Source organism: Rattus norvegicus, chromosome 4 (genome assembly GCF_036323735.1).
Source record: "Rattus norvegicus strain BN/NHsdMcwi chromosome 4, GRCr8, whole genome shotgun sequence".
NCBI classification, from domain to species: Eukaryota; Metazoa; Chordata; class Mammalia; order Rodentia; family Muridae; genus Rattus; species Rattus norvegicus.
The window spans coordinates 85,237,457-85,377,012 of record NC_086022.1 but is presented as its reverse complement, the minus strand read 5'-3'; the positions used below and the strand labels follow the sequence as shown (position 1 = coordinate 85,377,012).

Sequence of the window (139,556 nt, the reverse complement as noted above, 5' to 3'; positions counted from 1 at the left end):
AGGCTTCCTAATGACATTCTATTACATTGTAGATCAGTGCTTTGCACAGCCTTCATCAGAGAAGCTTCCTCCTGCAGCAGACAAAACAAATAGAGACCTACAACTTGACAACATGCCGAGAATGAGAGACCTCGGAGCGCTCATCCCTAAAAGGGATGTCTCCATCGAATCCCTCCCCTCAGGGCTCAGTGAACTCTGTGGAAGAAGAGGCAGAAAGAGTGTCAGAGGCAGAGGCATGGAGGAAGCCAAGGAATCAAGGCCTTCTAGGCACAACAGGGCTGGTGCAACTGTGAATTCACAGACTGAGGCAGCATGGCCAGGACCTACACAGGTCTGCACCAGAAGGAGTCCTAGGCTGAAAGAAGCAGACACATGTCCCCATCCCTAACCCAGAGGCCATCTCCAACTGATAGCCATTTGCAAATGAAAAGTTGATTTTCTCTGTGGGATTCTTGCCTCTTAAGGGTAGCCCCCATGCCCTGCAGTAGATGGTTGACAGAAAGCAAACTCAATGGCATCTTTGAGATTCTTTGCCTCATAATGTTAAGTCAGGGTATTTATTCCTTACCCTATTTTACAGGTTCTTTGCATATATATTATAGTTTCTTAGTTGGGGGAGTGTTATGGGGTTTCTATGTGTGCAAATGTGTCTCCACATCTATATGGGTTTCTTGTTCTTTACCTTGGCTCTTGTTTTGTTTTGTCCTATTCTAATTTTTTTAAAAAAAAAACTTTTCTTAGACTTTATTGCCTGAAAAATATTGATTTCCAATAAAAAAAAATAATGCAAGTGTCTCGTGGCAATGCCTGTTTTGGCTCTTCTTTTGTCAACCTGACATACCAACTAGAGTTATCTGAGTGGAAGAAACCTTAACTGAGAAAATGCCTCCATGAGATCAGGCTGTAAGCGAGCCATAGCAGCATCCCTCCATGGCCTCTGCATCAGCTCCTGCCTTCGGGCTCCTGCCCTAATTGAGTTCCTGTTCTGACTTCCTTTGATGATAACTTCAATATGGAAGTGTAAGCCAGATAAATTCTCTCCTCTCCAGCTTGCATTTTGGTCACGGTGTTTCACCACACCAGTAGAAGCCCCGGCTAAGACAGTACCCCTGTCAGACAATTCATATGTCAGAACAGGAACTGGCTGTCTGAGAAAGCTCTCATTAGGTATGTGGAGGCAGAGACATCAGGCCAAATCTATTTTCATGTCCTCTTGTGTTAACTTTCATAGCTGTGACAAAGGACCAAGCAGAGGATGGAAGGTTTATTTTGGTTCACAATTGCAATTCATGGTCCTGGAGCCTTGATGTTTCTGGGCACATGATGCAGAAAATGAATGCAGCTGCTCACCTTCTGGTGACAGAGGAGGGGAAAGGGGTACATGATATAGCAAAGACCTATCTTTTTTTTAAACTACATTGTTCCTGCTAAGTTTCCATTACTTCCCGATAGCCAGGCTCTTTTATTGCAAGGTTTTGCTCACTTGAAATAGGCTCTCAACTATCCCAGGCTGGCCTAAAGCTCCTACTGTAGTTGAGAATGACCTTGAACTCTAGACTTTCCTGACTCCACTTCTGAACCTCAGGCATGAACCTTCATACTCAATTTTATAACCTTCTTTTGAGAAATAACTCAGGAATACAGTGAGATCTATCCCAATCCTTTCCAAGGGTGTGTCCCAGTGACCTATGGATCTCCACATGGGCCTCACCTCTTACAGGTCCCACGCTGCCTGACAGCTCTATCTTCTACATACGAGCCCCTGGGAGAAAAGCCACATCCCAACCATAATAATTGATAAATATCTTAGTCTCATATCCAGACCCAAAAAGTAATTAAAAATAATTAGACTTTTATTATGCCCAATACTGGTTCAGTTGATTCAGAAGTGGGACACTGAGGTATATACATCTACAACCCCATCTATTTGAAGGCTGAATTTGAATCAAAATTTCAAGACCAGACCTGGGCTATACAGTGAAACTCCTGTACATGGCATGTGTAAGTATAAGACTGTGGCTGTGATGTAGTACTTACCCACTCCCACCCTCCTTCCGAAACATTTTCAATTGATTCAGGAGGTTATGAAAGCAGCCTCCCAGCTGGACTTTATGACTGAATATGCAATTAAGCAGTTATGCAAATATGAACCAAGTGCCTACTCTGTATACTTGTCACACACACAATAGATTGTAGCAGGAAATGGCCCCATAAATCCTGTGTCCCTCTAGCCTATGTGATGTGTCAGGGCTGTGGAGCAGTGGTGTGCACTAAGCCAGAGCAGCTCCGAAAGTATTTGCAGAGCAGGACTTGTCCTCTCTTGCTCCTGGGAACACTTCCACTCTCACATGAACGAGCTCAGGCAAGCAAGCTGGAAGCACGTGGTCCAGCCGCTGCCAGCACCTGCCAAGGAACTACTGGCCAGCTAGACTCCATGGGATCCACCTGCTGGTTGTAACTGCACGAACAAGCATATGTGAGAGCCCAGATTCCTGACCTACATAATCAGAAGTTAATTAAGACGGGTTGTGGTTTGAAGGCACTAAAATTTCAGAGTACTCTGTTACTCCACTAAAGGGTAATTGAAGTAGTCCAAACACATTAAGGATGAATAACCCTTGAAAGAAACATGCACCCCAAGGAGGCTTCATACTGGTGGCATAATCCACAGAAATTAGGACCTTGACAGGGCTGAGGAACCCACTATACCTGTTCCAAGGGTACTGATTGCTGGAACACACATCTCTCCTATGGCTACCATCCAAAAAAGGCAGGCTATATGGCAGTATTTTTCATTAAGTACTACAGATCTGGCAGAGGCCAGGGAGAACTGGTCACAGAAAAATCTATGGACCCACCTGTTTGGGATGGAGACAAAAACCCTTCATGATGGTCACTACAGATGGACCCAACCTGACCAGATGGCTAGAATGTTAGAAAAGAAAGATCAGGGACATGGGAAGTATGAATTTCTTGACTATGACATAGTACTTAGTATTATGATTGTGTGTGTGTGTTTAGAATTAATCATCTCAAGTAGGCCTTTTTCATATCCTTGCCAATCAACCTTAATACTTAAATTATACTCTTGTATCTTAACTGATTTTCAATTTTTAGGTATACTTTCTTTTCTAACATTCTCTCCGTCTTTCCCCTGGCCTTACTTCCTTCGATGCTACCGATTCATACAGCAGGTTACAAACTGTGCACACCTGTAGTGTTATCAAGAGAAAGTGAAGCTTTGCCTCATTCTGTGCAGTGGGACAGATGCTTTAAGTTCTAGCCATCTGGTCAGGTTGGTTCCATCTGTAGTGACCATCATGCAGGGTTTTTGTCTCCATCCCAACTGTATTTTTCAAAGAGGGACAACTGATCTACCTTCCTTATAGGTGTAAAGAGAGGCTACACCCTATCCTCACATGTTCAAAGAGGGATCCTGATCTACTCCACCTCACATGCTTTGTTAATAGGTTAACTTTGTACACCCTTCTTATGTAGATGGCTTAGTGGTTAAGAGCACTAAATGCTCTTCCAGAGGTCCTGATTCCCAGCAACCACATGGTGGCTCGCAACCATCTGTAATGGGATCTGATACCCTCTTCTGGTGTGTCTGAAGACAGCAACAGTGTACTCACATATATAGAATAAATAGATCTTAAAAAAAAAAAAGTCAAAAGGGATGAATGATATTTATAAGGAATAAGATGATAGATTATAAAACATAATAGAGTGATTAATTGAGGGATGATATACAAATAAACATTAAAAATCTTATATATTTTTCAAATAATCATAAAATATAATCAACTGTATAGATGGATCAGAAAGGTGATGGGATCCCTAGCACCCATGTGTGCACACAAGTTGGGGCACGGCTGCATATTCCTGGAACCCTAGCCCTGGGGGCTGCTCTTGACTATAGATGTGATGTAACTAGCTGTTTGAAGTTCTTGCCTCGACTTGCCCACAGTGACTGGCTGTAACTGAAATTGTAAGTTGAAATAAACCCCTTCTTTCCTAAGACACCTTTGTTGGGTTTCTTCTCACAGCTACAGAAAGGAAACAAGAATGCACCCTAACCTCAAATTCACAGAACCCTTCTTTAGAAACCACTCTTGCACAACTCGCTAGCATGGGAACACATAGTGGTGATGTTCTTACTATGAAGAACATGTGCTTGCTTCTGGAGACTCTCTACCCCGATCTGCAGACACTAGCTGCCTTACCCCAGGAACTCTCCTGCCTCCCAGGAGAGGAAATTGGCCGATAGCTACTGTAATAAATCTTACCCACACTCCCGGAATAGTCTGCTTCACATCTTGGCATGGCCTCTTCTCAACTAAGGCACAGTCTGTGACATGTAAGCTAACCAGGACACAGAAGGACATTTCTAGCATTCCGTACATACTTTAAAAATAAACCAAGGAACAGTTCCCAAAACTCTTAATGACAACCCCCTCCCCATTTTCTAGAAACAGAAATAAAAAATAATGCAACGTGTAAAACCACAGATCAGGTGGCATTCCATATGGGTAAAAATCTTGGACCAAATATTAGTTAAATGAAATCATATGAAAGGCTGTTTGAGCGTCCAAACGGTAGTTTCTTTTATACCACAATCTCTCCTTTCACAATGCCAGTGTTAGTATTGCTATTGTTTAATTTATCAAGTGACAACTACATGCCCAGCAGTGTTTGGTGTTTACATTGGATGGTTAAAGAGAGTCTCCGTTAGACGACAATCATGCCAAAGCAAACAAGAATTCTGAGGAGGAAGTGTCACAGGCAGAAGAGCTCAGAACAGGAAGGCAAGTGAGGGGAGGACACAGAAGGGCTAAAGAAGGAAGTGGGAGGGCTGTGTTCATGCCTGTATGTTATGGAGTCTTTAGGTCATGCTAAGGACCTAAACAATCCTGTGTTGGGACACAGGATCGGGCTCAGTGGAGGAATATCATGACCTGATATTCTAATTGTTAGCTGGATCCATCAACTTTAGATAACAATGTTCATTTTAGTCTTATAGAAGACATTTACAAAACTTGGAGGAATTACTCAACCATGGCACTGTTAAATATTTATTATCAAATTGAATTATAAAATATTAATAATATTATAGCACAATTATGAAATGGAATGCTATGCAAAAAATGATAAATGGGATACAATGATTATAAAATTATTATTTATATAATATATATATAAATTATATATTCCAAGAATATATAAGCACCAAAAAGAGTCTGGAAAAATATTTACTAAGAAATTAACAGGAAACAAATCTCTGGCCAGATGAGAAGGAGGAACATAATTGATATTTTTTCTTTGTGCCTTCCCTGCATTTTTAAAAGTTCCTATAATTGTTATCCATAATTTTGTAGGTAGAAAAAATTTACTTGGAATTAATGGATACATTATTAAAGCTATTGTCCTGGTTTGTTTTTCATCAACCTAACTCAAGCTAGAGTCATCTTGGATGAGGTACCTCAACTGAGAAAATGCCCCCATTAGATTGTCCTGTAGGCAAGTCTGTGGGGGCATTTTCTTGGTTAATGATGAATGTGAGAGGGGACCAGCTTACTATGATTGGTACCACCTCTGAGCAGATGGTTCTGAGTTGTATAAGAAAGCAGGCTGAGCAAGCTATGAGGAACAATCCAGTAAGCAGCATCCCTCCATGACCTCTGCATCAGTTTTTGCCTTGAATACCCTCAATGATGGACCAGGGTGTCGAAGTATGAAATGGACTAAAACCCCACCCTCTCTCTTCCCCCTCTCATGTCCCCCTTCCCCTCTCCCTCCCTTTCCCTCTCCCTTTGTGTTTGTGTGTGTGTGTGTGTGTGTGTGTGTGTGTGTGTGTGTGTGTGCCACATGTATGTGGTGGACATCTACATGGGTACACATAGGTGTTAACCTTAGGAGACATTCCTTTAAAGCAACCCACCTTGATCTTAGAGCCAGGGTCTTTCATTAGCCTGGCTTTCCATTGAGCTCCAGGGATCCACTTGTCTCTGCCTCCCTAGCTCTGGTATAACATGGTTCACTCTAAGTTTATACATTTCTCTTCATTATAGGATTTCTAAACATCCTAAGATGAGAAAACACTTTGTGTGGATAAGAATAGGTGATAGGAGAAAACCTATTTGGTGGCCACGAGTAGAGAAGTAAGTAGCCAAACTTAGAGGTGGCCTAGGGCCATCAGGCAGGTACTCTCATTCCTAGAACAGATCTGCTCTAGCTTTTTTTTTCTTTTCTTTTTTTTCCGGAGCTGGGGACCGAACCCAGGGCCTTGCGCTTGCTAGGCAAGCGCTCTACCACTGAGCTAAATCCCCAACCCTCTAGCTTTCTTTTAATGTGTTCAGCCACCCCATCCCTAGTGGAGTAGATGGACAACGGTAGGTCAGTTGTGAGGGGAGCTGGACCCAGCGAGGCTCTCTCCCTCAGGCACTCTCAACTGGCTGGCTGGGTATGCAGCTGATGGCATTTGGGGAGAGTCTTCTAGAAGCTTCCTTCATGTCACTTGCCTAGTGACCTGTTTTCCTCAAGCACAATGCTGTGACATAGAAGACAGACAGAAGGATTTTCTAAACAAGTGCTGCAGTGTATGAGTACACTTAGGCTGATTCTAATGAGTTAGGAGCAGGGCGCTGGGACCAGGCTATGAAAAGGAGCTCTGCATGGAGGAAATGCAAACAGGTTGGCAGATGACTGAAAGCCAACAGTTCACTCTGGCCAGGAGTTTACATGTGCTCCATCACATAGCAATGTTACTTCTCCCAGACACAAAGTCTATTTGATGCCGACTAGCTCAGGCCAGTGCTGTAGGACCTTACTACATCTTTTGGACTCAAGGATAGAAGTGGCCCCTTGGAAAAGGCAGATAGTTCTAATTCTCACTATCCATGGTTGTTTCTGTAGAGAAAATTTCTTGTGCAATATATAAAAGCATCACCTACCAATAAAATGCTGGCAGGAAATAGGGTGGTGGAAGTTCCAGTACAGAGAGAGGGTTTCTGGGATAGTTAAGTGCAGGAAGAATTTTCCCTTAACACAGGAAGACAGTTGCATGAAGCTGAAAGAGAGGTGACTAGCCATGTGTAAGCTTTGATTTTTCTCATCCTACTTTTAGTAATGGCTCTTACCTCCCTTCTAACCCACCACCCACCAAAGGTAGTAGAAAAGAAAGGTTATTAGGGTATTGGGGGGGGGTGGACCTGGTTAGAAATTGTTCTTTGGAGCAACTCCCATCTATGTTGTCAGGAAATCAGAGGTTCAGTTCACAGGATTCAGCAGTAGCGGCTTCAATCCACTCAAAAATACTTCAGGAATATAAAAGAAGTCCAGTTCAGTAGAGTCAGGCAGGAACCAGCAGTGGCATGACAGCAGAGAGTGAGGGCTCGGCTGAATCAGCAAGAGTCAGCAGGCCCTGGGACCAGGACCATCTGGGATACAAGGAGAAGTTCTTTGCCATGCCTCTCTCAATGAAGTGCAGATCATCCAAGACATTGCAAAATTAGCTATGCAAGCAAGCCAAGCCCTCATCACTGTCCCTTGAGTCCTATTTATACTCCCTCCTAACATCACATGTCCCCCATGGGTCTTGCCTCACCTCATGTCTTGCCATAGCACATGAGTCTGTCTTAGCAAAACTCCATGAGAGTCTGTCTCAGCTAACATCACTCTGCCAATTGGCCAAGTCTGCAGAAGTGGCAAGAAACTGCAACACATCACCAGAAGTTTTTTGGTGTGTTTCTCTCTATAGAGTCCCAACCAATGGCGCTCAACTATGCAATGTAAGGCAAACCAATACATGTATGTCATTAGCAAAGAATCCTTTATCACACATCCTTTCACTTGCTTTAGCAAAACACGCTTTCACTGAGGACAGAGTAGTGATGAACACTACTACAGAATTTTTTTCTTCCACAAAAAGGAACGAGGAGTGCAAATGACCAGTGGACAGAGGCACCCACCCCAAAGTTTAATGGCCTGAGCTGAATCCCTGGTACCCACATGGTAAATGAAGAAAAATGACTCTGGCAAGTAGTCATCTGACCTCTCCACACATGTACCTCCCATACGAATAAGTGTCATTTTGAATCATACTTTAGCCTTCATTAACCTTATTTTTATATGTGCATGTGCCTGCATGTAAAGCCAGAAGAGTGTGTGGCATCTCCTGGAACTAGAGCTACAGGCTGAAGCAGTCTGAGTGATGATGTCCTCTACAAGCTCAGATATTTGAACACCTAGTCCCCAGGTGTTGGTGTGCTCTTTGGGACATAGGCTTGCTTGGAGGCTCAGGCTCAGGCTCGATGGAGGAAGTGTGTCTTTGAGAATTTATAGCTTCAGTCCACTTCTGCTCTCTGCATGTGGATGGAGATGCGATGGCTCAGCTTCCTCTTCCTGATGTCATGCCTGATGCCATTAAGTGCACTGTAATGGCTCTTCTCCCTCTGGAATTATAAGCCAAATAAGCCCTTCCTTCTATAAGTTCCTTTTGGTTGTGGTGTTTTATTATAGTGATTAAAAAAAAAAAAGACCTAACACAAGGAGTTGTGAGCTGCTCGATGTGTGTACTGGGAAGTGAACTTGGGTCATCTACAAGAGCAGAAAATGTTCTTAACCACTAAGCTATCCCTGTACCTCTAACCCCGGGCCCCAGTGTCTGAAACAGGGAGGGGAGGCATGTAGCAGCCACAACTCTGGAACCCACCTGGGCTGGCTTTTGCTCTCTAGAGACCGTTCTTAAGGTTTGCCTCATCTTCCCGGCTCTTGGTTTTCTGCCTGCTGACTTTTCTTTCATATTTAAAAACAAGAAGCTGGAGGCTTTAAGTGTGGGGGAACTGAGACACACACATGGCTGCCAAGAAGGCTAAGTCCTACTTTCATCTTGCTCAGTTCTTCTTACCCTTGACCTCATCTTAAAACCCGGCCTGGTTTCTTCTCCCAAATGACCTACAGCCTAAGGGCTGTTCAGATGTGATCCCCAGTCCCCCAGCTCCTGTGTGGACAGAATTCCAGGCTGTTCCCTTTTAGCTGTTTAGGTGTGATCCACCCCCACCTCCAAACACACTCAGGTGTGAACAGTGTCCCAGCTGGTGGTGCTGTCTTGGAAGATGGTGAAACCCTTGGGATGTGGAGCCTGGCTGTGAAAACAGACCAATAGCCCATGCCCAGTCACTTCCTGCCTGCTCCAGTAAACCATGTTATGATTCTACTGGTTACCTTCCAAGCTGCCAATGCCATGAGCCAAAAGAAATTTTTTGAAGTTGCTTCCGTTGAATATTTTGCCCCAGCAGTGAGGAAAAGTCACACTCACCTCTCCCCTGAGTCTAAAGGTTTTCACTCAACTGGAAGTAGAAGGTTCCCACGGTCCTGGACACACCTGCTCTTCCCCAGCATGACTGGGCTTCTTGTGTTCCATGCCGCATCCTATTATAAGTGTCACTGTTCACTACTGTGGTGGTTGGAATAAAATGACCCAATAGTCTCAGGCATTTGAATACTTGGTCCCTGGTTGGTGGTGATCTTTGGGTAAGTTTAAAAGATGGCCACACACCATTCCCATTCACTCTGCTTTCTGCCTGAGGTTCTGGATGTAAGCTTCCAGCTACAGCTATCCTAACTACTTGTTGCCACCCTTCTCCTATGTGATGAAGCCCAAATAAACCCTTCCTCTATAAGTTGGCCATGTGTTTTGTCAAGTAACTCATATAATTGGCATCAAGACTGAAAGGAGGTAATACTTTTGGTGCTAGGCATTTCTAGACAAAGATCCTCAGAAGAGTCACCTTCTTTGTCCCGCCAGTGTAAACTGCTTTCTGGAGCCAGAAGTCCTATCATTGTAAGCCCGACCCCAGTTGAACCTTCCAGCCTTCCAGAAGCTTGTGCTTGGGCAAATCAGTGGACTTCTTAAGTTTCTTCACTCTGAGAACTTTAAATAACTCTGCTTAGTGTGACAGTCCACACACAGTGAGAGCTACCACAGTAAAAGATCATCTCATTACCACCAAATCCTGACACAAGAACATCAAAAGGCTGATCACATAGCTCTCATAATAGCCTTATTTTTAAACCTCTGTGGTCAACCTATGCATCATATATCAGATGACTGCAAAGCTTGATGCCGACTTACTTTCTTTTCTTGAAGTCTGAGTGGTGTGAGGTGCATGTGCTCATGTACATGTAATTCAGGTACTCATGCACTGGCAGACGGAGACTGAAAGTTGATTCAATCACTCTCCTTCTTACTTGTAGAAATGGAGTTACCCACTGAACTTGGAGCTCATAAAGTCTTCCAGATTGTCTGGGTGGCCATGAGCTCTCAGGATCTGCTTGTCTCCATATCACAGTACTGGAAGCCAAGGACTCAAGTTGCCATGGCTGGCATTTTATGTGGATGCGGGGATTTGAATGCTTTCCTCTTGGGTGGCAAGCATGTTACCAACTGGACCATCTCCCCAGTCCCAGGCAATGGCTTCTTAGAGACACCTGATATGCAAGTGAGCAAGATAAATTGAACCTCATCAAAACTAAGACTGTGAAGGTCAAATGCAATGAAAAGACAACCCTCAGGACGGTAGAGACCATTTACAAATCACAGGCTAGTATGCAGACCTCAAGGAAAGGATTAAAATAATCTGCCTCCAGAAGTACAAGTGGCCAATAAACTCATGAAAAGACAAAGAGTGACGCAACCACGGAAAAACAAATCAAAGACAAGCAATCCCCAGTCTCGGCGCTGGTGGATGTCCATGAGCTCTGGAATGGTGAAATGGCACAAACAAAAAGGCTGTCAGTTTCCAAACAGGTCTATGGAATTACCACATGACCCAGGAATTCTGAAGTGTATATCAGAAGGAGTTAAAGCCGCGTTCATGCCAAGGTACATGAATGTGAATGGGAACATTATTCATAATCTCCAGAGTGGAAACACCAGAGGTCATCAAGAAGATGCAGACTATCCATAGGACAGAATGCCAATCTGCACAAAAGAAATAACTCATGGTTATAGATGATCTGAAAACCTGATGGCTAAGTGAAAGGAGTAAGACACAAAAGGCCACACACTGTCTGATTCCATGATGAAATGTCTACAACAGGCAGAGACAACAGGCAGATCACTGGGAGTTCCTGGGGCACATGGGGCAGCAGGAGGTTAAGAGTGACATTAAAGAACATAGATTTTCACCAAGGTGGTGGTGGCACAGGCCTTTAGTCCCAGCACCTGGGAAGTAAAGGCAGGCAGATCTCTAAGTTCAAGGCTTAGAGATCTACAGATAGAATTCCAGGACAGCCAAGGCTACACAGAGAAATGCTGTCTCAAAAAAACCATCCAACTAACCAACCAACAAACATATCTAGATATCTGGAGAAGAGCTGGAGTTCCTTCCTGGAGTGATAGTTACAGATGGACACAGCTGTATGACTCTGTAGAAATACCAAAACATGTCCTGCACACTGGCAGACGGTGAATTTTATATGCATGTGGCCTCCTATATGATGCTGTCAAGACAAAAGAGAATGGAGCTGTTAGAAACTCCGAAGAACTAGAAGAAAACAAAGCAAACAGAAAACATAATGCATAATTCTATGTCTAGCAACTGAAGGTGATGGCTTTAGAGTCAGCATAACTGAATAGCGATCTATTAGCATGGACACAGCGGACCATAGGGGACAACAAGACAAAAAGAGAAAACTGATCTTCAGTGAAGATGTCAAATTCGTTCCATAGAAAATACATTCATCATAACAGATTATCTGGAACAAGCTGGAGTTTCATATGGAGAAACACAAACCTACACCCTTACTGCCACATGTAAATAATGGATTCCGACTGCATCATAGACCTAAATATAAGAGCTACAGAAGAAAAAGAATGACCCCCCCCCAAAAAAAACCCAAAACAAACAAACAAAAAAACAAAACAAAACCCTGTGGTTTTGTATTAGGGAATAATTTCTTAGGACAAAAAGCAGGTAGTTAGGAAAAGAACACACTAATAAATTGATGGCATTAAAACATGAAATTTCATTGAGGCTAGTTGTAACTGAGCCTCAGACCTTTGTGGGTCCCTGACCTTAGCACAATTGACTCCATGATGGAAATGGCATTCCAGCTGCAAAACACAGCATGTAGACTGCACCACCTGTCGAAACTAAAAAAAGGCTTAATCCATCCAAGTCCACATGGTTGTGGGAAAGTCTCAAAATGTACTAACCCTGCTTTTTACCTTCTGTAAAACTGTTCTTGTTAACTGATGTCAACCCAGTCCACAGTTTTTGTGTGTAAAAGTTCACCCCATGAAAGGCTCAGTGCTCCATTAAGATCCTGAATAGCCAGGGTTGGGGATTTAGCTCAATGGTAGAGAGCTTGCCTAGCGAGTGCAAGGCCCTGGGTTCGGTCCCCAGCTCCGGAAAAAAGAAAAAAAAAAAAAAGATCCTGAATAGCCAGTGTAGCTGGCTAATACTTTCTATTGGCTTAAACCGATGCTCCAGCAGTCTTCTCTGGTGAGTACCCCACAACACTAGCCATTGTAGCTGTACTCACTTATTACTCAAATGGATCCCGTCTCTGTTGGCAGCTCATTCCTCACTACCCGCCCCACACACATCATTTATATTTTGATATGCCTTAAGCAGCTCAATAGTTGAGCCACTTCCTATCCTCCATGTGGCTAATTTCCCTCCCTCTGACATTCCCAAGTTATTACTTACTAAAATCTATATTCTCTTTGCTGCCCTGGACCCAGCTGGGCAGCCCTCTTGGGTCTGCTCTCCCCTGGCTCCTACATGGCGGCTATGTTCTCTGTCCCCCACCTTCTCAGGCATGGTGTTTCCTCTCTTCCATATTCTCCCTCCTTCTTCCTCCTTCCTCGGTCCTTTGCCTGGGAATCCTAAAAGTCCCACCTCTGTCTGCCCTGCCCAGCCATTAGGTACCAGCAAATTTATTTACCAAACCAAATTGGGGGCAGGGTCCCTCAGTGTTTTACGTGAGGACGTGGATTCTCATGCAATTTTGGGGACCCAAATTAACATAATACAAGCAACGTTAGACCAAACTCACTACAAACCATAGACTAGTATTTTATAAATCACCAAATAAAAGATTTGTACACTCCATCCAACTAAGACAGATGAGCCAACTAAAACTGAACAGCCCAATGACCACACAGGTTTACCAACTCTCATCCCACCCGCAAGCACTGACAAGCCTTGGGGACTGATGAAAAGCTCACTACAGAGCAGGCGCTGAAGCAACGTAGTCCACCAGGGTGGAGCCAGCTGAGAGGGCCAAACAGGCTGGGAGTAAACTGAGGGAAAAGCTTGTGTTAGTCAGCTTGGAAACTGCTAATATAAAGGGCACAAAATCAGGAGAAACCAATGTGCTCGCCAGCCCAAGGACAAGAGACTGACTGGCTGGAACAGGGAACAGCAGAGCCAGGAATCCAAGGTCTGGGCAACAAAACCACCTGAGGAAGAGAACTGTATGCATCACCCAGCAATTCCACTCCTCTACCTACTGCAAGGCAATCCACACAAAGACTTGAGAGCAGATGTTCAGGCGGCGTTCTACAAGACAGCCATCCACAAAAGTAGAAATGGCAATTTCTTCCAACTAGTGGACAGAGAAAATGTGGCATAACCACACACATTAAACTATTCACTAAAACAAGAATGGCTAGTCTGTACTAACATGGGTGACATTTAAGATATATATTGGTGTCTGCTGACATGAGCTAAACTGATTGGCAGAGCTACAGAAAACATAATGGCCAGAGGATCTTCAGACTGGGAAAGAATAGATGGAGAGATATTTTTTGGGGGGTGGGGAGCTCATGCATTGTAGGCCTCAAACCTAGTATGTAACTGAGGCTCGCCCTGAACTCCTAGTATGTGGCAAAAGCCGGCCCTCAACTCCTGATCTACTAGCCTTCACCTCTTGAATGTTGGATTACAGACATGTACTAACGAGCTATGGTGCTGGTGGGAAGTGAAATACAACAGTCATTTTGCCACAATCTGCCAGCATCTTATGACATTAAGTACCACACAACTCAGCAATTTTTAACCACCAGTATTTATTGAAGAGAAGTGAAGTTATATGTTCGCACAACATTGTATATAAATGTTCATAAGCATCTTATTCATAATGTCCCAAACTAAAAACAGCTGATGCCCACACCAATAGGATATATTCATGTAACAGAATACTACTCTCTGAAGAAAACTGACTCAAGTAACAACACAGATGCTTTTCACAGCATGCTGAGTGAAATCACACCCAAATAAAAACCATACTGACTGATTTCGTCTAATACACAGCAGACAGCAGTGGCTTAGTGACGATTGATGGATGGTCCCTACTCAAGGGACCTGAGGCGACTTGGATGATGGAAATGTTCTCTATTTTAGTTGTGGAGATGAGCCAACAGGTGCCACTTCCGTCCAATTCCTTAGGTGTGGTTTCCCATGGGTGGCTTCATTAGAACTCATCACTGTGCTTGAAGAGGAAACAGGGCCACTAAGCCTGCCTCGCTCCTCTGCACCTGCACCTGCACCCGCAGGGCTCACACTGTCCCCTGCAACAACCATTCCTCACCCCCTTTAAAACCTGAGGACAGTGTTTCAAAGCTTTGTTGCTGAGACAGTCTTGTCATGTCTTTAGCTGGTCAGGCATTTACTACAGAACAGAGGTTAGTCTCGAACTCACAGCAACCATCCTTAGATTTCCAAGTATTAGAATAATAGGCATGTGTGACCTTGCTCCATTTTTTCTTATGCCTGTTATGTTATTCCCAATCTTTTTGTTAAGGTGAATATCAACTCCCTTATCAACACAGCCTTACACACTCCTCTTCAGGATGAGAACTGAAGGCTCATCTAGGACTAAGGCATACTGGGGCAGCTACTCCATCTCGCAGGAATATTTTTTGGGGGACAGGGTCTGGTGTAGCCCAAGCTGGCCTCTGGCTATGTAAAAGGGATGACCTTAAAACTACTGATCCTCCTGCTTCTATTCCTAAGTGCTGGGATTATGGATGTTGTGCTAGTAGGCCAGCTACGGATACTAACTTTGACTACCCTGGTCCTCATTCCTGATAACTGCTTGTGTTCTGGTTGCTTTTGGCAGCTGATACTCTGGAGTCATTGGATATCCATTTCAGTCCTGAGGAAATTAAAGCTGAGTTTATTAAACGTGAAGACGACAAAAGCCTGAAAGCAAAAGGACTTGGTTCGTCTGAGTGTCATGCTCTGGAGGCAAAACAGGCTCTGAGGAATCTAAGCTTGGCAGTGCAAAAGCAAAGTCAGGGCCTTGGCTAGTCAGTTAACCAAAGAGGGTAAGAATTTACAACATCTCCAAGAGCAGTTTTCTCATCACGTGGCATGAGGTATGACCAAAAGGAAGAAGAGCAGGAGAGATGTGAAGATCCTGGCTGCACAGGCTGAGGTCTCTTGGGCCCATTCCTGAGTATGGACACCCGTGATTAGTCAGGAGTCCATGGGGGTAGCTGAGGTCTTAACAGGTTTTAAAAAGCTGCCTCTGTGCCTCCTGAGTTGGTCTAACACTTTTCCAAGTTTTGAGAAATGACTCATAGGAATCAAAAGGCACAACAGCCTAATCCTCTTCCCAGGGCACAGTTCAACTTGACACAACTCCATTCTGCATCACACTGGAGCACACAGGACTGCCCCCAGGCAAGCTGGGTAGCGGTTTCAACAATGCTTAGCCCTCACCACCTCTAGACTGCCCTGCCCCGTGACCGTTGAGTCTATCACTATGCAAATGAGTATTTTGTGGATAAGTGGTAAAAGCACCAAGCACCAAGCACGGACAGGGTTGAAAGTCAACTACCATCAGTCGGTCAGGAAAATGCAGGCAGAACCTGAGACAGGTAATATGTCTACAACAGGCTCATGAACAACTCTGGTTGATCAGACTTCATAAGCCCTTTAGCTCCTGTGTGCAGAACAGCTAACCAAAGCCTGCCTGCCCATCACCTCCAAAAGCTGCAGCCACAGCGAAGGCCAGAGCTGTCTGCATGCACCTGAGAACCAGAATTTTCTTATGGTTTCTCCGGTTCCATTTGCTGGAAAAGCTGACACTATTTCCATCTAGTTCCAAGACAGGACGGGAACTGCTCACGGGCAGATGTTGAACCAAATCAACTCAAATGTGGTCAGTCTTCAGAAGACTTGAGAAGTATCTAGGCACAAAGAGATATATTCAAGATTCCTGAGGTAGAGCTGCCTAAACCTGTGCTTTCAAGGACAACGACCAATGGTGACTTAACTGCTGACCCCTGAAAACAGGCCCAGTCCCAAATTCCAAAGAGGGAAACAAGTTAGTAATCTATCAGTGGGGGACCATCAAATTAATTACGGCAAGATAGATCTGAACAGTCTAGGGAGCTCTGTAGCTTTTGTCTTCTAACAATAGATGGATTATATGCTATTTGCCACCTTTGATGTAGAGGATGTAGTTGGTAATAGCCTTAGCATTAAGACTTTTTTTCCAGGGGGTGGAGGTGGAGTGGGATGGGGTCTGGAATTGGCTATGTAGACTAGGCTCATCTCAAACTCGAGAGATCTGCCCCCACAGTGTTGACACTGAAGGTGTCTACCATTACACCTGGCCTAACACGGTACACGCCAGGCAAAGGAGCTACCAACAGCTCCTGACATGGACAGTCTTTGGCACTTTCCTGAAGTAGTTTTATACTTCATGGCCAACACTCTGCAGCCAGTGTTCAGTTAATGTCCTGGTCACTCAGTTCCTAAAGGACCAAGTAAATTAGAAATACTAAAAACTCAAATTTACTTTTTTGGAAAGGTATTTTTGTCTGAATTCTATTTGAATCCCAGAAAATAGTGAAATCAAGAGCTCACAGAAAATATTACCAGAGAAGTAAAGCACTATTTGACAGAATTTTAAGTTTTATATTAGTATTAAGTATCGAAAAAAAAGTTTTAAAGCATTTTATGTGGAATATATAAACTTAGGGCACTCTGAGATCTAGGGATAATTTCAGGGTTAAGTTTCTACTGTTTCCATGGGCCTGTGATGTGATGCTTCCTCTGAAGAAAACTTGCTGTGGGATTGCCATGGATGCACTGATAGAAGACTGTGGACCTTCTTGACCCATGCAGCTACCCTGAGGTTGCTCTCCTCAGAAAAAGCTTTTACCAGTCCTTCCTTTCTGTCCTTTGCTCAACAGCAAAGATCATGGAGCAGCAACCTGTAGCGTTCTGGTCCTTCTACAGAGCAGACCCAACCTATGCTTAACAGCAATCATCATCAGGACCACAGATGCTCATATATGTGATCAAGAGCCCAAGTCAAGTAGTACCTGTAGTTTTGTTGTCAAAATTTGAAGTCAGGCACAACAGAAAGGGTATGGGAAGTGAACACAAGACAAAACCCTCAAGAGTGTTTTAGGATGCATGTTGGTACTTATTAAGTAAGGGTCAAAGCAGCAGGAACTAAGGCAATGGGCCCTCGAGAGAGGGCCAGCTTAGCTAGGCTAGAGTAACTCTCTCCCACTACCCAGTTAGTGCTGACAGTGCCTGTACCCCTGAGGCACTGTGACCCTGAAGCAACTGCCTCTGATTCCTGTCTGGTTTTGTCCTCAACACTCTATTCTGACCTGCCCCAACTCCCCAGGTCAACTCATCTTCAAAGTTCTGTAGGAATACTCCTGGCATAATCAGATTTTCCCAGGTAGAGTCAACCTTTCAAAATACATAAAAAGTATAATGAGTTGTCCTGACCCCTCTACTCCTGCCCTCACCTTTTTATTTGAGATTTCTTTACGTTACATTTCTCTTTCCTACTATAGATTACTTAACAGGCCTTTCTGTCTGGTCTCACCTTCCCTAATCAGAAATGTAAACAAGATTGTCCTTTAAAGTCCTCTTATCACAGATATACACACACAGCATGATCTGCTGTTTGCTTGTCTCTAGACAGTGAGGGCCAACTTTCTCACTTTGTCTTCTGCACACATCCCTTTACCCACTTTCTCTACAGCCATGAATTCTCATCCTTCCTGAGTCTACACCACGTAGAAGATACCTGCTAGAGCATCTCATTCTCTAGTGTACAATGGTTACTTAGTAGTTTTATCCTAGAAGCCTGCTGTCTTTCATTACCGTGTTCCTGGTTCCAAGACAGCATGAAATCAAATGCTGCTCAATGTAAAGTTGCTTGAACAGCACTTTCACTATATGGTGAGGATGGAAATCAGAGGCCAGATGCTGTCACTCCATGCTTCTGCTAGCTCATCAGTTCTCAGATGTTATCATCATCATGCTTTTATGGTAAACATTGATAAAAAGCATATAAACGGGCAAATGTTTTTGTCTAATATATAACATTTCTGTGTACCACATATCTGGCTTTGCCTATATACACATCATCTTACCTCATACAAGGCACGGAGAATAAACCCACAGCCAGAGATGCAAGAGCTCAGTTTCTTATCACTTCTCTACAGAACCCAGTCGTGTTTACATCTTGAAAACTGCTTCCAAAAATAAAGGGGAGTTACAGAGCAGACAGTCTAAGAAGGGTGACACACACCTGTAGGTCCAGTACTTAGTGCCCCGGACACATTTCAATGACAACACTAACAGGTTTACATGAGGTATTTCAAAGTTTATCTTTACTTACAGTCAAGGAACTATGAAACCCCATTTTTCCAATACCATAAGCTAGTAAGAAATTGTCACAATTTTGGAACTAGCTTTATCATTATGGGTATAAAAAAAGTAAAGAGGTGATAGCCTCAATTAAAGTGTGGCAACTTTTCAGCATTCAATATTTGTTATATTGTTACACAGTTAACTAAAAGATAAAAGCTAGAAGGACAGCTTCTCCTAAGAGCATTCTTATTATCTACTTCTAAAGAACATGAGAGCTTAATGAGATCATTTGGAAATTTTATTTATTAAAATATCAATGATGAATTGTTCCGTTTCTGTTCAGAACACACTAATACAAGCTGTTCCTAATACATTTTCTCATTTCTTATGATCAATGCTTTTAGGGCCTTGTTTAACAAGAACAAAATACTTTCTAATAGAGGAAATTAAGAGGTATTATAGAAGAGTTGTAGAAAACATGAATAAATCAGAGGTAAATATTGTGATTTTTCAAGCAAAGAAACTGATATAACAAGTCACCTACAAAGCAACACAATGACTTGTTACTTAGTGCCATCGAGTCCAAGGTTCCTGTTGTTTCTTAGACCAGAGTCTCCTAACCAGACAGCACACATCCAACACTCTAACGTGACTACAACCACGAGACAAGCTCTCACGTTGTAGTTCAGGCTTGTCTCAAACTCACTGTGCAGCTCAAACTGGTTTCAAACCCATGATCCTCTGCTTCTGCCTCAACATCTCAGGTGCAGGCTATCAGACGAGCTTGACTAATAAAAGGAAACAGTTCTGTCACCACAGTTACTGCTAACAATATGCAAGCAGTTAAGTTTCCCACATAGATGATAGGCACATGCCAACTCCAACATACTAAATCAGAAAAGGCAGGCATGGGCAGACAGTGATTGGTAAGAGAACTGTTACTTCCGATATCCAATCTTGAGATTCTCAGGGTCCAGGGACAGAGCTAAGAAATGCACATTAGTAAGTGCTTCAGTATCACATTTGTCATTTTTGTATGTAGAGATGTTAGTTCATGCCACACTGCTCTCTGCTTCTCTACACACACACACACATGCACGCACGCACGCACGCACGCACGCACTGCTCAGAAATTAAGAATAGTTTGAATATCTGAAAACAACCTTGTGAGGACAGTGATGGTGTATGTTAAACTGAAAGTAAGCATTAACATGTCTGGTGTCCAAGGTCTTGTATCTCACAGAAAGTCAACAGACTTAGGAAATCAGGTATTCCTATTTAAAACAGAACTCTGATTTTTTTTTTTTAAAGTCTATTTCCTAGCTTAAGTGCATTTACAGAATATAGTATAAAGTACTGGTTGGGTACATTATCACCAACAATTTTATCAATGATTTCAGGAGTACTCCAAGCAACAGCCATTCATACTCAGTACAAGTTGTGGGATGGAGAAAGAGTAGGGTAAAAGAGGTAAGGTAACTAGTTATATCACATAGCTAAGAAAATATCAGAAGTTATACACTCTAGGAACGATAGGAGAATGGGCTCCAAAGGACTGACATATTACAATTTTAAAGTCAAGTTAAAATCTCTGTATGCTGAATAACAAGGGACCCTCCGTGTCTCATCTCTCACTGTCAGTGAGTGTGGAGTTTACCCCAGGGTAGACCAAACCCACAGAAAAATTGCTAAGCACACTAGAGACGTGCAAGCAGCACATGGTGCCTTTGCCTCAGGGCCACTCTGTATGCTGTAAACCAAACGCTTTGGCCTGGCTTAGGTGGAACCTTCTCTGGGATGAGAAAGCTATCTGGATCATGCGGTCAGTACAGTGCAGCTGCCGGTCAGATGGCAGACCCACCCATTCCTGAATTGTAGAGTTTCACACGGCTCACCTGAGTCTCCTGCTGGAGAACCCCTACTTCCCCTAAGTCACTACAGAAAAAGCAGGCACTATTTACACTGAACCCACACCCTTTCTCAACAAAAGGAATATGTCTTGCTGTAACATAGTAAAATGATTACTTTTTTTCTTTTTTTTTTTTTTTTTTTGAGACAGTCTAGCCTAGAACTCACTATGTTGCCCAGGCCAGCCTGGACCTTGTGGCAATCCCCCTGCCTCAGGTTCCTGAGTGTTGGCATGAGTCACCATGTCCAGTAGGAAATGAGTGTTCTGAAACCTCACCATACCCATACTTAGAAACACAGTATGAAATACACTCTGGAAAAGATTTTGCCATTTCTGGCAACTCAGTCAGGTGGAAATATCTTTGCTGTGAACACTGAAAATACGCTAAAGATGGTCCTTGGTTATTCTGGACTGCAGTCCAGTATCTAAGTGAAAACTAGAACAACCATGTAAAATTTACGAGTGCAGAGACTTGCACTGGAAAGCCCAAACCTATAAACTCCAACTGTCACCAGGACTTTTGCAGTGTCACTTCTACTGTCATGTACACAAGCCAAGTAGAGACCACTGCTCATATCTTAATCATAAACATTTCTTCTTAAAACAATCTTACAGTCTGATTTGTAACTATGGTTGAAATATTTCTCTAGAGAGGAGCCAAAGAAAGAAAATCATTTTACAAAGAAAACAGTGCTTTGTCTTAAATATCCTGGCAAAGCGGGAATAAAACAACGATCAAAATAGGATTCACATTGGCAGTAAACTCACTATGGACAGAGTGGACCTGACTGGAGGGTATTTACAAAGATTATAGAAGGCTCTGACCCGCCGGGTAACTCATAACTGAGGCTTTCAATTTTTACTTTGTCTCTATATTCAGTAGTTTCAGCTGAATAGTCTGTAACTTTATGATGGATGCTACTCAGTGTCTGCATACAGACTGATAAATAGTATAAGCAATATTACATAAATTATCACTTAGAGAACATTCCCAGAATAGTAACTGTGAACAGAAACTGAAACATCTTAGCTTCTCTTTTTCTCTTCTATTTCTAAATTATTCTTTTTAGGAAATCACTGCAGACAAAATTTAAAGTAAAAATGCCAATTTTATAAAATATGACCAAACAAAACCAAAACCAAAGTAGGCTGTCTGAGTGGATTTCAGCAACCACTGCACAGACCTCAGCACAGCCAGTGTCCATGTCCTTGCCAGGACAGCACTGAGCTCTCTCACACACAGGAGCGAGGAGGCAGCCAAAGCATGGAAGCCACGAAGACCGCTGGAGGACAGTGTGAAGGAAGGGTAAACTGAGGCTGAGACTCCAAGAAGGTGAGCTTAGCACGAGGCAGGTCATCTTGCAGGGAGTCTAAACATTAATTAGCACAGCTGCACTCAAGGAAGAGCAGACTGCAGAAGTCGCTCTTCTCCAGACAACACACGGGTAGTAGAGGGCAGAGTGGTTTTTCACATTTGAAGAGCTCTTCCCTGGGGGAAACCAGGGGAGAGGAAAGCTCACAAACTCAAAGATGAAGTAAAATGGATTCAGAGTTCATATTAACAGAAAAAAGAAAAACAAAAAACAAAACAAACCTTTAAGGAAAGACGATTTCCCTTGAAGGAAGAGTAACCTTCCTAAAGAACACCTACAGCGCTGTGCTGGCAGCTGTCCCACAGGATCAGACCACTGACCCGAACAGTGGACTGCAGAGGGCTATCTAGACTACAGCCAGAGGAAAGCAGCAAGAGCTTCCACTATCAGGCCAACCCTACCCCAAGCCCACCACGGCAGCAGCTGCTCCTGCACATGCATGCCCTCGGGCATAGGAAGCGGCAGAAGCAACAGGGACAAGTCCGAGTACAAAAGCAGCACTGGAGACTCTCACCCTTCCACAGCCAGGGCAGCTCAGCAGGAGAGCAGGCCTGCTCAGCCTTGACTAGATCAGGGAAGCAATGCTCTCCCTGGAGACTAAACATGGATCTACTGCTTGATATTTTGATAATTATTTAAAAAGACAGTCACTGTTGCAGCCCTGATAGCTCTCTTCCAGTATTCTTAACCATCAGATGTATTTTGGGGGAATATTTATTCACATAATTTTGCTTAATACAGTTCTTTCTACAAAGACTGAATTTAAAAGTATCCATAACATGTTCAATTACAGTAACAACACATTAATAAATTATAAATTAACAAAATCTTTATATTTGCTTAAAAAATCATTTATCAAATGCTAACTTCCAGATTATCTGGAAAACTAAAGATGCAAGTTGCTAGAAATCTGGCATCCCAATTAAATTCTGATTTTTAAAAGTATATAAAATGTCCCTCAAATTACTCCAAGTCCCACTGCAGAAGTGTTTATTTCACCCTTTTCATAAGGTATGACGTTTACAACTTGCTAAACATTTTACCCAAACATAGGGAGCCTGCCCGGAGATGCAAAGCACAATGAAGTAATTACAGGAAAGAACAAGGACACCTGGTAGGACAGAGTCGCTGGGCCCCAGAGGAGGGACCATCAAATATGGACTTCTCAAAGTTGCATAGCTGCAAGATGGTCACTGCTAACAAGCTACTGCAGTTTCCTTTTAGAAGAAACAATGTATTTCAGAAACTGCAGTTCAGTAGACAGTTCTACATTTAATTAACTAAATGTAATTATGTAACTTGATTTACTCTTTGGATGGCATTTTTATAATATTAAACCTTTAATTCAAACTACTAACATATTTTAGCTCTCCAACCCAGAAACCTACTTTTCCACACATGGGGGACAGGGAGGGGGTAGGGGTGGGGGGGGAGGGATGTGTGTGGAAGAACTTCAATTATACTCTCCATTCACAGAATATTATACTGCTTTGATTACATTTCTTGGTTTCACATTGAAGAGTTTGTAAGAAAGAAACTGTGTGGTTTTCAAGATAAGAATAGGTGAATGCAGAAACATTATGTTCGGGAAAATAAAAAGTCCCCAAACTAAAAAAAAAAACAAAAACAAAAACAAAAAAACAAAACAAACAAACCAAAACCAAATACACTAAAACAGCAGCTCTACAGAACTTAATAAAAAGTAAATCAACTTTGAAATGAGTTAACTTTGGCGTCTGAATACAAAATGTTTATCAGTGTCATCTATGCAGTGACTAGTACAGGATGTGCAGCATTTTCAAAATCCCTGTGTGTCCCTTTTATGCAAGTTTGGTACGCTGAGTTCTGTAGTTCCTGTCCTTCTCTGGACTACCCAAGTGTCCCAGAACTCAGATTCTGGCTGAATAAGCCTGCAGTTCTCATTTTCTTCCAGAGACAGATCTTCAAATCTTCTAGATTTCTTAAGCATCTTGAAAAGACAAGAAAACCTGTATAAAAATAAATTATTCTAAGTCATGGTCAATAATAGTAATGCAAATAGAAATACAATATCCACTATCTCATGAGCATTGCTTTTATCACTGTAGCCTTTCATACCTCCCCTTTTACTGCCTCAGAAATTTATAAAACGATTCTGGAGAACAAAGCAAGAAACAGTCTAAAAAAATATCAACAAAAACTTAAGTCAACCTTCTCCACAACAAATGTTAAGAACTAAGTACACATAGACACCCTCTCAAACTTAAAATCATCTCCCCAAATCAAAACAGTAAGCAACTTCGTAATTCATCAACACTATGCATCTTCAAGTCTCTATTTTGAGTTGGTAATTAAATTCTAATGCCGAAACATAATGTGGGGTCTCACTACTTTAAAAATTTCCTTCAAGCTTTTGGACCCAGCCTCTGTTGGTTTAGATTTCTGCACGCACTTGAGTAGAAAGAGCAACCTAACCCCGGTAATTTCATTTCAAAGCTCAGGTGGCACCTGCAGGGCCTCTAACAGGAACGAACTAAGATGTTAAGAACACAGAGATGCTGTCTGAGGTTAACAGAAAGATGCTGGTGGCTATGAGACAGGGTATGTCCCAAAAATCCCATAAGCTTTCTGTGACACCAACAAAAGTTTTAGTGTTGGGACCATAAACGAAGATCCTAGGTTTGGCTGCAATCTCAGTGTTTATTAATCTCCAACACAGCAACATCAGGGTCTCTCAGGGCCACTAGACACTTTTCTGCCATCCCAGGATACCCTAGGAGCAGTCATCAAAGCCGCTGTCTTCTGGCACCTTGATCTACTTGCCTCTGTATAGAACTGTGATTTTGTTCATCAGCCATTTAAGGTACTGTGTTAGGCTACCTTCCCTGCGCTAGTAGACTAAAAGGAGCACATTCATCCACAGGTTAAAAGTTTAGGGATGTATTTTAGTATATTAAATACAAAGTTAAAAATACCTCCCTTTTAATATAGCTCAGGCTGACCTGAAACTTCTGCCCTCTTGCCCAGCAGCAAACTCTTATTTTATTAGCCCTGGTTTTCAGTATATCTCTTAAAATGCTTCAGTAATTTTCCATAACTGTATTGACCCAGACACAGGGCAACATTCAGCAGCATTTCAAAGCATCCCCCTCATCCAGAAAACATTTTTTTTCCATGCTGGGGACTCAGCTCAGTGGCCAGTGGAGCCACATGGCCAGCTCATGTAAAGCTTTAGGTTCAAGCTCCAAAACACCCACCAAACTCTTTATCAGGGCTGCGGATGTACCTCAGCCTAACTGCTGGCAGGTAAAAGACTTCCAACATCGGCAAACAAATAGAATCTCTACCTTTCTAACAGTGAAGTAAAACCACAGATGAACACGTGCCCCAGGACAACTTCACCATATCCCACTGCTCTGAGCTAGAGAAATCTTACTATCCCATCTTTACTTAGGATCCTACTAGGTTCCCAGGCGTTGGTCTTTTCATGCTCCAGGCTCCCAGTGCCTTTGCTTTCACATGGACACTGCTGGGGTCCTCACTTCTCAATCTGTTAACCTTAAAATTATCCTCATTGGTGCTGAAACCAAGTTTCTCGAATACATCACTTCAGTGCCTAGACTTCTAGGCTAAAGAGCAAGAGCTGCTAGTTACATTATTTATGTATTGTTTGTGGAGGCAGGGCACGTGTGTGGAAGTCAGAGAACAAGAGAGGAGAACTGGTTCTCTCCTACCATTCGGGTCCAGGCTTTCAGTCTTGGTGACATCACTTAAACCCACTCTCTTAGGGTTATCACTGCTGTGATAAAATACCATGACCAAAAGCAATTTGGGGAAAAAATAGTTTATTTATTTGACTTGTACTTCCATATCACTGTTCATCATCAAAAGAAGTCAGGGCAGGAACTGATGCAGAGACCATAGAGGAGTACGACTTACTGGCTTGCTCAGCCTGCTTTCTTATGAAACCAGGAGCACCAGAATAAGGATGGCCTCATCACAGTGAGCTGGACCCTCTTAGATCAATCACTAACTAAGAAAATGCCCTATAGGCTTAGTATATACAGCTTGACCTTCTGAAGGCATTTTTTCAATTAAAGTTCCCGTCTGTTGACCCCAGCTGTGTCAAATTGACATAAAACCAGCCAGTAGCACCTTCCTAGCCTAAAGAGCAAGAAATGATCAAATTGAGGAAGTGTGAGGAAGGCAGCGACAGGACCTCAGAACAACACTGCTGCCCTCCAGTTGCAGTCACAGTGTGGCCCTCTGCTTCTGGCTGCAGCGCAGGGCTCCACTGCCCTGATACCTTCTTTAAATTACCTTATGGGATATGAAAAAAGAGATAGTCATGGGTTTATCTTTAATTTATTAAGCACTAATAAACTATGTCAGCAGAACAAAACTGTATTACAAAGTAGTATTTTGGCTTGTTAGTGATACAAACATCTTGCAGTGTATTAAGGATGGGAAGGAGACTGCCTACGATGATACAGCTTTGGAAGGAGCTGCTACCTAATCATCTCAAAATTGCTAAACTATCGTCAGCGTCAGAACACCTAGGCTCAAATTAGCACCAATAGACTCCGTGCCCACCACCAGTCAACTTCCCATGCACTCTAACATGCTCATTGTGTGACGGGGCCGTAGTGCTCGCAGGGTCACTTTAACACCAGGCGAGTTACAGGCAGAAGACAATTTGCAATACCAGCCCACAGTACTCAATGACCAGAAAACAACTGGAACGGTGCTCATGCATGTAGAGTGAATTCTCTTTGCAAGCTGGGACTTGAAGAGTGCCTTGCTTTTCTTCTTCTCTTTCATGTGTGAGAATGTATGTGTGCATGTGCTCATGTGTGGGAGCCAGAAGTTGACAACTTGGGTCTTCCTTAATCACTCTCTACCTTATTTTTGTTAGTCTCTTACTAAATCTGGAGGTTGCCAACTAGGCTAGATTAGCTGGTCAGTAAGCTCCAGGGATCCGCCTACCTCAGCATTAGGACTTCAGTGTGTACACTGGCCCAGTGCTTTGTACATGGGTTCAGATCTGAACTCAGGTCTTTCATGACATACCCTTGCTCCTCTTTCCTTAAAGCACATGACTCAGATGTAAATGACATACAAAAAGTTGTGCATATGCCATTAATTGGATGCTTTGTAAAATCATGGGACTTAACTACTCTGACCCTTCAAGAATTCTTCCAAGACAATGTGGTCATGATATATACCTCACTGTCTGTCTGCTTCCCTCCAGCATTAAACCTGAATTAAACAAACGAATGTGGTGTCAAGAACCAAGAGTGTGCTAGTCACTCAATGCCTAACCACACTCAAGAAGCCAGAATAACCACTGGCCTTTCTTTTCTGCTGTTCTTTTGGGAGTAGTTCTGGGTATTAGGAATTAAGCCCAGGACTGGGATAGTTAAGTGTGCATTCTAACACTGGGCAAGACTCTTAAGACTCCATAGTGTATCTTTAAATATGAGTTATTATATAGTAGTCTTACAAAATATCTAGAAAACACATGTACATGCCCCCACACACATACGCAATAAAAAAGTTCAAAAAAATTGAAGATGAAAACAGTAATCCAAAATAACATTTTACAAATCAATTAAAACAAAAAAGGGACAATTACCCATAACACAGGAATCTGGTGTGCTTAATCCGAAGGGTGCTCTGGACAAGATCTATTTACTTCAAACCATTCATCTATGCAGCTAGAAAAGAACAAAATTAGCAAAGTGTAAATCCCATGTATACTTACATCCTAACAGTTAGAATAAAAATACCTACTACTTGACTTTACTGTCATTGGAGGTGAGAAAAAATTGGTATTTTTACTGATTACACTTAAAAGAAAGATGTTAATTACACTTCAGTTATTCTACATTATTAAGGGGGAAATCCTCACAATTATGCAATGAAGTACTTTCAACTTTAAAAAGGAAAAACGATTCCCTTAGAGAACTATCATTTCATCAGTATTTAAAAATCAAGTCAGAGCTGGAAAAATATTTCCTTTTCAAAACAGTTACATACAGGTCTGCTCAGGTTGTCTACCAGTATAATAAAAATGGATTTAAATTTTTTGTTCTTGACAATATTGCGTATCATTTTTAAAAAGTCCACATTTCTATATAATTACTGAACCTTTTATTCTACCCTGCTCTGAAATCCATAGATACACAGAAGAAGATACCATTTATAGAGCGCTCACGAGCTTACTGGAAATCATGTATAAGATTCCTCTTTCTTTGGATTTGTGTATGTTGTGCATACATGTATATACATGTGTGCATACATGTGGAAGCTAAGCACAACCTTGGAGGGCATTTATTCAACAGGGCCTCTCACTAGCCTGGAATTCACTAAGTGAGGTAGTGAGGCCAGCAGAGCCGTGAGTCCCAGGGATCCGCCCCCTCCCACCCCAAGCACTGAGGTTATAAGTGCTGGTCACCACACTCGCTCTTTTTTTGTGGGTTCCAAGGATTAAACCCAAAGACCACATCCTTGCAAGTTAAGCACTTTACTGAGCTACCTTCATAGCCCATAATTATCCCTAATATAGACCTGCACTGCCCAAAGCAGAAGTCGTCTAGAGTCATTAATTAACAACAGAATTCCGTTTCTCAGCCCCATTTCGAGTGTTCACAATAGTGATGTGTGCAATGGCTGCTCCACTGTCAGCAGAGATGTAACACATTCCTCTCACTGTGCAAAGTTCAAAGTCACAGAGCTGTGCAAACAGACAATCAATGTCTTCCAAGAACAAGTAACCAGCAGCTTGTAAGTCACTAAAACAGGATTCAAACTGCTCAGTGTTCTCACTGGGGGCACATGTGAATTTCTGCTCATAAAGTCCAGTGAGCTAACCCTGCAGTGGTAACTGAGGAGACACCATTCCTATACACCAACAGGGTGGCTCTACAGGTGACAGCACCAGAAATAAAAGGTAAAGGAAGTATGTCAATACTTCCAAATGCTTTAGCAACTTCTGATACCACCACAATATTTAATCTAAATATCATACCCCAATGTGATTACAATGTGTTTTCAGTCTGGTGTGTACCACTGAACTGTGAAATATCTCCCACCTACATCTTAAAACAAAATGCTACAGCTGTGGTTACAACTCATGTGGTTTTCAATGGGTTCTTACTTTATGGCCATGTAATCTGTGCAGTTAAGTAACTTCAGAACCATTCTCATGTAAACTGATATCAATCCACAAAGTTTCTACTGTAAACTACTTCACTGGTTGTTTAGACTGTGACACATCCTTTCTCCTAGCTGCTCCACCAGGAATTCAGTATTCAGTATTTCTGAATATATAGTGTTACCCTATATTTAAAAATTTAAATTAGTGCTACCATAAATATTATACCTCATTTGCCTTCTTCATAAATGCTTTTAAATTTGTATTTCATTATATAATTATATAATAATAGCACATGATCTTGATGCCAAATAATCCCAGCTGTTTGGCTGCTGAGATAGGAGGATGACAGCTTTAAGGCTAGCCTAGAAAGCTTGTGTGAAATCCTGTTTCAAAATAAATAATGACAAAGAGTATATCACAATTTATCTATTATTTTACTATAGAAATTCTCAGTTATCTATAGTCAGCCTCTGAAAGGTCAAACAAAAAATATAAATTAATTCTGTCATTAATTATAGTTTGAATTGGCTTTGTAAAGTCATAGTGAGGCTTTCTCGGTGCTGGCTCACATTCGGGTTTAGCTGCCTTATTCCTTTCCCCTCCAATAATGGGCAGTAGCAGCTTTCTCTAGACTTGTTCTGCAGAACAGACTTGAGAGTAGAAGGACCAGCTTGTAACATGTAATAGCAATTACAGATGCCCACCACCAACTATACTGATCCTCTTTTCTGAATTGATTGCTAACAATTTTTTACTTTCAAAAATATTTTATTATAATTTACTTACTTATTGTAGGGGGAGCTTGTGTGTGCTTTGGTGACCATGTGGTGACCACAGCCTACAGGAACAAGTTCTGTCCATCTACTTGAATGAAGATCCTGAGGATCAAACTCAGGCTTGGGGCAAGTACGTTTGCCCACTGAACTATCTCAACGCCCCCACCTCCTTTGGTCTTCTTCTTACAGATTTCCAAAAGGCTACTATTATTGAGGTATCTCAGTGTGTGTGTGTGTGTGTGCGTGCGTGCGTGCGTGTGCGTGTGTCTGTCTGTCTTTCTGTCTGGTGTGGGGTCAGGGTTTCTGAAGTAAAGCAGGTATTGTTATATTCTATGCTGATCACAAATTAAGAGTTCTTTCTGCTTCAGTCTCCTAAATACTAGCATTACAGGTAGACAGCACTATGCCTGGCACTATGCATGCTTTTTAATAAAAACTTTTCCACCAAATCATAAACTAAAAGTAACAAGGTTTGATGGTTAATATCAGATAAAGGAAAACCATAACATATTTTGTTACCAGAACAAAAACATGTTGATTTCTAATAAATACTGTAGTTTTGGATTATTGATGAGTTTAATATCACATATAGTGAAGGAAGAATCCAGACTGATAGGCCATGAAGACTAAAGCCAATCACCTAGAACTTAGAACTGTGACAGAGCTCTTTAGAACCACAGAGCCTGATGGAGCTCTGGGCAGGGCCGTGGGGATGAGTGCCCTTCCACACTGCAGTCCTGAATGGCCTGTTCTCACCTGCAGCCGTTACACAGTAGCACTTATGCTGGACAAAGTATCACATGGACAGAGTATTTCCATGTTACTATATCATCCTGTCTCCAACTGCCAACTACACACGTTATCTGCTGCAGCATCTGACTGAAGAACTGCTGTTCTATTTCAAACATAAAATGTTGTCAAAGCTCAGAGCCATTTCTACTATTTCTACCTCAAATGTAAATATGCTACAATTTGTAACAATTTTATCAATCTTCTAAGTTTATTTCTTAACTCTGAGTAGGTGGACCATATATGTATATGAGCTCCTGGATGTCAGAAGAGGGAGGTGTTAGAGCCTCTATAACCAGGATTACGGGAGGCTGAGAGCTACCATGTGACTGCTGGAAACTGAAGCCAGTTTCTTAGCTGCTGAGCCATCTCTGAGCACACCTTAAGCTTATTTTGGAGGATCTAGCTTAAACAAAAAGAAAGTTCTTATGAAAAGGTAAAAAAAAAAAAAAATCCTCATTTTTTTCTCTACTTCCTTAGATTTTGAATTTCACATGTATTGCAGAGACAACCTAGAATGTTTTTCTATTTCCTCTTCACTAAACTTTTAATTTTTTTTAAAATTATCTTTAATCTTTTTTTTACAGTCCACTTGTTATCCAACTCCCAGTCTGCCTCTGACAGTTCTTCATCCTATTTCTCACCACCCCGAACCCTTCCTGTTAGCATTCTGTCTAAGCTCCACCCCCAGTTACCTGGCAACAGTCAGGTATGCCTGACACTATAAAAGGAGTTGCTTGCTCCCTCCTCATTCTCTTGTTCTTGTTCTCCCTTGCCCTTCCCCTCTTCCCTTTTGTCCCTTCTTCCTTATTCCCCTCCCCCCTTCCCTCCTCCTGCTCCTCCTCTTCCTCCTCCTCCTCCCCTTCTTACTCCTCCTACACTTCTCTCTCATCTCTCTCTCCCTTGTCTCTTCCTCACATTAAACCTTTCCATGTGGAACCATGTTGGCCTGGTGTGGTTTGTCTGGACGCTAGCCAAGATTTCTACCCCAACCCCAACACCCCCCCAATCCCCCCTTCACTAGTCCCTGGGGCCTCAAGTCTCTTGAGGGTTAGGTGCATCTTCTCGCAGAGGCCAGACCAGGCAGTCCTCTGCTGTATATGTGTGTGGGGCCTCTTATTAGCTGGCATGTGTTGCCTGGGACAACCTAGAATTTTTATTTTAAACTTAAAAATAGGATTTCAATTCCTTTTTTGTATCTATAACTAATTGGTCCCCCCCACCAACTACCAGAAGCTTACTCCGTCTACTATACTGTAACAGTACCTCTAGTTTTTTTTCATTTACTTAGGTTTTATTAGTGCTAACATTTCCCAAATTTTAACCCACACTTAAATCCTCATAACTAGATAAGTTTACCCTATTATCCTTACCTTAAACATTCAGACAAGGAAATCAAAGCCCATCTAAGATCACACAGTGAGTTAATCAGTGGAAGGACTGATAGTCCTGATTTCAGCTCACATGTCCCTCAGTCTCATTCTGTGGTCCCCTCACGCAGGCTCATGTGTGCATGGACTCAGTTCTGTCCTTCTATTTCTTCATGTCTTAGGTCATGTACCAACAGGATCATTCTTCAGGAGTATGCTCACTGCTTTTTTTATTTTTGGCCCTTCACTTTTAGTCTATATATATTTTTAGAAACACTGTGTCCAGTTGTAAGAAATTAAGATTTGATTGGGGCAGCATTAATTATATAGATTAATTTGGGTATAAATATTATTTTATAATCCTGAGTTTTTCTATACCCAATATGACTTACATGTATATTAATCTTTGATACCTTATGTTTCAATAACTATTGGGTAAACATACAAACATATACATTCATCAGACTGAACCACGGGGCTGGGGATGCAGCTTAGTGGTGAAGAACAGCTCAGCACGAGTGTAAGACCTGAGTTCTCTCTCCAGTACTGACAAGTGAAAACAGATGCTGAAAGTTGGAAGCCAGACACAGTAACACATATCCCAAATCACTTGCTCTCAGGAGGTCGAGGAAGGACACAGTTGTGAGAGAAGTCTAGGCTACAAGGACATTTTGAAGCTATGCTATGCTATACAGCTAGATTCTACCTGCAAAAATAAAGTCAAAACTTGGCAAGCTGTAACTGCTTAACATTCTTTGTATCTTGACTCATTTGTTTTTTAGTCAGGAATTTTTTTAAATAATCAAGATAGTTTATATCAAGATAGACAATAATCAAGAAACATTCCTGAGTTTACCATTACATGGTAACTCTGGTCTAAGTAGTGCTTCCTGGAGTGGCTTACGCTGTGTGGTGTGAGTTCAGTTACTGACTGCCTAGATGCAGTTCTCTATCCTTAATTCTGTACTCATCGTGCCTTTAAGGTAGGCTGCTTATCAGTATCACACTCGAACACTTCACTACCTGCAGTTCAGTCATACAGATAGAATGACTGTTTGCTTTGGATGTATTTTTGTGTCCCCATTTTGTATTGTTCCCTCTGCCTCCTCCATGTTGCAATAGCCCCCACTTTTAAGTAAAATTCCACCTTATTCTCCTTGATTCCAATGCTAAAACTTCCTATTCCTTTTTAAAATTTTAACTATATTCTATCATTCCTTTCAATTATGTGTATGTGTGTAGGTGTGTGCATGTGAGTCAGTGCCCTCTGAGGCCAGGGTTGTTGGGTCCTTCGCCTACAGCCTCCCCCAAGCTGGAGTTGCAGGTGGTTGTGAGCTCCTTGACATGGGTGCTAGGAATTAAACTGACCAAGATGTGCTCTCAATCCCTGAGCCAACTCTCCAGGCCCTAAATTTCTATTCTTTTTGTGATTACCTTAAATAGTGGTTGTTCTTGCAACAGGGTCTCACTGCTAAGCCTGGAACTCAGCATGCAGACCAGGCTGGCCTAGACAGAACTCACAGAGAGTCACCTGCCTCATCCTCTTGAGTGCTGGGGTTAAACAAGAGCCCTGACACACCTGGTTTTGTTTTTTAAACTAAAACTGGTCTCTGTTATTCTAAAGCAAGAAGAATGTATAAAAAAACAAGTGGGCTTTGGGGTCAATGCAAGAATTCCAAATCTGCGGAGTCTCAGCCTGCCGTCTGGTTGAAATACAAACCTGGAGACAGTCCTACTGTCTAAATGTCCCAGTTGTCAATGGAAGTGGCTGCTGCACAGACACCTGCTGACCAAGCTGAAAAACACTTGAGGCAACACTAAGTGGTTTAAAAATGGCAGCCATTTAGGTACAACAGATGCATGTTCAAATTTGATCTGAGCAAGGGAGAGAAGGAAGGTAGAGTGTTATTATCCTAAGTTGAGCAGAAGAGATTGCATGAAGAAGAAACCTTTTAGCTCTAACTACATGCTTGAACTAAGAGAATAATCAATTTGCTTTGATATCAAATTAAAGTACCACTGAACTCACCCTTTATGATATATACACAGGCAAGGCAGTCGTGCTATGGTGTCTCCCTGCTGCAATTCTTCAAGGCATATTGCACATTCCCCCGCATCTTTACTCAGCACATCCTCTGTGAAGAGAGAAGGAGATTAGTACAGCAGGACTGGCCATCAAATGAAACACAGAGACAAAACCAAAGCCATCAATGAATGACACACTACACCTGCACAACTGCATACACCTTAGCACCTGTACTCGGAAGGACCACTGACAGCGACTTAAGTGCTCACCACGGCTGCTTCCGGACGTCTTACATTCCCATTTCAGAGGCATAAGAGTAAACACGGACACACTACCAGAGTTCTCAGCTTGCACAGATTCTGATCCAAAGCCAACAACTCAGTTATTTTAATTTGAAATTCATATTCTTTTCCCTATGGATCAATATTAGTTTTTAGTGTACTATGGTAAAGAAGGCACGAATATAAAACACCACAGTAAGTTTTTTGTTTTTGTTTTTGTTTTTTTTTTTTTGTTTTTTAAACTAAGACAAAAAGAAACCATTCCCTACAGGAAACTGCTAAGAAAGCTGCTTATTTCAAAGGGAAAAAAAAAAAGATGCAGAAGGATATAAATGTTATTGTTTAAGAACTCCAGCATTTTGGAGATTAGGCACACAAAAAAGAAGCTCTTCTTAATCTTTCCCATCAACAATGGCATGCCAACCCCAGACAGTGATCTATGTGGCTTCCAGACAGCGCTGAAGGTACCATAAAAACTTCATGATGTTTAAAACATAAAGGAAAACCTCTTACTACAAATCAGATGTTTCTTTAAAAAAAATCAGAAATTGTAACTTAAATCATGTTATGTTGTTTGTATTTTTTTTATTTTTGAGACAGGGTCTTACTATGTATCCATGGCTGGCCCAGAGTCACTATGTACACCAGGCTGGCCTCAAATGTACAGAGATCCTCCCCTGCCTCTGCCTCCTGGGTAGAGGGAATAAAAGTACACCCCACTCCTAGCTTAGTGTTCTATATCCGTGTTTAAAGAGACCCTGGTTGAACTTGCATGCTAGTTACATATCCTTTGTGTTTAAAAATGCTGAAAACCTTAAGCACCGCCATCACTGCTGGGCATGGATTAAAACTTTAGATTATATGGCTCCCCTCAATGACTCACTCTGATGCAGCAGATGGAGAACAGAAGCCTGGTAATGAACAACTTCCATGAATAAAAAGGTAGCCGCACTCATAAGCTAACATATCATGATCAGCAGCTAACAGAGATAAGAACGCGTGGTACAGCATACTCCTCAATTCCTGGACTGCATTCTTTTTCTGTTGCCCAGAGGGACCGCTATCATCACCTGTGGCTGGACTGAAGCCATCCCTTCCTGTTTTGTCCCTACCCTGGAGTTCTGTTCTGTCTCTACCTCCCCTCTCTTCATCTCCCCTCAAGTCTTAGTGTTTGGCCATTCATCTAAGGACCCAGTTTACAGTTAAAGCACTAAACAGACAGACAGCAGGAAGAGCAAAAGATGGTGGGCTTTATCCCCAGCACTGCAAAATAGAGAAAACCACTTAATAAAGATTTCTGTTTTAAAAAATACACTGTATACTGCCATGCAGATTTACCTGCAAAGGTAAAACCAATTTAAGCCTAATAAAGGTGTGAATAAGTTTTCTATAAACCTCAAAACTGAAGCGCTACTTTCTATGCAGCCCCATACATGACTGTGAAAGGCACCACTGAGTCTACATTCCTCAAGGTAGAAAAACACCTCCATAAATTACGACACATAATCCCAGCATAGGGGAAGCTTCAGGTAGGAGGACTGCAAGTTCAAGGTTATCCTTAGTTACAGAGTGACCCTGTCGCAAAAGAAACAAAAGCAAACAAAAGTGCAGCACACGCTTGTCTTAAAACACACCAGTCTCCTCTAGCTGACTGAGAATGTATTCAGAGTTCAGGAGACACTAGTTCTCAATCTCACTCATCCTGAAGACAAAGATGAGAGAGACGAGCATCTGAGAACAAATGGCATTGGCCATTTCCACAGGTCCACCTAACAGGTTCAACATGAAACAGAACAGAAGAACCAAATGCATCGCTTAGAGGGAAACACCAGACTTCTCTCTAACACGTCTACATTGACCTATAACCAGGCATCATGTCTTTATTACCATGCCTTAAAAAAGAATTTGCTGTAACAATTTCAGTACTTATTAAAGCTAAAATATTTACAATTTTTATTAAATGTATTTCTAAATTATACCCTACCCATAAAATTTGTACAACAAAGGCAAATCCAATCTATAAAATGATATTTTAAAGATCCAAGAATAAGAATTGTACTTTAAGAATTCTATCTAGTGTTTTAACCTTGACAGGGCGAGTGTGAACCTCAGACACTTCAGTTAAGGCAGTTATTCCGATTTTTAATTCCTTTTAGCTACACGACAATGACAACTATATTTTCAGTATCAAGACAAGTACACCCCCACACAAACACCTCAAAGCAAAAGATCAAACTGCTCCAAAGAGTTTCCTGTAGAATTCTTATTTGACCAGACAAATAAGAGCCACTGTTAATACTCCAGGTACCCAATGCTCAAATAGTATCTGGTGTACAACTAAGTTAGAACCAGCTCATTCTTAAAACCTCATAATCACGGTCTCAAAAAACATGCTTAGTCCCAGCTCCGAAAAAAAGAACCAAAAACAAACAAACAAACAAACAAAAAACATGCTTAGTTTTTCAAAATTGAAAGTCCTCTCATTAAATCCACACAAAAACATTTTTTACAGTTTAAAAGAAAAAAAAATCACTGTGCAAGGTGAAAACTGAACTGTGCTTTTTCAAAGTGTTCATCGCAGATCTAACATCTGGAGTAGTTGGCCAGTCTACCTCTCTGGTGTCTTTCTTACTCAGTGTATTATCTTTAACGTACATCTATGGAAAAAAATTGAAACAATGACATTTAACAAGAGGTGGGTAGCCAAAATCACTTTGGGGGTGCATTCCATCTCAACGTAGTAACAGATACCCAAGTGTCTTGGTATCTGCCTAAGAAAGGAGATTGGTCCAGGGTGGAGGGTACAGAAGGAGCAGGTAAGAGCAGGAGTGCAGGATTGAGGTCGAGCTAGGCATGGCAGCTCAGTCCTACCTATACCCAGGAGGCTGAGACAGGAGGAAGGTATTTTATGAAGTTAAGGTACACAGTGAGAAATGGAGCTGGGGAAGAGACCACTCACAAACATTTAAAGATCTATGGGCTGGCATGGTGGCATACACCTCTACTCCAGCACTTGGGAGGCAGAGGCAGGAGTATCCCCTCTCGCTAAGTTTGAGGCTAACCTGGTCTACACAGTGAGGACAACCTAGACTACATATGAGATCCTGTCTCAAAAACCAAACAAACAAGAACTCTGAAAAGTTGAAAACTGAAAACTTAATACAGATTTCCATTTTGCTAGTAATCTGACTACGTCAACCTTTGAAACATCCTATTACTTGTCTACAATATTAACACAGGGAATGTACTAAAAATACTGTAGTTGAGATTTTAAAGGATTATGTAAAATATTTTGTAAGTTACCAGAAATTTGTTTTATTTGTAGGAAATACTTTATTAACTTCTTCAAAAAGAAAAAGGCAACTATATTATCCTATTTCTTTTATTCCTCATTCTGCTATTCCAGTTGTTCAAAGACATCCATGTTGCTGGGGAATGTGAGACACTTCCAACCATATCCACCATTGCTATGGGCAGACCACGAACAATGACATGCAGATGATTTGCCCAACACTGCACACACTGTGGCTTCATTCACTAAGGCAATAAATACAAGTAAGCACTTTATTGCATTCTTTTGGACATACTTGTATTTGATGTTAATCTTACACAATAACGACTGTTATCCACATTTACACGTGAGCAAAAAGGCTTGAGGAAGTAAAGGAACTGATCAGAAACACTAAATTAGTTGTGTTTTGGGACCACAACTTGGATTTAGATTGGTTAATTAAGTAGGACTTTGCCTACTTCGTGAATTTTGTTAAGAAATAACTTCATTCCATTTTTTAAAACTTTCTCATTAAATAGCATATTGATGCAAATGAACAGTTTCAGACTACCTTAAATGTGTGAAATTCTCAAGCTGGAGAGGACCAAGAATTTAGAGAACATACTTTTTTTAAAAGTTTAATTCTTAAGAACACTGTGTGCTAGTACTCTCGGGTCAGAGGCGTGGGGTCCTCTGATCTGCCTGTAGCCATAGGCAGTTGTGAGGTGCCCCAAGTGGGTGCTAGACATTGAACTGGGTTCTTCTGCAAGAGTCGTATACTCTTAATCACTGAATTATCTCTCCAGCTCCTGGGGGAAAAGCCTTGAGACTGGCCACCCTCCGCTGCTGGGAGTTAGTAATACATTATAAGGCAGAGAGCAGAGAGCAGCCCACTGCTTGAACAGGTTTAAGCAACCCTGGCCAATAACATGTTCAGTCAGAAAAGAAACAGCATCATCTGTGCTAGCTACAGTGGCCACAAGCCAACTGCAATCAGCTCTTGAATTTTCAACTTTAGTTGAAAATATCAAACCTCAAAATATGTAATAGCTGATGAGCATATATTTGTAAACTAATTATAAATTTCTGTAAATTGATATTTCACTTATAGCTTCTCAAGCTCTTTAAGTTTGCATTGTCCAAAGAGATTACTTACAATTCAAGCAGCCAACTATGCAAAATTAAAATATTTAGCAAGTCCAAGCACATATCCATGTAGTTACTGTGGCTCAAGACAACATGAAGAAAAGCAGACAGCCAAAGTCTCCCAAAGCCAGAACAACAAAGGCCGAGTGTCGGGCAGCCAGGGCTCCATGCATAAGTCTAATCACCACAGGCCCTTTCAGAAAGCATCCAACAGGAGAAAGGTTCATCTTCCCAGCCAATGAGAGGCCGCGCACCATCACAGGTCAGGCGTTTTACCTGAGGATTTACTTTTTCTTGAACCCTCAATGATAGCAGAAGAAAACAAAAGCAGCTGAAATGTGAAATAATCCCTAGAAAAATCAAAAATTAAAAAAAAAATCACAACATTAGTAGAAAGCAATTACTTGAATAGTGGAGAGTGGGCTCTTACTGATATTTCAGATATCTGAATTAGATTAAAGGAATTAATGCTAATATTTGACATTTCAGATACACAGGGGTTGTTTTATTCATATACTGGTAGCACAGCTCGTGATATTTAATAGACTGAAGCTGACTTTGAGGTTAAATGTATCAATACAAATATGGTGAACCATTATTAGTCTGCTCAAACTGCAACCCCTGCTGGAGTTGGTTTCCATCTCTCACAATCACATCTGGCTCACCTTGGAATTACAGGACTCTCAGCCTCAATGCCTATGTTTTTTGTGTATAAATACAACAGAGAATCGATTCTATTAACCATGCAGCTGCCGTTCAACTGTAATGTTAGCAACAATATAAAAGTCAGATCAACCCTAGCTTTGAAGGATGGTTCACAGCTAAAATCTTAAGCATGCAGGAGGAGTGCCAGTGGGAAGCCGGCCTGGCCTGCACAGTAATGTAGTCCATAGGTCTCAAGAGCAAACAAAAGGAAAACAGAGTTTTTAATAATTTAAAAATCATATGCCTGGAAATATTTTGGAAATACACACTTGGCATTTCCTTCAAGAAAATGTGACCAAAATGAAATGGACTTGAATCTGGAACGGGAAAATTGCAACAGAAGGGAAGAAAAGTCGGCTTCCAAAGCACATTTCCATTCCTAAGGTGACCTAAAAGCAAACTCAAAAAACCAAGTACTAAAAAGAAAAGTTCCTCATAGGCTGCAAATAGCCACACACGCCGCCTAAGGAATCAGTACATACAGAATTACTTCCTAAGCTTGCAGACTTTCAATCCACTCCCCACTTCTCTCATGTTCACAGAAAGAAAACAAACATCACAATTTGCTATACCTAAATCAAATATTGTCCTACACGGCACTCTACCCTCCAACAAACTTAAAACTGTTGAATACATTTTAAAAAAGTAATAAACTATGCTTTTAATTAACATTCAGACTCATTCATTTTGAATCACTACAGAGAGGGAAAGAATCAATTACTAAAAAGCCAAAAATGCTATCATTTCTACATGATTTTCAAGCTTTATTTATTACTATGTACTTTAAAAATCAGAACAATGCATGAAGTTACAATGTTAAAGGTAGGCTCATAATGGCAATAAAAGAGTCAAACAATTTGAATACAGAAACAAATGAAAACCCAACCCCAAACCTATAAAAATCATACAGCATCATGTGTATAACTTAGCTTCAGGTCTGATTCTAAGTTTCCAGTTAATTTAGGAACATTTGGGGGTGGCAGCTACCTCATAAAGCAGACATAACTAGTACCTGACTAGTTCTATACCTGGCATGGGGCAGGTTATACAGAGATGATCAATTACTAACAAAAGCAACAAGGGAAGAGAAGCCAAACCCAGAAATGAACTCTAGTCCTCTAAGGCTACAATGTATGTCCACTATCAGGAAAACAAATACACACAACCTTGGCTGAGCATAGGCATGACTACAAGATACTAGTCCCAAAGAAGTATTCTCAGCTATGTACATACACACGTACCCTTTCTCTACTGGAAAGAGTGCAAGAAATGCAAGCTACCTATGCAAAGAACCGTGAGCTTGCTAAGATGAGAGGGAACTTTCACTGGACACTTTCTTTTTTTTTTTTTTTTATTAACTTGAGTATTTCTTATATACATTTCGAGTGTTATTCCCTTTCCCGGTTTCCGGGCAAACATCCCCCTCCCCCCTCCCCTTCCTTATGGGTGTTCCCCTCCCAACCCTCCCCCCATTGCCGCCCTCCCCCCATAGACTAGTTCACTGGGGGTTCAGTCTTAGCAGGACCCAGGGCTTCCCCTTCCACTGGTGCTCTTACTAGGATATTCATTGCTACCTATGGGGTCAGAGTCCAGGGTCAGTCCATGTATAGTCTTTAGGTAGTGACTTAGTCCCTGGAAGCTCTGGTTGCTTGGCATTGTTGTACTTTTGGGGTCTCGAGCCCCTTCAAGCTCTTCCAGTTCTTTCTCTGATTCCTTCAATAGGGGACCTATTCTCAGTTCAGTGGTTTGCTGCTGGCATTCGCCTCTATATTTGCTGTATTCTGGCTGTGTCTCTCAGGATCGATCTACATCCGGCTCCTGTCGGTCTGCACTTCTTTGCTTCATCCATCTTGTCTAATTGGGTGGCTGTATATGTATGGGCCACATGTGGGGCAGGCTCTGAATGGGTGTTCCTTAAGTCTCTGTTTTAATCTTTGCCTCTCCCTTCCCTGCCAAGGGTATTCTTTTTCCTCATTTAAAGAAGGAGTGAAGCATTCACATTTTGATCATCCGTCTTGAGTTTCGTTTGTTCTAGGGATCTAGGGTAATTCAAGCATTTGGGCTAATAGCCACTTATCAATGAGTGCATACCATGTATGTCTTTCTGTGATTGGGTTAGCTCACTCAGGATGATATTTTCCAGTTCCAACCATTTGCCTACGAATTTCATAAACTCGTTGTTTTTGATAGCTGAGTAATATTCCATTGTGTAGATGTACCACATTTTCTGTATCCATTCCTCTGTTGAAGGGCATCTGGGTTCTTTCCAGTTTCTGGCTATTATAAATAAGGCTGCGATGAACATAGTGGAGCACGTGTCTCTTTTATATGTTGAGCCAAAACCATCCAATGGAAAAAAGATAGCATTTTCAGCAAATGGTGCTGGTTCAACTGGAGGGCAACATGTAGAAGAATGCAGATCGATCCATGCTTATCACCCTGTACAAAGCTTAAGTCCAAGTGGATCAAGGACCTCCACATCAAACCAGACACACTCAAACTAATAGAAGAAAAACTAGGGAAGCATCTGGAACACATGGGCACTGGAAAAAATTTCCTGAACAAAACACCAATGGCTTATGCTCTAAGATCAAGAATCGACAAATGGGATCTCATAAATCTGCAAAGCTTCTGTAAGGCAAAGGACACTATGGTTAGGACAAAACGGCAACCAACAGATTGGGAAAAGATCTTTACCAATCCTACAACAGATAGAGGCCTTATATCCAAAATATACAAAGAATTCAAGAAGTTAGACCGCAGGGAAACAAATAACCCTATTAAAAAATGGGGTTCAGAGCTAAACAAAGAATTCACAGCTGAGGAATGCCGAATGGCTGAGAAACACCTAAAGAAATGTTCAACATCTTTAGTCATAAGGGAAATGCAAATCAAAACAACCCTGAGATTTCACCTCACACCAGTGCGATTGGCTAAGATCAAAAACTCAGGTGACAGCAGATGCTGGCGAGGATGTGGAGAAAGAGGAACACTCCTCCATTGTTGGTGGGATTGCAGACTGGTAAAACCATTCTGGAAATCAGTCTGGAGGTTCCTCAGAAAACTGGACATTGAACTGCCTGAGGATCCAGCTATACCTCTCTTGGGCATATACCCAAAAGATGCCACTGGACACTTTCTGTCTCTGCATTGTAACCATGCAAACAACCTAGTCAAAATAAAAGTTAATTCTAAGAGAAGTAAAAACAAAGACCGAAGGCCAAGGCAACAAAGAGACCACACTTGGAAGGCCACTCTCCCTGGCTTACACTGGTTTTCCTGTGCCGTGAGGAATCTTTTCAAGGACATCTGTAGAGCAGTAGAAGATTCAGAGCCAGCAAAGGCACAGGCTCCTTGAGCTCCTCTTCATTGCAGCTGCTCACTGATGTGGGAATCAAGGTTTCAGGACCAACAAAGGGCTGTTTATTCAGGCTGTTGTTATTTTATGAGTAACAAAATCCTTTGATTCTTACCCCAAATCAGAGGTTTATATATACTATACCAGAGCTCACACAACTGCGGCAGGTTAACTGGTATGGGAAGTAACAACCTTAGCAGTTCAGCAGTGCATGCTGGGGCAGTCGATCAAGTCCAGGTCTGGCTGCACAGTGGATTCAAGTACAGCTTTGGCTACAGGAGACCTGTCCTTAAAAAGTTCTAGTCCAAAGACCAATGCTCAAATAAATTAAACAGATGTTTGGGCAAATAACAGAGCTGTGCAATACATAAAGCCAAAGGCTGCGAGGGGGCTCGGTGGGTCAAGTACTTGTGTGCAGGCATAAGGACCTGAGTTTGCCATGTCACGGCAGGGCCTGGGGGCATGCAGATGTAACCCACGAGTTGGTGAGGCAGAGACAGGCAGGTTGGAGCTCTGTTCAGCTAGGCTAGTGGACCTGATGACTCGCAGGTTCAGTAAGACCCTGTTCTCAAAAAACAAGATGGAGAGTAAGTAATAGAAGATAACATCAATCTTTAATCTCTATATACAAGCATACATATGTACAAATACCTGTACATATATAAACATGTATACACATATAAAATATCTAAAACTAGAACATTTTCTACAAGGCTAATGCCACCAACACAACTTAAGAGACTTTAAATCCAAGAAGAATTGGTAAAACCAGTTATAGTGGAGGATTTTATAAAAATTTCTCCATCAGACTTATGTAGACCAAACAATTCCTAGCAAGGACACTGAATATTCCATAATTCAACCAACTTAATGTGTATGTTAGTGAACTGCTGAAGCAGCCAGATGTGGTGGCACATGCCTTTATTCCCTGTGAGACAGAGGCAGGCTGAACAGAGTCTTAGCCTCATGTGGTCTACCTAGCAAGCTCCAAGCCAGTCAGGGTGGTCCAGGGTTTACAGTGAGCACCTATCTCAGACAGACAGACAACACTAAGACAACACTGAAGATTTTCTTTAATTCACAGAAAACATGCATCGCGTATGTTCTAGTTTGCTTCTGTTGCTATGATAAACACTGACTAAGAGAAACTGGGGTACAAGTGTTTGTTTGGATTACACATGTAGGTATACTTGCAGGGAGGAGCTCAAAAGTCAAGCAAGAATCAAAGTACAGACTATGGAGGAACGACGATGCTTGCTGGCTTGTTCATAGGCTCATGGTCAGCTACTTTTGGAAAAATGTGTTTTATGTATATGAGCGTTTTGCCTGCATGTTTGTCTGAGGAGCATGTGTGTGCCTGGTGCCTGAGGAGGTCAGAAGAGAGCACTGGAGGGAAGTTGCAGAGGCTGTGAGCTATTGTGTGGGTGCTGGGAACCAAAGCCGGGCTCTCTTCGAGAGCACTTAGATACGTTAATGGCTCAACCATCTTTTCAATTCAGGCCAGGCTCACTCTGTCAATTAGCAATTGAGAAAATAAATACCCCAGAGACAAGGCCAGGCCACAGATCTATTTGAACAAGCCATGTCTTCAGTCCAGATTCCCTCTTCCCAGGTGACTTCCTAGGTTTGTGTCATGTTGATAGCTAAAACTAGCTATAGTAGCTTATAAGCATTATTTACAGAAAGCAGTGATGTACTTAACTACAAATATATCAACAAATTTTGAAACAGAGTGGTGCAGACATCACTCTGCAACATTAAAATCCAAACGGCGTTCTACTATCATCTACCAAGTTTATCTTTGAAATTAGTAAAAGGAGGAAAGCACATTAACTTGGTAAAGGGATTAAAATGTTATTAAATTACAGAAAATGAAAAGAAATAAGCTATTTGGTACTTAGCATTAATATCAATACTTTAGCTTGTCTAAAACACACATACAAAAACACACATTACAATGAAAAAATATAAAAAAGAAAAATCATGTAAAAATGTTATAATAATGAAATATAAAATTTAGGAAAATATTATTACTTATTATTTTGGGTGGTTGAAAGAGGGTCTCATGTAGCCCAGGTTGGCCTGAAGTCCTGCTTCTCCTGCCCCTCCCTGAGGGGTCATTATACCACTCAGTTATAGAAAAGGGTTATTTTCAAACAAAATTTCCAGAAAGCATTCAAAGAGCAATAAGAACTTCACTGATGGAACTGTCAGTAATCTATCTTTAAAAGAACAGATGGTTTCATAGTACTTCTGTAGCTGATGGAGACACCAGAACTTTCTAAATAAGACAATTTCAGAGCAAAGGAAGAGTTTCTAATTCATAATCTTTGCTTTTGTGTAACCTCAGTAACAATGGTTTTAAATACCCCATGATTAAGATGTAAAAATCCAGCAACATAAGAACTCAATACAATTTAATTAGGCCATTTGAAAAATCTACCAACACAATCTAACAACAAGAGAGAGAAAGGGGGGGGGGGGTTGGGAGGGATCGAGATCCCAGGAATCCCAGCACTTGGGGAGGCTAAAGCAAGAGATCTGCTAAGTTTGAGGCCAGACTGGGTTACAAATTCTGTTTCAAAAAAAAAAAAAACCTTAAATAAATTAAGCTGCCTTTTGTTTAAAAGAGAAGAAAATAACATACACACTACTCAAGTTCAAAGGCAGAATCCATTTGGCAGGTTAATGCTAATTAAAAAATTAAAAAGCAACATGCCCCACACACAGTGTCAAGGATATCCTACAGTAAGCTTATGAGTGATTCAGTAAGCCAAGAAATAAAACCAGAGAAGTGCTCGATGACAACTCACTTGTAGATGACACATGCCCCCAAAATCCAGACTGGCTAAAGTCAGTATTAGACCCATTCTGTCCTCCAGCTGTGTGCGATGCTTACTGCCCACACTGTGGTGCTGTGGCAGGTTAGGGGTCATTGTTGGGCACACCCTTCAAGGGTGTGACAGAGCCACCACCACACCCTCTTTTACTCTGCTTCCTGGCCATCGGGAAACAAGAATCTGTCTCTTCTGTCACAGTCCTGCCTTCCAGAGGCCAAAGCATCATGACCTGAAAGCACAGGTCAAAAACTAATCTTCTCCTGTCAAGCTGGCTTTTGTTGTTGTTGTTGTTGTTGTTGTTGTTGTTGTTGTTTTGTTTTGTTTTGGGGTTTTTTTGGTCACAGATGCTGAGAAACTGACAAAGCCAGCAACACTAGTATGGGGAACTGGCATTCCTAAGCCCAAGAGCAGGAGTAAACCTAGACACCAAGGACCGTTTTCTTTGAATCCAACAAATGCTGCCAAAGCAGGTTCCTCGATAGGAGCATGTGGAGTATCTCTGTGGGATGTTTCTCACGCTGTCTCAGCTCACACTCACATGTCTGCAACTCATCCTCTCCTAGAGTTCCTCTATAAATACAGCTGTCTAAAAATAAGCCTATGTTGTGGATTTTTGTAGATAGTTAATATAAACTTCACAAATAAATTTCAAAATTTCAGACCAAGCTACTTCTGGAAGTCTGCACAGGATACAACTATTAAGTATACTGAAAGACAATTCTTGTTTAAGCATTAATATGATTCACACGAAGCCAACTGAAGTGGTGTCAACATTTAGGAATTCAAACATGAAACTATAAAGAGTCATGTGACGAAAAGATTCAGCCTCAAGAGTCTCTGACTCACCTGTTCTAAACTTTGTGATAACATAATGAATGCTTTGCTTAGGCATTAAAAAGGCTACCTCCAAATAGACTCACCACCACTGTGGTAAGTGGTGTTCTGGGCCTTTGCCTTTAAAGCAGTTAGAATTCCCCATGCCCACAACAGGGAGGCACGTTATGAATGTGTCACACATTTCCTTAACCCCTAGTCAAAGATCCTTTCTTCACCATCACAGCCCACAAGCTAGTTTTAAATTAAAACGACATAACAGTTTATTAAAACTTTGCTTCTTGATGTAAATGTTTATAGACCGACCCAGGCCTAGTTTTCAGAATGGCTTTAACTTTGTTTCCAAACACAGTAGAAAGCGTGTGCCTGCCGGCCTGCCTGCTTGCCTGTGTGGTTTTGTTGTCACAATGGCCAAATAGAATTGGCATTAGGAGCAAACTAAAGGCTGCTGTTTTTTAAAGACTTCTAACATGTCTTTCAAATTGCTTTGTTTTGGGTTTCTTTTTGTTTCAGTTAAAACTCTACAGGGAAATTTGGAAGTCTATTAAGGTCAGAGAGTCACTTTGACTCATTCTTTTAGGCAATCTACAGCAAACTTTGTTCTTTATCATACTAGACAGTCTGTGCAGAAGACCCCACCTTACAAGAGCACTACTTTGAGAATAACCTAGTATTCTCCTTACTTGCTGCAAGTTAAAATCCTCTCTTCATTCTTATCTTCCACTGTACTCTCTCACTTAGCACTCAACCAGCAAGAGCCCACTGCATTTAGTTATACTTTGAGACAATCTAGTAGACAAGTTTAACAACTCAAACAGTTAAATCAGGAAATAAAAACCACATATATTATTTTCTGAATATGCAAAAATTAAAATTACAGAATACTGAGATTATACACAACTATATTATGCTTTTCAATGTAATAAAATGTAGCAAAACACTGAAGTTATTTTAAGGCTATTCATAGTAAACATGACAGAACAACAGAGTAAGAATGGAAACAAACCTACCTACTTTTAGCTTCAAATTCTGAGCTTGAATAGAAATCTTAAGTGACTGAATTTCAACTAGATTATATAAAGAAGACAATTTTACAAGGCAAAAAGTCAGGATCTAACCATCACGTTTGATATTCAAAGTAATTGCTAGAAGCTATTTCTACTTACACACTGGTAACTGAATGGCAGGAATGTTCAGTCACCACTGAGACTAAAACTGTGACAGAATGTTGAAGAGAATCTTCCTAAAGCACCCGACAGTTATCTGAGGAATGTATTCATCTCATTACTCTTGGGAGGCCATAAGTTCTACTTGTCCTAGTCACTGGATCTTGGCACTTAGTGTAGTGTCTTAGATATAAGGACACAAAAGACAGCTGCTAAACTTAGCTAGTTACTAGGACTTTTGCCATTCGCTTTATTTCAAACTAACTTTTACATTTAGACATCTTTTTAACCTTGAATGTCTTTTCCTTTTTGTAATGGTATTAGTGTAGCTAAGTTCCTCATCTACAGTAGTGGCTCACACCTTTAATCTTAGAATATGGGAGGTGGAAGCAGGCAGACCTCTGTGAATTCAAGGCCAGCCTGGTCTACAGAGCAAGTTCCAGGATAGCCAGCTCTACAGAGAAACCCTGTCTCAAAAATTTTTAATAAATGTTAATAAAATTAAAAAAAATAAATAAAACAACAAAACCCCAGGATCTTAATACATAAATAGCCCAGGCTGGCTTCAGTTCCAGCTATGCTAAACTTACAACAAACAGCATAAAATCCAACTATTTTTCTTATTAGCCAAGAGGGAACTATTTGGTTTTTAGTTGCCAAATTTATTCCACTTGTTATGTGATGACACTGAAGATTATATGACTAGGGTCACAGTAGAATAACCTAGTCCAACATACCAGACCAAAGCAACTGCCAGTTATTGCAAGAATGAAATTTATCTGCAAGTTGACAGGGACAGGTACACAGTGACAGTAAAGTTTCAGTCTCCATTTCCTGAATTTATTTTCTCCCATTAGCTGTCTATCTACTATATTTGTGAAAATACTTCGTCCCTACTCTTAACAATGTCTCATTTACTATAGATTTGTTTAACAATTATTTACTTTTATACACACAGGTGCTGTGCGTGTGCGTGTGCGTGTGTGTGTGTGTGTGTGTGTGTGTATGAACCTACGAATGTTTGTTTGTGCACCACATGTATGTAGTGCCCAGAAGTCAAAAGTGGTCCCTTGGAACTGAAGTAACAGAGTTGTGCATCATCATCTGGGTGCTGGAAAAGGCCCTGTGGAAGAGCAACAATGTTCTTGACCATTAAGATACCTCTTCAGTCCCTCACATATTATATGCTCTTAAACACATTTTTTTTTCCTGAACACAGTGATCACAAACATTACTTCTTTTTAGGCCTAACCTGAAAGACTTTAGTCAGCACAGTTCTCAAAGTGTAATCCAACAATCTAGAGTCAGGAAGTGAGGAAGTCTTGGCCATCCCCGAACTAGCTCTGTAGACCTAGGATGGCCTCAGGCTCAGAGCTCTGCTGCCTCTGCTTCCCCAGGGCTGGGATTAAAGGTGTGCACCCACCCCCATCACCTGGCTCCATCGATTGCTATGGTAACATCATTTGTCCCTTTTCAGTCTCTCTCCTATGTACCAGTGGAATTTTCTGGGACATCTGATGTGTCCTGTTATGTAGGAGAGTTCTGATAATTCCTTGTCATTAAGTCAGATTATTAAGGGTTAAAAAAAATACAAGACGGGCTGGGGATTTAGCTCAGTGGTAGAGCGCTTACCTAGGAAGCGCAAGGCCCTGGGTTCGGTCCCCAGCTCCGAAAAAAAGAACCAAAAAAAAAAAAAAAAAAAAATACAAGACAATGCCACTTTCCCCATTAATGTCTTAGAAAATATATTTATTTTCACTTATCAACAGATATAACCTAACAGATTATATTTTACACATATAAAGTTACCTCAAGATGAGAATTTGAGTCCCTTGCCATTTAATTTTTGTTTCAAACATAAAATTCTCATTATTTATGGTAATGAAATGTATCTTAAGGCAGTAAACTTACCATTATACGTTATTCTTGGCTTTGTTAAACACATCACAAGATGCAAATCCATTTCATCTGAGGGTACAAATTTTGAGCATACCGGGCACTTAAATCCTAAAACATAAAGAAAACGCAGGTTATTTAACTAATCTGAATATGAAGCTCTATTTTTTAAAGGCATGTTGGACCAAAATCATTTACAATTTCAATATTAGACTAATAATAATGCATTACAATGTTTTCATACAACTCAATTTTGGAAAAAAAAAAGTGACTAGAGTCAATATGACTTAAATCAATTTAAATGAGAAAAGTAAGCTCCACCATAATTCCCTTATCTATTTCTATTAGATTATTCTTATTTTAAAACTTCTCTCTCTCTCTCTCTCTCCCTTCCCTCCCCTCTCTTACACACACACACACACACACACACACACACACACACGATTTCATGTTAGAATAGGTTTCTATGTCAAGCATCTTGTGAAAATTATCTTTCCCAATTTGATACACTAGCAGTTACATTCTTTACAGCTACACAGTGCTGGTGTTGGTTTGAATGAGAATATTTTCCACACATTCTTGTTTTAATACTTGGTCCCAGCTAATGGAACGGTTTGAGAAGGATTAGGAGGCATGGTCTTACTGGAGACTTATTGTGTTACTGGGGGATGGAATTTGAGGTTTCTCCCCCACCCCCCCACCGAGCTGGGGACTGAACCCAGGGCCTTGCAGTTGCTAGGTAAGCACTCTACCACTGAGCTAAATCCCCAACCCCAAATTTGAGGTTTCAAAAGCCCAGGTCATTCCCAGCTAGCTAGCTATCTGCCTTGAGGTTGTTGCCTCAGCACGTAAGCTCTTGGCTACTGCTTCAGTACCATGCCTGCCTCCCCACCCTGGGCAATGGACTCATCCTCTGAAACTGTACGCCTCAGGTAAATTCTTCTATGTTGTCTTAGTCATGGTGATTCTTCACATCAACAGAAAACTAAGAAATACCTTAGCAAATATTCTACCCAACCAATATTTTAAACACATATCTGATAAAGAATACAAAGGCATTAAGAAGAGCAAAGGAGGTCTATCATCTACAAGTCTTGAGGTCTACATTATCAGTTGCTACACTTAGAGATGCTTTGTGTTTGCACTTCAAGAGTTCCTATGTTCAATTCATCACCAACTTGTCTGATACACACGCATTTTAAAATGGGGTTCTAGTATGCTGATGTTGGATCACTGAGGACATGTGCTCCAAAAATTTTAAGGAGTTTCCATGGCACTCTAGTGTGGGATGATGTCACAGATGAGGCAGGTACAAGATAAAATGAGGCCTGTCACTGGACAAGAAGGAAGGATGGGTGGGAGAGAAGTTTGAAGGAAGAGGAGGAGACGGGAACAGAAGAGGGGAGGAGAAAGAGAGAGCCAGGAGACAACATGGATGCTGATGTTAAGATTCCACGCTCAGTGGTTAAGAGCACTGATTGCTCTTCCAGAGGTCCTGAGTTCAATTCCCAGCAACCACATGGTGGCTCACAACCATCTGTAATGAGATCTGATGCCCTCTTCTGGTGTGTCTGAACAGTATACAGTGTACTCATATAAATAAAAATTTAAAAAAAAAATTCCACGCTGTACCTTTACAGTTGTTATAAATGTTCTTAAGGGATGGATGTGTACAGGGATTTGTATATTAGGTGGGCAATTATATCTTGTCGATTGGATCAAAGGTTATTGTGTTGTGTGGTCTTTCATGTAGTGATTTAAGTATAAGAAAGTGTGCAGCAGGCTAGAGACCCTGGGCTACTGCTGAATTGGGATGTGTGTTTCTGGCATGGAAACCTGCCTTGGGAACTAGATAGGTAGAGAGATTGCTGCCAGGCTCAGAGAGAGGCCTTCAGCAGTGTGATATGGGATGGAGCAAAGTGGGTGAGAGGCTTTGCTGACTTGAGACTTAAGATATCTAGCAGAGGGGCTGGGGATTTAGCTCAGTGGTAGAGCGCTTACCTAGGAAGCGCAAGGCCCTGGGTTCGGTCCCCAGCTCCAAAAAAAAAAAAGAACCAAAATAAATAAATAAATAAATAAATCTTTAAAAAAAAAAAAAAAAAGATATCTAGCAGATATCTTGGGGCACTGCGGTACCGGACCTAGAGCGGGTAAAAGACGGTTTTTATTTTTTTATATTTTTACAACAACACTCTAGAGCAATTTTCCCAAGAGCAAATTGTTGTGCAAGTCTCAGCCTGAACCTTTAATGGCTCCCTGGCTTCTTGTCTGGCAAAATAATGTGTCACCTCCTTATGTATACCTGCCACTGTGGTGCCAATCACCATGAGGACACTGTCAGTGCCAAGTTCATGAGCCTCCAGAAATGTGAGCTAAAGCAGCCCTGCAAAGTTGATCACACTTGGACATGTCATTACAGTAGTGTAGAAATGACTAGTAAGTGGCCTTTCTACCACACTGCACTAAGTCCTAATGCAAACTGAAAATAGCAACAAATCAAGGGAGGCACTTTCAGTCAATTTTGATACTTAAATGGTAGGTTCTTTCCTACAACACTCAGTGTGGACTACTATTTACCTGAAGTGCTCGGTTAAAAATCAAACTAGCATACTAAACGGAAGAATGCTACCTACCCCTACTTAGGCAGTAATCTCATATCTTACTATCTCACTATTCTTTCCACCCTCATAGTTTTAATGTTGAGCCAGAGAATCTGGAAACCTTTGATCTCAGATATGCAATTTACTTTGGCTAGGAAAAATCTGAAATAAAAAAATGAAGGGCCCAGTGTGATCAGTTTCTCCTGATGTAAGACTCCTCTGGCTAGAAGTAAAAAACACAAGCACGGCTATCAAAAGGTCAGTCTGGAATGTTCATCGCAGCTCAGACAGGAAAGAGGGCCTCCTAGAGGATCTGGAACCAATGTGCAGACAGAACCAAAAGTACTCTTAGAGATCTATAACCAGTGATGAGAGAGACATCTTACACCTACTTCTAGGATGTGAAGGTTCCTATAGGAACTGTCTTTTCTCAGTTGTTAAGATCAAAGTCATGGGCATCCTCATGGCTTAGACTAGAATCATAGTCATATACAGTAATGTGTAATACACACACACACACACACATACACACACACACTATATCTATCTCTATCTATCTATCTATCTATCTATCTATCTATCTATCTATCTATCTATCTATCTATCACCAGGGAGAAGAGTTCTTATGCTTCTCATTCAGGAATTCTGTTTCCCTAACTGAAATACATACTTTAAAAGGGTTTTTTCTTGGGGCTGGAAAGATGGCTCGGCAAGTAAGAGCACTGGCTGTACTTGATTCTCTCCACTTCTCAACTCATTAAACTAAAAAGCAAATAAAACTTCAAAAAGGAGAAATAAAGAGTTTGAGATAAGTCAGCAGCAAGGGTGAGAAAATACAAGGAGTTGATAGGATTTGCTGAACAGACTCTTAAATGCCGTTAAGGTAGCCAAGTCTCACTTCATAATTCTCAAAGACCAAGACGGATAACAAGGGTGCCCAGGACTTCCCTAACAACGATGCATGAGGCTACAATGTGTGGCCACAAGGACTAAATACAGGTATTCAGACTCCAATTCATGGCATACAACACCAAACATTTGAAAACCAGCAGTTTCTATGAGTCACTCCTATACAAGAAAGAGCTCCTTGGGGAAATAATGGTTCACAATCTGGGTAGGTAGAGCAGCCAGTAAGCCCAGAATGTATGTTCCACAATTTTAAAGTGGACATTAGAAACTGATACTAGAGCAGGAGAATAAGAGACCTACTATAGAAAAACAACCAAAGAAAGTCAGAATTTCTTCTACCAGGCAGTGAATGTCACAGTTGGCTTCACCTGCCAACCTAGAGTGACTTAGAAGAAGGGACCTCAAGTGAGGAAATGCTCAGAGCAGGCTGGCCTGTGCCATGGCTGTCAGTCATTTTCCTAACTGCTCATTGATGCAGGAAGGTCCGGACCACTGTGGGTGCTGCCTCACTGGGCAAGTGGGAGAAGGGTGACTGAGCAAGCCAGAAGCAGCATTTCCAAGGTTTCCGTGTCAAGATCCTGCTTTGGCTTCCTTCAGTGATGGACTGTAACCTGTGAGCTGAAATAAACTTTCCTCCCAAGGTGCTTTTGGTCGCAGTGTTTGTCAGAGCAAAAGAAGACCAAACTGGCACAGCAGAAAGAGAAGAGACGAGGAATGAAGAAAATCCACACACTGGGGAGGGAAGAAAGCTACAACAACAACAAAACCCCAATGCCAGCATGGTAACCACACCTTTAATCCAGCGCTCAAAACACAGAGGCGGCAGAGCTCTGAGTTTGAGGCCTGTCTGGCCTACACAGCTAGCTCCAGAGCTACACAGTGAGACCCTGTCTTTAAAAGAAAGAAAGAGAAAAACACCAAGCACCAAGGGTTCTGTCTTCCCATAAAACCATCAACCAGGGTTTTTTAGAGGGACCTATTATGCATAATGTAAAATAAAGAAACACACTAAAAGCAAATCCAAAAGACACTGACAAAGAATATTTGCATCATCTATCAAAAACAAATGTGTAGTATCTTACTGTACAAAGAACTCTTTCCTATACAAATAAGCACCAATACTGTCATTTTTAAAATGAGCAAAATTTCTAAACAGCACCAAGCACTCCTTGGCATGACGTACTGAGGCAAGATATACCTATGAATGCTCCTGTGAAACATAATTTGAATATAATTATGAGAAGTGGGGAAAAAGCCTTTAACATGCAAGGAACCTCAAAATAATACAAACATCAATCCGGAATACAAAAGGAAACCTGAACAACTGAAATTCTAACCTCTACCCCTAGAGACTTCACAACTCTGATTTACAGGAGTTGTTACTCGTTACTTTCTTTGTTTCTATCTTATATGTTAAAGGCATTTGTCCAAATGTTCTCAATTGTCCAGTTATAATTTAGGATGACACTGCATCCATGAAATGAGAGGCTAGAAAACAGTGATAGAGAAATGGAAGGAAGGTATTAACGTTGGTAAAATGACTCAGCAGGTAAGGCCCTTGACAGGCAGGCAGCCAGAGGATCTGTGTTGAATCCTCTAAACTCAGGCAAAGGTCTAAGGAAAGAACAGATTCCAGAGTTGCCCTCTGATCTACACACACACACACACACACACACACACACACACACACACACACACACACACACACACACAAATCAAAGGTCATATAGAACTTAAAAATTCACATAGAGGGTTGAAGAGATGGCTCAGCGGTTAAGAACTCTTCCAGAAGTCCTGAGTTTAATTCCCAGCAACCACAAGGTGGCTCACAACCATCTGTAATGGGGATCGGATGCCCTCTTCTGGTGTGTCTGACAGTGTAGACACATACATGAAATAAATAAATATATTTAAAAATATTCACATAGAAAGATGGCTCTTAAGATAATACTCTCAATTAATAATAATTAACATTTACAATGTATGAGAAGATCATCTAGATATTTTGAATATAAGAGTTTACCCCTGCATGCTTTGAATTCAGTCTTGACACCTTAAAGATAAAAGCAAACGGGCTAAGAACATGGTTATAGCTAAGGATTGGCCGCAATAGTCCTTCACCACAACTTGACACAGCCTCTTCTGTCTCCCAGGAAGTAGGACCAAAAGTCAAGGAAGGCAGATAATAAAATAAGATCAGTGCAGGTGCTCTACCATCCAATTAAAATAGAACCACAGAACTGAAAAAAGGAAATCTAGCATATTTTTCTGAACTGTAGTTAATCAGTATACAGAATGAAAGACTGTAAAAAATATAACAGATAGCAATGTGCCAAAGTATATTACTGTGGGGAAAAGAGGCAATAGAGATTTAAAAAAGGAAATGAAAAACAAAACACAGAAAACTAAAGTAAAACTAGAATGTTCAAAAGACACTCAAGTAAAGCACGTAAAATCCAGATGTTAACATTCCTTCATGTTCTTTCTGCCCAGCAGTTACCTGGCAATAGCCAGGTAGGCCTGACTTGCTGTAACAGGAACTGCTTGGCCACTCCTAGCTCTCTCTGCCCCCTTCTCTCTTTCATCCCTTTCTCCCCCTGCCCCACCCCCACCCCGCCATGTCCTTCTCGGGTCTTCTCTCTTTCTCTGCCTCTACTCCCTTCTCAACTTTCCTTCCCATACCCCCAAATAAACTCCATTCTATACTATATTCTTCCTATGGCTGGTACCTCAGAGGGAAGGGGTGTCTCAGCACGGGCCAGCAGAGGCACCCTCCCACCTCACCCTACCTCAATCTACAGAACACATCCTAGTCTTTATAGAAAACACAACACAGGCCTTTTGGGGTTTGGTAGTGGTGGGTTTAACCACTTTTCAGAATCTGAATGGCTTTTCAACAAAGCTGGAAGCTAGAAGACAAGTCAAACAGTAACTTCAAAATTCTAAAGGGCACTTCACTTCGGACTTACTTAAAGTATCCCATACATCCATTTGACTGAAACCTACAGCTTTCGTTTCACATAGGCAAGGCACCAAAACCTGTATCTCCTATGACTGTTTTCAAGAAGCTTCCAGAGCATGAAGTCCTCTAAATCAAAGGAGCAGAGAACACCAATAAGATGAAAAGCCATATTACTTACAACAAACTATGAAGCTGGAAATGCTAAGTGAAAGGAGGGTGTTTGGTTTTGAACCCCCAGACAAGGGATTTAGGTATATATTTCACATATCAAAGCAAATCTCCAGGTTCTCCCACCATCCCTCAGTTCCTACCTGATATACCCTACCCCAACCCTGAACGTTCACCCTTTCCCCAGAGGCTCTTCCCTAGTATATATAATCCAGACATTTTAGTTTTAGTGCTCACGCTCCCTTCAACCCCCCAACGCCCCCCCCAGCATGAACCCTTTCTGTCTTTCTCCCCAACCCCCATGGCCTGGGGCCTCCAGAGCAGCTTACGAATAAACTTGCCTTTAATGTATTCTAATCTGGCTTGAATTGGCCCATTTCATAGCACAGAAATAACCTATCAGAGGGAGGTATCAAAATTATTCACAGACTAATAGAGTCATTAACTGAAATATAGTGTGGAAGCATTTACAGCACTCTTTAGAAGGAAAACCTGAGAATAAAAAAATAAATAAATATGTACCTTCAAATATTCAAAGACTCAGGACCCAGCAGATAAAGACAAAAATCCAAGACTGAACAAGCAAGTGATGGTTAAAAGTGTGCATGTAACTATGCTTCCTAGTGTCTCTGTACATCTCCCTTCTAAAGGGCACCTCTCTACCGTAAACAACTGTAAATTAAGACTGTCACCAAAAGCTTCATAAAGTGTTGTCTTTCTATAGTAATCTTTACTGAAGTATTCCTTCTCCATAGTAAATTCAACCATACTCACTTCTGTGTTTTTCCTGGAGTTCAACAATACTTCAAATATCACGGCAGAGCAAGGAGAGTTTACTACATACTTACAACCTAACTTTGAAGCCCAAAAGTGTCTATATACACTAAAGGTCTCTGGTTCGATCCTAGGTTTTGGCACTAGAAGAATGAAAAAAGTGAAATATTAAAAGGAAAGGACATGACTGCTCCTAGATATAGTAGAGAAAGTTTACTGCAGATAGAAGGGTGAGCACAGCCAGAGGCAGACAGAAAGCATCCAGAGCCAAGTGAGGAGAGGAGGAGGGTAAAGGAGAAGTAGGGGAACCAGGCGCAGCGTCCAGGAGGCCAGAGGTACAAAGAGGGAGGGCAACCAGAATGTTTGGATAATATAAGGAAGGGTCCTGGGGGAAGATCTGCCCAGCCCTTGGGCTGCACAGGCCAGGGTAAAGAGTTGAGGGTAGTGGCCATAGTAAGACAGCCATACCCTGTAATAGGGACTGTTGGCTGGGAGAACCTGGAGGCCAGGTCCTTTTTGATATGTTAAGTAGGCCCCTCAGGTCGCTGGTTTGAGAACTGATGTGCTGGTACAAAGATGAAAATGTTGATAATGGTAGGTACACATTGGCATCCTGATAAGGATTAAAGAGAAGCCAAAGGAAGTGCCTAAAGCACTGTATTCAGCCAACAACAGTGGCTGCTCTTCTCCTAGAAACCAACCAATGACAAGTGAAAGAAGACTGGTGCTCAGCCTTAGCCTTGTGAATATTTCAACAGGACAGGTAAGGGAGAGATGTCCCTCTCCCAAAGCATGGGCAAAAGCACCCTTACCGCCAGGTCAGTCAGAACCTCTGGCAGAATGGCAGGGAAGGTAAGTTTCCAGGCCCTTGCCTCCAGCAAAATAAGGCAAGCCCTTTATCAGTCCAGTCCCCCTGTGAGATTTACACATCAGTGCATTATAATACCACAAAGGCAGTAAGTTATGCAAAAGCAACAGAAGCAACGAGATTAACCATAGGAGGTCCTAGCTCACCCAAGCAATGGAGGGGAAGCTATCTTCTTCAAACCAGAGTCCATGCAGCAGGGAAAAAAGGGCAGTTCAGGTTCAACATTAGGCTGGCTGTGCGTGGATGGCACTGATCCAGGCTTACAGGTTCTTGTATTTTAACCTTTAATGTTTTAATTGGCTAATAATTTCTAGGAGGAAATAATAGGCTTACTCTAAGTATATATGACTGAATATAAAAACAGAACAAATTAATGATAAACAAATGTGTTTACAAGACTTCTACAAAGCAATCTCCATTGGCTATACCAGGCCATACAGACCTCCAAATACAGCAGCTGTCCTCTCCCACCTTCAGTAATGGAAAACATAAAGAGGATAAATACAGGTCCAACTGGAAAGAAATCCAAAGTAGCAGAATTCAGCGCTGCTTTTGGCTTGCTGCTTCTTGGCTCCTGTTGTGCACGATCATTACTGTACATGCAGGACCGCGCGCACACGCACAGACACACACAGACACACAGACACACAAAGACACACAAAGACACACAAAGACACACACACACACACACACACACACACACACACACACACGCTGTCTCTGTACTCGGCTTTTCATATCATTTCCCATCATCTAAATACAAAATTAGTGAAACTATCTATTTCATTCTTTTCCTCCAAGAGAACTAAGTCACCTCTGGTTTTGCTCAAATAAATATACTTTTGGTCTGATATTTGTTAAAAACCTATTTCCATCTTCCATGTTCAGATCAAGTTTTATTATCTAATCTCTCAAGATCTTAAACCCCAAACATCTCCACTGGCCTGTAAAGAGCCCAGAGTAATCCAGGCATTGGTCTGCCAGCCCCATCTTCCTGCATGCATGCCTTCAAGCAAGTCTTCTCAGTGGCAGTAAAATCACCTGACCTGCATGGGTGCCACTGCCTTAGAATAGCCTTGAGCCGGTACCAACATCCTGCTATCTGCCACACCCTGAGCTCCAGAACTAGCCCTCATATGAATTCCTTCTTTAATATCCCCTAAACATCTGTTTCAAATGGAGACTGTTTGTGCCCTTTCAAGGTCGCTGTGTCAGCTCCTGGGCCTAACCATGACCCTAACTGGTACATAAAGTTGTTTTTGACTTATTTCTGACTGTGGTAGTCCTTCCCTCGTTATTTGTGCATCGTGCTAGGAACTGATGCAGGTAATTACAATATTAAATTTTGCTTAGTCTCCTGTTTTATGTTTGTAAAGTACAATTTAAAACAGACCACTAAGAACAAACCGAGTGTTTAATTCATATATTCTCGTTATGGTCTAGCCCTCAAACCTGTCAGAAATTTGCTGAATGTGGCATTTAATAAGTTCAAATTTACTGTGACAGAGACTCCCAAATCCTAAGAGTGGTTCCCCCAAGGTCCTCAAGAAGAGAAGGACACAATGACAAAGGGCACCACCACCTGGATTGTGGTAGGCTACTGGGCATAATGCTGGCCGATGCTTTGCCTGTTGCCAGGACCTGGTTTAAACTGTGAACAAACAGAGGGCACTGGAGAATTGATTGCCACATGTTGCTTAAGGCAAGATGAGATGATCTCTCCCAAGTTCTTCCTCCATAGAAAGGCCTCTCAGATTTGTGGGGCCTGGTAACTAAAGACTGACCCTGCCCTGGGACCTGTGTCCCCAACAAAGCCATTGACATCACAGGAATTTAATGGGGTGACTGTCTGGGTAATGGGGAAGTCTGTCATTTTAAATGACACATAGGCCATTTACAGTATAATTTATCCTTCTCAAGACCCTGATTACATTGCCAGCTAAGCTGCCTGTAGCTTAGCAGCTAGTCCACAGACAAATAGCTCCTTCAAGGCAATCCATCACTGTGTTAGTTTACTAGTCAATTCGTTAGTGAGTGAGTGAGACAGATAGACACAGAGACACTGACTGACTGACTGACTACTAGGTCTCTTAGTTAAAAAGGCGAAGTACTGGAGAGGAAAGGCTTATGTAAGGTCTTGAGGACATGAAAGCTTCTAAAACAGCGTTTCAAAGTCTGGGAAAGTCACTGAGGTTGGAAATGCAAGTGATGAAATCTAGTTAGAGGATGTGAGAAAAACTTAGATAGGAAAATTATTTCAGGTGGAAGATGTTTTAAGGTTTGTAAATTCAGGTTATTAGTGTTGGAGAGTCTAAAAAAGGTGTTTTAAGGTTGGAAAACGCAAGTTATAAAAATTGAAGAGTCTAAGAAGGTATTATAAGGTATAGAACTGCAACTTGTAGAGGTATATAAAAGGAGGGTGTTTCATACCCCACCCCCATGATACTAAACTAAGATTTCAAAGTTCAGAAGTTTAACACTGACCACTGGAATTCTCATAAACTAGTAGAACACTGGCTGCTTACAATTCAGTCACAAGCTCAAGACTTTAAATTCCCTTTGGTTGTCTCCTAAATGTAGACTCAAAGGTGCTTCTTATGCTAAAAACATCTCTGTTCAATCTGTGTATCCAGCCCTCTGACTGAGAAAAGAATGTTCCATGCCTTTTAACCCAAGCCTAGTAGGTTTTACTAGGTCCCAATGGCAAAGAGTCTACTTCTGTTGTTTAACAGATACCTGTTAACTGCGTTTTCTACTAATGTACATCCTTTTGTAAACTATAATTCACAAAAACTTCAGGGAATCAAAGTTATTAAGACTTGGAGCCACCTGCCACAAATCAAACAGACTCCAGATGACTATACCCACCTGTTCTTGGAAATGGGATTTCCTCCTTGGTCTTGGGATTCCTTACCTTATCCAATTACTAGACAATTTTGATTTCTGTCCCTGGTCTGTATCTGTCCCAGCAGACTTCACCTGGCTGAGCTCTGGACTGGCTGAAATGAAAGCCGATGTGACTGCTCCCTGTCTTCCAGCTAGGATTGGATCAGCCAATCAGATGCTTCTGATAAATGCCCCATTGCCCAGCCTTGGTCTATCATTTCAGCCTTCCTGGTCCTCAATGACAACTGTCCTAATGTCAGCTAGCAGTAGTTACAGAAGAGGATATGAGTTCATTGTCCCACCTAACAGGCATTTTAAATGCTAAGTCAAAAAGGAAATCCCCCTGGGCCCATGCTGAAAAGATCAAGACTTGGATTCTCACTCTCATATTAAGCCTGTTCCTAATGGAAGACCAGATGACCCAACATCAGATTGAAAGCCTCTCAGCACCCTGAAGACCTGTTAACATTTCCTTGTCCTCCTGTTCTTAGTCTCACTATTCCTACCCCCATTTGCTAGTTAATTCCAGTCCCTCTTCTCATGGTCCCCTGGATCACTACTCCAGTCTCAGCAATGACAGAACCATTGTTCTCTCTACTCCTTGCCCTGACTTGTGTGGGTCCTGCCCATAAACACCCTCCTCTGGTTTGTCCAGGCCCACATTTTGGCAGTAAAACTTATTGGCCAATGACTCAGACCTTGAGAAAACTGACGAATCAAGGATTTGATTCAGTTATAACTCAGAGGGGGCACACAAAGAGCCCAGAGTAATCCCAGGCATTGGTCTGTCAAACCCATCTTACTGCAAGCGTGCCCTCCAGACCTATATGCTTTACAGTTGTGGTAAAACCACTGGTCCTGCAAGAGCCCCAGGAGGGTTGAAAGAAGAAGGCAGCTTTAAAATAGCCTTGAGCCTGCACTACCACCCTGCTATCCAACATACCCCGGGCTTAATAATCCTCAATTTACAAATTTCTTCTGTGTTATCCCCTGAACATCTTGCCTGTGGGTTTATGCTTCAAAAAAGACTGGCTGTTGTGTCAGTTCCAAGCCTGACCCCGACCATGACTAGTTAGAAGCATCCCCCTTTGCCCCTCCTCCCCCACAGTGAATAAAGTTTCCTTTGGTTTATTTCTGACTTTGGTAGTCCTTTCCTCATTATTTGCACACCCCATGAACCCAACAGCCTGAATATTCACTCTCTGTAACATCACTGCTTCTATACAGTGTGACACCTTCTGTGAGGCAGAAGTTACCCATCCTTACATATCCGGTGTATATATTCTATCCCTAATCCTCTCCCGCCTAGACCTACAGACAACACTGAATACCTCAATCACCTTGGCTTCAATTCTACAGAGGTAATAGCAGCAAATTTAAGAGAACAAAGAACTCTAACTATGGCTAGTCACAATCGCAAGCAGTCAACTCCTAAACAGATCAAACATTTCAAATTTAAAAGGAAAAACTGTTTCAAACATACCAATACGAAGCAAAATCGATATCACTTTCTGTCAGCAAACAAGTTTTATAATGCATAGCTAAAGTTCTCAAGCCTAACCTGAGAAGACTGCCATTTCAGCTGCTAGGAGACGTATTAAATGGTAGGCATGTGTAGGATTAGCCGCTAAGAAAAAATTCTCCCAGAAATACAAGATAAATAACCTCCCAGGACAAGACACAGATCACCTATTCTCTTTCTAAACTACCCTGATTTTCTAACAAAAATAACTTCAGCTCAAGAGGCCAATAGAGAAAACAGCAAATGACATCTCCAGCACTGAACCCTGAAATGAAACACCAGAACAGGGAAGAGCGGACTGCACAATGGAGCAAAGTACATTCCAAAACAAGGCTGCTTTCTGCACTGTAACCTTCATCAGCAAGGGCTTTCTCCTCTGAAGACAAGGTTCTCTAATGAGTCATCCAAAGCAGCCATGAAGGAGCGTATGTAACTCATGTCAACAGAGAACACTGCACACAGAGATTCTTGGAAAATGTATTTCTTGTGGGTCCGAGTTTTAAGCCATTAAGGAAAGTCAATGTTTTCTATCGTCTGCCTGTGTCTGATTAAGTCTCTGTTCATTTTTTTTTTCAGGTAGTCTTTATAAAATTATTACTTTTGAAGATAATGGAAACAGGAAAAGAATGAAGCAAAGTTAGGTGACCTATTTTGCACAGTCCAAAAGTCATTAATACTATTTTTTGACACACAGTAAGCATTCAAATATCTGAGTGAAAGGTCATCCAAAGAATTGCTTGTTTAGACTAAAGGATACTGGAAGGATTCACTAAATGTCTTACAATCACTTTTCTAAAAAATACATTCTCCAGTCTTTATAAGTTTCTGTTTTTAAACAACAACCAAACCCCAGAGCTTCCTCCTTCCTGAGAACAGAGCCATGGCACAGGAGTAGACATTCTCCAGCTTTCTCCTGTGCTCTAACATCTTCAGTGCTGCCCTAAGAAGTTAGCTACTGTAAACCACTCCCACTTCATGCTCAAGGTTATGAGAATGGAAATGGTCCTACAGGAGCATGCAATCTCCTTTACAGAGGAGGAAAAAACACTGCAGTAAGAATTCTACCCTTTGCTTATCTACAAGTCATACTTTAACAAACAACACTCTCACTTTCCTCACCCTCACTTCCAAAGTCACCGAGCTGTTCTCAGCCAATAGTGTGGCTTTTTCACTGTCAAGATGGTCCTATTTGTGACCCCTCCCCCCACTTGTGTGTGTCTGTGTGCTTGAAGTCTAGAAATCTGGAGGCTGGAATGACTATAAAATTACAGATGCTCTTCCCTGTCATTGTACTTTGTAGAGAGAAAAACTGATACTGAAAAGCACAGCTGATTAGAAAGTAACAGCTGCCTTGACCAACGCAGAAAATGAACAGAGTGGGAGTTCCTTTTCCAATCTGTGAGTGAGTTAATGTATCTTACAGAAAAATGTCCAGTAAAATACCATTGCTCTCATCAAGCAGACAACAGAAAAGGGGGACAAAAACAAAGGTGAGGTGGAATGGTTGAAAAAAATCAAAAATGGGCTGGGCACAGACCGGCTCCATGGGAGTCAAATCAAACTGCAGGAGGCAATGCAAACATTTTTGGGAAAGAACCCCAGTAGGAAACAAAGATCAATGCCTCCAAATGGTCCTGCATGAGTAATGAAGGGCAGTGAGGCAGGGACAGAATGGTCAATAAGGAAAACAAACAAACAAAACAATTCAGGAAATGCTTTGAGTGTTTCCACCCACTGCAACGGTTTATGTTCTGGAGACCAGTCCTGAGCTTGGCTGTGTTGAGAGGTAGTAGACATTCTAAGGGGTGGGCCCGAGTATGTCTGTAATTCTCAAAGGACTGCACCAGTCCCCGCAAGAACAAATGTATTAATTAGTCCTTGACTCCCTCTAGGCTCCAGCCTTGCCCAGGGATGTTGATACAGGCTCCTCCCACGGTGGTGTGACCATCATGAGACCTTCATCAGAGGCAAACAGAGGGGCTTCAGAGTCTTGGATATGCAGCCCTCCAAACTGGACTAAGCACTCTCCTCTTCTGTAGAAAGTACCCACTTTTTGTTACAGGACTCAGGCAACAGGAGCATGTACAAAAGAGGTCACAGGCCAAGACAGAAAGTCAGAACACATATGGGATTAGTGTAATCACAACACAGACTGCTAACCACTGCCATCATTATTTCTACTTTTTGGCTTCAAACCACACACTCTCAATCTGTACCAGCCGTGGCTAAAGCTCTCCTCTTTCAAGCCCAATGTCCCAGAAAAATTTGCTTCTTAATATAAATATTACCAATACTTTTCAGTTTCAGAAAATATGTGACCAAAGGCTAACAGCAAATCCAGAAACAGTAACAAGCTGAGCACAGGCCCCTGGACTCTGTTTGCATCTGTTACTTTAGTGTCTGTCTGGCAAACTCCCCCTAAGTGTCCGATCCCTATCAAGTAGACATCTGCTGAGGATTCTGCTGAAAGCATCTCAAATTTAAGTCTCTTTTTTTTTTTTCTCTCCATCCTGTTGGTAGACTTTTAATTCTTTTTTTTTCAATTTATAATGTTCTTTATTTACTTATATATATTATACTTATATAATATATATACATATATTTTATAGGTATGAGCAATTCATACTCTTTCCCAGGGAACTATATATCCACATCATATTCCCATTTTTGTTAAAATGTTTGTCTTTGAATAATCAATTTGCACAATTTCCCTTTTTTAACTTTTTTTTCATACAATGCATTTTTTTTTAAATTTAGAGAATACTTTATTAGTTTTTGTAATCAAACCCACGTAGATAAGACCTTACATATTTAATACAGTGTGTTACCCCTGTACAAATGGAAAAAACTTAAGTTCAACATTTCTAGACCAATATGGCTGTTAATTTCTGTACAGTGCCAACTCAACACAGTAAACGGGGATACTTTTTTCCAAAGTTGACAGCACAGCTAAAGTTTCAAAGAATTCAAATTATATATCTGTATATATATATATTTATATTTATATAAAAAGACCAATAATAGCAGTGTGTTATGCATCAACAGCAGCAACAGCTTTTCCAGGTTCTGCAGTCATCTGAACAAAACTGTAGAGACATCCAACACACTCCATTAAAAAAAATAAAAATAAAAAAACAAAACCCGAGAAAACAGCACAGTTCTGTTACTCTTGTGGTACCTGGCACCATTTTTTTTTTTTTTAAATTAGCTTCTCAATCATCATCTGGAAAGAAAACATTCTGAGCAACATCATTAAAAACAGCTCTGATAAAGCACGGTCACTACTACGTATCATAAAGCAGGTACAAGCTATTTTACATCCACAGAGGTATGATACAGTACTGTCCTACATCTATAATACTAGAGGATACAATTTAAAAGGCATTATTTGAGACTTGATTCTACTTTTCCAGCAGAGGGCCCAAAGGATGGTGTGACACAGCTTTGTAAAGAAACATACTCTAGACAGGATTTCCTTTCACTAGTGGCACAGTTCTAAGGATTCATTCTCTCCATGAATGTCAGCTAAAACCGTTATTAAAAAAAATGAAATATCCCTAGAACAAAACCGTATAACCACCGGATTCACATGAAGATGACCTAGTGGAGACAAGCTGGACCTCACCTTACCAACAAGCTATCAAATCTGTTATGTTTAAACAGTGAGACCTCCAAGGAAGGAGATGCCAAGTAGTGCTTCAAAGCTTCGGACCACAATCAAACACAGCATCCTTTTCAACAGAAGCAGAAGCTCATCTGAATATGCTCAAGGATGCTGACATCAACATTTAATCATCTCCTCACTCATCCAGGAAGAAGGGGAGATCAGTTACTACTGTACTTTATTGTGTTCAACCAAATCACCATGTTACAAAAATAGCAAGCTGCCATAATAAAAAATAAGGCTCCACTATCCAGCACCAGATAGCATCATTTTACTTTCAAGCCTAGAAATTGCACACTTGTATATAAACCAACCGAAGATGAGGATTGAGAGTTCATCTTGGTGGATTTTTCCTTTGATGAATATGAAGTGTCCTTCCTTATCTTTTTTGATGACTTTTAGTTGAAAATTGATTTTATTTGATATTAGAATGGCTACTCCAGCTTGCTTTTTCTGACCATTTGCTTGGAAAGTTGTTTTCCAGCCTTTCACTCTGAGGTAGTGTCTGTCTTTGTCTCTGAGGTGTGTTTCCTGTAGGCAGCAGAATGCAGGGTCCTCATTGCTGTCCAGTTTGTTAATCTATGTCTTTTTATTGGGGAGTTGAGGCCATTGATGTTGAGAGATATTAAGGAATAGTGATTATTGCTTCCTGTTATATTCATATTTGGATGTGAGGTTATGTTTGAGTGCTTTTCTTCTCTTTGTTTTGTTGCCAAGATGATTAGTTTCTTGCTTCTTCTAGGGTATAGCTTGCCTCCTTATGTTGGGCTTTACCCTTTATTATCCTTTGTAGTGCAGGATTTGTAGAAAGATACTGTGTAAATTTGGTTTTGTCATGGAATATCTTGGTTTCTCCATCTATGTTAATTGAGAGTTTTGCAGGATACAGTAACCTGGGCTGGCATTTGTGTTCTCTTAGGGTCTGTATGACATCTGTCCAGGATCTTCTGGCCTTCATAGTTTCTGGCGAAAAGTCTGGTGTGATTCTGATAGGTCTGCCTTTATATGTTACTTGACCTTTTTCCCTTACTGCTTTTAATATTCTTTCTTTATTTTGTGCGTTTGGTGTTTTGACTATTACGTGACGGGAGGTGTTTCTTTTCTGGTCCAATCTATTTGGAGTTCTGTAGGCTTCTTGTATGCCTATGGGTATCTCTTTTTTTAGGTTAGGGAAGTTTTCTTCTATGATTTTGTTGAAGATATTTACTGGTCCTTTGAGCTGGGAGTCTTCACTCTCTTCTATACCTATTATCCTTAGGTTTGATCTTCTCATTGAGTCCTGGATTTCCTGTATGTTTTGGACCAGTAGCTTTTTCTGCTTTACATTATCTTTGACAGTTGAGTCAATGATTTCTATGGAATCTTCTGCTCCTGAGATTCTCTCTTCCATCTCTTGTATTCTGTTGGTGAAGCTTGTATCTACAGCTCCTTGTCTTTTCTTTTGATTTTCTATGTCCAGGGTTGTTTCCATGTGTTCTTTCTTGATTGCTTCTATTTCCATTTTTAATTCCTTCAACTGTTTGATTGTGTTTTCCTGGAATTCTTTCAGGGATTTTTGCGATTCCTCTCTGTAGGCTTCTACTTGTTCTCTAAGGGAGTTCTTTATATCTTTCTTGAAGTCCTCCAGCATCATGATCAAATATGATTTTGAAACTAGATCTTGCTTTTCTGGTGTGTTTGGATATTCCGTGTTTGCTTTGGTGGGAGAATTGGGCTCTGATGATGCCATGTAGTCTTGGTTTCTGTTGCTTGGGTTCCTGCGCTTGCCTCTCGCCATCAGATTATCTCTAGTGTTACTTTGTTCTGCTATTTCTGACCGTGGCTAGACTGTCCTATAAGCCTGTGTGTCAGGAGTGCTGTAGACCTGTTTTCCTGTTTTCTTTCAGTCAGTTATGGGGACAGAGTGTTCTGCTTTCGGGCGTGTAGTTTTTCCTCTCTACAGGTCTTCAGCTGTTCCTGTGGGCCTGTGTCTTGAGTTCACCAGGCAGGTTTCTTGCAGGGGAAAAGTTGGTCCTACCTGTGGTTCCAAGGCTCAAGTTTGCTCGTGGGGTACTGCCTAAGTCCTCTCCGCAGCGGCAGCAACCGGGAAGATCTACGCCGCTCTTTCCGGGAGCCTCCGTGCACCAGGGTTCCAGATGACGTTTGGTGTTTTCCTCTGGCGACTGGATGTGCACAGAGTGCAGTCTCTTCTGGTTTCCCAGGCGTGTCTGCCTCTCTGAAGGTTTAGCTCTCCCTCCCACAGGATTTGGGTGCAGAGAACTGTTTATCCGGTCTGTTTCCTTCAGGTTCCGGCGGTGTCTCAGGCGCAGGGGTCCTGCCGCTCCCGGGCCCTCCCCTATGGGAACCCAGAGGCCTTATACAGTTTCCTCTTGGGCCAGGGATGTGGGCAGGGGTGGGCAGTGTTGGTGGTCTCCTCCGCTCTGCAGCCTCAGGAGTGCCCACCTGATCAGGCGGTGAGGTCTCTCTCCCACGGGGTTTGGGAGCAGAGAGCTGCTGCGGGCCGGGATCCGAGGGTGTGGGACTTCCCTTAAGTCTCTTAAAATGTAAAAAACTATTGCTTTTAACACAGTGTGACCAGGTAATAAATTCAATAGATTTAAAATTTATCAAGAACCACAGGGGCAATTACAGCCTTATTTAAACCTACCAAATGCCTTTAAGACTTCAAAAACAAAATATTAAGTAATTCTACAAAAGAAGACAATGATCTTAAAGCATAACTTGTTTCACAGCAAAATGTCCATTTCCCTCATGAAGCTATGCCAATGCAGGGGGTTCAGTATGACTGAACGAACAAGCAGGCTCTCTCTCCAGAATACCCTTCCACCTTGCTCAGACTGGAAGACAATGCACAGACTCTTTTCAATGTAATCTCTCATTAACAAAGCAGCTCTAAACAATGACTGATATTTTAAATGGTGTAGTGTTCATCATGCATTTTCTCCAAGATGGAGATTTTACCATGCTGCCCACCATCAAGATACAGCCTGAATCAAAAGCAACAAAAGTTGTACAATTTATATATTTCTAGATACTCTCCTACTGGAGGAGGTGGGGGATGGTAGACACTGTAGGACTATACAGAAAAATTCCAAGTCTTGTACTTTCTTCATGAAATGTTAACTATTTGGTGATCAATAGCTGGTGGCTTATACTCAAGTTGCAGGTAAGCCATGAGTTAAATGACTTCACGTCCCACTCACCTACAGGAATGTGAGGTCTTGAGAAAGCAACATAATGAGGCAAACACTCTCCTGCTAAATGTCTGCAGTACGAATCCTCCCCAGCTCATCATAGAAATATAGCTGTTTCTATCAAAACGGGAACATGGGAAACTTGACGGTATACTCTTAGAGGGTTTACCACCATTACCAGTGAAGCCCAACTCTACTTCCTAACACACATGCACTTAAGTCTGACAAAACCTGCTAGCTTTCTCTCCCATGAGGACTAACCTCTGGAACCTACTGGTATGTGTTAATTACCTTCCTAGAGAGACTGCTCTTCTGGGAATTTACCCCACTATACTTTACTGGCTAGTGGTTTCTTGTTTGTTTATGTATTTTGCCTCTTGGGTCCCCAAACTCAAATAGAAGAATAAAATATACCATAACTATAAGGACATATGACCCTTAGAGATGAAGGGAATTAGCATCTCAGTCTCCTTACTCTATCTCCCTCAAGGATTCTTGTAAGGGAATTGCACTTGGGGTAACAACTTGTTTTTGTACAGCGAACTTTTACACTTGCAAATGGCTGAGTAAAGAATAATGTGACACACTGAAAGTATAGGAAGCTGACATTTCAGTAGACACTGGTAGTTTACAATCTTTCATTTATTTCTTTTCTATGGCTCACTTATCAGAGAGAGAGGAGACAGTCTAAAACAGTTGCTATGCAGCACTCTCCTGAAAATCTGTATCCTTGTACAAATTATTAGCTGCACAGAATTCCTGTTTCCAAAAGGGGAAACAGGAAAATCTCTTCAAAAAAGGTTGCTTACAGGATGACTATGAGTTACAGTGACTGTGAGTCTCAGCAAGGCTGAGGACAAGGGTGCAGTCAAGTCTGGGGTACAGTGCTTCCCATGGTACTGTCTATGCTCAAGCACCTCTCCACAATGGTAGGTATGTCAAATTTAACCATTTCTCTTGACAGCCACCACCACCCTAAACTTAGCTACAATTATCCATCGGAGTATTACTATAGGACTCTGCTACCCCCTGGAGTACCAGTACAGATATCTGCTGTCTCCTGAAATACCCCGAGAGATCTCTGCTACCGAGACCGCTCCCCTCACCCACAAACAAATCTGTTTTCATCCCTCCCCTGTATGGCACATACACTATTCATTGTACAAAGACTTCCTTTGTCCATTTACTCCTTCAACCCCAATTACATTTATATTTTTAAATGATTTTATTTTTAAATTACATACATTGGTATTTTGCATGCCTATGTGTCTTTATGAGGGTATCAGGTCCCCTGGACTGGAGGGACAAATACTTGTGAGCTGCTATGTGGGTGCTGAGAATTGAACCTGGATCCTCAGGACGAACAACCAATACTCTTAACTGCTGAGCCATCTCTCCAGCCCAACATATTTACATACTATGATATTCAACTTCATAACCAACACGACTTAGTATTTAATTTCAAGACAATTACTAAGTACCTATCTGAACTGCTTAATGACATAGCATATTACTAATTTTTTGCCTTCCTAACTACTGTAAAAATCCTTCTCTCTCTCTCCTTTTTAATCCGATGACCAGCATGGTATACAAAAACAAATCCCTAACTACATTGCTTGGGTTCACTACACACAGACATTAAACAGTTCAAACGCAAGCCAGCAGCAGGTCTGAGGGGCATCTGTCTGGGCTTTCCAGGATGTGTTCCTCAGAACTGAGTGCCATTTAACTCTCTACTGTACTTGCTAACAAAACAACCACATACGGAGTTGATAACTAAGTGATAAGCTGCAGAAGATCGGAAACCCTTTCTTAGTCTTACAAGAATCATGGGGGGGGGGGGTCAAAAATGAAAAATAAAATTCCTTTATATCATGGTGGCAAATTTAATAACATTATTTAAGTAATTATTTCAAGAAGCATAGATTTCTCACTTTTTTGGGGAAAGAGAAAATAGTCTGATCATGTGACTAACAATAATTAGTTAAATTTTTTTAAAGAATAATTTAACTCAAAACCTCCAGGCTCTATTGAAATAGAAACTGCACCATCATTTTGGAATTTCTATGTTAACATTGTTATGCTAACTCAAGCTAAAAAAACCTTAGTATGTAAGACGTCATGTTTACATCATGAAAATGGCTTATATTTTAGCTATTCATGTTTGAGTACAGGAGGTGAAATGACATCATACCAGAAAATTGGCTTAAATTCAAAGGAAAGCCATGAAGCAGATGTAAGAATACACAATGGCTATAGAATGTGCATGACATGAGGCTCATTTGTTCAGTGTACTTAAAACTTCTCTAATAAAATATCTAGAAAATTCTTAGTAAATTTGTCAGTTCTTTCAGTAATTGTGAAAAATCAAAACTCTACTGTTGTTAAAAATGAACTCAGAAACTATTCAAGTTCTCCTTACAAAATTCAAAGTTTAAAATACGTTTCCATTACAGGCTATACAGGTACAGAAGCCAACCCCCAATGCTAAATAAAACGTGATACATACAACCCCCAAGGAAAGTTAAACTTCCAATCTGCAGTAACACAGCTGCAAGTGCACACAGCTGTGGCTCAGAGAGCCAGTCCCAGGTAGGTATCCGGGGTGGCAGTTCCCCAAGTCTCACCTGGTGGAGAATTCATCTTGAGAGCCTAACTTCAGTTTCCTGGATCTATCTCCAGGGGGAGGCTGGTTGGGTGGGGGGCAGTCAATGATTCTGCATTTCTTTTTTTTTTTTTTTTCTTTTTTTCGGGGCTGGGGACCGAACCCAGGACGATTCTGCATTTCTAAAATGTTCAAAATACTTTGAGAAATAGTGTCCTAAAGAAGTATGGGCATGAATGCACAATACATGCTAACAAACTAATGACCCAGCAATAGTTTTCTTAGTAGCACAATAGAAACAAATGCCCAATTATGAAATGATTGAATAAAATCTGGTATTTTCACCACTCCAGAACACTGTCAGATTAACTTCCATGTCCAGAAGTGGTTGTTTTAAAACAAACAATGAGAAACAACATGGAAAAGAAATTGCAAAAAGCCTCTCATGATAGGCAATCTTATCTAGTATTTTACTGGGCCATGTTTATTTCCTTAGCACTCATTACTGTTTTGTTTTTTTAATTTTCCCTAGAAAATAAATTCTGGTGTATTCATAAAAGGGAATACTACAGACTCTATGACAGCTAAACTCAATACAAATGAACCTTATAAACAAGCTTTATAAATGTAATAGTGAAGGGAAAGAAGCAAAATTCAAAACAGGAGTGTTATTAACTGCATTTACATCAAGGTGGCAAATGTTATTTAAAATGCACCAATAATGAAACACAAAGGCAAGGAAATAATTACTATGAAGCAAGGCTTACAGTTACTCTAAGATAAAAGGGAGCTTTATAGTTAAATGGCACAGGGGACCACATCTAGGTACACAGTGACAGTTGGGTATTTGGTGTATAACTATATTCTTTTACTAACTTTGCTTAAGTTTATTTCACTAATGTATAAAAATCATGTATTTGATTTGATGACAGAATTCTATCAAAGTTCTTTCCCAAAGATCACTACTTAAAAGTTTAGTATTCTAGTCCAGCCTGGCACTCAGTTTTTCAATTATACATCATAATCTAAATTTAAATAAAGAATCTGACCTGGTTGTAATGTAGATTTCATGACAGCAGAGTCTGGAGGTAACTACATAACAAACTGCATACTATAGAGTGATAAACTCTAAAACCATGTGTGCCTTTAAAACATACTTCCCAGCATAGACAGTAGTCTTCACATTTGAATGAACTATCATGCAACATAAAATTTGGCAGAAAATGACTTTTTAAAAGTATCATTCGTCTCCAGGAGAGGTAGTGCACAGCTTTCGTCCCAGAACTTTGGAGGCAGAGGCAGGCAGATCTCGGAGTTCAAGGCCAGCCTGGTCTACAGAGGAAGTCCAGGACTGCCAGGGCTACACAGAGAAACCCTGTCTGGAAAAACAAAACAAGTAAAAGTATGGTGAGCAGACCCAGTGACTCTAAGGCTCAAAGGCACTAGCTACTGTGCTTTGTGTGTCGCCCACTCAGCAGAGACTGAGATTCCCAGCCCTGCAGCAGAAATGCAGTAGTGAGGACACAGTGCAGTCTTTCCCTCCCCTCCCTGACTGAGCCCCCAAACAAAACACACAAAAAAGAAAAGGGGGAGGTAATGCAAGCTGCAAGAAGAACATACTATGAAACTCAAACGATGCCTTCTGACACAACATGCAAGGACAGGCGTGCCTCAAAACAGAAGTTTTATCAGACTACACGCAAACACGGCAACAACAAAACCTGCAAAACCAGAGAGCAGCTGCAATCTACAAAGTTTCTGCCAAGATGAGTGAGGGCAAAAAAGATCTCCACTGGGTCAAAAACTGTGTAGGTCTTATTTAAATACTTACCATTATACTACTGGTTCCAGAAGGACTAGGGGTAGCAGAGTAGAAGAAAAAAAAAAAGAGGGAAAACCCAATCAATACTACGGATAAGAAGCGGCAGCTTAGGAGCACCAACTGTAGGCACCCAGAGTAATACAGCAAAAGAACAGGAAGGACAGCCGTCCACTTTGCTGCAAGCCTGAGAAGCAGCTGGGCATGCCGTGCCCCTTTGCTTCTCAGTCCTACTTTACTCGCTTGGAAATACAGCTTACTACGCTATGCCAGAGAACAGATGTGGGAAGGCAACTACGGAATGCCAACAGCTGTCCCGACACGGTGTGTGCAGTCACAGTAATCAAGGGAACCCAGCAGCATCCTGCTGCCTCACTTCTCTCTAGTCACTTCTCTCAGCAAAGTCAATGATGTCCACAATGGGATCCATACAGCTGAAATTCAACAGTTCAACATTTTCCTGAGCAAAATAAATAGCTTTACTATTTACTGGTGTGCTTGATAACTAACCATCTTCCTGAAAACCACTGAAAGGTCACGATACCTAATCCACTCCTTTGTCTCTATCTCTTGCCACAGAAGGCTGCATCAGGAACTTCCATGACTTCGCGCTATGTCTCTTACATTGCCACCTTTCACACCTGGCACAATGTAAATTGTTGATAGAGAATTTACAAATTTGATAGTTAGAATGTCAGCTTTCATTTAAAAAGATTTTACTTCAAGCCAAAAACATTTTGCTAAATGCCTCTCTATCCATCTAACTTGTTTTTATTGTTACTATTATTATCATCATTGTTATTATTGAGATGAAATGCTTAAAAGTTCAAATGACTTAAAGCACACATACAACATGTCCATTATTTTTTAAAAGTATATTCTTTCTTGTAGGGGTGGCTATTTGATATATAAAAAGATTTTTCAAAGACGCCTTTAAATAACGAATGTTTTAAAGACTACGGACTTGTAGCCAGGGCAGAAAGCTTAACTAACATGTCAGTCTACTTGCAATGTACTCAATCTCCAGCACTGCCATTTCACACTGTAGTAGTACACGCTCCTAATTCCAGTGCTCGGGAGATCGTGGCAGGCAGGAACATTTCAATTTCAGAGTGAGACACGGTCTCAAAAGACCAAGATACAGACAGCTCAGTGGTTAAGCATTTGCCAGTTGTGCTCAAAGCCCTAATTTCCAATCAGAGTACATAAAACTATAAGAACAAATTAGCAAAATAAATAAATAAAACAAGGTGTATCCTCTCTAATTTTAAAGTATCTTTTGAAGCATTTGAAGAAAATTAAATAGTTAATTAAATATGATTCTCATATGCTGCCTGAGCACATTTGCTAGGATGGTAGGTAAGTGTATCTAAAAGCAAGATGCTATACCAAGCAGCATTCTGGTAGATACTTACCAGCTGCCCTAATGCATGTGATTACAAGTTGCCAAATTTGTATACACTCTATACAGTCACAAAGAGACAGGCAAGCACAGTAGCACATCCTTATACAGCATTCCCACCAAACGGATACGACGACAGTGATGATAACCCCTAGAACAGATACAGATGAGCACCACTACCCCAAACTCCAAAGTGTGTCAGGTGCAGTGCTATATGCCCGAAATCCTAGCACTCAGGAAGCAGAAGCTGGGGAATCAGGAGTTCAAGGCCAATCCCTGTTATCTCATAATTGGTTAAAAGACCCTGCCTCAGAAAGCAAACCAAAGCAATCCAAAGTCCCAAACGTTTAAAGTGCTGGCATGACACAGTTTAAACGAAACCACACCTGACCTCGTGACAGGTCAAATGTGTCAAGCTGAAAAGGCTGTGCAAAATACAGTGGGCTTATTTATATATAATTATGAAATAGCATTCATGTTATATATTTATGTGTTTATTTATTTATTTGAAACACAAATGGGACAGTGTGCACACCAGTAATCCCAGCACTTGGGGAGGAGGATGCACAAGGATCAAAGACTGAAGGCTGGGCTGGCTTCTCCAGAGGTTTGCTCTCCAGCACCCACATAAAAAGCTGTACTAGGGTGGTGGCTCCTTTGTAATGCAGATCTCTGGAGACTTTACAGTGGAAGCCTGCCTTTTGCATATTTCCCTTACCCTCCGGTTACTTTTTTTTTTTTTTTTTTTAAGTTCCAGAGATTGGTTGTACAACAGCATGGATGTTTTTTTTTTTTTAATCTATTTATTTATTATGTATCCATCATACAGCTTTCTGCCTGCATGTATGCAACTACAGGCCAGAAGAGGGCACCAGACCTGATTATAGGTGGTTGTGAGCCACCATGTGGTTGCTGGGAATTGAACTCAGGACCTGTGGAAGAGCAGTCAATGCTCTTAACCTCTGAGCCATCTCTCCAGCCCCGGTTACTTTTTGAGTATGCAAGAAAGTAAGTCAGAGCCTGGCAATGGCAGCACATGCCTTTAATACCAGCATTCTGGAGGCAGAAGCAGGAGGATCTCTGAGTTCAAGAGGCCAGCCTGGTCTACAGAATGAGTTTCAGGATAGATAGCCAGAGAAACCATGTCTGGGCAGGTTGGGGAGTCATAATTGTTCTCAACCTCTTAAAAAGATTTCAACTAAGTTTATTATATAAATGTTCCCAAAAGCACCACACGCAGGTTGATAGTGTTGTCATACAAACACCTCATTTTACTAAACAGAAAGCTAGAAAAATCTATTCAAGTCAACAGAAAAAGCTATCCCAGAAATATAGTGGACTAGGTACTTTGATCTATCCTTCTGATAGAAATTAATTCAATACCCAAAAATACTGCTGCTGCTAGAATGATGCCTGTAAAGGGCTTTGCCTTCATGTTACCATAACCTAGGTAAGATTCCTTTCCATAGCCTCCAGCACCATCCAGCAAATTCATAATACTATGTAGAGAAGGAGTAGAAAACCATGGGAATGTAGAATTACAAACAGGTACCTGCAGTTTTGAAAAGGGATTTATAATTCTTTGGAGGCCTAACATGGGCCATTACACTGACATTCCTACACTTAAGCACATATCAGAACCACATGAGGTTCCATTACAGCAGACTGCAGCTGTCCTGCCCTACTATGTTTTCAGTGTGTGGGGGGAGGGGTGGTAATACTCTGTATATGGCCAGGTGATAATGGGACTGCTAGTCTGTGGGACACACTGTGCCAGAAACACTGACATCAAGTGTTCCAAGTGTCCCAAGCTACAGGAAAAGAAGATAATTTATTTTACGAAACAGTTTCACTACAGATGACTGATAAAATGGTACTAAGACAACTGGGTATAAAAATGCAGACATTTTTAGAAAGACTGTACCCTACCTTGCATCTTGTACAAAAATGAGTCCCAGAAACAGTGAAGTCTGAGCATGAAAGACAAACTGCCATGCTTACATTTTAGTCACTAAGAGCCCCTTTCAGACTAAAGAGAAAGGAGACATCTAAAGACCAGGGAAAGACAGCTAACATTAAATAAATGACTATGTCCACATTGGAAATGACATGTCTGGGACTTGCTTCGGGTGGGGGTGGGGGTGGATCAGATAACAGATTCATGAACATCAAATGTGTGTGATAAGGGTTTTTATGATACTGTTTTTCTCAAACTTTATGTGTATTTTCCTTATAAGAGGGAAAAAAAGCATTAAACTCAAGAGATATTTGGAATTTATGTAACAGAAAACCAACAGAATCCATTTAGAAACCCTGTGAATCACAAAGCAAAATACTAACAATCCAGCAGAAAAGTACAAACGACATAAAGAGAAGGAACACGGAATCGTGGAAAAAGAAATTCTAAGCAGGCAACCAGCTATGACAGCAAGCATGTACAAACACAGGACTCAAAAAGCTGAGCAGGAGGACCACAGGTTCAAAGCCAACTGGGCTACATAGTGACGCCATGTTTTGAGAGAGAAATGAAGAGGAAGAAAAGTGAAAGAACAAATACAAACAGGAAGCAGCATATTCCTACCTCTCCTAGTTTACTTTAACTGTCAATCTGTCATAGCCAGCGCTAACTAACCTGAGGGAGTTTCAATTGGGGACTGCCCTGATTGAACTGGCTTGTGAGCATGTCTGTGGAGCAGACATGAATTGGAGTCAGTGAGCAAAGCCTGCTGCAGATAGTGCCACCTCTGGGCAAGTGATCCTGAGCTAAGAAAGCAGACTACAAGAGCCAAGGAAAGCTGGCTGCTAAGTGCTCCTCTCAGGTGCTTTAAGCTCCTGCCCTGAGGTCCCACCCTGATTTCCTTCAAGGTTGAATTGTAACCTGAAAGTATAATCTAATAAACCCCTTTCTTCCCAAGTTGTTTTCACTTCTTTTATCACAGTAACAAAAAGCAAATTAGAATACCATAGAGATTAGGAAATTTGACAAAAGAAAAAAACAGGAGTGGAATGACTGGGTAACTATTCACCAATAGTAGCTTAAAGGGAAGGAGGACTGCAGTTGAAAGGACCTAAAGCTCTTCCAAGTTAGTAACTGAGAAGCATACAATCTCACAGTTGTCGCCTCCTCACATGGATTTCAGAGTATGGAAGTGACCCAGGTCCCATCCCGTTCCCGTCTCATTTGCTCTTCTCCTACTTTATAAAGAAAGCCATATCTTTCATTCATTACAATTGTTTGAATACACAAGACAGAAGTGACAAACAGAATAAAACAGCAACAAAAGCACCAGACACCAAAGAAGTACTGGACACTCTCACATTTTCTTTAATCAAATCACCCCATCAGGCTGCAGAGATGGCTCAGCGGTTAAGAGCACTCACTGCTCTTCCAGAGGTCCTGAGTGCAATTCCCAGCAACCACATGGTGGCTCACACCATCTGTAATGGGATCTGATGCCCTCTTCTGGTGTGTCTGAAGACAGCTACAGTGTACTCATATAAATGAAAAATAAAAAAATTAGGAAAAAAGAAGAATAAAATCACCCCATCACTACATCCCTTAGCCTGTAGCATTAAGAAACACATGCATGAGGCCTTGGACTCTATCCCCAGAATTGGGGAAACAAAAATGCATTCACAATAAAATCCTATTTATGCTAAGTATATATTAAATTTTGAACAATTTTACTTTTAATTACCTGTATATTATTAAATAGCAATTAATGTTTTACTATGTAGAGCCTGATTAATTAAAAATTCTAATAAAATTTAAAATACATAAAATCATATATAAAATATTATTTATATTTGGACATATTTAGAAAAGTATTTTAAAAACATTTCCTAATGATTTCTTTGCTTTTATTTTATTATGTGCATTGGTGTTCTGCCTGCATATATAATGTCAGATCCCCTGGAACTGGAGTGACAAGATAATTGTGAATGCCATGTGGGTGCTGAGAATTAAACCTGGATCTTCAGGAAGAGCATCTAGAGCTCTTAACTGCTAAGCCATCTCTCTGCCCCCTTAAAAGGGTGTTTTTAAAAGATTAGTATTTATAATAGACCTGAGGTTATACCTATTGAAATGCTCAACCATGACAAAACATGAAATGTAAACAATGCAAAGCATAGGGCTGTGTGGTTTCGTTCGATTCAAGGCTGGGGACTGAAGGCAGAACATTGGGCAGGCTAAGGCAGTGTTGTATCACTCACCTACAAGCCCAGCCCAAAAAGGCAGCATTGAAAATTACTTTGAGTATTTGAAAAAGTGTGAAGACCACTGCCAGAGAGCACATGTACACATCCAAAACCACATCTCCAAATGTTCCCACGGTATGGTTTACAGGCAAAACACTAGCAACCATAGCATATTCATTTCAGCAACCATAGCATATTCATTCAGTGCAGCATATCAATATGAAAACAGCCAATTACTTAAAGATACCAGGGACATGGCATTTAAAGCCTCCTGTCTGCTGTCTGTGCTGGGATGTGTCCATAAGCAAAAAACTACAAACTTTAGGAAAACTATGCTTACCACAGTAGCACAGGAGACACACCAAAGGAATGTTAGCAAAACCACAAATGGTCGATTTCTTAGCAGTTAATGGTAAATGAAAATTCACTTCTATTTAGATAGATAGACAGACAGACAGATGGACGGATGGACAGACACAGAGATATGCTATACTCTTTCCTATATTAGAAAATTCATTTTGCAGTACAAGTAAATTTAACAATCCTATCTAGAAGTCCTTTAGAGATGATAGCCACCAGTATATTAGAGTACATGAACAACAGATCATTAGTAAAAAGTTGTGAAATGTGTCTAATTTCCTTACTACGGAGTATCACGCAGTTTTTAAAAACACTGCTCAGCAGTTAGGAGCATTTGTGCTCAGTTCTCAGCACCCACACTGGGTGGCTCACAATCGTCTGTCAGACCAATAGCTACAGCAGGAGAACAGAGAGACAGAGAGCACAACTTGCTCTAACAGATCACAGATGTCTGTAGAGAACACCTGTCAGTTTTCTTAATTCCTCTAGGTCATGGGCCTCAACTGTCCTAATGTTGTGTCCTTTAACAGAGTTCATCATTTAGTGGTGACCCCCAGCCATAAAATTATTTTCACTACCACTTCATAATTGTAATTTTGCTACTGTTATGAATAGTAATGTAAATTTCTGATATGGAGGATATACATCCCCCGTGAAAGGGTTGTTTGACCTCAAAGGGGTCATGACCTACAGGATGAGAACCACTGCTCTAGGGTTCCCAACTCTCAACAAGAAAAACTGTTTTCTTCACACCCAGGAAAGAAAGTGACAGAAGTAGCTTTGCTCTCATGGGAAAGCAGGTGAAACACCCTCTCACTCCCAACAACTTGTCGGGAGCCCTCCCTCCTCTTCTGGTATACTACCTACAAAGCGCTTTTCCAGCAGACATACAATGTGCATCCCACCACCTTTGTGGAACTGCTCCAGCAGCATTTTCACTGCACTGGGTCATTACAACACTGAAAACATCAACATGAATTTCTTAAAAAGGGATATGGAAACCTCCAGAAACGAGTAATGGAGTTATATTTAGAGGGTAATATGTCAAAAGCAAATCCAAGTAGCGTGTGGTAGCACATTTAGGAAACAGACACAGGACTGCACTGAGTCTAAGGCTGGCATGGCCTACACGTTTAGTTCTAGGCCAGGCAGAGCTACAGGGCAGGACTGTCTCAAAGCAAACAAAAGTGCGAGCAAATGACCATGACCTAGACTCCCTTTAGCCAAGACCCTTTTTACTTTTTAGCCTTTCCAAAGCATCTTTTCCACCCTCCAACCTCCTGGGAGGTTACATCTCCCAGCCCCCACCTCAAAAGACGACAGACAAGGACTAGAGAGACTGCCTGCTCCCTAGGGAGGATGCGTGCACCAGGTAAGGGAGGACTGTTCCAATCTCCAGATCCCTTGTCCCAGTGCCCCCACAGCACACTGAGGCAGGTATGAGGAAGCCTGCTGCACACAGTAGCGAACAAGAGACCATGAAACAAGGTGGAGCCAAGGACCAACATGCCAGGCTGTCTGTCTGTCCTCTGACGCCCATAGAGTGGCACAGGTGTTTCTGCACTCTTTCATACTCAAATACACAAACGTAAAAAAAAAAAAATAAAGTCAAAAAGAAACTTCAGTCAATTGTGAAGTTAGGGCTAGAACTCCCTTTTTAAATCTGATGAAATACACCTATTCTACAGAAAAAAAAGTCAATGTAAAGCACAAAACATTATATATCACATTTTCATGGACTATTTACTATTTAACCATGAAGCTCAACATGGTCACTAAGTATCCTAGGAAAACTATGTAATAGACAGATACAAACTAAGCATTTTATTTCATAGGAACAAAAAGAAGACAACTCTGCTTTGGATTGCTCAGGCTGAAATCAGAATATACATTTTCCCCCAATGTTTCAAAATCCACCCATCTATGCTGTTTCAGAGAAAAACCTAAAAACAAAAACAAAAACAAAAAAAACTTATTTAGCTATCTCAAATTCTATATAAAAGTCTTTAGCTATAATAGCTGATAAACATTAAAATTTACTCAAATTATGTTTTTAAAAAGTAAACCGGGGCTGGGGATTTAGCTCAGTGGTAGAGCGCTTACCTAGGAAGCGCAAGGCCCTGGGTTCGGTCCCCAGCTCCGGAAAAAAAAGAACCAAAAAAAAGAACCAAAAAAAAAAAAAAAAAGTAAACCATTTTCTTTCTCTATGCTCCATCAAAAACCCAGCACAGGACATAGCAAGGACATTCAAGGGTTACAATTTAAGGTGGGCAGATTGGACCCCTGGCCATGTCTAACCCCGAGTCCTGGAAATGTGTTAGGTTACTTGGCAGAGAAAAATTAAGGCTGCATGTGGAGTTAGCTTAACCAACTGATCTGAAAGATTGTCTGGGCACAGCCAAGGCAATTACAATGGTCCTTTAAATGTGGAAGAGTCTAAACTAGAGAAATGGCGGTGTGAAAAGCAATTGGCCTGATGTGGGTAGCTGTTAGGAATGGACTCAGGGCCATGAGGAAAGAAATGCAAGCAGCCTCTAGAAGCTAGAGAAAGCAAGAACAGACTGCCCTAGAGGTCTCTAGCAGCACTCTGCCAATACCTTGATTTGAGCCCACTCAGAGACTTACTGCAGAGTTCTGCCCACAAGCATTGTTAGATCACGAATGTGTGTGGTTTAAAGCTACCACATTTGAGATTTGTTACAGCACCAATAAGAAACTAACACTCAGTGAAACGGGGGAAAAAGAAAGAAACCAACACTGGATTGATCCAGTCATTCAAAATCTGAATACTGCAGAGCCTTAGTCTTTCTGATTTATAAAATGGGAGATTACATCACCTTCCTTGTGCAAAGTTACTTGGAGATGTAACCGCGAATATATCTGTGGGCTTTGTAACTGAAGGCTCACAGATGGGAAACAACGCCCGTAGGAGAAACAAGACGCCACTAATGTTACTGAAGCTCTCTCCGTATATATTTCTCAGTTTTAAGCCAAAAAATACTTGTAATTTGTAGGAAATCCATTAGAAATTGATATTTTACATTTTTAACACTTCCACTCTATGTGGCTATGTGTGAGCAAGCGCAGTAGCCTGTGGAGGGAGTGATGCCAGAGCTGGGGTTAGAGGCAGTTATAGTCCCTGACGGAGGTGCTGGGACTATATGTAGGTCCTCTGCAAGAAAGTGCCCACTCTTCACCTCGGACCCATCTCTCCAGCCCCCAAGTATCAATCTTATTGGTAAGAATTAACTCTTCCAATATAACTCTTGTATATATTTCTATACAAGGATACAATACTACATAGCTATTTATAGAAATGCTATCTATAGGCTAGTAATAGCCTCTCATATACTACCACAAATAGTGTCTTCTTGATCTTCAACTTCTCCTTACTCTTAAACAAAAATGTTCAAAAGAATGAGACATACAGGGGCTGGGGATTTAGCTCAGTGGTTAGAGTGCTTACCTAGGAAGCGCAAGGCCCTGGGTTAGGTCCCCAGCTCCGAAAAAAAAAAAAAAAAAGAACCAAAAAAAAAAAAAAAAAAAAAAAAGAGAATGAGACATACAGAGCTCCATAGCTCCATATATTAAGAAATTTAATTTATGAAATTTAACATTATATAACTTATATAGTTTAAAAAAAAACCCTAAAACCCAAACCAAAACAGCCATAGAGACATACCCCTATGACCTCACGGCCAGCCTGCTCTACATACAAGCTCCATGCTAGCCAAGGACACTTGCTACTTAGTGAGATCCTGGTCTAAGAAACAAGGAAGAGAAGAGAGGGAAAAGGGAAAGTTCTTTTCTTTCTTCAATTATAGGAACAAATTTATAAATACCATTTTAATTTAAATTCATCACCCCGTGTCTATTAAAGATCAATACAGTGACCCTCATTAATAAAACCTTATTTTATAACCCAGTGTACGAGAAGACATATTTGAAATATGTACACACACAAAAAAAAGCCCACTATGTATTCACATTAGACAGCAAATCACAGTGCAATATAAGTGTATGTTAAGAACTGAGCACAGTTGTTGAACAGGCACTATTCAACACCTGACAAACATGGCTGACAACAAGCACATGTGGATGACTATTCTCACCAGTACTCAAGAAACACAAGTGAAAGGCTTACCACCGAAACAGGAAAAATACAAGTTTTCTAAAAAGAAAAATACCTAACAGCATGGCACAGAATAGATTAGTATGCCTTACGGAGGACTGATGTCTAATGAAAATTAAATCGTGCATTCTATTTAGAACTATTTAGAAAATCTTGTTTCTTGGTAACTGTTGTATAATAAAGAATTTGTGTGGGTTTTTCTTTTTAAAATCCCAAGGTTCTGGCAGAGCTTCTTTTTTTTGTTGTTTTTTGTTGTTGTTGTTTTTTTGTTTGTTTGTTTGTTTGTTTCCAAAGTGATTGGACCACACCTGACTTTATGCTTTGGGGACATTCAGAATGGAAGCTTAGAAAGGACTCCTTGTGATTGGAGAATGGGGCTCTGAGTCAGCCCCAAGCTCAAGGGAGGGCGATGAAGGTTAGAATCAGTAAGTAGACTGGCAAATTTCCAATTAATCATGTCACATAATGAAATCCAAATAAGTGATATGGCTTGAGCAAGACTTAGAGGAGCTCTCCTGTGCAGGCACACAGCAGGTATTCTATGGGAGTCACAGCCCCAGGGAAGAGTGCCAGCTCTCCTTTCTAGCTCCTAGAGATCTTGATCTTAGGGAAGGAGGGCTCCATTTTGCTGACCCTGCTCTGATTTTCACAATAAAGCTGCAATAACAATGGTGGAGTTCTCCTGAGCTGTGCAGTCAGTGCTGAATTACCAAACCTGAGAAGTTTGGTGCGGTAGCTCAGGCCTGTTATCCCAACTGTTCTGGAAGCTAGAACTGGATCATCACAAGCTTGAAGCAGGCTACTTAATGAGATTTTATCTCAAATAGTAAAGAGAGCTGGTGTTACAGCCCAGTGTTAGAGCACTTGCTTGGCAGACAGGAAGCCTTGGACTCAGTGCCAGTACTGGGAAATAACCAAAAGCCTGAGAAGTGGTTGCCTGGGAAGCCCTGAAGCACGGCTTGCACATGCATGCAGCTTTCTTTCTTATGGTGTCCTACCCGAGTCTAACAACAACCTTAGGTGATTAGGGCCACACTATATTATACCTACTGCTGTCAAAAGAGTATCCATACTAGAAGAGTTTGTGCATGTGCAGAGACATATTATTCAATGATACTTAATACAGCACTGGAAGGAGATGGGAGCTCAGCTTAACGAGCATATGCAAGGTCCTACTTAATCTGGAACAGCCACAGAAGCTAGAACCTTCCTAAAGGCCCAATAATAGGGAGGATTTAAGGAGCTACAGTGCATATGAATCAAAGAAATGTAAACATACAACTAAAAACAAGAGTTGGGTTTATATGGTCTCTCCCAGAAAAATCCCCTAAACACATTAAACAGAAAAAGAGGATTTCAAAACTGTATGACAACATTCTTGCCAATCAAAGACTGTATTGCTGTGAGGAGACACCATGAGCACAGCAACTCTTATAAAAGAAAGCATTTGATTGGGGCTGGCTTATGATTTTGGGGCAGATTGGGTAAAGAGCGAGTTCTGACGCTCTCTCTTTCCACTCTGTGTGTTCTGGGGACCAAACTCAGGTTGTCAGGTTTGGCAGCAAGTACTCTTATCAATGACTCCATCTCACCAGCTCCCAAAATAAAATATACACAATGTACAAAATTAATCTAATGACACAATGAGAAAGTAGTACTTAGTCTTTGGAAAGCATGTAAATGAGTGGTAATTTTCAGGTGAAATCAGGAAAGCAGAAGCACGACCTAATTACAGCAGTCTCGGCCTTTTTAGAGTGGAGGTCTGTCCACAGGGCATCATCCCCTCCACACTAGGCAAGGAGCTGCAAGCCGCCCGCCCAGCTCTGCTGACTTTGAATGGCTAGGAAATCCAGTTCTATTTACTAGAGATTTCCAGAGAGGACCTCTCTGGACCATGAGGCGACAGAACGGTCAAAGGCAGAGATATACTGTTTGATACTCAATCTGAGCAAAGCGCACTTTGTAAAAAGATCTTTCTCCCTATGCTCCTGTAACATGGGAATAAAAAGTTATGTCTTGGGGCTAGAGAGATGGCCTAGTGGCAAGAGCATTTAATAATCTTGTAGAGACTCTGGGGTTTGGTGCCCAGCACCCAAAAGGCAAGCCACAGCCTACCACAACTCCAGTTCCAAGGGGTATGACACCCTCTCCTGGCTTCAGCAGGCCCCAGGCATTGCGGTGTACTTTCATACATGCAGGGCAACCATTCGCACGCATAAAATTAAAAGTCTTAAAAAAACAAAACACGATTTTCAGAGCTGGACAGAGGGCTCTGAAGTCAAGAGCACCACCTATTCAGATCATGAGGTCCCTGTGTGGATCCCATGAGCCATGTAAAAAGCAGGCATCACAACTCCTAGGACTAGAACACCCTCCTGCACACACATACATAAAATAAACCTCTCTTTTCATTGTGATTCCAGCACTCAGGAGGCTCAAGCAAGAGCTTAGTTACAGGTATGAGGCTGGCTTCCATGCAGTCTTTGCAGGGGGCATGTTGACGATGACTTCTTACATGGAATAAATGCCATTTCTGGAAAATATTACCAAGCACAGGAAAACACAATTCGACATTCCAAAGTGCTCAGTTGATTATATGTACAGAAAGCTTCCGATTAGCTTACAAGTGCTTCAATTTAGTGTTTACATGACCAGTCAAAACCACCAAATATTTGAGGAAAATGCCCCCCCAAAACCCAAAAAGCTGAACAAAAAGTAACTGAATAATCAGGAGGGGAAAGGGCACATACTAGCATCATACATGCATGCATACACAGAACACACTTTAAGCACAGTATCAGGAGTCTCAAAAAAAAAAAAGGATTCTGTATCTCACAATAAAAATGTTTAAAAAAACAAAAAACAAAAACCACGCTCTAAGCACACTGTATTTCACTTTCCTTCTAAGGCATCTCTATGACCATCTCATTAACAGAGCTCAAATAAGGTCGCCTTTCTTTGTTCAATAAGCCAAGGCAACAGATTTTACATCAACAGCACACTGCTTTTTTCTAGAACACATTTTATGTGGTTTAAATATGACAATAGTTTTAGTAACCAGTAATCCTGTTTTAAAATGTCATAATGTAGCCTTCAAGTACATCTTAGGAAGCAATCAATATTTGCAAAGTTTTTACTACAACCCTGGCACAGCAAATGTGCTATGAAGCATAACTCGATAGTCTGAAGAGAATTATGAAGAAATGTTAAAAACATAAAAAGCAGAGACTAGACACATGGGTCAGTCAACATAGTGGCTGTTGCACAAGCATGAGAACCTGAGTCTGAATGCCCTGCATCCTTGGAGCTCACTGGTAGCCCGTCTAGCCACAGCCAGCTCCAGGTGAGCTCCAGGTTCAGCAAGAAACTGTCTTAAAAAGTAAGGTGGAGAGCTGGGAAGATGGCTCAGCAGGTAGTGCTTGCTTAGAATCAGCTAGCTGCTGAGGTCAGATCTCTAGCACACAGAACAGTGAGGTATACTTGTTACCCCAGTGCTGACAGGACGGAGATAGGCAGATTCTGCAGTGCTGGCCAGTTAGTCTATCAGAAACAGAAAGCTAGCTCCATGTTCAACTAACAGTGAACAGTGACAGACACCCAGTGTCAACCTCTGGCTTCCACGTGTATGCATACTCAAACATGCATATTATCCCTGTTATAACTTTAATTTTTTTCAAAATCTATTTTTAAAGGTGGCTCTTAAAATGCTTTAACTTCCCTTTTAGCCCACCACCCACCAGAGATAGTGGGAAAGAAGGATACGGGGGAAGTGGACCTGAATAGAATTGGTTCTTTGGAGCAACCCCCTTCTGTGTTGGCTAGAAATCAGCAGTTCAGTTCCCAGGTCAGCAGCGGCAGCTCGATCACTCGCAAACACTTCATGGATACACCAGCAGTCTAGTTCAGTAGAATCAGGACAGCAAACACAAATCAGCAGTGGTGGCACTACCTAGCAGAGACAGCAAGGCCTCAGCCTCAGCAGGAGTCAGCAGGAGGGATCAGGAGGACCGCAGAAGATCTCAGCTGTGCTTCTCTCTCAGTGAAGCAAAGACTTGAGACCAACAAGCATTGCACAGCTAGCTCTGTAAGCAAGCCTGGCTCAGCCTCCATCAGTGTCCGCTGAGTCCTTTTTATATACCCTCCAAATACCACATGTCCTCCATGGGTCTTGCCTCAGCATGTGTCTTGCATGTGCATCTGTCTCAGCTGACATCACTCTGCCAATCAGCCCAAGTCTGCAGAAGCAGCAAAAATCCAAGGCACACCACCAGAAGTCTTTTGGGTGCATTTTTCCCTAAGGAGTCCTGACTAACAGAGCTCAACTAGACAATGTAAGGTGGACTAATACCTTAGTGTTGTTAGCAAAGGATCCTCATCACTTGTCTTTCATGTGCTTGCTTTTAGCAGAGCATCCTTTCCCCTGTGTCTGCTTCAGTGAAATGTTCCTTCCCGTGTTTGCCCCGGCAAAACACCACCCAACACAACTGACTTTCCAAAGACCCCTTATGTTTCCACTTCACCCTGCCATGCAGGCATAACCCCACAATATAGTTGAAAGCAATAGAAAAAAAAGTCATCCAACATTGAACTCTGACCTCCACACAATGCATGTACATGCCTACATGCCCCCCCCCCATACACACACACACATACACACACACAATGAAAAAAACTTGAAGCACAAGCAGTTAGATAAGAAGGTGGACTGGGATCCATCACAAACAGATTAGGTTTTTCCTAGTTAATGCTATTTTTGAGCTAGGTTTCCTTTTTTCTTTTTTTTTCTTTTGAGGCAGGATTTCTCCTCTGTTTAACAGTTCTGGCTTTGTAGACCAGACTAACCTCTAACTCACCTCTGCCTCTACCTTCTGAATGCTGGGATTAAAGTGTATTTATTTATTTTTATAGGATTTATACATTTATTTTATATTGGCGTTACAGGCAGTTCTGAGCTGCCATGTGCGTACAGGGACCTAAACCGAGACCCTCTGCACGAACAGCAAGTGCTCTTAACCACAGTGTGCTCTCCTCTCTCCAGCCCCCATTTACAGACTCTTAACATTTTCTGACCATGATGCGAGTTGCTTCTGTTAACACAAAGTGGCAAAATGACACCAGAGCTGCCAACTACAAACGCTAAGCCACACCATGAAAGAGTTTCCAGGCACAAAGTGCCAACTGTACTGTGGGCCAACAAAAGACTCCTCTTAAAGACAACTGAGTGTGTGACAATGAAACCATGAAGCATCCAGACGATATGGAAAAGGATTGGATGTACTGAGAGGTAATTGAAGCCTAATAGTGTTTTTAACATTAGAGAACAAATAAAAAATAAAGCAGCTACAAAACAAATGTAACTCTAAAATGAAAAAGAAAGCAACAAGGAAAAGAATAAAGCTAGTGAAACAAAAATCAAAAATGCAACCTATTGTTCAACCCAAAATCTGACATTAAGGAATAAATCACATGTAATAACCCAATATGTATATACACTTATATATAATATATATTGTATTTATGCCTCACCCTGTTTACATACATGCAAATAAGATAAACTAATGAACCAGTCAGATTAATCTTAGTTATTCAAGTTACAATTATTGACTGAATATATTTGAAACTTGAATTATTTTCTTAGCTTCAGATATATTTCATAACTTCATTGTTTTTGAAAAACAGACTCAAGGTGTGCTTATTATTCCGCACTTATACAAAACATCTCATTCCAGGGATATTTCACGAAGGGAAAATAAACATTCACATATTCCTTTAAAAAAAAAACCTTGCTTTAGGTTACACCCCTGGAACAAAAATCATATACCTTGGTCATATGTAGATCTTGGGTTCTAATAATTCCATATCTCTAATAATTTCCAAGAACAGAAGAAATGTAAAATTTGGTTTAGCAGGATGTTAATAAAACAATCAAAAACTGAAACCAAAACCAAAACCTTGATTCTTTCTTGGCTCTACCTTTAAAACCATACATGAATCCTGCCACCTCTTCCTACCTCGGCTGTAGTCATCATTGACACAGCCACACCACAGGGCCTTTCTAATTTCTATCCCAGTCTCGGCTTGCTCCTCTTAATGTCTGCTGGAATGTCATCAGGTCAACTCTAATAAAGAGAAACACACTCGCCTCTATTCCACAACTGTCCCTTCCCACACTCCAACCACCAGTCCAGTTCTCTCTTCTTACCTTACTATGCTAGTCCATCCCCGACTGGACAATGCAGATGGACTCCACAAAACGTCTGTAGACTTACACAGTCTATCAAAAACTCTAAATCCTTCAAAAACAGTTCAAACAATCATTCTCCCCACCACCACAATTCACACTCAAGCATTTTGCCTAAAGTCCTATTCCGGAAGTTGTTACATAGTACCACAGTAATCTCCAGGCAGCCTTCTCAGCTTCCAGGGAACCAGGCCAGGGCAGCCTCGGTTTGTACCGACACCTCACGCACCTCTTAAAGGACTAAGAGTCAGGGTCACTTATTTCACTTGCCACATAAATGATCACACTTTTAGAAAGTAGACTAAAAGTGGGGCTCACTTAAATTAAGTTATATCTAAGCTGATCAATCTATATCAATGTGATAACCAGATTTTAGAATGACCACTTTTAATTCCCACTTTATAGTGTTTAAACCTTTCCCTCCTGAGTAGAGCCCAGGCCTAAATGCACTAAGCAGTGAAAGGCGGTAAAGGGGATGGACTGGGCCTGAGATGGAGCAGATATGGCCCCCTCTGCTAGGGCTGACACTAGCAAGCCATGATGGAAATCAGTGAAAAGCTCCTCAGAAAACTAGAAACAGAACATACCTAAACAAATCCAAGTCAGTATATCACAGGGATTTCTGCACCTCTACGTTCACAGTGACACTGTTCTAAGTTATAGGACCAGACTAGGTCTCCTTCATAAATGAGTAAACTAGGACATATGCACTGACAGTGGGGTTCTACTCAGCCATAAAGAATGCAGTTAAGGGGCTGAGGATACAATTCAGGGTTAAGAGCACTTGTTCCAGGCTGGAGAGATGGCTCAGCGGTTAAGAGCACTGACTGCTCTTCCAGAGGTCTGAGTTCAAATCCCAGCAACCACATGGTGGCTCACAACCATCTGTAATGGTTGATGGATCTGATGCCCTCTTCTGGTGCGTCTGAAGATAGCAACATCGTACTCATATAAATTCAATTTAAGAGAGAGAGAGAGAGAGAGAGAGAGAGAGAGCGCGTGCGTGAGAGAGCGCACACTTGTCCTCTTAAAGAGTGAGTTCAGTTCCAAATATCCACACCATAGCTCCAAACTTCAGGCTCACAAATTTGAATTTCAGGGGATATGGCATCTTATGAATTCCTTGTGCAGCAGGCACAAACATGTGAAGACATACGAACAATCAAAATACTCGTACATGAAATAAAATCTTTTAAAGTGACACATCATTTTCAGGAAAACGGACAGAAATGGAGTTATTGTTAAATGAAATAAGCCAGACTCAACACAAATACTTCATGTTTTTGAAATCCAGATTTTAAGAGGAAGAAACTAAAAGGAGAACTATTGGGAGGATGAAGGAGACAGGAAACAAAAGAAGTTGATGGCAGAGTGAATAGGACTAAAGTAAACAATATAAATGCATGACAACGTCACAGTCAAAGAGAAACCCGGTCTCAAAATACCAAACAAATAAACAAAACAAAAAAGGAGATGGAGAAAGAGGGAGGGAGGGAGGGAGGGAACCGTCACAACAAAATCCATTATTCTACAATGACTCCACTAAGAATTAGGAGGGGGAGAAGAGTTAGGTGCTGTGAACCTAACCACCACAAGAAAATAAAGTATGCTAATTCACCTGAGGGAATCTTCCTCAGGTGAGAGCAAGCAACAGTTCCAGGGCCCACACCAACACCCTGGCCCACTACGCTGTGCCTGGACTCCTGACCTACAGACACTGATGAACATGTACTGCATCAACTAGATGTGTTTCTAATACTGTACTAAAAAGCAACATAAAAACAAACAAACAAAAAAAAAAACCACTCTCTTACAACATAGAAGTTTTTCTCTGAACCTTTTATTCACAAAAATGTACCATAGTTTCTCCAATTTCTAAACATGTAAATGTTTAGAACCTATGTTTAGAAATGGTTCAGAACTCACAAAATTTAAACAAACTTGCATTAAAAAATGCTTAGGACTATTTATATAAGAAAGTAAATCCAAAAATGTCTTTGTTACATAAAGCAGTTCATGAACCTTTCTCTCAGTCCATTTGCCCACACCCCAGATTGTATGTATAGCCAGTGAGAGTGATAAGCAGAACGTTAGGACAACTTTGCACAAAAAAATGCACAAGATGAGTAAGAGATAGGTGGACAGACAGCAATAAGATCCTACTTACTGGTCACCAAGCAAAGTAACCAAGCAGAAGGGAGTCCAGCAGGCTTTCCTGTGTGAGCATACAACAGACAGCTCTCCCACCAGCCAAGTCTTGCAGCTCTCAAAGGGCCACCCTGTGCAACCAACCCAGTCCACTCCTCCAACCTCAAGGTTACTTCCAAACAATTTTTAAAGCAGGACAGAAGCCATACTTCAGCAAGCAACATAGGATATCACCTGTGGTCCTCAAAGATAGAGTGTACAAGTGAGAAATATTAACCATCTAGGTCCTTTGGCAGGGACAGCAGAAGTGGTTGTTACCAGCATGACTTCCCCTTCACACAAGCAAGCAATTTCTGCCACCCCCCCCCCAAGAAAAACTGTATAAGAGGAAAATCCAAGAATGAAGAGCACATTAACTACCATCTCTCAAATTCAAATATTTCGGTATCTATTGTAAGTAATGACTGAGAACAACTCCATAAAACCACATTTGTGCTGGAAATTAATTATATAAATCTTCCTAGGAACACAGGTCTTATTTAACACACTCAATTTTAAATGATGGCTCAGTTTTTTTCAATGTAACGAACAGGAGACACCTGAATTACAGGCTGCTGAACTACTCACAGGCAAGCCACACCCAGATAAGCTCATGACAATTAAGCAGCCAAAAGCAAGCAAGGAACTGCTGGTTCAGTGTCTTCAAGTAATTCATTTTACCATCTCACTACCACACAGAAACATTACTGAAGTCCACAGGACTTCTCTACAAATAATCTCCACTCATTTGGGGTATTTTAACTGTCTAATTCACTCCTCTGACAGCTACATCAGAAAAGACCATTTTAGCATTCCTATTAACAGCTTTCATGAACATCAGCAATGTAGTGGGAAAATCTAGGCATAAAATAAAGTCACGCAAATCCTCTTTAAGATATCAAGGCTTTCAAATGTCAAGGATGCTCTTAGAGACCAATCTGGGACCAGACGGTTATCAGTATCGAGAGAGAGGACCTGTGTTCCCTCTACATAAGGTATTCACCTCACCAGTCTAGGTTAAAGTAAATGAAAACAAGCCAGCCCCTGCTTCCTCTAAAAACTCCACACAGATTCTAACTATATCCTAATCTCCACGAGAACTCAATGCCTACGAGCTGAAATGTCTGGCCAAAACACACAGCAAAGAGCGCGAATGGCAACAATCATCACAAAAACCTCACTCTATTTGGCAACTCATTGCGATAGAGAAGCTTCCAATCTACTGGCTATACTCCTAAGAGTAGAGCGTTTGAAGAGGGGCGGTTTAGGTCCTCTCTTTCAACACATAGCAGTAAGCATCCACACAGACCTGTACTCTGGGGTGTTCTGTAGCATACTTTCTGGTTAAGAAACAACACACACATTGATGCTTTATACAGTTACAATAAGTGTGTTCCCTTAACTTAGAAATATCCTTTCTCTCAATTTTTCAGTTGGAGTCCATTAGGTATGCCCTAACGATTCATAACTCAATAAACACTGCATACTCTAAACCTTTAACTGTAACAATAAATGTACTGGTATAAAACATAATAAAATGAAGTTAATGTAAAGAATCAAGTCTAATGACTGAAGACAGCAGCACATCTAACTCCCTCCATCTTGGAATGATTAGAAACATGCTCCGATGAGTTTTTCTCATGACCCCACCCACTGACATACACATACAAGCCTCATTAAGAAAAGCCACTAAGGATAGCTTTCACTGTTTGCATCAACAAGTATTTCAGGTCACCACTATTTTGACCCCTTCTCAAGCAAGGTCATGTCTGATCCCCTTCAGGCCTTTGTCAACCGAACTTTCTCACACAAACGAGTGATTATTTTTCTTAAATGATATAAGTCTATAATAGTTCCTAATAACTGGAGGAAAAAGGTGAAACCATTCCACACAACTGACGACTTTAAAACTCAACCTCAGCAGAGAATTGGAGGAGCAAAGCTCCCCCACCCGCAGTGTCACTATCTTGCTACCAAACCTATCTTCCTAACACAAGACTCCTAAAGAACTACCTGCTAGGTAAGCAAATCTAAGAATTGGCTTAAACAAACAAACAAAAAAAAAAAAAAAAAAAAAGAACAAACGAACGAACTTGCATTCCAAGGCTTGGCAAATAGATCAGGAAGGCCAGTTAGCTGCCCTGCTCCAAACAGTTACTTTAACAAAATAAAAACCTACATACTGATGACTCTTATCAAAGAGAATTGTCAGTCCTGAGAAAAACTGAATAAAAGTAGTATTCAGTACATAAAATATTAACTTCAAAATACTCTTCGTAGTCCCTTTTCTGGTTCATATGTACTCTACAATTCTTAGGAAACTACAGATCCTCAAATCACAGTAAGGACATATTCTTTTTCTCAAAAACAGTATTTTTTTTTAAAAAAGATGCTTCACCCTTCAAAACATTGCTGTAATTATTGACACTGCAACACTTACCATAAAGTAAGTTATTTGAGTGCCGGACTAGGTGTTAGGCTTAGTGGTAAAGAGCTTGCCGTACAAGCTCAGTAACTTAAGAGTCCCAGAACCTCACAAATAAAACAAACAAAGCCACCTCAAAAATAATGTGGCTAAAAGCTAAGTACTTTCGTACCAATCGTGCAAAATATCACTATCTAAGATGGTAGAAACTAAACATCACATTCTCACGAACTAACACTAGATTCTGATTGCTTTAGTACACAAATCAGTAAAGACTCTGCTTAATCAATTTCTTAGAGTTTTCAAACACATGAAATAAAACGGTCTTAAAAATCGAAGGGATGGGGGCTGGGGATTTAGCTCAGTGGTAGAGCGCTTACCTAGGAAGCGCAAGGCGCTGGGTTCGGTCCCCAGCTCCGAAAAAAAAAAAAAGAACCAAAAAAAAAAAAAAAAAAAAAAACGAAGGGATGATGTTTACATCATTCTGTGCTTTAAGTATGAATGTATAATACCAGACACATAACAAAAGGAGGTGGCAATGTGCGGCGGAGTTCACATTTTCACGATCAACTGCACCCTTTCTCCAGTTTCAAACATAAAAGCACATCACTGACCTCTAAATTGTCCCTTAATTCTAGTCAACACCACTCTTCGCAGGACCTAGTCCAATTACTGCCTCTGTAGGTAGAGCTGTGATCACTATAAAGATTATCTCTTTAAATAACTGTTCTTGAACTTTTCCACAATCTGCTTCAAAGCAGCAGTGACATTAGCCACAACTGTAAAAGTAGCAGTTTCCTGGGGATGAAGCAACACTTTGCATTAACACATACACCCAGAAAACAAGTATCCAGTTAAGTAGGTAGGGCTATTTACAGAGACGCAAGGATCGCAGTTTTGTTAGGAGTCGATCCAACGGAGAGATAACTTCCTTTTTTCACTCAAACATCCAAGTGAGTCCCTTCTGGCTTTGGGCCTTTAAAATTGCTCGCCCTTCAGCTCCAGGGCAGAACTGCACTCAGCCACTGATCTCCCCTGACTTCCTGGTACTAAAAGCTACAACCACGAGGTTGTTTCGTCAGTTTGTTTTAAAACAATACTTGCTCCATTCACCGCGTTGCAAGGGGCGGGGGGGTACGGGGTGCGCTTCCCCAGCTGGGGAGCGGCTGCCAGGGCAGGGGGCCGTACCTCCAAACAAGTGCGGGGAGAGGTGGGCCGGGAGCGAGCCGATCACCAGACGCGGCCCGCCAGGGCCCCCGCCCGCTGGCCGGTCCCGGTCCCTAGAGCCGACACCGTCCTCTGGGCTGCTGTGCACCGAGTCCTGTGAGCCGTACGGGCCACCGCTGCCGCCGCCACTGCTGGGAATGCTGAAGGCCGACTGTGCCGCGCGGCCGCTCGCCGCGCTGCCCACCGCCCCACCGAGCGAGCGGCTACGGGGCGCTGCCGGGGCCGAGGCCGCCGCTGCTGCCGCTGCCGCCGCCGCAGCAGCAGCAGCCGCCGCCGTGCTGGCCGAGGCGCTGGGCTGCTGCGCGCCGGGGACAGGGGCCGCGAACCGAGCCGCCCGAGCGCCGTCCGCCCCGCCGCCGCCGCTGGTCCCGGAGGGCAGGTCCGAGCCCGAGTAGGCGCGGGTGCGGCCGTTGGCGGCGGGGCCGCTCTGCTTGGCGCCCATGTCCGCGCCGCCCCGGGCCGCGAGCGAGCGAACGAGCGAGCGAGGCAGGACACAGCTCGCGGCTGGTGCTCAGGTAGCCGTACGGACGCGGTCGCTGCCGGGCCGCCGCGACGGGCCGCTACCGCTTGCTACCGCGCTCCGCGGCCTCCGCACCGCCTCCTCCCGGGCGGCCGCTGCCACCGCCGCCATCCTCCGGCTCCCCGGCGGCTCGGAAAGTGGGAGGCGCCCGGCCGGATTGGGGGCCGCCTCCCTGCGCGCCAGCCGCTCGCAACGGGAAAGAGGAACGGGCGGCGCGTGCCCCGGCAACCGTCGCCTCGCGGTCGGCACTGGAGGAGCGGTGGCCGAGTAGAGGCAAAGCGCAGAGATTGGGTCCCGCTGTCCTGACTCTGCCCTACAACCAGGCCTGCCCGCCCAGGCCCCGCCCAGTATGTGGTGATGGACAGACAGGTGGCTCCGCCCCCTAGGCGAGACTCCGGCCACCAATCAGAAGGCGGCCCCTCCTCCCGCACGTGGCCTGTGGACGCTAGAGAAAAGCAAGTGCACCTTTTCCTGGCTGGAGCGTTCGTGGCTGTTCCCTGTGACTGGAGCTTTTGGGTGGGTAGATATGACCTTCGTTGGTATTGTTTACACTGGTTAGGCAAGCAAACAAACAAACAAAAAAACCCCACAATCTCAGCAATGAAGACGATTTAAAGCAAACAAAAAACAATACCAGAGCACAGGAAAGCTGAAGCCAACTTAGAATTATCCTGGGGGAAAAGAAGAGCACAAAATTGGAAGAATGAATGATAATCCCGCTTGACCTTCAAGGGTAGAGCAAAAACTCAGGTGCAGAGACTTCTGCCTGAGACCCAGCCTTCAGGCCCAACACCAAACCAAATTATGCAGACCTAAATTACTTTACCTTTTTGGACTTTAGCGTCATTGCCCAGAATGTTTGGATTAAATCTGCAGAGCAATAGCTGCTTTAAAATCTTGTGGTTTTTCTAAATGGAATTCTAACCACCTTCGTGTATATGGTGCTTGGACTAGCAGGCTCTGACCCTCCCATTTGGAGGGTGCTGGTAGCATTGTCTATGTGCAAGTGTGTTTGTACAAACTGCAGAAATGCATTGTCACAGTTTTTCCCTTTTGTATTTGCGGTGAGTCATTTATGTAGTGATTTTAGACATTCTTTCAAAAGATAAGGGAATGGAGGGTGTGTGTGTGTGTGTGTGTGTGTGTGTGTGTGTGTGTGTGTGTGTGTAAGTGTGTAAATGTTTTGCCTGCATGTAAGTTCCCCACGTGTGCCTGGGGAGATCGAAGATCAAAAGAAGGTATTAAATCCCTTGGAACTGTAGTTATGATTAAATGTCACCTGGGTGTGCTAGGAATCAAACCCAGTTCCTTTGCAAGAGCAGCAGGTGTTCTTAACTGCCGAGCCATCCGCTTCAGCCACAAGTTAGGTTTTTTAATTAGGAGAAATGAGGCCTTATGAACAGGCTTCCTGTAGTAGTTCTCAGCTTCTGGAGAGACTGAATCACAAGGACCACTTGAACCTTAATTCAAAATCAGCTAAGAAACACCAAAAATAAATAAATAAATAAATAAATAAATAAATAAATAAATAAATAAATAAATAAAAAAGCAGCCCCAATAAGGAGAAAAGGGAGAGAGGAAGAAGAGAAGAAAAAGAGGAAGCAGGAAGAAGAGTAGGAGGAGGAGAAGGAGGAGGAGGAGAAAAAGAAGAAATGTAGTTTTACATATATATGTTTTTATATATACATAGCACATGATATATAACTACTCTGAGCTTTTATATAAAATATCTTGTATTACATCATGTGGTTAATGTCTTTTCCCTGCACATGTTACCAGTCACCCCATTCCCAGAGCTGAAGACAGTGCTATGTGACAATGGCCTCATAGTCATGGTACTCATTAGACATCCAACAGTCTATGGCAGTATAGCAGCTTTTCAGTGAATGTGTACATTCATGTTTTCCTGTCACATCAAAATTACTTTTTTTAAAAAAAATGTTTTTTACATATTTATTTGTGTTACCTATGTATGTGACTACATCATGCTGTGGCCTTCGTGTGGTGTCAGAGGACAACTCGCAGGAGTTCTTTCCTTCTACCATGTGGGTTCTGGGTGATTAGTGCCTTTACTTGCTTGAGCCACCTGTCTGGCCCTAAAAGGATCCTTGACAGCCACTCATCACTTGCATTACTACTCTTTGACAGCAGTAGTATAGAGGGGACTCTTCTCTGTTCTTTCCTTGGTCTGCTTCTCTGAACCTTCTCCCCTCTCTCCAGATAGTGACCCTCCTGAAGACTGTGTTTCATTGCCAGGTGGCTGGGACTTCACTTACAATCTGTAGCTTCCTCACACCCCACCAGTTCTTCACACGTAAGAAACTTGTTCTTAATGTTCCTTAAGAAAGTGTTCTTCCTCTGGTACCTCCATTGGGTCTTTAATGGGAAGCCAATCAGGAGAAGATTGTAAGTACACACCAGAGTAGTATGGTCAAACTGGGGTTAGACCTTGATTCTATTCAATGCTGGCTTTGGGTTTGGGGACAAGCCAAGCCCTTTGCCTTAGCTAAACCTGTTTCTTATAAAACGTATAAAACGTATGTGACCATAAAGCCAGTCTCAGAGAAGCTGAGAGTCTCAGAGGATCCACTGTCTATTTGAAAATACTTGGAAATCTGTTGTCCTACCTGTCATGGGATAATAATATGCATATTTTCTGTAGCATGCTGTGATACTATACAGTTTCAAGTGTGCTAAAATTTAGTGGACTTGACTTCACTATTTTGTACAAAGGAAGTACATTGTTCAGCCTTCAGGTATTATTTGTGACTGCTTAGTAATCATTACTAGTACGTACATCACCATATGGCTTGACTGGAAAAACATATATAGAAAAGCCAGAGGTTTTTAAAAATAATTTTTTAAAAAAATAACTTTATTTTATAAGGTAGCTAACACTTTGAACAGTCTTTGGTGCTATAAACAGGCTTCAGTGTGTCGCAAAAATGCTTCACGTTAACCAGCTGGTTAGCAAAGCCCTATATTATGTTTAACATAGATTTTGGAATGACTTTCATTTCTCAAAACAACTAAGGCAGAATGTCAGCACCTGCTAATAAAAATAACCTGATTTTTGCTTATCAAACTAGTTTAAAGTTATTAGTAAGAGATTAAATGTATTATATTTCACTCTCGTTTCACTTTGGCTTGTAAACAATATTTTAATTAAAAAAACAAAAAAACAAAAAAACAGCATCCTGGGCTGAGGAGACAGCTTGGTCTATAAAGTGTTTGCCACACAAAAATGCCAACCAGCATTCAGACTCCAGGACCATGAGAAAATACAGGCATGGAAGTATGGCTTATAATCCTCTCTCCAGGGAGATGGACATAGGAGGATTCCTGGAGCTCACTGAGCCATCCTACCCTAATCAGTAAGCTAAGCTCCAGGACTCAGTGAAGAGACTCTGACTCAAAGAAAAGAAGAGGAAAAAAAAAAAAGAGTTGGTGGGCACATGGGAGGCAGAGGCAGGCAGATCTCTGAGTTCTAGGCCAGCCAAGCAGCTGGTACTTCAGAGTGAGTTCCAGGACAGACAGGGCTACACATAGAGACCCTGTCTCAGAAAAAAAAAAAAAAAAGAAGATAACTGTAATAATAACAATAATAATAGTGGTAATAATAATAATGTGGAGGGTTTCTAGTGAATAACAATCAAAATTGCTCTCTGGTCTCTGCGTGCATGCGTAGACACCCGAAAATATCCATGAACACACATACACTCACTCCCCAGACACGCACAAACGCCTTAACACCAAACAAACATAACCTATGACACTTTGCTCTCATTCCTACATTCCACAGTGTTATAAAAGACTTTACTGGGGCCATACTGTTGCAAACATATAAAACATGGTGGAGAGAGTATCATGGGCCCAGTACCAAGGGGATTTCCCAGCCTATAGAAGTGAAAAGGAACTTAGAGGAAAAAATAGCTCTCTGCTACATAATGCTTGTGTTCTCCTCCAGCCCATAGGCTCCAACCGCCCAGTCTCCTACTTTCACGGATCCCTATGGTAATACATGAATGATTAAAACGTAGTATAAAACATTTCCCAGTACCACCTCCTCCCTCAAGGGTAGCCCAAAGCCTCAAGAGCCAAGCTCTGTATTTTAGGTCTAGATTGTGTAAACCTCCCAAGCACAGGGGCTCTAGTCTCCAATCACTCTAACTCCCCACAGTGCGCGCTTCCCCAGAGCTCTGAGGCAGTCTTAGGGCAGGAGGTTTTCAGGGCCTGTTGTGGCTCATAATGGCAGGGAGTAGTAATTAATGCATGCCTTGGGTTAGCACTGGTTTAGCTAACTGTTATTACCATGCCAAGTTTGTTACCCTCTATCTTTTTCTGTCAAAGTAGTCTATGCTTCAAGTGGCCAACTCCCTTGCAGTGGTTCCTGAATGATCTTTGCCCCACATTAGGGCAGGTGGGCAAAAGAGTAAGGTCAGCAATGCAGGACTACCTCTTGCCAAGAATGAGAAAGCAAACTGGGTGGTAAGAGCTACCGGTCAGGTTACCACACCCTCTGTTTCCCAGGGGCTAGATGGTCTTTGGCTGAACTCTAGAGATCCAGATCTGAACCAACGGGTTTTGGAACATAGCCTGGGGCAGGGTCATCCCTGATACACAGAAACATTAAGAGACATCTGGACCCCTGTGGAAGATATCTTCATTCATAAACAAACATTAGCGTCCCGTGTGTAATGTCTTAGTTTGCACTAGATGCACAAAGTCAATCAAGGACCCACAAAACTGTACGGCCTGTAGCCACCGTGCCTGGATGGCTCAAGTACAGCGTAACTGCACCCTGGAACCACAGGATGGAAGTTGAGTGAAGAACAAAGATGCAATTCCACAAGTGCCCCCCAAATCTTGAGACAGTGGCCTTAGGCATCTGCAGGTCTCCTAAACCGTAGGAGCCTGAAGGAGAGCTTTGAGCATCTGAGTAACTACGAGCATTTCACTAGCTGGACTGAAGAGGAGGAGACGAGGAAGTCTGAGAACCAGCTGGAAGAGTGGGCTGGGACAGAGTCCAGCTGCCTTGGCCTGCTGGGCGAAGATCCAAAACACGAAGGAGAACTGCTCTCCTCGGCAGCCCTAGCAATGTCGGTCGTATTTGGATTTTTGAAAGGATAGCTTATCTCCAGCAGCATTTTGGAGAATGGATTAACGGGAGAGAGGAACACCCCTTAGGATCAGATGTAGGCATGGGGACAAGAGGAGTAGAGAGCCCTGAAGGCTAATGACAGGCCCTCTGAAAGAAGGGAGTAGCAAAGATGGTACACGAACTCTCTGGACAGCGCTTTCGGTACCGGGTGTAAATATGAAGGGACAGGCTGCTTGGGAAGAGGAACTAAACTCAGCTCTGTGCAGCCAAAAGGAAATCAACCTTTCGTTTGCCGCAAGGCAAAGGATCAAACTGGGTGTTTGGTTTTGTTTGTCGTGTTGAGGGCTGAAACCAGGGCGTCCTAAACCAGCACTCTCCTACTGTGTCACATCCAGCCCTTTGGTTGTCTTTGAGCCTGTCTCCCCCAGCGCTGGGGTTAATCCTTCTCAGTGCTGCCCATGCTAGTACTCACCCAGTCATCCTGAAAGTAGGGGTCACCAGGGGCAGCATGGTTAGTGCAGTAACCCAGGGTTAGTGGCAAGATGGCCTTGGCAGGTGGCTCAGTTCTTCATAAGCAAAAGAGGCAAACAGGAGAGACAGGCTAAAGTGACGCTAAGAAAGGCTAGCTAGAGCCAAGCTTGGTAGCCCAGATCTGTAACCTGAGCTGCCACAGAGGCTGAAGCAAGAAGATTACAAATTCAGGGCCTGTCTGGGCCAGTCGTGAACTGGTGCTTCAAAATAAAAACATTAAAAAAAAAAAATTGGGTGGGGGGTAATTGAGAATGTACCCTAGAGGTTCTACTCCCTCCTCAGGGGTGAGGGGAGACTGGGTTGATCAGTGTTGGTTTTGGAGGCAGAGGAGTAGGGGTGAGGGGCAAGCCAAAAAAGCCTGGAGAGGATCTTCAGGAGGCTCTAGCAGGAAATAGCTCTTTGCCTGAACCTTGATTTGAGCTCAGTGACCTTCAGAAGCTATGAATTTGTGCTGGTCTAAGCTACTCAGTCCCAGATAACTCCTGTGTCAGTGATAACAGCACAGTGACTTTTCCTCAAGGCTGCAGAAATCTCCTGATTACTATCTCAAAAAAAAAAAAAAAAAAAAAAAAAAAAAAAAAAAGACAGCCAAAAACCCAAAACTATTAAACAAGGCCACTGTACCTCATGTAATCATAAACACTTTACCACAGCTTCCTGCCCCCTCTTTGAGAACAATGTTGGCAGGGGAGGACACTGTGGCTTCCTGAGGCTGGGCCTGCAGGTTTCTGACTGACAGCGCTACTTTTAAGACCCCCGAGCGGAACTTTCCATTGCTTGCCTTGGGCGTCCTTGCAGGCAGCCTTCCTGATGAACACGAACACGGAGCTTAGCAAGTTGTATTTAAAAGAGCAGCCTTTAACTTAGAGCTGTTTGAGGTTTTTGAAGATGCTGGAAGACGGAAATATTAAAATAGACAAAATACTTGCTGAAATGCCGGTTCTGAAGACAGCCCCGTGTTAAAGAAAGGCCCTAAGCTGCTGTCTGCTACATTGGAAGGTGAAAACGAGGCGGCTGGAAAAGTCCACACTGACATCTAGTGCTACAGAGTAGCACTGCCAAGGGCTTGAGGAGAAACTGTCCGCATCCTCCCTGGTATCCTCCGACTCCCTTCCTGGCGCCTCCTATGGGACCAGGGATGCTGTGGATGTTGACTGGCCGACGGACCCCCTGCTTCGGCTGAGGCACGGCACACTTTCCGGTCTTAGTGTCCGTCCATGCCAGGGTTGGCCCTGTGAAAGCTTTAGCTCCTCATTACTTTAAATTTAAAACTTAAGAATTTGAGAATCTTATACATGAATGTGTTTTTTGATCAAATCCATCCCCAACTCTCTCCTCTCCAACTCTTTCCATACCTGACACTTCCCTCCCAAGTTCTTGTGTGTGTGTGTGTGTGTGTGTGTGTGTGTGTGAGAGAGAGAGAGAGAGAGAGAGAGAGAGAGAGAGAGAGAGAGAGAGAGAGAGAGTTTAACCCACCGAACACACTTAGTGCTGTCAGTATTGCATGGGGGTAGGCCCACCCACTGGAACCTATGTAGAAATCATTTCTCCTGAATATTTTAAAGCTAAAGATTTTACTTCTAAATAAACTTTTGTGAGTGTGTGCTTTGGGGGGCTAGGCCTCTAATGGCAATGAGACTTTTAAGAACATGTATGATTTCTATACATTCTAAAACAGTTGTTTGGGCTGTGCTGTTCTGAGCTGAAATAAATACAAAGACAGATCCTATCTAGCCTGTACTAGTGCTTCCTTGCCCGAGACCTTTGCTGGGTTTGACTTTAAGAAGTCTGAAGGCCAGAGCTGACAAAGAGTGTACCTTTGCTTTTCCTCTAGCCAACAGTCAGAAGGCAGCAAAGACTTCTGTTTCTTGCCTTACTGGCACTAGGTCAGAAGGCAAAGGGGATTCTTGTTCTGGTCTATTTTGGTTTGGATGTTGGGGGTCAAACCAGGCATTTTGTCCATGCCAAGCAGGTGCTGTGCCACTGAGCTGTACCACCAGTTCCCAAGCTGCATTTTAAAGACTGTTACAGTGACCCAAGAATTAAAAAAACAAAACAAAACAAAAAGATCCAGTATTACATGTCAGGTAAATATACTTAATGCCCCTGAACTACACACTTAAAATGCTTAGAGTGAAAAATATTATGTATTTTCATCAAAGATTTTGAAACAGGATATGGCTCTCCAATGGTGGTAACAGAATTAGGAGACTCCCCAGGATTGATGGGATGCTCACATCCTCATAGCACCCTCAGAAGCAGAACGGGCTGACCAAGTGCAAGTGAACAGACCCTCAGTTCTTTAGAAGGCTCATGTTAAAGCTTCCTACGGCTGCCCCTCAAAACAGACAGTCCTCCAGATCATGAAATAATTCAATCAGATTTTACAAGGAAGTGTCATTTTCCTCCATGCATTTAGAACATTTTATAGCACATAAGCATCAGAAGCCTTGAGTAAATCAAACAGAAGGGAAAATAAAATGTGACACTTAAAAAAAATGCAGACTTACAGGGTAAACCAAAACCGAAAGGATGCCATAAAGCAGTGAAGCACTTCTGTGCATATGCGTGTGAGTGTGCGTGTGTTTGCATAAGTGTGGGAACACTTATGTTGGTACATGTGAGTGTGTGTATATGTGGAGGCCCCAAATAATGTCAGGATCATTTTTGATCATTCTCCCACCTTATTCATTGAGGTGGGGGAAGTCACTAACGTAGCTAGTCTCACTTGGCACCTTCCTGTTGTAAAAATATAAAAAATATAAAAGTATGATTGTCTTTTATCCCCATTAGGTCCTGCACCGCAGTGCCCCAAGATAACTACTAGATATTTTAAGTCTCAGTCAACAAAGCGTCTCACCTGCTCTGCTCCATCCCATATCACACTGCCGAAGGCCTCTCTCCGAGCCTGGCAGCAATCTCTCTACCTATCTAGTTCCCAAGGCAGGTTTCCATGCCAGAAACACATATCCCAACTCTGTAGCAGCCCAGACCAGCCACCACACTTTCTTACACTTAAATCGCTACATGAAAGAACATACAACACAATAAATAACCTTTGGTCCAGTTGATAAAATATAATTGCCCACCTAATCATACGAAACCCAGTACCATACATCCTTTAAGAACATTAATAACAACCTGGAAATATACACAGAGCGGAATCACCCACCATATTGTCCTGCCACCGATTCTCTCCCTCTCCCTCCTGTCTCTCCTCCTTTCCATTCCAGTCTCCTCCTCTTTCCTTCAAACTTTTCTCCTGTCCATCCTTCCTTCTCATCCAATGACAGGCCTCCTATCTTGTACCTGCCTCACCTGTGACATCATCCCACACCTCCCTATGGTGTTCTTAGGAGGCCCTGTCTCAGCCTTCAAGACAGGAATTAAAGATAGGCTCCTAGCATTTCCATGGTACTCAGACCCTCACACTTGCTGGGTATGGCAGCTCCTCAGCCAGCCTGAATCAGGTTTGACCATGAGGAATACAGGAGGAGAGAGGTACAAACATTTCCAGAAATTGCTTACTTCTGTAAAGCAAGCAAAAGGGACAAGCCTGAAAACCTTTTAGGATGCAACATCAGACTTGATCTGTGCAAATGGCAGCTGGGAAGGTTTCAAAATGATGATTTCGATTTCTTATGGTTGGCAATAAACTGACGGTGATGCACTGAGATTCCAAGGAGGCTTTAGATAACATCTGGAATCTTTTTGGTAAAAGGTAGTCAGTCTTTCAACAAATCTGGCTTCCCAAATATATTGTAACAAATGGAGCCTCCTGTTTCTTCAAGCCCAAGACCCCCAAATAACGACTGGTAGGACCAGTAGTGGCTATGAGGATGACAGCTACAATTAGGATTCCACTTTAGACCGTATTAAATGCCAGTGTATTTCCTTCCGATAATAGCTCCTGCATTTCAGTGGCAAGAGTGTTTTTGGAGTTCACAGAGAAACTTAGATAGAGACCTTGCAAAATAAAATATAAACTGGATGTGGTAGAATGCTCCTGGGATCCCAGCTACCAGCAGGGCTAAGAGAAAAGGAGGGCTTGATCACAGGAAATCAAGATCAGCACTGACAACAGGCACACACACACACACACACACACACACACACACACACACACAGACACACATACACAGACACACACACAAACACACACACACACAGACACACAGACATGCACAGACACAGACACATACAGACACAGACACACACAGACACAGACACACACACACAGACACAGACATACACAGACACAGACACACACAGACACAGACACACACATACATACACACACACACACACCCTATCTCAAAACTAACTAAATAAAAGCACAAGGGCCTACCATGCATACAATGCATGTAACTTGACACATAAATGCTTTTGAGGATTAAAGGATTTGGGGAAGCCAGGTCAATGCCTTCAGTGACTACCTGCAGAAGAGAAAATGGAAGCGAGTGTTCTCTGCCCTCAGTGACCAACTCTAGAGTGGTAGTGATTAGCGGACAAGGGCACTAGCTTGATAAACCAGATAATGGGAGCCATCTTGCTTTTCATATTCACTGTAATCTGGCTAATGGCTTGTGCATAATTTTCCAAACCACTTAATGAGTTTTTTTTAATGACCTAAAACAATTATCCTTCATGTTGAGCGAAGCAGAAAACATTCAGATTTCCTCATTTGAGGGTGAATAGCCTCGGGAAGAAGTTTATATCTATCTGAGCAGTAATTCCAGGGCCTGATTTGCACACCAGCACATCTGTAGTGAAGTGTTCATGGGGAAATGAGGACAGTATGGTAGCTGTGATATATAAAGTGTGAGATGTAGTCAATGTTTGAAATTATCTATCATCCAAGATGACGACATCTTTTCTGTTTTCATGATCCCGCCACCACCACCACCACCACCTCTTCCTCCTCCTCCTTTTTCAAATATCTCCTTACATGGATGGGACGAGGAAAAATTGACAGTCTGATATTGATTTCTAAAATGTCTTTAATTTATACTGATTTATGAAATCCAGACACTCCCTGCCTTTGCTCATTTGCTGTGTTACACTGCTGCTGCCCATCAGCCAGTGCCCCACGCAACTTGTCAACTGCAACTGTGGGTCCCAAAAGGAGAGCTGCTTGGCAGAACAGCTTGGAGATACATGTATCAGGCCAAGACCCTATGCAGTTCTAACAGGCACTTTCCTCGCCAAGGGTGCCATTATCCATGCCCAAGCCAAGCTTCGCTGAGAATTCCTACTCGGAATTAGCCAAACATTTGGGGTACCTTGGTGGAGCTAGAAAGGACCTAGATTCCTCTCTTACTGATTCACCATCTTCCTAAACAAAGGGATTTCTGTAGAAGGCAAGTCCTAAGATATCCAATGATCAATGGAGTCTGTGTTTTGAAACAGGGTCTTGCTATGAAACCTAAGCTGGCCTCATTCTTGTGGCAATTCGCCTGCCTCAGCTTGACAACTCTTGTGGTTATACACATAAACCACCAGTCCTGGCATAAGGATTCACTCTCTCAAGTGCCCCTCCCTTAAGCTAGAACTTAAATGTCTCCTTGCTTTTCTAGGCAAAGCCATCTCATTATTCTGGGTCACTGTTTCCTTAAGGAAAAAATGATATCCAAGGACAGAGGTCAAATTCTTTCAAACTCAAGGTTCTATCCCATTAATAAGTCAGGAAAACCATCAAGTCACGCATGATCAGTATACACACTATATAAGTCTCTCTCTATGTATATGTATACATATACCTATGCATATGAGTATATTAATAAAAAGAATAGTTTTGAAATACTAGACAGTTTTAAAGTGCTTTCCATTTGTTGAGGATATTGTTTTATAAACGTTATGTATTCTGAGACCTAGCATATTTCTCCTAGTGTACATTAGAGCCTGCAAGCATTCGAAAACCCTCAGATTCATGACAGCTGTGGGTGGGAGGGTTTGCTGGGATTGAGCACAGGGTTTTGACCATGTTCGGCAAACATTTCACCACTGAGCTACCCCAGCCCTCCATACTCAAGAGGTGAACTCTATAATGCTGTACGGCTCGAAGCTCTTTGAGTTTTTACTATGGGTCTCACTTTGTAGCCCAAGCCAGTCTCTAGTTTATGATCCTCTTGTCTCAACCTCCTGCATGCAGTGACTACAGGTTTGCACAACCATGACTCTTATCAAACTTAATGAACATAGAACTCTTCCTTCGCACTAACAGCTCAGCATCACCCTGGACAGGTTGAAGAGCGCCTCTTCATCCTTTAACCTGCCACCCAGACAGTATCCTCCAAACAACCTGCCTTGCCTCCTCAAGCAGAGTGGGTGTCAGGCTGCCTCTGGGATTCCCAGGGTGAAGTCAGTACTTATGATATGGTGATGTTTGCTGTCACCCAGGCTTTCCCAGCATGCCACTGACACATCCGAGAGGAACAAGGGAAGGTAGGGAGCAAGCAACAGCTGTATTTAGCCATCTGTCAGATCCCAGAATCTTCTGTTTCCTTCAGTCCACATAGGCCCTGGGCTGTGAAGATGGATGACTGAGCAGAGAACATGTACATCACTCTTGATTCAGCACTCCATTTCAACAGCACGGCTTGTTTTTATTACTCACAAGGGCAGGTCTGGGCAGTAGCCATTTTTCTCTTCATTAGTCCATAGATGAAGAAGAAAGATTTGGCTCTGACATGTTAGATTTTTCTAGAGCAGATCCCACATGAAAGGTAAAAGTTTTTCATTCTAATCAGAGCCAGCTGAAAATACTCTCGACTTCCTGCTTTGTCAAAGCCCCCCTTTAAAAGCATTTTTAGGACACACAGTGTGCCAGGTGTTGTGCCACAGTCACACTGGGAGATGTGAGACAGATCTAGAGAAATTGCTACACGTGGGGGCTGGGAGAGTGGGGGAGGGGCTCCTCTTCCCAGAAGGGGAGGGCAGCAGATAGGATATGCGTAGAAGAGAGACCATTTGGCTTAGCAAGGAAGAATATGGATTTGAGATGTGGAAAATGGCAGAAAGCCTTCAGGATGAGAGCACGACGTGGATTACCGGGAGGATGGGATAGCAGGTGACAGAGGCCATACTGTACGACAAGTAAATCTGGCTTTTACCCTGACAGCCACAAGAAGATGACTACTGTCCTAGATTTCTATGGTTGTGATAAAGACCATGACCAAAAGTAATTTGGGTGAGAAAATGTTATTTTACCTCTCAACCCTCAGATCACACTCTATCTCTGAGGGAAGTCAGGGCAGGAACCCGAAAGCCAGAACTAAAGCAGAACCTATAGAAGAATGCTGCTTAGGACTTGCTCCTCGTGGCCTGCTCTGCCTGGTTTCTTTTTGTCATGTAGGACCACCTTCCCCAGGGTAGCACCGCCCACAGTGGGCTGGACCCTCCCACATCATTTGCTAATTAAGAAAATACCCTCATAGACTTGGCTACAAGCAACTTAATGGGGGGATTTTCTTATTTGAAGTGTCTCTTCCCCAAATATGTCTAGGTTTGTGTCGAGTTAATGAAAGCAACCAGGGCTACCACATAATTTATCCTTACATGGGCCACTTTGGAGAATGAATTGTTGTGCATGCCAGAATAAATCGTTTAGAAGGAAACACAACATTCTAAGGCCAGAAGAGACCTTAGGTTTTGGAAACTCCTAAGTGCAGACCCTGAACAGATCTATTATGAAGGGGATTCTGGCGACATTTCTGTTAGAAAGGAGGTGAGGATGCCCAGAGTCCCAGAGGTAGCTAAGAAGGCAAGTGATGGAGAGGAAGAAGGTACAGAAAGAGTTAGGGTAGACGTAGGATAGATTGGACATGGAGGCAGACTGAAGAGAAAGAGCTTCTCAGTTACTGTGATGTCTATGCTCAGCTCAAGGAATGGCACTGTTAGAAAGTGTGGCCCTGTTGGAATAGGTGTGGCCTTTTTGGAATAGGTGTGTTACTGTGGTTTGGGCTTTAAGACCCTCATCCTTGCTGCCTGGAAGTCAGATTCGGCTAGCAGCCTTCAGATGAAGATGTTGAACTCTGTTCTCCTCCTGCACCAGGCCTGCCCAAACCCTGCCATGCTCTCCCACCTTAATGATAATGGACTGACCCTCTGAACTTGTAAGACAGCCCCAATTAAATGTTGCCCTTGTAAGAGTTGCCTTGGTCATGGTGTCTGTTCACAGCAGTAAAACCCTAACCAAGACAGTTTCTTTTCTATTTCTGTAAAGAAACACTATGACAAATGTGAGCGAACAAATTTTCACTAAGAAAAATGAGTATATGGAGCAGGGGTCTTACAGGTTCAGAGGTGAATCCATGACCTGGCAGCAGGTAGGCAAGCATAGCTCTGGATCAGTAGCTGAGAGCTCACATCTGATCCATAAGCACAAGGCGGGGGGGGGGGGGGGGGGGATGCACCTCCTCCACATCTGTTAATACTTCCAAAACAGTTCCACCAAGTTGAGACCAAGCATTCAACTATATGAGCCTGTGGGGCCATTATCATTCAAACCACCACAGATAACTAACAATGATCTCCAGGCTGAGGGTAATATGAAGACTTGGAAAGAAAGAGGAGAAGTGACTCTTGTGGGGCGTGTTTGGTTATAGATGATGCTAAATACCCATGCTGTCATGAGTAGGCAGTTCTTACCCAAAGTGTGAAACTCAGAATTGGGAGGTCAGAACGAGGGGCGTGCAGCTGACAAGTGGGGATCAGAGACACAGCTGAGGCCAGCAAGCTGCTAGGTAGATGGTGCAGAAATCACCACTGGAAAAGACAGAACACCCGGAAGCCAAGGAGGACGTCTCAAAGTGGCAAGTAGCTTGTGGGAGGAGTCAGGGAAGGTCTGGGTGCAGTCAGCATTGTAGGAAGATAAGTAAGAGTGAGTATATCCCAGAAGGCAATAGCATAGGACATTTCAGGGATGAAGATCAGTTCATTCATTCAAGCTGTCAAAAGTAGCCAAAGGGTACAGAGTGATGAATGTGGGCAAGCAGCAAAACCAGGCTGGGGAGACCATCTGTCACTTGGAAAGAAAAGACTCTTCTCTCCCCAAATTGGAGAGGTAAAGCAGCCTACAGCATGGGAACAAGGCAATTAAGATCATCTTTTCAGAGGTCCCAGTGACAGGCAGGGAAGGGAGTTTCCAAAGCCTAACAGGAATACAAGGCTCCCCATGTCACTTTGCTCATCCTGGTTTTTTTTGGTCTTCTGTGAACATGCAGTCAGAAAATGAAAGGAAAGGCAGCAGAACCTATCCCAGGTCACCTGGGTCTCACTCTTACAGCTTCGAGAGCTTCGAGTACTTCTCAGAGTCTTGATTGCTGAGCCAGTGTGAAGAGATTATACAGAGCGTTTTCAAGCCCTAAGTCTGGATACCTTGACTTGCTTTCCCATATAACCTGACAGTGGTCCAGTTAAGACACTTGAATATTGTAGTAGTCACTTGTCTGCTGCTGCGATAAAACACCATAAAAGCATCTTATAGAAGGAAGAGCTTATTTGGGGCTTCCAGTTCCAGAGGGATAGGAGTCCACCACCATGGCAGGCAGGCAGGCAGGGTGCTGAGCAGAAGCTGAGAGCACACAGTTTGATCCACAGACAGGAAGTAGAAAGGACTTGTTGAAATGGCATGAGTCTTTAAATATTAAAGCAAGCTGGTCTATAGTGACATACCTCCTGCAACAGGATCATCCTTCCTAAACAGTTCTAGCAGCTCGAAACCCAGTATGCAAACATATGAACCTATGGAGATCATTCTCATTCAAACCACTATAAATATATAATGCTTTTTGCACACGAGTGCTGGAAGTTGTATGTCTTATGACGATAGCTATTATAAATTCTAAAACATCAGCTAAAAGACTTTTATACAGTCAGGCATAGTGGCACACATGTTTAATCCCAACACTCGGGAGGCAGAGGTAGGTGGCGCTCCATGAGTTTGAGGTTAGTCTGGTCTACAGAGTGAATTCCAAGAAAGCCAGGACTACATAGTAAGAACCTGTCATGGGGGAAAAAAAGATTTCATACTCTGCCTCTTGGTACAGACCCAGCTTGTGCCTTTCCTATAGACCCTCTCAGTCTTCCCTTGTAGCTCATCTCCATTCCTTTGTATTAGCTTGTGGTAATACTCAGAAACACCTTTTTATCAGGGAATCCCAGTGACCACATTAGGCTGGGAGTCAGGTAGGTGATCTTCCTTATCCTTCCTGTTCTCCATTAAAACCTCCCCAGTCTCACCTGTTGCAGGTACCTTTTCTCCCACTCCAACTCCATTCACTTGAGACTCCACCTTGGTACAGACACAGGAATACTATAGCCCTGCCATTCTTGTCTCTCCAGAAATATTTTTTATCCTACTGCAGCCTACTTTCAGAAACCCCCTCCTGCAACTACATCTCTACTACCAAGGGACCCTGCCTCTTGTTGTAGACTGTATCTCCCTAGCTCTTTCTCATGCCCTTAACACTCTTTTTTCCCCTAGCCCATCTTTATTCCTCTCTGCCACCCACTGACATGTAGAAGTACTCTCTACCAGGAACTCACAGTTGTCATATTTGCTGCCTAAAAGCCTAAGAGAGCAAAAGCAACCAGAAACTAAGACCAACCCAGCAAAGGCAAGATGAGATACCAACACATACAAATACCTCAATCATCCAGATACCAAGACCCCAAAGCAAAAACACAAACTGAGCAGCCAAGAAGAATTTCCTCCACCAGAGCCCAGTAATCCTAGTAATGCAAGACAAGGACTTCAAAATACAAATTATGAATATATTCAAGGACCTGAAAGAGAATATAAATAAATCTCTTAATGAAAACTGAAAACATAAACAGTTGACTAAAATAATGAAAACAATTCAAGACATAAAGGAAAATTTAACAAAAAATAAAATCACTAAAGAAACCCCAAAGTGAAATTAAACTGGAAGTGAAAAATTTAGGATGTCAAGCAAAAATCCTCAGAGGTAAGCCTCACCAACAAATTACAAAACATGAAAGAAAGAATCCCAGGTGTTGAACACAAAGCAGAAGAGACAGACACCTCAACTAAAAATTGTTAAATCTAAAAAAATACAGGCACAAAATATCCAGGAAATATGGATACCTTGAAAAGACCAAATCTATAAATAGGGATTGAGGAAGGAGAAGAAATCCAGGTCAGCAGCACAGGAAATATGTTTTAACAAAATCATAGAAGAAAATTTTCCCAACCTAAAGGAGGTGCCTACTAAGGTACAAGAAGCATGCAGAACACCGAATAGAGAGATCCAGGAAAGAAATTTCCCATTACACATAATAATCAAGACACTAAATATACAGAGCACAGAAAGAATATTAATTGCTGCAAGGAGAAAAAGAGCAAGTAATATATAAAAAGTAGTCTCATTAGAATAACACCTGACTTCTCAATGGAGACCTTGAAAGCCAGAATGGGCTGGATGGGTGTTATACAAATTCTAAGAGATCATAGATACTAGCCCATACTACTATACCTAGCAAAATTGTCAATCATGGTTTCCAGAGAAAGAAAACCATCCCATGATAAAAACAAAATTCAAAAAATAGCTATCTACCAATACAGCTTTTCAGAGGGTACTTGTAGGAATACTTCAGTCAGAAGAGGCCAACCACATCCCCAAAAATGTAAGGAACAAATAATTCCAGACCATTAAGTCAAAAGTGGGGCAATGTACACGCCATAACAGCAAAATAACAAGAATCATTAAACACAACTCCTGTTTGTTGATAACTCTCAATAAAGAAATTTAGACTTATTAGAAAATCAATCTTTCTGCTGTGTTGTAAAAATATAAAAAATAAAAAAGGGCTGTCTTTTATCCCCACTAGGTCCGGCAACTCAGTGCCCCAAGATATCTGCTAGATATCTTTTTTTTTTTTTTTTTGGTTCTTTTTTTCCGGAGCTGGGGACCGAACCCAGGGCCTTGCGCTTCCTAGGCAAGCGCTCTGCCACTGAGCCAAATCCCCAACCCCTCTGCTAGATATCTTAATCTCAGTAAGCAAAGCCTCTTACCCACTTTGCTCCATCCCCTGTAACACTGCCAACGGACTCTCTCTGAGCCTGGCAGCAATCTCTCTACCTATCTAGTTCCCAAGGCAGGTTTCCATTCCAGAAGCACACATGCCAATTCTGTGGTGGCCCATACTCTCTAGCTGCCGCACACTTTCCTACACTTAAATCGCTACATGAAAGAACACACAACACAATAATCTTTGGCCCTATTAAATAAGATATAATTGCCCACCTAAACATACAAAGCCCAATACACATCCACCCCTTAAAAACATTCATAACAACCTGTAAAGGTAGTGTGGAATCTTACATCACCTGCCATATTGTCCTGCCACAGCTTCTCTTCCTCTCCCTCCTGTCTCTTCCTCCTTTCCGTTCCAGTCTCCTCCTCTTCCTTCAATCTTCTCTCCAGCCCATCCTTCCTTTCATCAAATGACAGGCCTCCTTCTATCCTGTACCTGCCCCTCACCTGTATTTTACAAATTCAATGGGAAGAAGGCTCTGGTGAAGTCACCTGAGTCCTGAGCATGTGACTAGGCAGCAGTCCTTGGGGCAGTGGAATTAGCATCAAAATACAGATAACTCCAGAGCAAACTACAACATTGCTGCATCCAAGAAACACAGGTCATTCTCAAGGATAGAAAACACCTCAGGGTGCAAGGATAGAAAAAAACATTTCAAGCAAATGGACCCAAGTGGCAATAGACTTCAAAGTAAAAATGACCAAAAAAGGTATGGAAGGAGATTACATACTAATCAAAGGAAAAATCCACCAAGAGGATATTGCAAGTCTAAACTTTTATACACCAAGCACAGGACAACAAAGTTCTTAAAAGAAACATCACTCTTGCAAACAATTGAATACTCATCCTTACACCATGATAGTGGGTGTGGTTGTTATTTTTGGTTGTCAACTTGACTTCATCTGAAATTAACTAAAACCTAAGAGGCTAGGTACACATGTGAGAAATTTTTCTTAATTAAATCACTTGAAGTGGGATGGATTAGGATGCTAAATGTGGATCTTCTGAGGCAAGAAGATCCACTTTAAATTTGGTTTTATCATGGGATGCTTTTCTTTCTCTGGCAATTGAGATGGATAGTTTTGCTGAGTATAATAGTTTGGGCTGGCGTCTGTGATCTCTTAGATTTTGTAAACCATCCATCCAAGCCATTCTGGCTTTCAGGGTCTCTATTGAGAAGTTAGGTGTTATCTAATGAGTCTACTTTTATATGTAATTTGAGTTTTTAAATCTGGATCACTCCATCTTGTGGGAACCTATATAAAGGACCTGGAAGAATGAAGTGCATTTTCTTTGCCTTCTTGCTCTCTTCTTCTTAACTGCATTTGTTCACTGGTATTAGAGCCAGTGAACTTCTGACATACACTTAAGACCAGCTGGAAGTCTAGCCTTGTGAACTGAATAAGTACTAGATTCTTAAACTCTTCATATCATAAGGCTATTTTGGAATAATCAGACATGTTGGAATAGAATCCATAAGTCATTCTCACCAATAGACAAGTCATACAGACAAAACTAAACTGAAAAATGCTAAAGTTAAATGACACCACGAATCAAGTAGACATAGGAGTTATCTGAATATTTCATCTAAACACCAAAGAATGTGCTTTCTTTTTGGCAGCTCAGGAAACTTTTTCCAAAATTGACCACATACTTGGACACAAAGCATATCTCAACAGATAGAAGAAAACTGAAGTAGCACCTTGCATCTATCAGACCACCACAGATTAAAGCTAGAAATAAGCAAAAACAGAAACAAAAGAAAGCTTATAAATTTCTGGAAACTGAACAACTCATTACAGAATGAAAAACGGGTTAAGACATAAATCAAGAAGGAAATTTAATTTAATGTTTTTAGATTGAATGAAAATGAAAACACAACATATGCAAGCCTGAGAGACACAATAAAGGCAGTTCTAAGAGGCAAGTTCACAGTACTCTGTGTGTGTGTGTGTGTGTGTGTGTGTGTGTGTGTGTGTGTGCATCATACATACTCAGAATCCATGAATAGTTGCACTTAAGAGATATCTCTAATAGCAATTTAAAGGTATATCTGATAGCTCTAGAACAACAAGAAGAAATAACACCCAAAAATGTTGTGGTTTGCCTTGAAATTTTCTCTGAATTTGTTAAATAAAGGCAAGAGCGTGAGATTTGGACAGAGGGAAAAGTCAGGAGCAAGAGGGGGATTAGATTCAGAGAATAGGGTTAGAGAGGACAGTTGGCGACAGTTGAGCCAGTGGAACCTGAGCAGGAGGGGGAGAGGATGGAACAGTTGAGAGTGTGAGGGGAGGAGAAGGGAACGGTTTAGAGACAGGATGGGGAACTGAGAAGAGTTAGAAGAGACAGGAGATGGAGAGAGGGGAGAAGCTAGGAGTCGTTGTAAGAGAAAGAGAAACTAAAGCATGAAAGGGTTGATATATTTGGGAGAGTGAGTAAAGACAGTTTAGAGACAGGATGGGGAACTGAGAAGAATTAGAAGAGACAGGAGATGGAGAGAGGGGAGAAGCTAGGAGTCGTTGTAAGAGAAAGCGAAACTAAAGCATAAAAGAGTTGATATATTTGGGAGAGTGAGTAAAGAAAAGAGAGAGAGAGAGGAGAAGCAAGGAGTCGTTGTGGGAGAAGGAGAAGCTGGAGACTTGGTAAATAAAAGGTGCAAGGGATAGATGGTACCGGGCTTTGTATGTTTAAGTGGGCAATTATATCTTACCAATTGGATCAAAGATTATTGTGTGGTGTATTTTTATATGTAAGAGTCTCAGTGTAAGAAAATGTGTGGCTGGGCTGTGTTTCCGCCAAGATATCCAGCAGATATCTGGGGCACTGAGGTGTGGAACCCAAGCAGGGTAAAACACCCAGAGAAAAACATTTACCGTTTCATTTTTATTTTTTTATTTTTATTATTTTTTACAACAACATATGGCGCCCAACTAATCCATTAGAACTCAACTAACCTGAGATAGAAGTTTACTTCCCTCTCAACCCCAGAATAGGCCTCTGATAGAGATCCAGGCAGGAGTACTGGTGGATTGGGAATTGACTGGGTCTGAGGGGTCTACGAAGAATCGAGAGGACTGCACGTATTCTGAAGCAGAGGGAGAAAAAGGTACAAGGGGCTTCAGATCAGGTATTACTTTGATGTAAGAGAGATATATAGCTTTTGATACTTAAAGATGAGAAACACAATGAATATCTTTTGGGCCTTATGGAAGGATATTTTGAATGGTCTGACAGTTGTGAATTTTGAGGAAAAAGACACTTTATCATTTACCAGTATTGCAATATTCATTCTTCTGATCTACTATATCTTCTCAAAAGACAGGGCCCTAAATAGCAAATTTCTAGCCTTAGAACAGAAGATACAGGTAATTATGGAACAACATGAACAACAGAAAGAGAAAATTAAATCTTGGCAATGTAGCCTAGAAGGAACACTAGAATTAAAGACACAGAAAATTATAGATCAGAATAAGAGACAGAAAGATGAAAATGAAAGTGGTAGACAGGAACTAGAAAGGATGTTAGAACAGAACATACAACAGCTCACAGATCATACTGAACAGCAGAGAGAAAGTAATGAGGTTTGGAAGCAAGACTTAGAGAATAACTTTTTAAAATTAATCAATCAAAAGATAATGGATAACAAATTATTAGAAGTACAATATAAAGAAAAATTCAAAGTGTGGAAGCAAAACCTTGAACAGAAAATTCAGGAACTCAAAGAACAGGGGGAAAGACAGAAAGAGAAATATGAAGCATGGGTACAGACTTTAAGAGAGGAATTTAAAATTACAACTAAAGAAAAAACTCAGGTAGAGACAGAAGATAAAATTAGGGAAAGCCAACCTAAGGTTATTAGGAAACAAACTTTAGTCTATCCAGTTAGTGTACAACAAAGGCCTCCAAACGATGATCATCCACAGGGTTATGAAGAATTTGAATGGCAACCCATGGATGTGTTAGAATTAAGGAAATTTAAGGAAAGTGTGACTAATTTTGGAATGCATTCACCATTTGTAAAACAAATCTTGATTTCTTGGGCTATTAAAAATAGAGTAATCCCCCAAGACTGGAAAGATATGGTAAGAGCAATTCTAGAGCCTGCTGAAAATTTACAATGGATTTCGTGGTGGAGAGAAGAAGTGAGGGAGATAGCAAGACAAAATAGAGCCAAGGGCAGAGAGATTTCCACAGATCAACTGCTTGGTGAAGGCCGCTTTGCTGAAGTAGAGGTGCAGGCTATATATGACGAAGAAACTCTGTCATGGTGTCGATTATCAGCCTTAAAGGCCTGGGATAAAGTCGCAGAATCAGGGAAAAGACTTGAAACATTCACTCAAGTCATACAAGGTCCTAAAGAAACCTTCCCTGACTTTTTACAAAGGCTTACCTCAGCTGTGGAAAGGAGTGTATCAGATTCAGCGGCAAGAAAGGCGATAATTGAGTCTTTAGCCTTTGAAAATGCAAATACCAAATGCAGGGAAGTAATTAGACCACTAAAGGCAATGTCCGCACCAATAGATGAGTGGATTAGATATACAGCTGATGTTGGATCTTGTTCTCCTGATACTACTGTGATAGGAGAAGCTGCCACTGGACAGCTAAAGATGACCCAAGATTTCAAATGTTTTAATTGTGGTGAGCAGGGCCATCTCAGATATTACTGTAATAAAAACCAAAGTAATACCAAAAGGGGGACTATGCCTCCTAGAATGTGTCAAAGATGTGGCAGAAATGGACATTTGACTAGGGAGTGTAAAGCAACAACAGACAGATGGGGCCGCATCCTGCCAAAAAACTCCCAGGGGGGCCTCTTGCAGGCCCCAGTACCAGGCAGGGAGAGTTCTCCTCAAAACAATTAAACAGCAAGACTTCAAAAATAGATACTCTAGGACCAAAGGAGGCTGAGGGAAGTCCTATGGACAATTCCAAAAACCTCAAGGGGAGCAAAAAACGAATATTTTGGCTAACGTCTATAGAGGACCAAAGGCCAAAACTAAAAATACTGGTAGACAATATCGAAATTGAAGGAATGGTTGACACTGGAGCAGATGTTACCATCATCTCTCCAAAATCTTGGCCCATTAGTTGGCCACTTCAAGGAGTGGATATGCAGTTTCAAGGTGTTGGCACTTTATCCCAAATAAAACAAAGCATCAGGTGGCTTAAATGTATAGGACCAGAAGGTCAGGTAGGAAAATTAAGGCCATACGTGGCTGATATAGCCATTAATTTATGGGGAAGAGATCTACTACAGCAGTGGAAAACTCAAATTAATATCCCCTCAGTTTCAGGTTCTAGCCCTGAAATTCATCAGACTCCTAATAAAAACTTTAAATTAGTCAGGGAATGTTATCAAGGACAGATAGAGACTGTACAAGCTGTCCATAAGCAAGATACAGCAGAGGCTGACAATTTAGTGCTACCCCAAGGAGCCACTGCTGTTAACACAACAACAGCCTTGCCACTAAGGTGGCTGACTGACCAACACATCTGGATTGATCAGTGGTCTATGACAAAAGAAAAACTACAGGCATTAGAACAGCTAGTCCAGGAGCAGCTGGAGGCTCAGCATATAGAGGAGTCCACCAGCCCTTGGAATTCTCCAGTATTTGTCATTAAAAAACGGTCTGGCAAATGGAGGGTATTGACAGATCTCAGAGCAATTAATAAGATTATTCAGCCGATGGGTTCCATGCAGCCTGGGATCCCACTGCCTTCTTTGTTGCCTAAGGAGTGGCCTATTATAGTGATTGACTTAAAAGATTGTTTTTTCTCTGTTCCTCTACATGAAGGCGATAAGGAAAGGTTTGCCTTTTCAGTGCCTACCCTTAATAGAGGTCGCCCCATAAAAAGATATCAATGGAAAGTCCTGCCACAAGGAATGTTAAATAGCCCTACCTTGTGTCAATATTTTGTACAGCAGCCATTGGAGATAATTCGCAAAAAATTTCCCCAATCTATTGTTTATCATTACATGGATGACATTTTATTGTCTGATTCAGATATAAATATCCTGGAAAGAATGTTTGATGAAGTGAAAAAAACCTTGCCATGCTGGGGATTACGAATCGCCCCTGAGAAAATACAGAGAGGGGATTCTATTAATTATCTAGGGTATAAAATAAGTGTACAAAGAATTAGGCCACAAAAGGTGCAAATCAAAAGAAATAAATTAAGGACACTTAATGATTTTCAGAAACTACTGGGAGACATTAACTGGTTGAGGCCTGTGATTGGCTTGACCACTCAAGAGTTGAGCAATTTATTTCAAACATTACAAGGCGATAAAGATTTAAATAGCCCAAGGAAACTATCAGCTGAGGCTGAGAAAGAGCTAGCTTTGGTAGAAAGAAAATTGCAGGACACACATCTAGATCGTATTGATCCAAAGATGGCCTGCATATTAGTCATCTTGCCCTCTACTCATTCCCCTACAGGAATTCTCATGCAAAGGGAAGATTATATCTTAGAATGGATATTTTTAGCACATAAACAGAGTAAGAAACTGAAAACCTACATTGAGAAGGTCTCTGAATTGATACTTAAAGGAAAATTGAGACTTCGACAATTAGTTGGAATGGATCCGGCTGAAATTGTGGTACATTTTACTAATGCAGAAATTAACTCTTTGTGGGTACAAAATGAACATTGGCAAAGAGCATGCAGTAACTTCTTAGGAGACATTAACAACAAATACCCTAAAAGCAAACGACTTCAGTTCATAAAACGAACTAACTGGATCCTCCCTCGTATAATAAAGGGAACTCCAATATCTGGAGCCCCTACATTTTACACTGATGCCAGTAAGTCAGGAAAGGCAGGATATAAATCGGAAAATGTAAGCAAGGTGACTGAGAGTCCCTATAAGTCAGTTCAAAAATCTGAACTGTATGCAATACTCATGGTGTTGTCAGATTTTCAAGAGCCTCTTAATATAGTAACTGACTCTCAATATGCAGAAAGCGTTGTTTTGCACATAGAGACTGCGGAACTTATTCAGGATTATTCTGAATTGACATCACTATTTATTCAGCTACAACAAAAGATCAGAAATAGGAGTTACCCACTATATATAACACACATAAGATCCCATACAGGTCTGCCGGGCCCTCTGGCACAAGGTAATAATGAAATTGACCAGCTACTGATAGGAAGTGTACTAGATGCTTCAGAATTCCATAAAAAACACCATGTTAACAGCAAAGGCTTAAAGAAAGAATTTTCTATCACTTGGCAACAAGCCAAGGAGATTGTGAAGCAATGTCCTACTTGCTCGTTATATAATCAAACTCCATTGCCTACAGGAACTAACCCTAAGGGTATCCAAAGAAATGAAATTTGGCAAATGGATGTTCTCCATTTTACAGAGTTTGGTAAGCTGAAATACATACATCATACTATAGATACATATTCAGGATTTCAATGGGCAACTGCCTTAGCATCAGAAAAGGCCAATTCTGTAATTACACATTTGTTAGAAGTTATGGCTATAATGGGAATACCCATACAAATTAAAACGGACAATGGTCCAGCATATATCTCTAACAAGATTAAGCACTTCTTTGACTATTATAATATAAAACATGTTACAGGTATACCACACAATCCTACAGGACAAGCGATTGTGGAGAGATCTAATCGAAGTCTAAAGGAGATGCTTAACAGGCAAAAGGGGTCAACAAAAACTCCCAGAGATAGGCTACATAGTGCTTTATTAACCTTGAATTTTTTGAATGCTGATGAACAAAACAGTACAGCTGCTGAAAGACATTGGATTGTGGAAAAGACTACTGAACTAAACCAGCCTGCTTATATTAAGGATATTCTGACGTCAGAATGGAAAATGGGAAATGTGTTACGCTGGGGAAGGGGTTATGCCTATGTTTCTACAGGAGAAGAAAAGCTGTGGGTTCCTTCCTAGCTGATAAAGATCAGACATGACAAGGGGAGACCTCCTGAAGTCCTTGGCAACACAGAAGAAAAGGGAGACTAAGACGATCAACAAATAGGTAATGTATATGTGAGGATGTTTAGGTCTCCGTGTATGAACTGGCTGAGACTAAAATGTCTATAAACAGCCAGTAACATTTTGAGTACGAATTTCTCATAACTTGTTATTACATGCATCCTGTAAAATGGCATGTATTACAAAATTATGTTACGGTTTGATTATATGATCAAACTAACCTGGAGAAAGGCAGTCACCTTCCTTTGTTGACCTTTATTAACTAAGCTGTGCACCATGTGGATGCGCTTACAGAACTATCTGATGCTTGTAAGTCTTGTGTGCTGCAGGATGAAAGAAGAGAAAGACAGCCCTGAAATGATCCACACTCTGGGATGCTGGGATTCCGGGACCTTCGTGTTTGATTCCCCTCAATGACACTGAAGCTGCTTCATTTAAAGGCTTGCTTTCAGAACTTTCCCAGAGTGGCCATCTTGTTTATCCAGCCCTTCAGACTGTCATAGTCAAGAGGTCAGCTAATCGATGAACTTTCTCAGCACAGAGTGACTGGCAGGCAAATCCTGGCTAGCTCTACTTGGACAAAGCCAACTCTTCCTAATTCCCCTTGGGCCCCAGAAGGGAATTCTTCGCCCCAATCCGCCTGGAAGCAGACGAGGAAGATCATCGTCCCCGTTCCTTATGTTGGGGTGGAAGGTTCTGGTTATTCTAAGAACTGTGGATATGTTTTCTTTTAAGGGATACTATACAAATGTAGCTTTGGGCAGGGGGAACTAGAGAATGTAAACTCAGGGATTGCTACTTTTCCTTCCCTTTTTTGTATCCTTCTTAGATATAGTAATACATAGAAGTTGGAGAGGTGGGCAAACAGGGATAGATTGGCAAACTTACTCTTAAACAAAAATTTTACAGCTATATTTTACATTGATAGAAATGTTTGTAATTGATACAAAGTTGAAGCTGCAATCTTTTCATTGGTATAGAATGCATTTTACACAAATGCGAGGTTTTCATTGGTATACTTTCTTGTTGATTTATAATTGAGATTAATATTGCTACTTTAACATGGGCATTGTGCCTCCACTATGCATCTAAGAATACAAGTCTTAGACCCAGTCCTATAACTGCTATTATACATTAATTTTAGTTGATTAACCAGTACCAGCTAAAGGTCAGAACCTAAGTCATGGTTCTAAGTCAGTTTAGATGGGTTTTGTAAATACTTCAATTAGAGAGGGCCAACGGTATTCTATGCTTAACAGTTCAGAAACGCCTATGTAGATAGGAAATCTTCAAGGGCATCAGAAATCCAAAGAATAACCTGTTTATGGACATTTCTTCATCTAGATCATTTGACTAGAGACTTGTCTGCCCCTGACAGGACCCCTTAGACTCGAAGAAGAAATTGAGCATCAATGCAGTTGCTCAAATCGTGGTAACACAGCCACTGAGCAAATTGCTTCAATTCATCTACAGACAAGACACTGTCCAGAAAGGGACAAATTATGCAGAATAGTCGACTGATAATCTCTGCCGAGGCAGGGTGATCAGCCCTTCAAAATCTGCATTGCTAAGGTCTGTCAGATGATCCTGGGCCAGAAGGCTGAAGACTGATGCTCCGGCATATTAAGGAATAAGGGGTCTGTCCAGGTGATCAGCAGTCTTTATAAATTGGCTAAGCTTGGAAGCCATGTTTTGTGCTTCCTATATTTTCAGGTAATATTAATCATTCTTGGATTTCTGATGTGGTTGGAGACTAGTAGTCTCATAGACAACCCAAACGGTTTAGTATTGAGAAAGATGATAAATCTGTTAGAGTAGTTTTAGGGTAGCATAGGATCTAGAACCAGGATATAGTCAAGTATAGTTTTTAGTATAGATGACATGGTTAATGAACAAAATTGATGGACTGGATGATGAGTGTATTGTTGGTTTTATAAATTGCAGAATGGTAATAATAATACTTAGCTCACATATGTATAGGGAAAAGGTTTTTTAACTGGACAAAAAGGGGGAAATGTTGTGGTTTGCCTTGCCAAGATATAATATAGATAACATGGTTAATGAACAGAATTGATGGACTGGGTGATCAGCATATTGTTGGTTTTATAAATTGCAGAATGGTAATAATGCTTAGTTCACCTATGTATAGGGAAAAGGTTTTTTAACTGGACAAAAAGGGGGAAATGTTGTGGTTTGCCTTGAAATTCTCTCTGAATTTGTTAAATAAAGGCAAGAGCGTGAGATTTGGACAGAGGGAAAAGTCAGGAGCAAGAGGGGGATTAGATTCAGAGAATAGGGTTAGAGAGGACAGTTGGCGACAGTTGAGCCAGTGGAACCTGAGCAGGAGGGGGAGGATGGAACAGTTGAGAGTGTGAGGGGAGGAGAAGGAAGCTAGGAGGAGAAGGGAACGGTTGAGAGACAGGATGGGGAACTGAGAAGAGTTAGAGGAGACAGGAGATGGAGAGAGGGGAGAAGCTAGGAGTCGTTGTAAGAGAAAGAGAAACTAAAGCATGAAAGGGTTGATATATTTGGGAGAGTGAGTAAAGACAGTTTAGAGACAGGATGGGGAACTGAGGAGAATTAGAAGAGACAGGAGATGGAGAGAGGGGAGAAGCTAGGAGTCGTTGTAAGAGAAAGAGAAACTAAAGCATAAAAGAGTTGATATATTTGGGAGAGTGAGTAAAGAAAAGAGAGAGAGAGAGGAGAAGCAAGGAGTCGTTGTGGGAGAAGGAGAAGCTGGAGACTTGGTAAATAAAAGGTGCAAGGGATAGATGGTACCGGGCTTTGTATGTTTAAGTGGGCAATTATATCTTACCAATTGGATCAAAGATTATTGTGTGGTGTATTTTTATATGTAAGAGTCTCAGTGTAAGAAAGTGTGTGGCTGGGCTGTGTTTCCGCCAAGATATCCAGCAGATATCTGGGGCACTGAGGTGTGGAACCCAAGCAGGGTAAAACACCCAGAGAAAAACATTTACCGTTTTATTTTTTTATTTTTATTATTTTTTTACAACAACACAAAAAGAAGTAATCAAACTCAGGGCTGAAATCAGTGGAATAGAACAAAAGAATCAATGAAACAAAGAGTTGGTTCTTTGAGAATAACAATGAGATAGACAAACTCTTATTCAAATTAATGAAAAGACACAGAGAGAAGATCCAAAAAAAGATGAAAAGGGGAGACATTATAACAGACACCAAGGAAAGGCAAAGAATCATAAGGAAATACTTCAAAAACCTGTACTAAGCTCTTGCCTTGGCTTCTCCTCAGTGATAGATTTTATCCTGTGAGCCAAATAAAATTGCCTCTCCAAGTTGTGTTGAGTCTCTCTAGATTGCCCTTTTGCATCAACTCTGCACTGTCACTTTAACGCCAATATCCTCCTGTAACCTATATATAAAATTGTGTGAAGGTATGTGTGATTTGAGAATTATAGGTATCAGTAAAACTGGAATTGATACAGAAGTTGGAACTGTCAAAGTCAAGACTGAACGTGAAGCCCGAAGCATTCCATGAAGTAAAGCCGATGCAGCTTATGAGTCTAGTGCCAGTCAATGAGTTCTGACACTGCGGAAAGGCATGAATGTGTCTGTCTCCACTGATGGCATTGCTCACTCACCACCAAGAGCAGTAACCTTATTGGTCTTGTTCCCATAATCCAGCTTCCCCAGATCTCTGGTAGTTGTAGAAGGCCATAACGCACAGCTCAGTGATGAGAAGACTTTCAAAGTCTCACTCCAATCAACCTTTCTGGAAGCTCTTTGAACACTCCAATTGAGAGACAGTTTTATTTCACTTGGTTTTGACGTCACCCAGTAAGAACTCCTTTTCTTTGGGGGGATTCGTTGGAAATATTTGGAAGCAGTGTTTAACTTAAGGATGCCTTGAAATACGACATAGCAGTCACCAAACAACAGGCTGACCGAACACTTAAAACACTACAAAGTCGGGTTGGGGATTTAGCTCAGTGGTAGAGCGCTTGCTAGCAAGCGCAAGGCCCTGGGTTCGGTCCCCAGCTCCAAAAAAAAGAACCAAAAAAAAAAAAAAAAAAAAAACCCACTACAAAGTTTTAAAGTGCTTTGAAAGGCTACTATTTATTCCTGAGAAACTGAAAGGGCACCTTTGTGCAGACTGCAAAAAAGCCAGGACCTGAGGCCCTACAACCTCTTTGAGGTATAACCTTACCCTGAAACTGTGCAAACCTGGCTAGGCAAATGCTGTACCACTGAACTACAGCATCAGCCCCCTTTTGAGTTTCACTTAAACTGCCTAGGCTTATCTTGAACTTTCTCTGAAGCAGCTCAAGCCATCCTTGATCTTGTGATCCTCCTTCCTCAGTTTCTTGAGTGGCTGGGGCTATGGTCCTGCACTGCCAGTCCCAGCTGATATGTTTTAAGATGTATATCAGCCTGACTAAGCTATCTCCATAGTCACATATTATTGGTGTACATGAAGAGCACCTATGTTCTTGATTTCTTCAACAGTTCTTTCTTGTTGACTGTCATCTCCTCTGTCGTAGTTCTCCTTCCCTCCCTCCATCCCTCCCTCCCTCCCTCCCTCCCTCTCTCACCCCTTCTCTTCCTTCCTGTGTGTATGCATATGGAGGTTAAACGTCTACATCAGGTGCCTTCCTTAGTTGTTCAGTTTCTCTTCACCTTATGTTTTGAGACAGAGACTCTCACTCAATCTGCAGCTCCTTGGTTGGCTAGGCTGGCTGATGATGCCATTCTCTACTTTCCCAGCTCTGGCCTTACATACACACTGTTGTAATAAGGTTTGATTTTGTTGGTTTTCCTGTGGATATGGAGATTCAAACAAACTAAGGTCCTTTTGCTTGTAAGGCAAGTACTTTGCAAGCTAAACCACTTTCCCAGCCTTTTTTTTTTTTCTTTAAATGCCTTATGATTTTTGGCTGAAGCATGGACATCTAAAATTATATCAAGTTGTCCCTTGGGGAGTTGGTACTGGGATCGCCTTCAGATTCCAAAACCCAAGTGTAGTTGCCTTTTATAAAGTTGCTGTTGGGCACTTTTGAACTGCCCGTTGCCTCCTCTGCCCTTGCTTATCAGTCCTTCCTAAGCCACGTTAGTGTGGAGAGGTCATGCATTGGGTTTAAATTAACCAGCTGCAGGAGGTCAGAGTCCACTTCAGTGGTGACGTTTCCACAGAAGAAGAAATAGTCCCCGTGGTGAAGGCCTGTCCATCTCTAAGCTTTTCTCCTACTCTATCTCCTATAAATCATTTTGTGCCATGAACATCCCACCCAAGTAGCCCTTCTTTATTCTTCAGGGCTATCTTTGACTAAAACCTGATTCCTTCAACCAATGTGTGTCTCCAAAGTTTGTTATTACTTTATATGTAACTGAAGTAACACATTGCATGCTATTTGGATACAGCCCACGCTGCCTGTTCACATTTTCTTTCTGTGTATTTATTCTTTGTACCGCTAGACATTGAACCCAAGACCTAACATAAGGAAAGAAAGGCCTCCACCACTGAGCTACAACTCTAATCTCCTCTGACACTTTAAATCACCTAGATTATTTAAGATTCTTAGGACAATGCAAATGCTGTGTAGATCATTGTTAAACCATCTTGTTTAGGGAACAGTGAAAAGAAAATAAATTTGTGCACGTTCAACACAGATACAATTTAAACAAACAAACAAACCCAAACACGTCTGGGGACTGGCCAGATAGCTCAGTGTGCAAAGGAGCTCCTCACCAAATCTGAAGGGCTGAGTGTCATTCCTGGGACCCACATGGTGAAAGAGAGAGCCAACTCCTGCTAGTCGACCTCTGACCTTCACTGGTTTACTGTAATGTGCATAGACTCTCTCCCTTCCTTCCCTCAATGCAAACATAATTTAAACATTTCTATGTAATTTTCAAGCATTTTAAATATTTTTTATCTACATTTGGTTGGTCCATGTATGCAAAATCCATGGATACAGCAAGATGACTACAAAGTAATAACTACGGAAATTAAATGTTCATCCGTCCCTAGGTTTGTCAATATTGCTATTTGTCGCTTAATTATTGCCCTTTAAAAAAATATGCTCTGAAACATTCATTCTTATTCATGAATTGGCCGCTGAAGTCTCTGCTTAGGTAGCTTAGTAGCCAGGTAACTATTAGATACACCAGGAACCAGCATCTCCCAGTCTTGACAAGGAGGCCCTTTGCAACACTTGGCCATGCAGTTGACAAGTCTAGTCCGGTCTTCAGTGTCTGCTTGAACTGAACTAGATGACTGAATGATGGAGGAAGAAGAGACCTGAGATAGCATTAGGTTCACTTTTGACAGTATTGAGTACAAGTAGAGAGTAACTTTTGGCCTCTGGTTCTTGTGGGATGAGGGAGGCCAGTCTCTTTGTATAATCCAGGCCTCAAAGGTGCCTCCACTGATTTCTAGAGTTCCTGTATACACCACCTATCCTGTAGCACCATGCTTTTAATATGCAGCACAACTGTAGACTTTAAATCAAGGACATTAAATCACGGAGCTCAGATGTGGGGAGAATCCTAGTCAGTTAGTGGAACCACCCATTCCTACCATCCAAGGTCTTAACCATATAACCCAATGGTTCAACATATCAACTCTGCAGGTATGTACTTACCGTACTGCAGATGTTCAACTCCTGCCCCTGATGGTGACCTGCTTTGTGATTCTGGGCAAGTCACTTAATCGTTGTGTGACTCTGGTTCCTCAGTTATAACTTAGGGTTGATGCTACTGCTCCCGCTGCCGATAGCACCTCCTTCACGGTGTAATATAGTCAAGTGTTGGCTGCTGGGTAGCCATTGCTGTAATTGTTAACAAAGTCAGCAAATGAGGGAAGGAAGGACTCTTTCTTAGTGCCATGCCCTTGTCATGTGCTATTAATAAGCAATGAGACAGATTCCCAAATTACTTTGCATGCATTCTCATGGGATCTCTTGCTCGGTGAGTGTCATAAAGAAGGGATGATTAGTACTCATTCTTTAGAAGTGACAAATCTGAGGCTTAGAGAGATCAAAGGACTAGCCCAAGGCCATGCTGCTCCTAAATAGGAGAATCTTGAATTGAAATCCATATGTGTCCCAAGCTTCCCCATGGTGTCAACAACCCAGACTGACATCACACTTAAGGTCCTCCTGCCTCTGCCCCAAACTGCTAAGATTGCCAGTATGTGCACTATGTCCATTTTAAATCTCAAGGTTTTTTTTTTGTTTTTTTTTTTTCGAAGCTGGGGACCGAACCCAGGGCCTTGCGCTTCCTAGGCATGCGCTCTACCACTGAGCTAAATCCCCAACCCCAAATCTCAAGGTTTTTAAGGCTCTTCCAGTACCATAAGCAGCCTCCTCCAAGCACGAACATAGATGAAATGGCACGTCAAACTGTACAGAGTTGGACTGCAAGCATGATGGCTCAGACCCAGATCTTAGTGGTCCAGACAGGAGGACTTCGAGTTAGAGACCAGTTTGAGATACATGGCAAGACGATGTCTCAAAAAGCACACCTTACAGATAGGATGCTATGGAATGTTTATTCTGATGCTATGACCTCAGTGTGAGGCTATTTGGAGGTGGGCCTCTGGGCAGTAGGTCAATTTAGATGAGGTCACGGGGCAGGGCTTTTGATGGGACTAGTGTCTTTGTTAAGGTGAGGAAGGAGCAGTAATTCCTCCACCATGAGGACACAGCAAGGTGGCTGATTTCAGACCAGGGAGACGGCCTTCGCTGCAACATGCCAGCGGGTACTTCGAGCTTCCAGAACTATGAGAAGAAAATCCCTGTTGTTGAAATCACTCCATCTAGGGAACTTCATCAAAGAAGCCGGAACACGCAAAGATGGAAGGTCTCTGATCACAAGACCTTTTAATATTTAAGGAAAATATCTATTTTATAGAAATGACAAAGAGCCAGGCAGTGGAACAGTAAAGGAGCAGGTGAATGGCCCCTTGGTGCCATGTTTCACCCAGTACAGTATAGCTTCCTGTGCATCAACACCATCAAGGTGCAAGTTGGGACTTGGTTGTGACAAAAAGTGCTGGTGGTTATGCAGTCAGACGCCATATCCACCGACTGTGCCTTCTGTGAGAAGCTGAGTAGCAGATGTCATGGATTCTGCCTCGGCCAAGATCCACTCTGGGGGATTCGAGAGTAGCAGTTGGTTCTGAGGCCGGGGAGAGCCTGATGTGTTGAACATCTGTTGCAAAGGAAAAGAGAAAGCTAATTTGTGGGGATTTCCATTTATAGTTTTTTAGAGACATATGTTAAGTGGACTTTACTGCTCATTATCCTAGATGCCCTAGAAAGATTTTGCCTGAACTATTGTAAGTTTTTTGCCTGAGGAGCATGCAGACAGCTGTGTGTGTTCATGAGGAAGAAGGTGAAGGCTGGCTGTATTTTTTAAAAGGAAAAAAGAAGTAAGTGCTCGGAGTTTAAAATATAGTCTCATGTCAACAAGCGTGGGACTGAAACAGGTGTGCCACACACACCCATTCCTAAGCAGTTGGCAGACATTAGTAATCGACCACTGGATGGTCATTGCTGAGAACACACGACTATTCCAGCTCAGGGCTCAGGGGCCACAAACCATCCTTCAGATATGATTCTCCTACAGAGACTTAGTTGGATTTCCCCTAACCCACTGACGACATCACAAAAAAAAAAAATATATGTTTAGCTGTGAGCCTGTTCTTCCTGCTTCTACCTCACCTCGGCTTCAGCTCTCCATCCCCAAGGCACACTTGGACCTTTTGATCTCCACATTTTTCAATGGCCAATTCACCCAGGTGGCTCTGGCTATGCCAGGAATGATGATGTTCAGGGTATTTAGCAATGACTAATCAGCCAGAATCTCTCCCTGTCCATAGGCGGCCATAGACAGCTCTGCCCGTGCACGGTGTTTTCCCTTAGAGTGTGGCTGACAGCCAGAATGGAGCCATTTCCAGGTAGCATTTGAAAGATCTCCTGCCGTGTAGAGTTGATAAAACCAGAACCATCTGGAAACAGCTGCATTGAGATTCAGGACTTGCACGTTGACAAAAGACAGCATATTCCTTGTAATTAGAGGGCATTTGAAAGAGCGTCAGGACCAGAGGGAAGAGGTCCTTAGGACTCTTCGATTATCACCCTTTCCTTGGCTCTGTCCAGAACCCTCCATGCCTGAAGATTTTTCTCTCTGGACCATTTTGTATTAAAACATCTGTGAAAAGGAATGGTTGTTTGGAGGCCGTGCAGCTCCCTCTTAGCATGCAGAGTCAAAGAGCTCTCTTACCTCTGTCATCTGGAAAGAAATAGAATAAAGGGAGAGGGTTTACCTGGCTAGGAGTTGCATGTAACGAGTATGAGAGCACTCTTTCCCAGTGTACATGCCATGGATCCTTTGCCTGCACAACTATCTCTGGTCATTTGTTGTAACATTGACTTTGGAACCTCTGACCCAGTCTAGTACAGTGTTTGTTTGGTTGTTTTGACTGAAGCCTGCAAACAAGAAACCTAAAAGTTTTTCATTGTACTGCACAAAGTCATGGTCTTCTATTGAACTGATTTCTTTTTTAAGACTTCTTTATTTAGTGTGTGTGTGTGTGTGTGTGTGTGTGTGTGTGTGTGTGTGTGTGTGTATGAGGGTTCTGCCTGCAGGTATGAATGTAGACCACATGTATTATATGCTCGTGCCAATGAAGCCATCAGATCCCTTGAAACTGTAGTTGTGAATGGCTATGAGTCATCATGTGGGTTCTGGGAACTGAACCCCAGGTTCTCTGTAAGAGCAATAAGTGATAGCCCCAGGCCATCTCTCTCTAGCCCCTGATTTGATGTCTTAATATGTACATCTTGAACATTCTGGTATTGACTTTTTTTTGGTTACCTTCACAGTAGAAATTAGTCTCAGAAAGAGCAGCTATGACATCTAGGAGGAAACACTAGCCTACATATCACTGCACACCAGGTCACTTGCTAGGTAAAGACCTGAAGGACAAACAATTCATTTGTTTCTGTCTTTCTCATCTAATCAATATTGGTGATTCCTGTAGATGGCAAAAGACTCCATAATAGATGACACCAAGGATCTTGGGGGCATGATGTGACTTGTTGCTTAGTTAGTAGTATCCCTTCAACTCTACAAACTCAGCAGATGGCCTTGGGTCCAAGCCCACTCAGTTTGGGACTCTCCTAAAGCAAATCCCATGCTCCAAAGTCTTCTGGAGTCTCTTTGCTATATCAGGAGAAGCCAGCTCCCATTTGGCATGTGACACATACCTATCACCCTAGCATTCAGGAGGCTGAGACAGGAAGATCACAAATTCAAAGCAAACCCAGACTACACAGCAAGGTCCTATCTTAAAAAACAAATAATAAAATGCTACTCCAAAATGGCTCCTTGCTGACAGCAGAAAGTGTACCCTACATTGAAATTCATGCTTTGCAATTTGTTTTGAGGACCGGTTTAATACTGTTAGAAGACCATGAGCTTTGGGCTTAGTTCAAATCCAGATGTGGATTTGACCACTAGGGATCTGATCTGCTGACTTCTGCTCTTTGAGTGTCTGCCTTCTGTTATTTTAAGTAGCCATAGGCTTTCCAATATCATATAGCTCTTAAGAGGACTTAGTGCAGCCGTGGATATGGAAACCTCATATATTTACGAATGCATACAGGGTGTATGCCCTCAATCCATCCTACTGCCAAAAGCCAGGTAAATTTCCAAAGCTTTGTGTTATCTCTGCTAACCAAAGTCAGTTAATCATTGACTGACAAAAGCGGTCACAGAAGAGCTGGAAACTTCAGGCTGTCCTCTGGCTCAGTGTTACCAAGCAGAATTTAGAATTTTATACATGGCTACATTGTACAGATGTTAAAAATTTAACACCAAAAATAATATGAGAAAAGACAGCCAACAGCCATAGGTACATTTACACAGAAACATCCTTGACATATTTATCTTGAGTGTCTTCATTGGCCTCCAAATAGGGCAGCATTGTTGTGGGTTAATCTGGTGCTGTCTGTACCCTGATGTTAATTCTGCTTCCTCAAGAGTGGTCAATCATGTACTCAGGTGATCTCATGGGAACCTTCTCCCCATTTTAACTGGTCAATAAAGGTTAGAGCCTGTGATTAGGCAATGGAGGGGGGAATGGGACTGGAGGTTTGAGATTGGGGGAAGGTATGGAGGCAGAAGAAGATCAAAGGGGAAGGAGAAAGGATGGAGAAAGAGGAGAATGAGACCACAATGGACCAGAACCATGGCCAGGACAAACCGAGAGTAGCCAGGGGTCTTACAGCCAGGGAATGAGTTAGTATAGTGTTAGATCTGTCCAGTCTAGGCATGAAACTTATAATTTTAATAACTGGATTGTGTGTTTTTCATATGGCTTATTGGGGTTGGAAATTACAGCAATATAGTATTTGCTTCAGAAGTGACAAGGCACAGAACACGAGTTAGTTAGTGCCTTGTTCTAGACACCTTCCTGGGGCCCCTACCAGAGAAGTGTTGCAAACCTATGGTGAGCAGAGGTCAGGTAGGTATGAACTGGCATAATGACAGTCACAAGTTTCAACATCTTTTGCCAAATTCCTCAAGACATACAGAGCCTGGTTCAGTTTCCATTTCGCAATAGAGAAAGCTAAGGCATAGTAGTACTTTGGCATAGTGGTGAATTCAGGAGAGAAAGTGTATTTTAAGGTTGGGTCTAATATTCAAACACTTGAGGGTAACCTGCTCAGCTCCTATCAGTACCCACCCGGAAAGACAAACAGAGCAGGTGGGGGCACTCAAAACCTCCCAGCATCAATCCAGACAGCAAGACTGTTTAATACCTCTATCATGTTTCCAAAAATATGTCACCTTTAAGTCAATTATTTTTTTTAAAAGCTCACACTGAAATGGTTTTTGTAAAAGCTATAAATATGAAATTAGAAAATATAAGAAATGTTAGCTAAAAATAATAAATATCGTAAGACCCTAGAAATTACGGTTCCATTAATTAATTGTCTGACACATACTCTTATATTCTTTTTTTTTTTTTTTTTTTGGTCTATGTGAGAGACTTGGGTGTTACTGATGTCAACAAGTTAAATTATAGTGTCTACTAAGAAATAAACAAAGGTAATAAATCTATCTGCAGAGAAAGAAATTGAGGCCCAGAGCGGCAGAGTGACTTGTCCCACAGCTGTGGTTTGGATATGGTTTTAAACTCTCTTGGTGATAGTTAGAGGTGGGTCTTTAGGATCAACGGGATCAGGAGGTCTCTGCCTTCACGAGTGGATGGATTCATTCAAAGATCCTTACAGGGTAATCTCAGGAGTGACGTTGTTATGGGAGAGCTCGCTGGTGGCTAGATCGGACTCACCATGTGACACCTTGTTATAATGCATCACAAGGCCCTCATCACGTACTGACCAGAGACTGTCACCATGTTCTTGGACTACCCCATGTCTGGAGCAGCGAGATAAATAGACTGTTTTTCATAATAAACCACAAATCCTGTAGTATTTGTGTTATGGCATGGGAAATGGAGCATGGCACTGGCAAAAACAAAACTGAATTTGGTTTTTACTCCGTCAAAGATGAAACAGAAAATTCTCCATTACAAGATGGGAGTGAGTATAAATTTTACTATCTCAACCTGAAATTTGTGCAGTTGGGCTTCATATTCTAAGGTCTGCTGTCACCAACGTGCAAAGTAAAATGACTGGAGTTCATGTAAAGAAAGAGTCACAGTGAGTCAAGGACCTACTGCTGGCACCAACTGTAGGTCAAATTAGACATTTAAAATGCCAATGTTTTCTGCTGCTCACATCTGTCCCTCAAAGGTGACATATAACTAAAATGGGACTGCTATGTGACTCGGCTATACCCTTCCTCGGTGTGCACCCAAAGCACTCGGAGTCAGCACGCCACAGACATACTTTGTGCATCCGTGTTTATTGCAGCACTGTTCCCAAAAGCCAGGAAACAGAGACAAACTACATGTCCATCTACAGAACAATAGATAAAGTGTGGCATGTATACACAATGGAAGTCTCTGCCCACAAAGGAAAGGGAATCATGCCACTTTGATGGATCTGAAGATCACAACACTGGGTGAAATAAGGAAGATTCAGAAAGACAAATACAAATACCACATTTTCTTCATAATGTGTACTGTGTGTGTGTGTGTGTGTGTGTGTGTATGTGTGTGTGTCCATCTATGTGACTCTGTAAGTTGTGTCTGTGTGAGTTTGTCTCTCTGTGTGTTGTGTGTGTGTGTCTGTGTCTATGTGAGTCTGTGTATATTGTGTCTCTCTCTGTGTGTTTATCTCTATGTGTGTGTCTGTGTGTGTTGAAAAGAGAAGACTGTGGGGTGAGAGAATGGTCATAGAGGTCTGGAGGAGGAAAGAGAGGGTAATGGAGCACATGTAACATAAGAGCAGGAGGGAGAACAATGTGGGGCGAGGGAAGGGACCAGGGACAGGGAAGTGGGGGAGGGGAATGCAAGAAGGAAACGAGGGAGGGAATGAGTGAAAACAAAGTACAATAATAGGCATGTGTGAAAATCAACAAATGAAACCCGTCTATTCATGCCAGCTTTAAAAATAAAATTTAAAGTCACGGGAGTGGGGTTGGGGATTTAGCTCAGTGGTAGAGCTCTTGCCTAGCAAACGCAAGGCCCTGGGTTCGGTCCTCAGCTCCGAAAAGAAAAAAGAAAAGAAAAAAAAAAAAAGAAAAAATATATAAAGTCACGGGAGTATTGTAAGTACCTGGGAAAGACAAGGTTTGCTTGGACAAAGTGATGCATACCTGCAATCCCAGCACTTGAGACAGGAGGACTGCCTTGAATATAAGGCCAGCGTGAGCTACATGGGAGGAGCAGTCTCAAAACATAAAACATGACACAATAAATTGAAAGTCTCTCTACCATCAGGGAGTCAAGGGCTGGGGTGCAGTTCCCACTCTGGTGTTTAGGCTAGAACAGTGCTTTCGTCTATTAGTTTAATAGTAATTCACACACACACACACACACACACACACACACACACACACACACATGCTGGGCACTGGGGCATGATGTCTCCATGGAATTTGTGATCTCCTGGGGGAGATGGAGATGGACAGCAGACAACCACAAGAGGTTGTGCTTTCTGGTAAGATGTGAAAGGCAGCAAGTAGCAGAGGGCTCAGGGGAAGGACTCCGATAAGGACAATATCTGTCCACGAGGTCTGCAGTGGCAGCAGCACAAGCCATCAGCCAAGGCGGAGCTAGCCCTGAGCAGGTGAGTTCTAGGAATTGCCCTTTAGGCAGAAGGAAAGCAAAGGAAAGGTAGAGTGGTAGGAAACAGGTAGGCCGGTTGGTAACTCCAAATATGTAACTTCATAATTCGAGAACGTTGCCTTGAAAGCTGAGTGTGGTAGTACACAGCTACTAGTGAGGGACACTGAGTCAAGAATGTCAGAAACATCAAGGCCATTCCAGCTAAGCAGTGTGTTGTCTTGAGCATGGCAGACACAGCCCCTGGGAAACTTGGCATCTGTGAACATGTCAAGTTGACTGGTCTCAGCCTAAGAGTGACAAAGGACAAATGTAAAGAAGGCAGCTCTGGGCATGGTGTGGACCTGGGGTGTCAAGGTATTTGATACAGACTGATGACACAGAGGTGAGGATTCTGCCAGGGTGACAAACCACAGTGGTGATGTGGCTGAGTCACTTCCTGGACGGCGGTGCTTAAGTAAGGCTACCCAATCCCACCATCTACTTCTGCTGAACCTGGTGGTGAAAAAGGACTGCAGCCATCTTGGAACTGAAGGGACCCAAGGAGAACATCCAGTCCAAGTTGCTCATGTTCTAAAGGTTAGCATCTATACTCCAGTTCAAGGGAAGGTTAAAGGTTAAAGGTTAATGGTTAAAGGTTAGCAGCATCTATACTTCAATTCAAGGGAAGGAAAGGCTTACAGCTGGTGGGCATGAACTCCTAAGCCAGCTTCCTGACTCAGGCTCTGAAGCATTTTGTCAGCAATCACAACCTCCAGGTACAGAATCAGCTCTCAAGGTAATGTGCAGTCAGATAGTAGGTGTCCAAGAATTGCTTGTTGAAATGAGTTTCCTTTAGTTTCCCCTCCAGTTTACATAGATTCATAACCTTGTGTTCATCAACACTCTCCCAAGAAATTGCCATCTTTTCCAGTTAAAAACAGTATTTGAGATTAAGAATATTTAAGGGCATGAAGTATACAAGCTACATCCTTGTGCCTACCAAAGAAATCAAATAGAATCTAAGATAGGATCTGTTTGTTTGTTTACTTTGGCAGTGCTGGGTGTAGAATCCGAGGCCTCACGCACGCTGGTGTATACCCTACCACCGAGCTAACACCTCTAGCCTCTGTTCCTTTTAAAACTGAGCAGTAGGTAATGAGATCTCCAGCCTGCTTACTTAAAGGACAGAAGAAAAATTGGAATCACAGAAGGGAGCAACAACAGACGAATTCACATCTAGGAGGACTACGCTGAAGAAAAATTCCCAGTCAGAAACTTCTAAGGTCAAAATAAAAGAGAGATTATTGATAACACTTGTAGGATGGGAATGAGCAATTTTTAAAAATTCAAATGTATAATTTTTGGAAGTATAAAGAGCCACCAGAAGGAGAAGGCATAGAGACGCTTCCTTGAGAATATATTAGCATGCTGTGCTAGCATGTGCATGCTCACACCTGACACATGAGCACAGCGCTGTTTCCATGGCAATGTGGAGGGGGGCTCACTGGGAAGCAATCTTCTTACATTCAGAGCCACTTCTAAAGACCCATGTACTGAAAGCCGTGAGGGAGAAATTTTGAGCTCAAGGGAAAAAAAAATTATTGTAATCTTCTTTGGGATGAACTCAAGCCATCACCCAGCCTCTTCCAGACCCACTCCCACGTTGGACCTTCCAGCTACCTCAGATGCTTCAGGCCATTTTTCTCCCATAGTATCATTGTTTCAGACTCAGCCTTCCACAACCGCAGTCGTCCACTGTGTCCCTAGAGGATTCGCAAAGCTTTGAGGACCTTCATTAGCACAGGTCCCCTAAAGAAACTCTTAGGTTCTTTCCTTATTAAAGAATTATCATTAATCTATGTGTGGCTAGAGTAGTAGTAATGCAGGAGAGACAAAGAACCCACGTGGAGGCTGGGAAGGAGGCTCAGGGGGTAAAGTGGTTGCTGTGCAAGATGGCAAGTTCGATACCCAGCACCGGAGTAAAAATGTCATGTGAGCTGTGTGTGTGTGTGTGTGTGTGTGTGTGTGTGTGTGTGTGTGTGTGTGTGTGTGTATGTGTGTGTGTAAAACCCCAGCACTGCAAGAAAGGAAGACAGGAAGATCCCCAGGAGCTACTGACTAGCCAGTCTAGCCACAGTGATGTGCTTCAAGCTCAAGGAGAATCTGTCTCAAAAATAAGATGAGGGAACAATTGAAGAAAATGCTTGATATTGACCTCTGACCTATAAACACATTAAAGCATGTGCATGCATACACATACACAATGTACACACACACACATGCACACACACACCATAGTGAAGGAGAGTGGTGTAGTATGAGTGAATGATCAAAGTATATTACACAGTTGGGTGAAAATGGCTTTATGTGATCCTGTTTCATTTTTTTCATTTTTTATTAATTAATTTATCTGATAGAAGCTCCCTTCCCAATTCCTCCCTCTCACCCCAACTTCCCACCTCCATCCTCCTGTACTTACTTCCTGTTCAGAAAAGGGGAAGTCTCCCGGGGATATCAACCTGCCTTGGCATATCCAGTTGTAGTAGGACTAGGCATATCTTCTCCTATAGTGGCTAGCCAAGGCCCAGTTAGGGGAAAGGCATCCGAAGGCAGGCAACAGAATCAGAGACAGCCCCTTCTGCTGCTGTTAGAAGCCCCACATGAGGGGTTGGGGAATTAGCTCAGTGGTAGAGCGCTTGCCTAGGAAGCGCAAGGCCCTGGGTTCGGTCCCCAGCTCCGAAAAAAAAGAACCAAAAAAAAAAAAAAAAAAAGAAGCCCCACATGAAGACTGAGCTCCACACCGTTACACACATGAAGACGGCCTAGGTCCATCCCATGCACGCTCTCTATTTGGTGATTCAGTCTCTGCAGGCCCAGGTTATTTGATTCTGTAGATTTTTTGGTGGTGTCCTTGACCTCTCTGACTCCTTCACTCCTTCCTCCTCATCTTCCCCAGGCTCTGCCAAATGTTTGGCTGTGGGTTTCTGTATCTGTTTCCATCCGTTGTTGGGTGAAACCTCTCAAAGGACACTTGGACGTGGACGTTGGCCATAAAGTGTAAGATTCTACAATTCACAGAGGAAGAAGACAAATAGCACTGAGGGCCCAAGGGGGAGTGGTTAAATTTCACTGAGAAGGGGAACTAAAACAGACATGGGGAGGGTGTGGTGGATGGAGGGAGGGCTCTGAGTAGGGGATAGGGTAGAGAAGAAAGCAAGAGGGTTCAAGCGGGAGGAGGACAGGGAGGGGAGAGGACTGGACTCCTGAAAGGGTGGCATCTCTGGGATGAGGAATCTATGAGGGGGACCATAGCTAAGACTCCTAGCAATGGGGGATATGGAGCATGAAATGGCCATTGCCTATAACAGAAAAGTCCAATGGAGGGGACTGGGACAGCAACCCAGCCACAGAACCTAAGACCCACACAATTGTCCTGCCTACAAGAAGTGCAGAGTAAGGATGGAGCAGAGATTGAGGAACAGACCGG

At 41.9% G+C, this 139,556-nt stretch overlaps 1 protein-coding gene and 1 long non-coding RNA gene across 4 annotated transcripts; one reads left to right on the top strand and one right to left on the bottom strand.

Annotated features, from left to right (window-relative positions):
* Positions 1 to 18,929: 18,929 nt before the first annotated feature.
* Positions 18,930 to 102,387, bottom strand: Znrf2 (zinc and ring finger 2). Of its 3 annotated transcripts, none has more exons than NM_001108628.2 (5): positions 95,629 to 96,311; positions 49,538 to 49,633; positions 34,029 to 34,134; positions 27,541 to 27,622; positions 18,930 to 23,914 (listed from the first exon to the last, which is right to left on the bottom strand). In NM_001108628.2, exons 1-4 carry the CDS (start codon positions 96,107 to 96,109, stop codon positions 27,565 to 27,567), a joined length of 741 nt encoding a protein of 246 aa, NP_001102098.2. In that variant the 5' UTR covers positions 96,110 to 96,311; the 3' UTR covers positions 18,930 to 23,914; positions 27,541 to 27,564. The 3 variants fall into 3 exon arrangements, 2 of the variants coding, with proteins under 2 accessions (NP_001102098.2, XP_038963726.1); XM_039107798.2 differs by lacking the exon at positions 18,930 to 23,914 and adding an exon at positions 25,734 to 26,225 and having other exon boundaries at positions 95,629 to 102,387; XR_010065675.1 differs by lacking the exon at positions 18,930 to 23,914 and adding an exon at positions 39,000 to 39,073 and having other exon boundaries at positions 95,629 to 102,387.
* Positions 102,388 to 110,252: 7,865 nt separating this feature from the next.
* On the top strand, positions 110,253 to 124,294 carry LOC134486770 (uncharacterized). Its single transcript, XR_010066160.1, has 2 exons — positions 110,253 to 117,006; positions 121,475 to 124,294. It is a non-coding gene; the product is annotated as an uncharacterized LOC134486770 (long non-coding RNA).
* The last annotated feature ends 15,262 nt before the right edge of the window (positions 124,295 to 139,556 follow it).

Coding starts and splice junctions, on each gene's coding strand:
- Znrf2 (XM_039107798.2), bottom strand. CDS start 96,109: ATGGGCGCCAAGCAGAGCGGCCCCGCCGCCAACGGCCGCACCCGCGCC. Junction 49,634..95,628: donor CTCCCCGCACTTGTTTGGAG/GTACGGCCCCCT, acceptor TTTATGTTTTAG/GATTTAAGTGCCCGGTATGC. Junction 27,623..34,028: donor CTGTGTATATATCATAAAGG/GTGAGTTCAGTG, acceptor GTTCTTTTCTAG/CTGCATAGATGAATGGTTTG.